The sequence below is a fragment of the Scleropages formosus genome, chromosome 20 (genome assembly GCF_900964775.1).
Source record: "Scleropages formosus chromosome 20, fSclFor1.1, whole genome shotgun sequence".
NCBI lineage: Eukaryota > Metazoa > Chordata > Actinopteri > Osteoglossiformes > Osteoglossidae > Scleropages > Scleropages formosus.
This window is the reverse complement of record NC_041825.1, coordinates 4869604-5010647: the sequence shown is the minus strand read 5'-3', so window position 1 is coordinate 5010647 and position 141044 is coordinate 4869604. Positions and strand designations below refer to the sequence as shown.

Here is a 141044-nt window from a genome sequence, read left to right as displayed (position 1 = left end):
AAATTCGTTAGGATGGCTTTTCAAGCAAACACATGCATCCACGCAAGCTGATGTTCGGTGACAGCATGCAGTCAGATGGAGACATGCAATTCATTTTAGAGACAGCAGAGTGCAACACACCCCCATTTTTGAGAAATCATAAATGCTGACTAAACCTACTGAGGGGGGGCGAGGTGGGTTTGGCCGGGTCCTGCTCTCTGGTGGGTCTAGGGTTCGAGGCCTGCTTGGGGTTCCCTGTGAAGGACTGGTGCCCCATCCTGGGTGTGTCCCCTGGCCCTCCTGTGTTTCCAGGTTAGGCTCCAGTTCATCACGACCCCACTTGGGACAAGCGGTTTCAGACTGTGTGTGTGTGTGTGTGTGTGTGTGTGTGTGTGTGTGTGTGTGTGTGTGTAAACCTACTGGCAGCAGGTCTCAGTGGGCGCATCAGCACAATGAAAACATACATTTCAAAATCTTGATCAGACATAATGACATGTATGATGACAATCTGAATGGTTAATTAGTCAATTTAATTTCACAGATATTTCACTAAATGCACTGAAGCCACCCTAAAAAAAGTAGGACATGGCTGTTAGATGCATTCTTAATTGTTAAGCCTTATTCCTTAGAAAATATGTGGATGGGTACCTCCACATCACTTTGAAGAAAGGCATATGTCGTATTAATAAATGTAAATGTAACTGTACCATGACCCTCGTGGCGATAAGCAGTGGGTCACATGGAGTAATGGGTGGGTAAGTGCATCCTCCATAAGAGTAATGAAATCAGTGATGGCAGGGATGAAACAAACCCCATGTTTTCGCTCTCTGTGGTCCTGCGATGAACCATCCCTTGTCTGTGTGTGGCAGAAGAGGAGCTAAGGCCACACAAGGGTGTGAAGAAAGACCTTTGATCTTATCACAGATGCAGCAAGGATTTCATTAACGTAAATCCTCGTAATCTCCAGCATTAAGGTCAAACAACTGTGAACGCATCTGTCACCTCTGCTTCCTGCTCTTTGGCCGTGCCTCGTAAATGTTACCAACCACTGACTTACATTTACATTCGTTCACTTAGCAGACACTTTTCTCCAAAGCAACTTTCAATGAACCCTATGTAGCGTTATCAGCCCACACACCTTAATCACAAAGGTGACTTACACTGCTTACAAAGGGTCACTCATCCATACATCAGTGGAACACACACACGATGGGTGAACCTGAACAGCATCTCTTTGGAATGTGGGAGGAAACCAGAGCACCCAGAGGAAACCCATGCAAACACAGGGAGAACACGCAAACTCCACACAGACTGAGCAGGGATCGAACCTATGTTTTCTCACACCACTCAGACGCTGTGAGACAGCAGCACTACTTGCTGTGCCACCGTGCTGCCCCCTGACTTTCATGCAGGGATGTAATATTCACCTTAGAAACGAATTAATGCACAGATAGCTCACTGATGGCATCTCAGATACGTACATTTTGCGTTTTGCTACAGTGCTATAGCGCAGCAGACTAACAATTTGTCAGGTATTGAAGGCTGCCAGAAATATTAGAAACGGCATTGATAGGCATTATTTTTAGGCTGGACTGCTTTCAGCATGGATCACATGATAAATGTGGGGAAACCAAAAATATTTTTCAAGAAATTAAAATTATAAATGAACCCCCCCCAAAAAAAATAGCAGAGCAATCAAAGAGAAGCTGCCAGAAATAGAATGGAGGGACACGAGCTGATTTTATTAGCAGTAATAGCTGTCATGTGCATGCTGTTGACATGGCTTTGGCGGTTGCCATGGTTACCCCCCATCCCAGGCGGCCGACAGTGTGGTAAACAACCTTTGAAAACCCAGATGCTGCTTCCACAGCCCCTTCCTCCATGATTAAACTCTTTCTAGAGGAGTGATGCTCTTATACTACATTCCATGATTTGGGGTATTTATCCGAATTTGGGGAAATATAATCTAATCACTGGTACTCAATGTATGCCAATACTTGTGGACATGGAAAGATTATGTGTGCTATTACAATTATGTCTTTTATGAGCTATGAATATGCTCATAGACATGTATGAAACATCAAGTAAATCTGAGGTGACTAATACAAAAAAAAACGAACGTTATCATGTCGGAACAGGAAACAGAAGGAAGACGTAAAATGTATGATGTAGACGTTGCAAAATGTGTGTCAATCTTACTATAAACCATGTGCTGAATTCGAGGTTAATGCTGTATGTTCCGCTTTACATTCGACGGGTAAGTATTAAAGGCGAAACCTTTTGTTATAAAATGACAGGAATTTGGTGTTTTTTGACGCTCTCGCGCGCGTTTCTGCACCGTGCCCGCCTCCTCAGGTCGGAGCGTTTCCGCGTTCTCGCGCGAACCCCGCCCCCTCCCCCCCCCCGTGTCTCGCCCGGATCCCCGCGAAAAGGCGGCTATTTCAACGCGCATGCGCGCGTCCGATCCATTGCACACATGACAGCGGGGTCCGAGGCGCGAGGCGGCTGGCCAGGTAGGAGTGCGAGCGAGCTCGCGGCTAACGGAAATTAGCGTCGATCAGCTTTGTTTTTTTTCCTTCTTCTTCTTCCTCCTCCTCCTCCTCTTCCCAGCGCGCGCCGTTGTAAAAAGGAAAGCACGAGCCTGCGTTGCGTGTCTGGAAACGCGCTCGCGCAGCCTCCCCTTGTCGTGTGCCGACGACGTTGCCGTTTACGTAGCAACACTGACTGACTGAGGCACTGAAGCTTGTGGAGGAAGCTTATTATCATATGTGATAACCTTCACGTTTTATTGCGGTTGTTGTTTCGCGTCTGTCAAGAAGAGAACGGCGTTCGTTTCGCCACGTCCTTCATGCAGTTCAGCGCAAGCTGGATAACTATTTTAAATAGTATTTATCCCGGTTACTGTCGTGTCAGAGTGCTGGTTTACCTGCTCTGCTTTTTTTTTTTTTTTTTTTTTTTTAACCTCACCTGTTCGCGTCTCCTTCTTGACAGCCTCAAACCCGCTTTCACCAAATTTTAAATGGTGACAGTTTAGTTAATTAAAATTTAAATTTCGCTCGCTTTAGGTTAAGTGACGCTGACAGAGTCTGAGAGAGCGGTGTTGTTTTATTCGACCACTGAGGTGATTAGTAGCCTGTGCAAATCTCTCTGTAAATATCATGTTGCTTAATAGAAATAATGTAGGCATTTAACCCTAATCTCGGCTGCGTGATTTGTTTAAATGCTCCATAAAACCTGCTTACACACAGCCTTGTGATAAACACACACACTGCCCACATGACAGGTGAATTAGTATAAGTGTGTTACATGGCTTTTCGAGCAGAATATGGAACAGTAGGTGGCGCAGTGGTTAGAACCACCACCTTGCACTTTAAGTTAAAGGAGCCAAGTACAGATCCTGCCACCTGCTGTAGTGCCATTGATCAAAGGTCTCAACCCCAAATTGTTCCAGTTAAAAATTACACAGCTGTATAAACAACAGGTGAATCATCGTAAGTGCTTTAGTGTACAAAACAAAGGTGTCGGCTAAATAAATATATGATGCGTAGTTTTTTCGAAGTTGAATGCAGAAGTTAAGATGAAATGAACATTTGTGAGATGCAATAACCGTATGTTTAGTGGTCGGTGAAACGGAGGAAAAGTAGTGATAGTGACACAGCTCAGTCCTTCATGGGTGGTCTGGGGGCAGCAGGTGGCGTAGTGGTTACAGCTGCCACTTTGTACTCAAAGGACCCATTTTCAAATCCTACCCCCTGCTGTAATACCCTTGAGCAAGGTACTTACCCTGAATTGCTCTGCTAAAATTACCCTGCTGTGTAAATAAACAAATTATTGTAAGCAGTAGCTTAACTTTGTAAAATCACTTGGGAGAAAAGCATCAGCTAAATTAATAATGAACTAACAAAGTGTATGGGCCTGTTTATAGCTTGGTTAACTCTTTGATATTGTGTAAATAAGATGTATCCATACAACCATTTTCAGAAACGGCTTATCCAGTACAAGGTCTCAGCGATTTGGATCCTGTCTGGAGATAATGGTGTGAGCCAACATACACCTTCAGTGGGATGCCGCTCAGTTATAGGGCAATCACGCATTCATTCTCTCTCTAACACATGCTAATGATAATTCAGAGTGACCAGTCTACCTGAAATATGCGTTTTTTTGAATGTGGGAGAAAACATGAGCATCTAATGGAAACCAATGCTTGCATGAGGGAAATGTGCAAATTCCACATAGGCAGTTGGGTTGAATCCCACAGAACATCTGTTGTCATCTCGTGTAGCTCTACACACAGTTTATCATGTTGAGTTTACTTCTGTGATAGGACTGCAGCAGCTTATGTATGAGGAAGTCATAACTGGACACAGCATCACAGGAATACCACTTGTAGACAAGAGTAAAAGAGTGCAGATAGTAAGTATGCAAATAAAGACCTGAACAGTAGTACGACGTGCACAGTAAAAGGTCAGTAGTACCATCCCATATGTGTACTAAATGTGCCAGAGTGTAACACAAGTGTGGCATTGATGTAATGGTTTTTTTTTTTTTTTTGGAAGTCAGGCACTCAAGCATGCCCAGTACTTTAGGCTCCTGGCACATGTGCTTGAGTCCGTTTGTCCAGAATACGGCTAGCAGCAATTGACGTCATTGCCCATTGGCTCTGTCAGCAGTTATGGGCCGCTCTCTTCCAAACATATATGTTTTGAGAAGATGCTCACTGTGTACATTTTGCATGCAGGGTGCATTTTCTGTTGCATCTTAGTTTCTCCTTGCAGTTACCTTTTGAGGAGTAGATGTTGTATGCACTCATCTTCCATTCTGACAGTTTTGTTCTCCAGGGCTGAAATCAATACTGAGGAAGTTGTTTATTGCATTAGGTGTTTCTGCAGGTAGTGTTACTTAAATGGCTGTCAAAAGTGTATTACACCTTGAGATGCTAGAAAGGCCTCTTATGGACATGAGGGCACAAGGTACATGACAAAACTGGATTGCTGGTACTGTTAAATTAAGCCCTGCAAATTAATAATAATAATGCAAAATGTCAGTGAAGTTGCTAGCAAAGAGGTGATTTCCCCCCCCCCCATTAATATTACATGATCAGTGGAGAAGATTAAACTGTGTGGGTTAAAATCTTTGCTAATCTGTAAGTAAAGGTGTTTTTTCAGGTGCTCATGCTTTTTATTTACTTTGACCCTGAAGGGTTACTGAGATAAATTAAAGAGAAGTTGAAGACTATAAGATCCTCAGGTTTGAAAACATTGACAGAATCTATTCCATTTTTATGGAAACCAATAACAAGTTTTAGAATTGTTTATACTGGCACTAGTTGCTGTGTGTGTGTGTGTGTGTGTGTGTGTGTGTGTGTGTGTGTGTGTGTGTGTGTGTGTGTGTGTGTGTGTGTGTGGTTGATTCTTCAGTTTTACCTTAACCCTTATCTGGGTCCTTGTGCTTGACAGTGAATTCAGCAGCCTCCCATAAAATACTTCTCTGCTGATTTCAATTTTCTGATTTAATTCTGAAAAACTGATGATACCGTGGGTGGTTTCACGTAACAAGTACGGCCCTGGTGCTTCATTACTCCTCACAGTTGAAAGGAACTGCAATGAAATGTTAGTTTCACAGTGTCCATCTGACCTTCCTTCCCTTTTTTCCCCCCTTCTTTCTGTTTACGAGAGGTGGACTGGTTCGTGCCTCTGGCCGGCCAGTTCTTTCCTGTCAGAAGACTGGATGTATGAAGAAAACTAGTTAGTGCAGTTGGCTAATGCTGTCTGATTGCAATCAGTTCCTTTAATTTTCTTGCACATGTGTGCGCATAATGTGTGTTCACAGGCATGTTAGTGGAAGCAGGGTGAGTGGTAGTGTGGCATTGAGTGGCAGCACAGATTCGAGGATGCAGACTGCAGCAAGAGGTTAGACTACATGCAAGGGGAATTAAAATGACTTTTTTTTTTTTTTTTTTCCCTTAGTAAAATATGAAGAAAACAATGTAATTTTAATTCACCATACATTTTAATTTATTACATTATCAGCAATCATACAGCTTTGTACTAGAATAGAATTTGGTCTGACTCAAAAATACTATGTGATATGAAATGGCATGCGACTCACCTTTAGTGGTTTATTGGTTACACTCCATGCTAGTACTGCATTAAACAGTTTTTTCCAAGCAAGGAAGCATGTTTTTTTTAGGAACAAAGGATTATCTGATTGATTGACACTGACATTTTTCAGTTTTATGGGGGTTTTTTTTGTTTGTTTCAGTGTATGGAGTTATGCTTTTAGCCCTTTGTTTTTGTTGTCTATGTTCATTTTGGGTGAAATTACTGTTTATCATTTAACTGACATCTTTTCCAAGGTGACTTATATTTGAAAAGTACATTAAATACTCTGCTTAACTGCTAGTCAAAAATCTTCTCCCTTTTTCTTTCATACAGTGAATGTCATGAAGGCCTTGTAATCGCACTTCAGATCGGACAAGCTTCCCGTTCATCCGTTACCCTTTTGCCATGGCTGATGTAGACTATGGGCACTTTGTGGACTGGGACAAGATGGGAGATTTGGCTAAGAGCACTGGGCCAAGCAAGTTTGAATGCAAGGACCCAAGAGAGCTGAAGAACCTTGCCAGGCAAGGCTATTGGTCTAAGAATCACAAACTGCGGGCCCAGGTCTACCAGCAGCTAATAAAAGCCGTCCCCTGCCGGACTGTCACACCTGATGCAGAGGTGTACCGTGACATTGTTGTAAGCATCGTGGGCAAGAAGGCCCCCGCCAGCATCCCTCTGCCTGAGTTTGTAGATGGGGTCCCGGTACCCCTGTATTGCCTGAAGGCAGATGGCATTGGGGCAGCACACAAGATCATGTCATGCCTTGCCAGCCAGTTCCCTGACATCTCTTACTGCCCCACGCTGCCTGCTGTGACGGCAGTGTTGCTGCACTTCTGCTCAGAAGAGGCACAGTGTTTCGAGCAAGTGAGCCGCCTGTTAGCCTGCAATGAGCCTGGGCGTCGCATGCTTGACCAAACCTTCCTGGCCTTTGAGTCCTCCTGCATGACATTTGGTGACCTGGCCAACAAGTACTGCCCCAGTGCCCACAAGCTGATAGTGGCTTCAGCCCAGGACGTGCTGGATGTGTACTCGGACTGGTTGCGCTGGGTGTTCGGCGACCTTCCCTTTGCCCACGTGGCTCGGGTGATCGATGTCTTCTTCGTAGAGGGTTACAAAGTCCTGTATCGTGTGGCCCTGGCCATCCTCAAGTTCTACCGCAAGCAGAAGGCCGGTCAGACGCTGCCAGCCACTCAGGACTCGGAAAGCGTGCGGGGGGACATCCAGGTCTTTGTGCAGGGCATTGCTTCCTGTGTGACCCCCGACAAGCTGCTGGAGAAAGCTTTCTCCATCCGCCTCTTCAGCCGCAAGGAGATCACCCTGCTGCAGCTTGCCAACGAGAAGTCCCTACAGCAGAGGGGCATCACTGTCAAACAGAGGAGGTACAGAGCTGCTGCTGCAAATCTTCTTTGCATGAAGAGGAATGGCTGTTCCATCTTATAAGGGGACGCATGTTAAAGATGCCTGATAAGAGGGCCTAGCAACAGCTTCTTGAGGTTGACCAGAAAGAGGTTGCAGTAAATGTTCGTAAAAAAGTATGATTTCAAGAGCATTTGTGTCTGTGTTGGGATTTGCCTGAATGAGCAGGGTGGAGTATTCAGCCTGGTGATGAGAGGTGGTATGGTTGCTCTGTGTGACAGCAGTGTTGTTACCATTCTGTTTCACTGAAGCTGTGCTGCTTTTACATCTCTTGCCACCTTCCCTCTCTGTCTGCCCTTGCTCATGTCCTCACTGCTCCTGCTCTCCATCCTGCGCCGGGCACAGGAGGTAGGTCCCTTGTGCCTCTGTTCTATTCAGTTTCAGTTACAAGTACTGTCCTGTTGTGTATGCGTCTGTAGTTGAAAGTAACAACATGTTGTTGAACAGGTTGAGCTTAGTCTAGCATGGAAACCTTTGGACAATGTCATAAACTGTTTTACAGTAACTGGCATATTTAGTTTGTAAACTGTATTCAGCAGGTACTTTGTCCGGATCAGATCATTAAATGTGCACTCTTGTTTGTTCCTGCATTTCAGGCAGAATGTGCATCTAGCAGTGAATGCCGAGAACTTCTCCTCAGAGATTGTCAGTGCGAAGGAGATGCGGGACATTTGGTCATGGATCCCAGAGCGCTTCGCCCTGTGCCAGCCACAGCTACTTTTCACCACTTCTACTCATGGCTGCAGCCTCAACAGGTACTAACCTGGGATGAGCCATGGTGGTCTGATCTAAAAATGCAGTACGCAGTACTTAAGGCCAGGGTCAGCCAGATACAGTTCCTAGTTGTCTATGGTATACGTAATGAGCAGTCAATACCTGAAGCCGGAACTTGTGTCGAACAAAGGGCACGGTAGATAATAAAAAGAAAACGACCATTTTGTTGTTGTATAACTGTCAATGACCTCTTTACAAAGAAGCAAACAATAGGTAAACCATTGCAGATGACCATAGCACTCTGCCTCAATGGGTATTATGTGATTCCACAGTTCCTTCTAGGTGGATAGAAACTTTATTGATCTTAAGAAAATTGCATGAGGCTACAGCAGCATACACACAACAAAGTAGTGAAATGGGCACTGAATAATAGTGGGTAAAGATAAATATCACATTGAGACAAGCATTAAGTCTTAAATTGCACAAATTGTATTTTTGCTGAGATGTACGGCGCTTTAGACAAGAGTCTGCTAAATGAATAAATGTAAAAGTGTAAATATTTTTTAAAAGTGGTAGCAACAGCTCACTGTAGTCAGATAGTGATATCTGCTATAACTGTACATTATATCTTAGCTCAGGGTTTGCAAAGGTACTAGGAAAAATGGCAAATTTGAGTCTTTTGGCTCAGATATAGATAACTTACTTCTAATACCCTTTCATAAAAAAATCAACAGCTATAAAAACAGGTTTTTGTTTCACCCCTGTCCCGTTGTTCCTCTGCACAAAGTATTGCACCTCTGCGGCGAAATGTTTTTACTCGGAAGACTTGTATGAAGCTCGTTGCAGCGGGTGTGAGGGAACCATATTGTGATTGTTCAGGGAGTAGAGTAACATCAAGTTGTCCCCTTTTTGATCTGGCTGAGGGGCTCTTGCTGTGATTTGTGAATTTTGCATTGATGACGTCATGGTTGGAGTGGCTGCCTTTAGCTCGGAAGGTTGCTGGTTCATTCCTCGCCGCTGGCTGTAGTGCCCTTGAGCAAGGTGCTTGCCCTGCAAATGCTCTAGTACTTTCACCCGGCTGTGTGCCTGGGTACCTCGTTGTGGCCCTGCGATGGCCTGATATCCCATCCAGGGTGTGCCCTGCCCCACCTCCTGTGCCTAATGTCTCTGGGATAAGCTCACCGCGACCCTGCTCAAGACAAGCGGTTATTGAAATTGGTTGGTTAGTTATGCACTGCATCTTTATGCTAAAACATGCTGCTGTTGTGAACATTGTATGTGGTCAACCTGTGTTGCTCTTTAACAGCTGTGCTCTTTCTTGGCTATGTTCACTGGTTTACTTTGGGGCACACACTCAAACGTATGTCTTTGTTAATGTGGTATTTCTACAGATTTATACTAAAATAACTATATTTCCACTTCTCAACTGTTTTTATATTAAAATGTTTTCAGTTATAGAATGTCATAGGATTGGGCATTTCCCCCAAACACATGGTTTGAAGATAAATGTGGCTATTGGCAGCATTTTGGTCCCTAACAGTATAAACATGATAGTGGATTCAAGTCTAGGCTGTATAATTTTGGATTGTGACAATGAGAAAACTCTGAAAAGCAGTGAGGAGTTCAGCAGCCAATAGCTGAGCTGTTTAAACACATGGTACCTTATAGGCTCCTGAAGAACTACAGAAAGCAATTGCTGACAGTGAATGGAGACAGCTGAAATGGGTGACAAACCTCTAATAATATGAGTTTGTGAAGTTTGATAATGGTTCTGTGTAGGTTTTTTAATTAATTAAATGTTAATGCTATTTTATATTTGAATTGCAAATTTTAACTACATACTAAAGTAATTTACTAAAACTTTTTTTTTTTATTTTAATGCATTGAGCTTCCAAGCAGCTATCCATTTATTTTTTCCATGTTTACTACTGGCAGACAGATCATCTTCCATTAGAGCTAATTTTCATAGCATAATGGCAAGTCTGAGAGTAATTTCATTTTACCGTTAACTAGCATATTTTCAGTGGCCTGTTTATCTGTGGGTGGGGTTTGTTAAACGGCTCGATCAGAACCTCTGTTAAAATTTCAATTTTTACAGCCCTGCTGTTCTGTAATTCGTGGGAATCTCATTTCATTTTAACCCACGCTTGGCCACCAGTCTATGAATCAATGTCTGTAAGTTGCGTGAGGCAAGAATCAAAACTGAGTATTTTAGTGTAATGTTCTTTATTTAAAAATTAAGAACTGTATGAAAAATGCGTATTTCCCTACTGGTTAGTGTGAGACCCCCCCCCCCCCCCAACCTCAGTTGCAGGGTGGTGTTCTGATGTTCATGGAGGTAATGTTAGCTTATGGCTAGGTCTCTCTCTCATAGGAATTTTCTAGAACTTGTGCCACTTTTGTAGTGTCTCAGATCAACATTACTTTTTTTTTTTTTTTTTTTTTTAAAAATGCATAGCTGCAGAATCAGTGTACCAAGAAAATCCAAATTTACACTATGCCAGTTTTATAATACAACTAAAAGGCAAAAACTGAGATGTAGTTACCATTAGGTTCAGTGGTGGGGGAAAAAGCTATTTGTTCCTGAGCCTGCGAAAGTGGTACCCATTTGATCTAAAATAGCTCCAAATCCCATAAAAAATTGACACATATTGCTTCAATCTTTAACATGAATTATGACAGCATAACAAGACTGTTTCCGTTCATTACTTTATGCCTGTTTATTTTGTTTACCTGTGCTGTTTCATGTCTTTCCAAGTTAATACATACTGTACCCTCACCACCTCACAAACATAACAGGCATACATATATTTAATGTGTGTGTATTCACCTTTTAATGTGATAAACCGGAACAGTAAAGACAACTGAAATGAAAACAATACAGATGAATTTACCCTCACTGAAGACTGACATGGTTCTTCACACCACCTGGGCTGTTCAGGTCCATGTGGGTTGGAGCCCGTGCCCAGTCTCATTGGAGTTTGCATTTTCTCCCTGTGTTTGCTTGGGTTTCCGGTGAACTGGTCACTCTAAATGGCCCCTAGTTTGTGTGTGTATGTATTGCAAGTGCTCTGCTCTGTAGATAGTTGAATCACTGTAGGAGCTTTGATCTTCCACAGTTTACAAGTTATCCCACAGGTCAAGTGTTAACTGTTCTAGTGGAAGAGTTAGTCACTTGAGTCAGCCACATATGTGTGAAAGGAGCTTCTGGTCTGAACAGGGGGAGACAAGGTTTTTGTTAAAGATACTATGAAGAGTTGAGGGAATGCTAATCCAGATCACTTTCCCAGAACAAATGCATCAAAGTGCTTGGAGTGGCTTTATGTTGAAAACACAACTAAACTGCCCATGTATCTATAGATGTATTGGAGTAAGGTCAATATTGTGAATGAACTTGGAGTAAATGGGATATTTCTCAATTAAAATGGTACTACTTCTAAAGGTAGAGGAAGAAGCTAACCCACTCCTTTTCAAGTTTTATGTGAACAGATAAATAAAAGCCTCATTTATCTCTAAGGAAGTTTCCCAAAACTACAGCACCATGCATACACCAAATAACTGTATTTCTTGGCGCAGCTGATGGCACAGTGGTTAGCAGTTTTGCCTTTGGACACAGAAAGGATGCAGGTTGAAATCCCATTTTCAACTGTAGTACGCTTGAGCAAGGTAGCTACCCTAAAAATTTCTCCAGCTAAACAAATCAGGAAATTATTCTAGATAGCTTAACGATGTAATTTGCTTTGGAGAAGAGCAAATTAATAAATGTACTGTATATGTTTCCCAGGATACTGGAATGACGGGACAGGTGTAAGAGCACAAATAATGAAGCAGTAGTAATGACGGCTCAGGACCGCCCCAGCAGCGTGAGGAGTTGTCATGGAGTCTGTTGGTTGTTGGAAGAAATGACTTTACATACTAAATAACAGGACAAGTCTGCTCCTGAATGTACCTCTCTATTTGTCCAGGGAGGGGAGCAGGGAGTGAGAGATTAAAATTTTTCTCAATTATTGATGTACCAGGTTGTATGTTTAACTGTCTTTACTGTAAAATATTGGTTTGTGTCATATTAATGAAAATGAGAAACAAGTGACCTCATACAATAGAAAGCAGAAAAGGAAAAATGCAATATAAACCCAAGCAGAGAAAGCAAAACCATTGTAGAAGAACCCCAGCAGCAGCACCCCCAACCCCCATGTTGAAAGCTGTTGTGATGTACAGTTCCCCAGCGGTTGTTCTTTTTTTCATTAGTCATGCCTTTTGCCCCAGGTTCTACTGTCACTGTGAGGGCCATGAGCCCACTCTGATGCTCATCAAGACCACTGATAGGGAGGTAAGAACCTCTCCAAATGTAACATTAAAATGTGCATAATATTTCAGCGAAAGATTTCAAACACAGATGCATTTCAGTGGAGCACAATTTATGCACTTAGGTTTGTGTCCATTCCATTTACTGCTGCTGTTATAAGGGTTGTAATATTATAATTGTAATATTATTATTACTGTCTCCTGCTTTCCCTTCTCTGGGGCCGGTGGCACTAATTTGTTATTTGGTATATTTGCACTTGTTTAATTTTGAAACATCAATTGACTGGCAACCGGACTGCCATAGGAACCTATCTGTTTTAGCCACCCTTCCTGGCGTGACAGACAAGGCTGATATTTAAGCTTCGGAAAAAGAAATTAGTAATGTAAAGCCTGGTTTTCCGGTAAATGCTTGGTTAAACTGAGACTGTAACTTGACACAGTCAAACCTGTGCTCAGGTGTGCGGAGCCTTCCTGTCCACCGACTGGGAGGAGCGGAAGCGGGGTGGAAACAAGCTCAGCTTCTTTGGAACGGGGGAGTGCTTTGTCTTCAGGGTGAGTTTCCCCACTTCCACTAACGCTGTTGCCGGCCAGAGACCTGTGTTTGTACAAAATGTCCTCAAACTGTGTGAATTTGACACGTGAACAAGGCCGTCAGTTACTGTGCAGTGAGTTAGAGTGATCAGTAGAGGGCCTCCATAGCCAAGGCTTTTGTGTTTTTCCTGATCTTGAAAACAGTTCCTCCAAAAAAAGAGGAATCACTTAGTGTTACAAAACAAAGGATTTAAAAATCAAAGCTGTGTTTGTACAATATTGCATTTCAGTGTGTTAAACTGGTTCATGGGTTATTGGCTTTGTGTATTAAATTAGGGTAAACTTGAACCATGAATTTGACTTTACATTTACAATATTCATTTAGCTAACTCTTTTCTCCAAAGCAACTGAGGTTAAGGTTACAATTATTTATCCATTTAAACAGCTGGGTAATTTTTACTGGAGCAATTTTCAAGTAAGTACCTTGCTCAAAGGTACTACAGCCAGAGGTGGGGATCAAACTTGTGACCTTTGGATCCAAGGACAGCAGCTCTAACCACTATGTTACCAGCTGTCCCGGGAATTGTGGGCAGCATGATGGCACTGCAGATAGCGCTGAATCCGGCTTAGTCTCTGTCTTTGCATGTTTCTTCCTGTGCTCACATGAACTGATGACTGTGAATTGCTATTAGTGTATGGATGTGTGCAGTTGCCCTGAGATGGACTATCACTCTGTCCAGGGTGTACCCTGCCCAGCCTAGACCCTGGAGCACCATAAGCCTACACAGAACAAGCATGTATAGACGAATGAATGAATCTTAATTTAACACATTAAAAATCCTTATCAGAAATATTTAAGTTCTTATTGTGGCACGGCCAGTATTTATGATGCTCTTTCCAGTCAGATATTTAAACCAGCAACAGATACAAGTCTTCACGTCTAATGCTTGTAAAAGACAAGTGGAGATGTGCTAAAGCACAATTGAAAATGTGCCGCATCTTTGCAGTTGACATACCTGTGGCTATAATAATTTGTGGATTTGTAGCACACATCTTAGAATGCACACAGCATATAAATCATTCATCATGTTTTGCCCAGAATTTCTGTGAAAGACTGTTACTTGACACCAGACTGTTAGATGACACTCTGCACCTGAGACACTTGACAAGGGCCTACAGGAGGAGTAGTGACAGGAGTGTTTCCCCAGTCAGAGCATTGAACATGGTAATATAGAGCTCAGTTCTGACCTTGTCTTCTAATGTCAGGGTGTGTGAGAAGAGAGGAGACACACAGACCCTTGTTTATGCTGCTGTAGGACTGTGAAGATCACCTCTCGTGCTTTTTCTTCTGTCCATGCAGCTGAAGCCAGAGATGGAGAGATATGAGTGGGTGATCATTGGTCACCCAGAATTGGCTGCCTCCACACAGCCTGAAAGTGAGGAGCCCACCAAGGATGAGCCACCTGGCAAGACCATCTCCAACACAAGCACCTTGCCGGCTGGCGAGCCCCCAGCGGACCTCTCCGACCGCCTATCACCCTTCCTCTCTGCCCGCCACTTCAACCTCAATTCCAGAAACACCTCCATGTTCATGGCTGGGAGTGCTGAGTGCATCATTGTGGGTGAGTTCCATCCTGAGGATGGCCATCTCTAGATGTTCTTTTTTTCCTGAACATAATGGCATTCTTTAAACAATAAGGAAAATGTGATACCCAGAAGCACCACTCCTTTCAGTATCTTGCATGAGTTGAAACATGTTTAATATTTTGCCTCCCTTATATTAGTTCTGTGTTCTACCCTCCTAGGTGGAGGTGATGGAAATGCCCTGTACATAGATGCAGATCTGAACCGTGGTCGCACAGCACATTGCACAACCTTCGACAACCCGCCCCTCTGCTCCGAAACATTCCAGGTGTGCTTGCTGGAGGTCTGGGGCTTCCAGGATGCCATGAGTTCTTAACAGCTCCAGGAAGCACAGCCCCATCCCGACAGGAACCCAAACCTCTGGGGCTGCTCAAAAGGGATCCAGGGAGGGGGCTCATAGCGTCCGTGACTTTTTCCTTTTTAAATTTTTTTTACTCCCTGCCCCCCCCCCCTTACTTATAATGTTGTAGTCAAGTGTTGTCTATTTATTAAGAAACAAAAACTAAATTCAGGTGTTGTTTCATATCAGCATAACGTCCAGGTTTTTTTTTTTTTTTTTATTCACGGTTTTGTCTTGCTCCTTATCTTCTTTGGAAGAGAACCCCAAAGATTCACCACCAGTGTTCAGAAGCATTATGAAACGCATCGTGAAGCACTGCTATAATTTTTTTTGCACTCAAATTTCATGATCGGTGATGTCATATGTTCTCTCATATCACATACTGTTAGCATGTTGTTATTTTTGTAGGAATTGATCCACACATTCATGAGTTCTAGACTTTAAAGCACTAGTTAGGTATGTCAGAAGTTGTCTACTCGACCGCCTTGCCCATGTGAAGTGCAAGAGTTGAGGCCATTTTATCATATATTTATGAAAATGTAGTATTTTTCAACAATCTGATTAATCAAAGGCACACTTCTCAGAATTAAGAGGCAGTAGCTGTATATCCTTTGTGTAAGAAGACCTTGTGGAAGTTTGTTGCCATATCCAATGTATCAAGGAACTATGCATATTTAATTGTAACAGCGCACACGCCGTCCACATTTTGTGAATGTAGAACTATTGTAAAACATATATAATTCAGTGTTTATACAGTATGTAGATGTGATTTGTTGCATTGAAGGGTCCACTGTGGAGCTGTGAATATGTGAAATGAAGTAATATCAGTATTTGTGTATAATGGGGATTGTGGGAAAGTTGGGATAGCACAGATTGAGTTGAGACTGTAGTAACCCTACACTGTAGTGGTCTTAACATGATTTAGGGAAAGATGAACAAAGGCACAACTTGAGCATAGCATTATATGTGATATGTTTTATGAATTGTGCATAAAATATCTTATGAAAACAAATTCAAATGTCTATCAGGGGGGTATCTGATCCTAACACCATAGATTGTGTTTAGGGTATTTCTGATGTCTCCCTGGAGAAAAGAATTTGATGTAAAGATGTGTGTTAATTTAACCCTTGACCAGAAAGTGGAAATAAAGGGCTTGTGGGCCTCCTGCACTCATTTTGTGGAACTCTGTTTTAGCTTGAATAAAAATGAAATATATAAAAATGGAAATGATCAAATGATTTTGAACGTCTGTAGATAATCTCTGGCCGTCACCTTTAAAATAGTTTAATTTGCCCATACAGGTCATGAAATTAATTTTTTTTCTCTGCGTTTCTCATCCTTTTATGGATTTTAATTCTATGTGAAATTGTATCCTCTGTCGCCTATGTTGTGCGCTGGGGGTGCACGTGACGAAGCAGAGAGGACGGAATATAATAAAAGTCACGCTGACGCGCCTCCCGCGGAGTGTAATTGCACTCATAATTCATACTCATAATTTTATGACCGCTGTCCTGCTACGACGTGTCATTTTATTCGGGCTCCGCTCTACTTCGTTCCTCCCGCCGTGTCCGTTTGCGAGGAAGTGCTGCCGAACAGAGCCGCGAATGACAATGTTTTACAGAAAGAAGAGCCTAGTGAAGAAGTGGTAGAGAAGTGAACTTTGACTAGTTTGTGGGGCTTCGTGTGTGTAAAAAGCTGGAGATGTTTCGGTGACTCGGACCCGAGTTCGAGGGAAACGCCCGTTCCCTGGGCACCGAAGACTCGTGGGGCCATTTTGTGGCATCGTGCTCCACCCGAACCACTTTGCACGTCACACGTTCAACGAGGCCAGTTTTGACCATTTTGACGGCGAATTGTAAAATATGGCTTTAATAAAATAAGACGTATAGACTGTAACACAGGCTACAGCCCGCGGGGGTCCGACATGGCCGACAAGCCCATCGATCCGTCTGTCGGTTCAGAAACGAAGGCGGGCAGCACAGCGACGGTCCCCCGGCCCCGCTTCTGTCCTCCGTGAGATGAGGCAAAAAAAAAAAAAAAAAGGTTTATCTATACGCGCGTTTTTGTCACGCAGTCAGTTTAAATAAATCCATCTCAGCGATGGAAGCCTTTAAAAATCCGTCCTTTTTCCCCCCCAGACCATCTCCACATACAACGTTCACCGCCACCAAATAACTGCCTCGTCATCGATCGATCAGTATTGGAGACTGTGCCGCGTTTCAGTCTTTTCATTCATACAATATTACAGTATTTAATTATTTTAAATCTTTTAATCCATTTTATTCATATCTCAGAACCAATATCCAAAATATCTGCACATATACTATAGTAGGATTCCAGTCTGAGAACTTTTCATTAACAAAAATCGTCACCTTCGTTTCACAATGAATGATCTGGTTCATGAATTTACACGTTTTTTGGGGTTTATAACTTCACGTTAATGCTAATGTAAGTGTTTATATTCTATTAATAATTGTATCAAGCTTAATGTTTTTCATTTGGCGCTTTCTTTCAAGGGGTTATAATCATGCAAAAGATAAACCAACCAATAACAACGATAGATAGATAGATAGATAGGAGCAAAATCTGCAATGGACAAGTGATTGTAAACCTGAGTAAGTAAAAATATGTTACGGTCTCATTAAAGATGCCCTTTAGGATGATGAAGTGCTCACGTGGAAACAGAGGAGAGAACAACAAAAACTCTAGATGGACACAAACGTGGAGAAAACAGACCTCAGTGACCAGGGCCAGCTGACCGCCCATTCGGTCTCTTTGGTTCGCACTTGGTCAAACCTCTCAGAAGATCTCTGAAGAGGTCATGGTTTGTTTCAGCAGTCGGTATGATGGCACTGTATTTTGGAAGATGACAGAATATGAGGAAAAGCCAAGGAATGTCTATGTCCTTGGTTCAGCTGCCCTCTTAAAAGGCTCTTACCTTCCTTAGCTTTGACATGACTATCCAGAACATTGGCTGGACCTACTGAGTCCCATGAGATGGCTACTCATGATGCTCCAGAACCACAACATTGTTTAAGAGCTGCCACCTGAGCATGTGGTTTCAACGCATCCTTTGGTTTTCATCTGACAAGAAGATAGAGACAAATGAAATCATTCTACTTTATTGTTCTGCTCAAGGGTCCACGTTGTGTGCTCATCGACCCAAGTTACGCATTTTTGTCGGTTTCCAAATGGCAGCTCTACTGTAAATGCCAGGTTTCTGAAACACATTTCTGAGTGAGTGAACGGCATTGAATTCTGTGGTTGTTCTCAAGGCTGACGTTTCGTTTTGGGTGGTACGGTGGATGGTGTTGGAGCTTCAATGCCTAGGCTGTGGGTTCAGGGTTCAAAGCCCAATTCCAGCTCAGTTCCTGCAGTATTTACATGTTCTCCCCATGTTCATGTGGTCTTCCTTCTGCAAGCCAAGAGAAGCCTTTCAAGGGAATTGGTGATGATAAACTGCTCTTAGGGTGTGTATGTGCAAGTGTCCTGCAGTGGATTTCATGTTCTGTCCTGAGCTGTACCCTGCCTCTCACGCTATACTTCCAGGATAGGCTCTGGATCACCGCAACTCTGCACTGGACAGGCAATTTCTGACAATAGATGGAATGGTTTTGGTTAGTAGATACTGTGTGTCTGTTTCAGATTGCAACATTTGTTTTTTTTTTTGATGCAGTTTTCCCTTGTTTGCCCTTCACTGTTATTTTTTGACATCTCTTGCCAAATCTCCTAACTCACAATGTTTTTTTTTCCCCCCCCAAAAACAGACATTGACTATTTACCTTCCTTCAGACTATAAGCTGTCCTATTGCTTTAAAGGCCAGTATATTTATCTGACACATTTCTCCAAAGTGACTTACAATATTAAGCTTACAATTAGATACCCATTTACAGTATACAGCTGGGTAATTTTACTGGCCCAATTTAGGGTAAGTACCTTGCTCCAGGGTACAACTCACATAGGGGGGAATCAAACCTGTAACTTTTAGACCCAAAGGCAGTAACTCTAACCACTATACAACCAGCTGACCAATAAATTACATTTTCGTTCTACATCTTTTATGGCTGATACAGCTGCTAATTACATTACTCTGTCTTACCCCTGTAGCTGCCCTTATAATGGTAAATTAATTTTTTCAAATATTTTATTTTGGGGTTTATTAAATATTGTCCACATACTGCATAAATGGTACACACACACACACACATTTTCAGAACCGCTCGTCCCATACGGGGTCGCGGGGAACTGGAGCCTACCTGGATGTTTATAGATATTTATATATTTTGCTCTTACATATGCATAAATAGATTGTATTTTTTTTTTTTTTAGATTTTAGCACCTGTTATTTGTCCTTTTAGATTGTTATGTCGGACAGCTGTATAAAGCGTTTCACTGCTCGTCGTACTGTCTATGATTGTGTATGTGACAAATAAAATTTGAATTTGATTTGATTTGACATGTATGAATAATTATAAGGGGCAGCTGGTAGCATGGTGATTAATGTTTCTGCCTTTGGACCCAGTGGTTGTAGGTTCAAGTTTCATCTTTACTTGTAGTACTCTTGAGCAAGGTACTTATCCCAAATTGCTCCAGTAAAGTAACTTAGTTGTATAAATGGACAGGTAGTTGAAAGTAGCTTAGTATTGTACATCTGGGGAAAAGAGCATCAACTAAATGTAATGTAAAACCTCTACTGTATGTATACCTGGGTAAACTTAAAGTAATAATGTCCTTGGCATCCTGCTCATAATTTTGGTGCAAGGAGGTATACTTTCCTCTCTGATTTATTTGGATAATAGAAGGAAGTTCAATCATGGGTATGTCCTGAAGACTTAGAACCAGAAGATGTTTAGTCATGGAGATAGTCTGAGACTGCTTCTATTTTTGCTGGTAGCTTCCTTTATTTCAGGGGCTAATTTAAATTTGTTATAATACATTCAATGTGTCTGAGTTTGGTTTGGGCAAAAACGATTTAATATTAGCTGTGTCTAAAGCGATAACATGGGCTGTATGTCCAGTCGACTTTTCAAAATGGGCTTTCTTTTACAGTATCTGTAAATTTCATCCTAGCTTTAGGTGGATAATGATGCTGTATGTTTGTTGGTGAAGCAAAATTAACATATCGACATTAAATAGATTGGTCTCAATCAAACAGAGCAAAAAGGTTCACAAGGACAATCATGGTGGAATATTCCATGAGCCAGAGGGCATGACAACCCTTTGCTAAGTCACATGGCCGAAAGAATTTCGGAGTAATACTTGAAAATCTTCACGTTACTTTAACCATGTGACCCCCGAAAGAGGAAGAGGGAGCTGGTGAAAGAAAAAAGAAGAGAAGGAGGGTGGCTGGTTGAAGAATGAACATCTAGCAGGATTTCTAGGAAATAATTGTCAGTTGTGATTAATTAATGAAATAATAATAAATGAATATACTGTTTTCACATATCATTCCCTTAAGTAGAAAAAAATAAATAGTAATAAGAGGCAGCTGATAGCAAAGTGGTTAGTGCTGCTTCCTTTGACCCTCAAGGTGGTAGGTTTAAATCCCACCTGGTACCATAGTGTGCTGAGTAATGTGCTCCCCTAAAATTACCCAGTAGTACACACACACACACACATTTTCAGAACCGCTTGTCCCATACGGGGTCACGGGGAACCGGAGCCTACCCGGTAACACAGGGCGTAAGGCCGGAGGGGGAGGGGACACACCCAGGACGGGACGCCAGTCCGTCGCAAGGCACCCCAAGCGGGACTCGAACCCCAGACCCACCGAAGAGGAGGACTGCGGTCCAACCCACTGCGCCACCGCACCCCCCGGTCTACCCAGTAGTATGAATGGTTAAATCACTATAAGTTGCTTTGAAGAAAAGCATTAACTAAATAAATACATGTAAAATATAAATGAAACTCAAAAATGAATGTGTCCAGCACAAGATGATACCCGAATATGATGATGATTTTCTAGGTGTGTATGAGAAAGCAAAGATGAGAAGAACTATGAATCTTCCCTGTTATTCTGTTTATCAATAAGAAAGCATTTCAAACAGATTTTGTCAAATGCTGTCCATTTTTGCTTGGAGCAGAAAATCCAAAGTAAACAAGAAAACACTACATTAGCACCGATATCGGTTTCAATTAATTTTCTCATTATTTTTTAAAACTCCATTTACCTGACACTTTTTTCCAGAGCAACTCATACAACTATTTAGCCATTTGTACAGCTGGGTAATTTCATTCATTTTTATTTTAGTGGAGCAATTTTAGGGTAAGCACACACTGCAGCAGGAGGTGGGAATCAAACCTATAACCTCTGGGTCCAAAAGCAGCAGCTTGAACCACCACAGTACCAGCTGTGCTGCCTGTTGGCTAGATCCACACTGAGAGTGTTTCCTCTGTGTTACACTCACATATTCCTCTTTTTACCATGGCCACGCTGTTCATTCAGGACTCACACAGCTAATCTCACATCCTCTTCTATTTATAGCTCCCTTTTCGGCACCAGTTGAGTTGTGGATTTGTCGAAATTGTGGATTTGCCGTTGCGGGGGATAAGATGCTTAAGATTTTAACCCTTTGTCTGTCCTACTCACCCAAGCACCTTGCTCCAGGGATGGGGCAGAGAGCCAAGGATTAGAGATTATCACTAATAGGTTCTGTTTTTTCCTTTTGAGAATAATGGTCAACATATAAAATCTTCACTACTCTTTCCATGCGTCTGTTTCCTCTTGTGTTATGATGATCTGCCAATTACATTATAGAACATGCAGTAAAACCAAATTTATTGAGTACTTTTAGCTCTTTGTTTCTGTAGTCCTCCGTCCAATTTGGGGTTCTGAGTTCCTTAGGGAGGAGAAGCTTGCTGGCACACAAATATGCTCACATACTGATCTGAATTATTATTTTTTTAGTTTTACAGTGGAGCATAAGGTAATACAACATTTAGATTTTTATTGATCATTGTTTGGTTTACCTTGATTGCGGTTGTTCGTTAGCTAGAACCAGCTTCGGTTCCAGTCGCATATAAGATGGACAGGCTATGAGAAAAGTGACAGATCTGATTTACTGTTGGTGGATCTCACTGTTATACCCTTCTTGGATTATTTGAGGGTAACTGTATATCATATTGGTGGCGCAGTGGGTTGGACTGGGTTCTGCTCTCTAGTGGGTCTGGGGTTCAAGTCCTGCTTGGGGTCCCTTGTGATGGACTGGTGTCCCGTCCTGGGTGTGTCCCCTCCCCCTCCGGCCTTACGCCCTGTGTTGCCGCGTAGGCTCCGGTTCCCCGCGACCCCATATGGAACAAGCGGTTCGGAAAATGTGTGTGTGTGTGTGTATATCATATTTGTTAATATTCATGATAAGTATACGGAGGCATTTTGCTATCGACACTGAGAAAACAAATTTAAAAAACTAAAAGTATGCAAGCTATGATACGTCACCAACACGTATGTACAAAAATAAAGACTTGTCTTTAAAAATGATCAACTATTAAGAAATAGGAATCAAACCACAGGAATCTGTGAACTTCTGCTGAACTGATCGTATTATGGTATTATTGACCATCATTGACCATATCTGAAAGTTTTATGCAGCTACTTGTGTGATGAACGTTGCTTCATATGGTGGAAAAAAACAAACTATCCAAACTTAAGAATCACACGTCTGCATCCAAGTGTCTCTTCCTGCTAATGTAATGTACATTATGTAATTAATAATGTACATTAATGTAATGCATACATTGTATTTTATATGAGATGTACATCGCTTTGGAGAAAAGCTAAATGAATAAATGTAAATGTAAATGTAGGTAAATGTCTTAATTTTCTGGTTTGTAAAAAAAAAAAATTGTTATATATGCAATGTTTTTCTGAAACGCTGCTCTTATGTTTCTTTACGGTTCTGACTCTTTCTGAGAATTAACCTGGTTGAGCTGAATTGGAGAGCCGGGAAAGCAAGGAGCGAAACGCAGCGCGAAGGAACCAGAAAGCTTTCTTGACCTTGCAGTGTGGTTCCGCTGGGGAATTCCAAATTTGCAAAGTGTAATATTTTTTTGAAGGAAGAGATGATGTTTCAAAACGGTGGGAGAGGCCTAGCTAGCATGCAGAGAGCAGACCGCACTGGGGGAGGGGTGTAAGGGTGTGTGATCCCTCTGACTCACCCGCTCCCTTCCCCCCCCCCGCTCATGTATGGCTGTGATGCTGTGGACCGGTACAGTGGGAAACCTCATGAGCGCATACACACACACACACACACACACACACACACACACACACACACACACACACACGCACACACACACACACACACGCACACACAAAATCCATGATATAATACTGGTCAAAACAGTGGACTGAATGCCATCAACATCTCCCAGGACAGCTGGTACTGTAATGGTTAGACCGCCTGCCTTTTGCCGCAAAGGTTGCAGGTTTGAATCCCAGCTATAATACCCTTGAACAAGGTACTTAGGCTATATTGCTCCATTAAATTTACCCTGTTGTATAAATGGGCAAAAGCTGTAAGTAGCTTAACATTGTAAGTTGCTTTGGAGAAAAATGTCACCTAAAAGAATGAATGTAAAGTGATATGTTCTGCTCAGCTGGCATTTAAATGAGTAAAAATTAAGGGAATTGTGAAAATAGCACTCCAGAAACAGGGTATTGAGATCATTTTGACTATAAAGGAGAAATAACAGAGCTCACGGTAAGGTTAACATAAGATTGAACCAGTGACTTAATAACTAGTCACGTATTGCGGCCTAAGATATTACAAACAGCACTAGGTTATTAGGGGCTATATCAGGGTGGCACGGTGGCACGGTGAGTAGCGCTACTGTCTCACACAGCCTGGCTGGTGTGAGAGAAGGTGGGTTTGATTCCTGCTCCGTCTGTGTGGAGTTTGCATGTTCTCAAGTCTCTGTGCCTTTCCTCTAGGTGCTCTGGTTTCTTCCCACCCTCCAAAGACATGCTGTTCAGGTTCAGCTGCAGTGTGTGTGAGAGAGCGTGTTCCACTGATGTATGGATGAGTGACCCAGTGTAAGTCACCATGGTAAATAAGGTGTGTGGGCTAGTATCACTACATAGCATCCATTGTAAGTTGCTTTTGGAGAAAAGCAGCTGCTAAGTGAATAAATGTAATTATTATGCTTGTGGGTAGTTACAGTTTTAAACTGGTAATATATCAATCTATCCCAGAGCTCAAATCAAATGATTGGTTTTCTTAAAATTTGGCCAATTAGAAATCCTGATAAATAGGGTTAGGTAATGGGCAGCACTCCAGAACACAGTAAAACAACAGTAAACAGGGTTGCCGCAGTAAACCCAATACATTTAATTAACATAATGTACATTTCCGACAAAAAAAAACGCCTTCACGAGGCACATTGACACTTTTAATAAAGACTTAGCCCACATAACTTAAGCTTCAAAGAGCACTTCGGCACCCAGAGAAAGGCGGCACTTCCCCTCAGCGACGGGGTGTCACGAGACCCGTCACGAGCCGAGGAGCGCGCAGAGTTTCAATTCAACCCGTAAAGCGGAACTCCCCAACCCCCCCCGTTGTACATTAACCTCTTATTACAGATTTCGTGGATAAACTGCTTGCAGGTATGTTTTCAAGAATAAAAAAGCTGGATTTTTGTATGTGTACCAAATTAAAATGTCACTGCTAGATCTATACACCTAAATGGAATCTGCATTCTGAACTGACTGTAAATTCCTTTAGACTGTTGCCAGTGCTCTTAGTAGTTCACGTGAAAAAGACATTTATTTGTTAGCTTCCTGCTATGTGGCCCTCAGAGGCAAAACATGCTTAAACATGACGAATAAGAACATTTTAGCACTTCTCTGAGGCTCCGCAGAGGGGCACACCACTGGAACACCGAAAAGGGGGCGCAACCTAAACACGCAAAGTAGCATGCACAACATACTAAAATCGTAGGGGTGTTGCAAAATCTGTCAGTAAAATGAACACTCTAGATAACATTCTCTAATTTTGAGAGTTCGCATTGGGAACGAAACGATAAAAAGTAAAGATGCGGACTATATGCGTCGACGTGCACCCCTGCTGTCCGTGGCATGGTAGAGGCCACGCGGTCGGTCATGTGACATTTTCCGCTTCGCCATTTTGTGCTTCCTAGGGCCGGTATTTATCACAGTAAGGACTTCGTGACTCGTTCACTTCGGCACAGCTGGCTGAGCTGTCGCTCACTCGTTTAGTTAGCCAGTACTCTTAGCTAGTGACTTCCTTGTAATTTGTGCTTTGAGGCTCCAGTAGCTTTGTGATTGAAGGCACGCTGTTTCGGGCTGTTTTTTTAAAAGCCTTTTTTTCCCCCCTTGCGTGTGTGAGGCAGGATGTCGTCCGAGAACCCCGCGTACTCTCCCTTCTTCGCCGTGATGGGCGCCTCTGCGGCCATGGTTTTCAGCGGTATGAAGTCATTTTTAATTTCTCTCTCTGTTTCTGATATACGTGGGGTTGTTTTTCGCTGTAATTGTATCTGATTTTCTGCTATAGGTGAGAATTGGTGACGTGTTGAGTGCGCCTAAGCCTGGTGGTAGCGGTAGCCTGCCGGGGGGTCGGTCGTTAGTCACCCGACCCGGCGTTGAAATGGCGAGTGAGGGTGACGGCGACGGCCGGGTGGATTGACAGACGGGTTTCGTTCCTACGTGTATATTTCCTCGCTGGCGTTAATCTAAATACGCCCATTATTATAAGTTATAACAATGCCACGCGCGTATCGCCGTCGAGGCTGAAATGAGCCGCAGCGTTCGCTGATTGTGTCATCTGGGGAGGGGTGTCTCGCGACCGCCTGCCCGCGCCGCGAGGCCGAGGGTCTCGCGAGCGGGACTCGAGTCGATGCGAGGCGGTCGCTCTCATTTCCATGGAAACGATGTTGGTTTCGGCGATCCAGTCAAGGCCACGAAGCGGACATGTTGGACGTCGCTGCATCCGTCTGACGCCCTCCTGCCCCGATCGCTCATTCTGACGCAGCCTGCTGCGACCACCATCGCGGCCCACCCGACGTCCCCCGGACCCCCCCAACGGCAGAACCGCGCATCTTTGATTAAACACGAATTACCTGCGTGGAAAATAATATAACGTACGGTGATATATGGCCACTGGTGAAGTCATGATGATGAAGGGTGTCGTCGTCTTTCAGTGACACGTTCAGATGTGGAGACCTGCAGTATTTTCATCGCATCTCAATATAATTCTAATCGATGTGGTGTCCTTAAGAAAAAAATGTTAACACTAACAAATTGGTATAGTTTTGTTTTTGCCCGGTTATTTATTCTCTGTATTTAGAATGCTTCTGGGATTTTTGTTACGGTCTGAACATTGTATTTTTGAATACAGGTACTTCTGTGTGGAGTATGTCAGTTTTTAAAAAAAAAAAAAAAAAAAAAAAGTCTATATCAGTGTTAACTTAAATGCATTCTTGGTTAATATGGCTACCTGCTTTAGTTTAACAAGATCCTAGTCCTAATTTTGTATAATTAAGGTGAACATCTTCTTGGTATAATCATTGAGCACTGATATGTGTGTGTGTTTAAAGTGTACATGCTTGATAAACTAAAGAGCAGTCTCATATTAAGCCATGTAAAAGGTGTCTTAATATCAGGCCTCCCAAGAACTGGAAGTGTGTTGACAGTTGCCCGTAAGGTACTTCTTACCAGGTGGGTTGGGGGGTAGATCCTCTTCCTCTGCCCCTCAGTTTCTCTCAGATCTTTGTGTTGGGGCTGTTTATTGTTCTCCATCTGTAACAGTTCCTTTGGCTCTCGTTGCCTTTCACACCTTCTTCCATCTCAAATGTTATCTGAGTGGGTTGGTTATGTACTTATTCTCTAAGTATTTCTTTGGTCCAAAATATACAAATGTATTCAGTTGGTCTAACCTGTAATTTCCCAAAAAATAAAAATGAAGTCTAGTAAGCATTAGCCAAAGTGTTGGATGGTGAAAGCCTGGAACACCTTATTTAAACACCATTGTGACTCGTGGCCCTGAAAACCTTTAACGAATTTAGCGGGTTTAAATTTTGAAATATTGACAGCCAGAATTTTGCGGTTTTCACAATATGCCTTTTTTTTTCTTCCCCCCCCCCCCTCAGTAAATTTTAATTCCAGAAACTTGAGTAGTCATACCTGTTTGTGTTGTGAAAGTCTCATTTTGCTGTCTTTGCAGTTCAGGTGTTGCAAGAAAAGACAAATTCACAAATTATCGTCCCAGTTCTGGATAGGCCTGGTGGTAAAATCTGAGTTAGTTTTTGTATGTTCTATTGGATTGTTTATATCTTTGCACTCAGGTGTTAGGTTTGCTATGCATTTATTCTTTTTCAGATGTGTTGAATCACAAGAAATGGGCTTTACAAGGTTAATTCACATTCTAGGCTGTGCATTGCAGTTGTACTTCTTAGGAGGGAGGTAATTTAGTTTATATGAGGTTTTTTAACATCCCTGGTTGTATAAATGCCGTGACTAACACTGCTGGCTTAGCTGAGGTAGAAAAGAGGAATATACCAACGTGACAACCCAAATGACTGATAGTCCTTTGCCAAATACTGACACTCATGGGCCTCGTGTGATCTGGCCTTCTGGGGGAGCTAGTGGGATTTTGGAACACTAAGCAGTGTGTGTCAATTTTTATTATCCTGGGCTGCAGTAAAAGATGATCAGCTGTATCTGATTAAAGTCTACGGTCCTTATGCGTTACCTATAATCTAGAATGTAGTAATTTGTGCAATGCTTCCTGCTGTGCCTGACTACTGCATAAAGTGGTACTAGTGGTATCTGATGTCATGTGATAAGGCTTTTCTGCACTTCACTGAAAATGTTGTTGTCTGAGCTATGAGTTTATGGCTTGTTCCTGTAAGATGAATTTGCTGAACCATCGTTTCCAACCTTGGAGTACTTGGAAAATCATTCAGCAGTGGAAGGAAGGGGACACTTTGTGCTTTCGTGGCCAGACAAGGAGGTCAGTCCTCAGAGGTGCATTGGTCTCATCGCCGCCCCCTCGGCTGCTTTGCGTTTGCATGGCTCCTCGCACCGAGTCCCGCACAGCTAGGTGCTCGCCAGGCCTCTCAGAACCCTCCATCAGCTAGAGCTCAACACCATCTGCTGTCGTCTCAATTTGCCGCTCGAGTCCATGATGGGAACGCACACGGCACTCAAGGAAACATCGTCTGTGTAGCATTGGGAAGCGCACGGATTTCATCTTTCTGCTGCAGTTTTCTCACGTAATCCATGGTGTGCTGACCTAGTGTTCTCTCTGGTAACACTCCTTCTACGTGGTTTTGTGAAGGCCTTTTTGCTAGCACACATGTAGTAACAGCCACTAACAGGTTGTTTAGTGTTTAAGGGTGAAGTATGGAAGCTATTCATAAATACACATTAGTAATGGTGTAAATGGGAGGTTGAGGCCTTTTAAAGGGGAAAAACTAATAAATGTGTCAATATACTCATCGGTGGTCAATTTTAATGTGGAAGATGTGGCTTCCTTCCACTCCTTGTGCATTAGTTAAATGTTCAGTTAAACAAGTTTTAAAAAAAAAAAAAAAAAAAAATTTAACTGTGTGGCACTTCTTTTGGTCATGCTTCCTCTATGTAGTCTTGGGGAAGGAATAAATAATGGAATTCAGTTTGTTTGAGGATACTGGTATGTTTCCTTCTTCAAAGCACATCTGTACATTTGGAGAAGTGCCTTTCTAAAGGACAAACCATATATATGAATGTATAAAGTGCCTTGTATAATTGCACCCAGGAAACACCTAGCAACCTTTGTCCTTTAAGGTCTGTCATCTGATCACTGCTTCACCCAGTTGCTTAACTCAAGCAAAACATGATACTAAGTCTCCGTTCCAGTGATGGTGGTTTTCTTTTCGCAGTATGAATTGTGAAATGGTACACAATCACTGAATTGTGGTCCATGCAGGCACGTTCTAGACAGTGTCATTTTTAATGAATAGATTTCCAGTGGCTCACAGCCACAGAATGAGCCTGATGGGGGCATGTTGCCTTACCTTTTTAAAATTTAAGGGATTGGTGGTTGAAATGGCAAAACAAAATGTTTAAATTGAGGAATGATGTGGCTAGCGGGCTATAGATGAGATGCAAGTGTAGGTATCATTCACCGCTCTGAATAGGCACCTAAAGCAACTAGGTTGGAATCTGTGCTCAGTTTGTCCAAGGCCAGCACTTTTCAGAGTACCATGAAAAATTCCTAACTGGGTTCAACCACAAGGTTTTGCCTGATTTTATTAAAAAAAAAAAAATCTTTTGTCCTGGGAAGTGGTTGAAGTGGGCAGTGCAGGGAATGTAGAAAGGAGGATGATCGTGCAACACATGCAGTTTGGACACCTGTCACCTCTGCAGAACATCTGATTTGAAGAACACTTCAAAATTTTGAATGTTTCTGTCTTTGGGCAGATTTTGATGCCATTCACTTCTTGGAGTAAAATAAATATTTTGCTTTAGGTTGGGAGGAAGGGCTAAATCTTGTATAGCTCAAGGAAGACAAGAGTTAACTAGGTTACTGCTCCCAAGGTTGGTGGACCTTTTGGTACCACTCTACAGTTCCACATTTTACAATTCCACATGGTTTCAAAACTTCAGCCCTGTCTGAAGATGTCAGATTTGAAAATTTACAGTTTCAGGGGATTGAAACACTTTGTTCTAAGCACTTTTTGCCACTGCTTGGATGGCTGCTACAAAGCTTAGACCTGGTAGGGAGGGAAACTGTGTTTCTAGGAAACCATGGTGACTGCTGTTCTGCTTTTTTTTTTTAAATACCATTTTTCTAGATTACTGATGGTGATATTAGGTGTCTAATTGGACACAAGCATAAACTAGCATTTGAACTTGTCAGAGGCTTCTTAGGAGCATATGTAGCTCATTACAAAAGTTTTTCCATAGAGCCATGTATACATGTCCAGAAGACATCTTGTGACTTGTAATATATGTGGATTATTTTTAAAGCACAAAGTCATGCCTAATAACTGTTTATTATGAAACAAAGCAAAAGCTGTAGTTTGTGCAGTGTAATAGACCATTTGAAAGCATTCAAAGATTTTACACAATCTTTCAGAAGTAAGTCTAGGGTTAAATTATCTAATTTCAGTATCGAGGGATTTCTCAGCTTTAAAGTGAAAGTCGGAAATGTGTGATGACAGATTTTATGTGGATATAGTGCTTGTCTCTGAGTGAAACGAACCTTTAGCAGACTGGCAAATATCAAAATGGCCTTTTCCAGTGTGGTCTGGTGTACAATGTATGTATTTACATTCTGCAGTCATGTGATCTTCCAAAGAACATCAGTTAAGCAATTAATAGGCTCATTAAAATATAACTGCACACAATTGTGTGTAGTTACTGAATGGGAAAAATGTGGAATAACACATTACTTAATTCTCAGAGATGAACACTTTCTATGAAGGGGGCAGTGTAAATTAATTCAAGTGTGAATGAACAAGGGAAGTATTTCTGTACAATTGTTTGCATTTGTTTTTCAGGTTAATATAGAAATGTTTGCTGAGAATTCAAATTTTTTTCGTAGGTTCCTACAGCAAGGCTCAGACATTATCGATGTCAGTTATGCCAGTCATGATTCAAATGGCACTAAAGAGATTTTCTTTAATACACCTATGAAATGCACTGAATAAATTACTGGTCTGAAACATAACTACATACTTCCTTCTTGTTGTAACCTGTCTTTGTCAATTTTTAACCTACTTTGAACTTCTCTGTATGAAGAAACACACCTGAGGTTTGGGGGACATGTACAGCCTATGTAATGAAGTCTTTTCTTCCTATGTCCTGCTTTTTGCAGCTGTGTGTGTGTGTGTTTCACCACATTGCACTTCAGGCATCAGTTTTCACAGCTTATGCTTGTCAAATCTCTCTGGATGTGTGTAGCATACAGCACCTGTCTTTGCAGACTGTAGCGTGTTAAGGGGTGGAATGTAAGGGTGCCTGTCCAGTGTGGAGTGTCTCTCAGCCCAGTGTCAGAACTCTACGGCCGCATCGTGGAGGGGTGCAGGCTGACAACACACCACTGGGCACTTTGTCCCAGAGCTGCATTGTCCTCTACCCTCTGCAGCATGGGCTGCAATGCTGTTAAAAGGATGTGCTGTCAGTGACCTACAAAAGCTGAGCGGTACAGGGAGTCTAATGGCAAACCTGTAGTACCTGTTATGTGGAATTAACCACTGCAGGAATGAACCTGAAAGGGCACAAGCTCATTTCGTCACCTCTCCGGATCTGCGCAAGGCAGCTAGTGGCGTGTCGTCTTTAGCGTGGCAGCAGCAACTGCCGTTGCGCAGTTCCCTTCGAGAGCCCAACTCGCAAACAAAGAAGTCTGTCTTGGACTCAGGACAGTTCTCATGAGTCAGACACTTGAATTCCAGTGACATGGAGCTGGTAACTGGCAGGGGGGTGAAGAGGGGGTCTACCTGTGTAATTAAATGCTGCAGGGAGTAGTCCCTCACCCTTTTTAAGTGAAGCCAAGTTTAGAAGGAGGTTTTGTAAAACTAATGAAAGTGGAAGTGATGCCTCTAAAATTTAAGGGGTTGGAGTGCTGGTGTCCTCTTCTCGCTGTCAGTGTGACAAAGGGATTCTCTCACTGCTGGAAACAAGACTTGACTCTTGCCGAGTTAGAGTAGCAGCAGTGACTGATGCAGGGCAGCTAGTGACTGCAGGTCTTAGGCTGCTTGGTGAGAAACGAAGGGATGCTTGAAATGCTGGACATTAAGGTGTTGGAAACTGGAGGTACCACAAACTGAGCAGGATATTCCTTTTCCCCACCAATCTGGCACTATAGTGGAGAGGTTTGCGAGTCTTTAGAGGCCACTCTCAATTTGCAGTTTTGGACTTACAAATAAGGAAATTCTCTGAAATAAAATGGGACCCCACTCCCTTGGCCACAACCCCCCCCCAGCTCTTCTCAGTTCCTGTATGATGATGATGACTGATATGCAGTATATGGCAACTGTGCAGCATATCCTTGTGATTGTGAATCCATATGCTGATATCTTTTTCTTCCTGTTTCAGCCTTGGGAGCAGCATATGGCACGGCCAAGAGTGGCACCGGCATCGCTGCCATGTCTGTCATGAGGCCAGAGCTGATCATGAAGTCCATCATCCCTGTGGTTATGGCGGGTATTATAGCCATCTACGGCCTGGTGGTAGCAGTGCTGATTGCCAATAACATTTCAGAGCAGGTCACCCTTTACAAGTGAGTCGATCTCTCGTAAATGGCGTCTGTAGTGATTTCACTGACTTAGCCCTAAGCTACCAGCCTTCAGCAGAGATGTTCTCTCCCCCCCTCCCCATATCTTTCATATTGCTTTTTCTCTGTAGCCTCTACAACACCAGTGGTTCTCATTACTGTAAGAAGCACTCATTGAAAGTCTTTAGGGAGTTTAAATGATTGTTTTGGAAAATTAGCAAAAATTTTTTGCAGAAAAAATTGACATGAGCAAAAAATGCAAAAGATCTCATTACTGTAAGATTTTCTCATCTGGGTTTAAAGATCATGAGACTGACCCCCCCCTTTTTTTTTTTTTTTTTTTTTTTTTTTTTTAAAAGGTGCACTGCAGAATTTATACTGACTTGTTCAAGACTGTGTTTTTCCATTTTCTGTATGTTCCTTCCTCAGCTGGTGCTTTTCTACAGAGTGACTTGTAATTACTTTCAGTGATTTGCCCATTGGTACAGCTGGGTATTCTTACTGCATCACTTCAGTGTTGCTGCCTTGATCAGGGGGACTGCAGGCAAAGGGTCTCAAGCCTGGGTCCTTTAAGTGCAAGGCACTGGGCTCTTCCCCATTCTGAATGCATGCTTTTAGCAGTGGTGGTAGCCATTTCATAAAATGACTCTAATGGTCCCCCTATCCATTCCACAGGAGCTTCCTGCATCTCGGTGCTGGCCTGAGTGTGGGCCTTAGTGGCCTGGCTGCAGGCTTTGCCATTGGCATCGTGGGAGATGCCGGCGTGAGGGGCACAGCGCAGCAGCCCAGGCTATTCGTGGGCATGATCCTCATCCTGATCTTTGCTGAAGTCTTGGGGCTGTATGGTCTCATTGTGGCCCTCATCCTCTCCACAAAATAAGTGGAGAGCATCCAGTGCAGTGCTGCTGAGCAGGGGGAGGGAACAAAAAAGGAAAAGTGATAATACAATAGCTCCATAACTATGATCTTATCTCCACAATGTGTACAGTTGTCTCAGTTTGGTAGTCAACCTCTTGTAAATGTGTACCCTAGTGATTTGTCTGTGTGTATTTAGAAATGCATCTTTTCCTTACATTTGTTTTTCAGGTTGGCCTCAGTCATTTGTTTTCCTCTTGTATTAAAGAACTGACTATGACTGGCCTTTGCTCTTTTTTTTGGTTGTCATTTTCTTGGGACAGTTACAATTTCCACATTGATGTTGAGGATCTATATCTGTAAAAAAAATATATATATAAATGGAATAGTTTTGTTTTTGTTTCCACAGATTTTATTTATAAAGTTTGAAATGTTGATAAAACTGTTTGAAATGGAGCAAATTCTTTATTGGATTCCCCATCATATATGTATATTATAAATATATCTATGTATAGGTAGATTTATTGCACTGTGGCTAGTTGTGATTGGAATTCCTTTGGATGTAACTGGTTAAGAGACTGCCTTTGGTGTCCAGACTTTGGAGCGGGACTTGTATGTTTTAAATATAATGCTGACGTTATTGAAACACTTGTAACGTGTTTTCCTGTAGTACAGTTGTCTGATTGCAGTAAGTATGTGCCCAGCGTGGGTTTCACACATCTTATTTCCAAATAAACTTCCTCAACGTATTCACACTTATGATTTATTGTGACTCGCATTCGAACGGTGATTAAAGGGAATCTACATCAAATTGCATTAATACGTCTCCCAGTTTCATTCTGTAGGTTTGATCATGTCAGAAGCCGTTCAGCAGTAGACCTATTGCATTACTCTTTACCAGTTGTCATTTTGTGCCTTCAAACAGATTGGTGCTTAGATGACTCTTACCCAGAATGTTGCCAGTTCAAGGCTTAGGAGGGTCAATGTTGTGGGTGCATAATCTAAATTTCTTGACAAACATTCCAGTGGAGATGTGAAATGTCTAAACTGGCACCTCTAGTTGACCACATAGTCCTTGGAGGATTTATGCAACTTCCAAATTCAGTACCCATGAGTACAGTAGAAAGAACCTTGCTCACATGGCAGGAGCAAAGGCATGTGATCATTAGACTTAGCAGTGCTGGCAGCTAGCTCCTTCCTTTCTTCATATTGAACAAAACTTTTTAAATTTCTCCAATGTACACCTGAGTCATCCATTGCACTTATTTAAATCATTCCACAAAACTTGTGTTAAATGAGACTGCTGTGCAGGAACATATCAGTACAAATATTTTATTAAATTATTGGTCCCACTACTCTTTGCTTTCAAAAACAGAAAATAAGGTTAAGTACAGAAGTAGTAGCTACCTTATTTCAAGACTATTTTAGCAAAAACTGCAATTTTACATTTTTCTCAGCATATATAATATGGACAGTTCTGCTGAAAATCAGCAATTCCTGTATGCTAAAAGTAGACTAACCATCTGTGAAAAAAAGAAAAAGCAATGGTGGGTTTGGATGAAGTGCTCAGGCAGCTGCTATGTTGGCTAGAACTGCTTGTGCAATGTGGCTAATAGCACTGAAGGTGGCGCTTTCTGGGAAAGCCTGGATGAAATCTTTGCCTTCTTCTACGCTGGTGCTAAGCTGGGGGTCCAAGGGAATGCAGCCTGCCACCAAAAGCAAGTACACAAAATCTCAGTGGAGTGCAGAGAATAGAGCATTACTTTTCTTGTACTGGTTTAACAAACACCATTAACAACAACAGCAGGGTAATCAGTCAATTACAGTGCTGTCCACCACTTGAATGTGCTTACTTGTAATATCACTCTATAAATTCACTCAACACTGATCTTACTATAACTGATCATATCCAAAAACTGGTATAAATAAGTTTGACTGTAATGAAACAGCCTCCACACCAGCAGAGAGAGCTGCTCGCAAACTTCTACAATAAAACTCTTAGCCAACATTTAACATATCACTGTTACAAATAGTACATCCAGAATATAAACACACCAAACACATTCCAGCGACTTTTGTGTTGATCATGACTTCACATTTTTCATCACACTGATTTAAATTGTTTTAATAAATCCAATGTAGCCCTAGTTATCAAGAGCCACATGGGATGGGAAGCAAAATCTGGGGAAATCTACTGAAGACTGACAACTTCTGAAGAATAACAAAGAACTGTCTCACAGTATCGAGTGCTGATACTGAAAAATATATATAATAAAGTATGCAAATATGGCAATAACCACAATTTAATGCTATCAGCATATTACCCAAAAATGGTGATCCAGAAAGCTTTGCCAGCTCCTCCCCTCCACCTTTGGAGAAGATGTTGCTGCATTCCTGAAAGGCATTGCACGTTACACTTATCGCACTATAGACACACAAAGATTCTCACTGATGTTTTTCATACAAACGACGGACGGTTCGCAGACTTTCGCCTTGCTGTACTGCACACACACTGCGCGCTGAGCAGAGTGTAACTCACCGAGCAGTGAGGACACACAAAGCCACTCATGTTCTCCACGATTCCCAGTATTCGCAAGCCAGTCTTCTTGCAGAATGTTATCTCCCGCCTGACATCGCCCGTAGACACAGCCTGCCGGACAACACAGCGCCATTTCAGCGAGCGGACACCACACACACACACACACACACACACACACACGCACACACACACACAGACGTACATACAGTAGGGATAATATCCTTCTGAGCTGCATGTTCACTATGGAAAGAAACTGAAAATATTTATGTATTTATTGTTATATATTTGGTTCATAAAAATTCAATTTATTCAAAGGTGGCAGCTAACACAACCAGCCTCATTATTTCACACAACCACAGGGTTCAGGATCCTAATTATTTTGCTCAACCCTTTAGCCATAATTTATCTGACACTTCTCCCCAAAGCAACTTGCAGCTTTAAGCTACTTACAATATTTACCCATTTATACAGCTGGGTAATTTTACTGGAGCAATTTAAGGTAAGTACCTTGTTCAAAGGTACTACAGCTACAGGCGAGACTCAAACCTGTGACCTTTGGATCTGTAAGCAGCAGCTTTAACCATGTCACTACCAGCTGCCCCCATCATTACTTAATTTCTAGTGGTTTTATCCAGAGACTCATTTTATCCATTTCCATTTGTAGTACCAGCTATTTTACTGGAGCAGTTCCAATAAAATATTTAAGTCCAGCACAGTTCATCCTGGGATTCGAACCAGCAATCTTCAGATTACAGGTCCTTAACAGCGACGCCACCTGCTGCTTTCCCTTGGGAACCGCACCTGAGGAGTCGTGACCAGAATGGCTCCATCCACCTTGTGTTTGCGCAGGTTCTCCACCACAGCCAGGTGCTCGTCTGAGGTTCCTGGGGGCGTGTCCACCAGCAGGAAGTCCAGCTCGCCCCAGGCCACATCCGACACAAACTGGCCGATTAAGGCTGTGCCCATCCCCAGAATTCATGAGATGGAAGAAGGAAGAGAAAGATCAACTGGCTTTGTATCACTAACTTATTATTTTATCATAGGCTTCCTGAAGTGAGTCTAAAAGTTGTTTGAAATTAAGTCAATGTTGAACATCACTGGTTCACATTGATCTGATACTTTTCTCCAAAGCAGCTTACAATGTTAAGCTGTTTACAGTTATTTACCCATTTACACAGCTAGGTAACTTTACTGGCGCAATTTAAGGTAACTACCTTATTCAAGGGAACTACAGCTGGAGGTGGTGTTCAAACCCGCAACCTTTGAGTTTACAGGCAGTAGTTCTCTCATTTCTTCTACAAGTTGTTTCGTCCATAGTTGAACAAACTATTTCACTTTAAATAATTTTCTTATTGAGAGAGTTACAAAATAACTACAGAACTGTGGATACCTAAATTCCATCCATCCATTTTCCTGAGCGCTTGTCCAACTAGGGTTGCGCTGGCAATAGGGAGAGAAAAGAAGCCCAGACGTCCCTGTTCCTCAACTTCCTTCAGCTCAACCCGGGGGAGCCCCAGCCGCACCCAGGCCAACGGAGATACAATCTCTCCAGGGGGTCCTGGGCCAACCTCGGGGCCTTGTCTTAGTTGGCCGTGCCTGGTATACCTCCAAAGGGAGGGGCCCAGGGGGCATCTGAACTACCTCAACTAGCTCCTCTCAATACAGAGAAGTAGCGGCTTTACTCCGGGTTCCTCCCGGATGGCTGAATTCCTCACCCTGTCACGGAGAGCGAGTCCCACCACCCTGTGGAGAAAACTCATTTCAGCCGCTTGTATCCGTGATCTTATTCTTTCGGTCATTACCCAGAGTTCATGACCACAGGTGAGGGTAGGGACATAGACCGACCGGTAAATACAGAGCTTTGCTTTATGGCTCAGATATCCCAGAAGCCTCTAGCCCTGACTCCTGTAAGGGAGGCATATCTCTAGGGTTTAGGAGTTCTTCAAAGCGCTTCTTCCACCTTCCGACAATGTCCTCATTTGAGGTCAGAGTTTCTCCACCTTCGCTGAGCACAGCTTGAGCGAAGCTCCTCCAACCCCTCTCGATCCGCCAGATAGTTCTCCACAACCTCTTTGAGGCCAACCAAAAGTCATTTTCCATGGCCTCTCCAAACTTCTCCTACGCTCCGTATTTTGCTCCTGCAACTGCAGAAGATGACTGACTTTGCTGTCGATGAAACGATTACAAAGTCAATAATGGACCTTTGGCCCAAGGAGCTCTGGTACCAAGGACACTTACGAGCATCCTTGTGTTCGAACACGGTGTTTGTTATGGACAAACCATGACTAGCACAAAAGTCCAATAACATTTCACCATTCGGGTTTAGATTGGCCAAAGCATTCTTCCCAATCACCTCACTCCATACTTCCCAGTCATTGCCAGTATGAGCGTTGAAGTCGCCCAGCAGGACTATGGAGTCTGTAGGTGGGGCTCTGTCCAGAACCCCACCCACTCTCACCAAGAAGGTCGAATACTCTGAACTGCTGTTTGGTGCATAAACACACACAACAGTCAGAGTTTTCCTCTCTACGACCTTAAGTCGCGTTGAGGCAACCCTCTCATCCACCAGGACAAACTCCAACTGTGCAGCAGCCAGCCAGGGGCTTGTGTGTATCCTCACACCCACCCGGCACCTCTCACCCCGTGCAATTCCTGAGTAGGAGAGAGACCTCCCCGTATCGAGGAGTTTAGTTCCAGAGCCAACACTGTGAGTGGAGGTGAGCCCAATTATACCTAGTTGGTATCTCTCAACCTCCTGCACCAGTTCCGGCTCCCTTCCCCCCAATGAGGTGACATTCCACGTGCCAAGAGCCAGTTTCTGCCACGAGGGTCCAGGACACCATGCGCCACCATGCTCCCTCCTGTTTCCTGAAAGGCATTACACCCAACCCCCATGTTGGACCTTGCGGGTGGTGGGCCCACACGGCCCCCCCACGTTGCCTTTTTGGGCTGAGCCCGACCGGGTTACGTGGGCTGCCCGGGAACCAGGCAGGAACACTACCCCCAGGGCTGGCTCCAGGGGTAGGTCTTTCATGGGGATTTTTGGATCATGTTAGTCTGGATCTTCACTCCAAACCTGTTTTCCTTGGGAGAACCTACCAGGAGCATACTGCTCCCGATGATATGGTTCTGGAGATCCCTAGATCACAAAAGCCCTTCCGCCACAACAAGGGCCCGATCCAGGAAGGGATGATATATTATTTCTGTGCGTGAATCAGATTAGACTTGTTATCTTCCGACGAAGATGACAGTGCAGTATTTGGCTCATTACAAGTGCTCACCTGTTTTTTTTGGGCCTCTCCACACCACGGCATCATCAGGGTTCTCTAGCAGGAAGCCGATGGACATGAGAGCCAGGCTCTTTTGGGCATCTGTGTAGACAGGTACCCAACCGGCATCACACTGGTGAACATCCTGCCGGCCTACACACAGCATGCGGGGGATGCTGGGTCCACAGAGGTCCACGTCCAGAATTCCCACCTGACGCACACACACAGAGAAAATGCAAAGCACTAAGTCAAAAACACACGGAGGGCTGCAGGTAACATGATTTTAAAAAATGAAAATTATTCCCCGCCAGTGCAAATAAAGCCTTTTTGTTGTGTGACAATAGTAATATAACATAAGGGTGACAACAGCAGCTGTGCAATGACCAGGCTGTGAAGAATTAACAAGAAAAAAGACAATCAGCCTCTTCCGCATGGTACAGTACATCACGGTACAGTACAGTAACTACTGGACAAACAGTGTTGTAGGGTGTTCTGCTTTAGTGTGTTTGCTGCAACATTACAGAAATGGATCAAATTGAATCAATAAGGTGATGACTACTTTACCTGTGTATGAATCTAATGTTTGACGACATGTAAATTAACAAGGTGTTTTATGTAACACCTTTGTGGTGTTTTACTGTTACAAAATAGTACATTTACAATGTCACTTTTCATTTTAAACTTACATTTTAGGCATTTATCTGACACTTTTCTCCAACTTACACTGTTAAGCTACTTATAATTATTTACCCATTTATACTGCTGGGCAATTTTACTGGATCAATTTAGGGTAAATACCATGCTCAGGTATACTACAGCTGGGATGCGAACCTTTGGGTCCAAAGGCAGCAGCTCTAACCACTACGCTACCTCCTGTCCCCTAAATATGTTTTTTTCTGCCCAAGAATTCCAGATGAAAATTAGTTCTAAAAAAACAAGAAAACTCTTTAAAGCGGTGGTGCAGCAGATAGCTCTCGTGTCTCAGTACTGCGTGACTGGACCCGGGTTCGATAACTGCTTAGTCTGTGTAGAGTTTGAGTGTTCACCCTGTGTCCGTGTGGGATTCCACCAGGTGCTCTGGTTTCCTCCCACACTCCAAAGACATGTTTCAATTGAACTGGTGACTCTGGCCCATTGCATTTGTGTGTGTCACACTGCTGAGGTGTATAAATGATTGTAGGGAGTTTACTCTATCTAGCACTGCAAGTCACCTTGGATAAAGGTGTCAGCTACACAGTAATCCTTGTACTGTACCTCGCTTTGGAGAAAAGTCTCTCTTAAGTATGTAAATGTAACTGGATCTCTGTTAAATAACTAAATGTAACTAAGTCTCTGTTAAAGGAATTCAACTAAAGTATCAGATGACACCGGGGCTGCTCATTAAAATACACTTAAACATGAACTGAGACTTGACTCACTTCAATGAAATCAGTGTATGGAGCACTTGCTGAACTAGTAAATGCACCACATTATAGGAAAGAGGTTCCCTGGTTACCGTGGTAGAGTGGAGAAAACCTCACCTTCTTGCCTGCATGTCGGAGGGCGAGGGCGAGCTCTGTGGTGAGGGTACTCTTCCCCACTCCTCCTTTCCCCGAGAGAACCAGAACCACATGCCGAACCTGTGCCAAGTTGCCCTTCTCTACAGGGGGACAAGACAGGGGCATGATGGGAAACGGCACAATAGCAAATGTGGAGTCCCCATCCACGGCCTCTTCAAAAAAGGTCCATACATTGTCCACCGGAGTGCTGAGAATGGACACTTGGTATTGAGAACACCGATTCCAGCATAATCACATGTTCTAAACCATTTAATTGCTTCTCCTTGGACCTGATTTTCCACAGGGTTTGTGTGAATACTGCACAAAAATGCTAAGAACATATAATGTGCATTTTAAGACAAATTTTGAATTAAAAAGACTGCATATTTAGTCACTATTTACCGATTCATAACATAAAGCAAAACGGCATCACAAATAAAACAAGTGCAGAATGGACCACTATACGAGATATGAGAAACGATCGAGGAATTATTTCTATGTGAAGAAATAACCACAGGTTAAATATTCATTGTACATTTCATATGAAAGTGTGTCTATATTCAGCTAGCAGTAACAACACAAAATAACTCTCTACGAAGGACCTTTAGCATCTCATCCTGATGTAAACAAATCACCACTACTATGATTCTGTATCTTGGCAACAGTCACCCATGGCTACTTACAATCACTTATCCATTTATACAGCGGAGAAATTTTTATTGTATTAATTCAGGGTATCTTGAAGAAACAAGTTTAATATAACTCTAAAATAAAAAGCAGCGCGAGATCTGGCGTATTTTTATCATAATTTTCATTCAATTTTCCAGAAAGACAGAAGTTCTGAGGCCAGAGCCAATATCTTGAGCACCTCTGGTGTTTCACACAGCACAGGTTCCTTTTCTGTGTCCTTCAGGCACTGGGACAGCTGCTGGCGTAGTGGTTAGAGCCACTGATTTTGGACCCAAAGGTCACATGTTCAAATCTCACCTCTGGCAGTAATACCCTTGAGCAAGGCACTTACCCTGAATTGCTACAGTAAAATTACCCAGCTGTATAAATGTATTTACACTAAGTCGCTTTGAAGAAAGCATCAGCTAAATACATGTACTCTTTCATGTTTCTCCTGTGCCACCCAACCAACCAACCAGTCCGACGTCTACAACCGCTTGTCCCGAGCGGGGTCGCGGCGAGCCGGCGCCTACCGGCAATGCGTGGGGGGGACACAACCAGGGCGGGATGCCAGTCCACTGCAAGGCACCCCGAACAGGGCCTGTACTCCAGACCTGCCTTTCTTCTCTGTCTTACAAGTTAAAACGTCACACTTTCAAACATGTCTCAGCTCACCGAGTTCCACATTTCGTGTCATTTTCTTGCTCACACACAAGACTCTCAGGTACGCAGGTGAGGTGGTGTGTGAAGTCCATGAGGATTCACTCTTTTTCCTTGCTCATAATGCAACTCCTAACGTGAGGCAACCCGCACATTTCTGTAATATGACTTCTGCAAGTTCTATGCCATGTTGTTGATTGTGTTCTGGTAGAAATTTCTAGAAGTTCTGTACATCATTCTCCCTCTGAGCACAACCGAAGTATAGGGTTTTAGCCAAATAAATGTCACTGTAGTTTCTTGGAAGGTGCATTTCATATGGGAAACACCCCAGTACCGTTCAAAAGCCCTGGAGGAGTGTAAACCCGTGACTGCACTGCGTTTCACTGTGTTTCACCTCAGCTTGAGTCAAACTTTGACAGACTCAGAGGAATCTCATTCTCAACACTGCGCAAGCGCACAGCGGCGGCCTGTAATAGAAAAGTCCAGCTGCATATTTTCCTGCCATAGCGAGAAAAACAAAACCTTTCACTGTGTACTTTGTAGTTATTTCTTAAATGGTTCCTGAGGATCAAAACGCCAGCCAAAGTTGAACATACCGTCACTTCGCTCCATTTCGGCGAACGTCGGAAACGATTTACTGCAGCCTCATTTTCACGTAAGCCGTCGACGTGCTTGCAGCGTAATGTGGGAGCCAATCAAATCTCCGTCTGCACGCACAACGTATTGCGTCACTCGAACCTGCCCTCAGTCTCATTTTACCTCACGTGATCGCGCAGTGGCGATGTGCGCTTGCGCTGTGGTTCTTCCACTGAGAAAAGGCTCGTCAGCTGAGACGTTATCTTGCCAAGGGACACAGTTGGCAAAGGTCCACTGCAGTGCTTAGGGAAAACAATCATTCAGATCAAAGCCCAGGTAAAAAGAACCGAGAGTGGGTTGTACATACCTTAATCTTAAATTTACCGTTTCCTAATCTTCACAGTTGAATACGTTTCGCATGACGTGATACTGGACTGCATTAACTTTGTCGCACGATTACAGCTACCCAGTACTTCGTTCGTTCCCCATCTTGAATTATTTGGTTCTGCAACTTCTTTATGAAACTCTTTTCTTATTCGGCATTGATTATCCACATCAGATTCAGAGTGTTTTCGAAAGATATGAATGATACGGTTTTTTTTTAAAGGGCGGCATCTCATTCCTTGTTGTGTTCAACAAGTGAGCCTTTTTTCGTGAGACGAGGCCTCGGGCAGCGTAACCAAGCCCGGCATCTGTAATGGCGCAGAGCCGGGCAGTGAGGAACCTAGCAACAGCAGCCCTAAACCGCAGCGTTGCTACGTCACAGCAGTAGCAGGAGGAGGAGGAACGACTTCCGCTCGGCGGAACAAGAGGCAGCGCTGCTTGGCTACACTTCCAGTCCTCCGCTTTTGATGGACGGCCTTTGAGCCAATGCTGTAACAGTATTTGCCTCCAGCCCCGCCCACCGAGCGTTCGAAGGCGGGTCCTGGATATGTATTGTTTACGTCTGTCGTGAAAGTAGGTCAGCGAGCGCACGGTGGCAGAGCGCAATCTCGTCGTCATGTCAAATAAAGCGTGAGAATTAAGCGAAACGAAAACACCCCGCCTGCGGAACACGCTGTGGGAGAGGAGAGGACGGGAGCGGAGCGTCGTTCGCGAGGCGCCCGACACACAGCCGAACCGGTGTCGTTTTCAGGTAGCCGAGGGGACGTGACGTGAGCGGATCGGCTCCGCAAACCGAAACGAAAGTCGCGCGCAGAGAATCATGGGTTAAATGTGGGTCCGGTTGTGTCCGAACGGCGGGTCACTGCGGTCACTCTGCGGCTCCCAGAAGGTACAGGACAGTCAGTGTCCGTGGATATAAATAATAATGTGGCCCGTTTCGGAGCGTGTCTCCCAGCAGAGAAGGAAGAGGAGTGTTTGTTTCGCTGATGCGGCACTTCACTTCGTCTTCACACACACACGGTTGTTGGGCCGTCCGTGTGAACACACACACACACACACCGTTTTGCTGGAAAAGTAGTCTGTAATATTAGAAATTGTCCCAATTTTCGCTAATAGAAATGGAGCCAAGCAACAGCACGGGTGCGCCCTGACCACCTTGTGTCTGTGCGCGCGCGCGGGCGCTCGCGCGTGAGTAGGCTGTCATTTGGACACGGCTCGAGGGGAGTAAACACATGTCATGGACACGAAGAGCAACATGCGATTGATTCACTCACCTTCAGTTTACTGTAGTGATCGTGTGTGTGTGTGTGTGTGTGTTGTTGTTGTTTCATGCTCTGCTGTCACTGCAGAACTTGTGTGTGTGGTGCTTAGTGGCCTGGATGTGTTTGTCTTCAGCTGCGTAAAGGGTGATGTGTAAAGCGCTGTTTGGAAGTGTTGCTTTGTCTGCAGTAGTTTGTAAAGGATCAAATTTTTGTTAATGAAGCAAAAAATATGCATGTGCTGCTGGTTAGATATTTCCCACATTTTTTCCCATAACCCCAACCCTAATCCATACTACAGAAAGGATGAAAAACAGGGTGTGTAACGCTGATCTTAACACCGAACACACAACGGACCGTTCCCGATAACGCAAGAGACCGTTTTTTACGTTTGTTTTGCTCTCGGTGGACTTTTGCCTGTACGTGATTGTTTGTCTGTAAGCGATGGTTTGCATTTGCTTGTTTGGAAACCTGACTTTTTGTCAGTGACGGTGCGTGAAAGGTTACCGCTCACCGGTACTTTGCGCACTGGTTTATCCGTACCTGCTTGTTTGTTTGTAACCCATCTATTACTCTGCAGGATGCAGTATTATTGGCCAAGCAATCTGTGCACCGTTTGCAGACCCTGTACGAGAAACATCTACTAAGGAAGCAGCTCTTTAAATAACAACACTGATATAATTGAACGTTTGTCTGTCATAGAGGTGGATGAACAGCAGTTACATTAACCACCACACAGTGAACTGGATTCCTGTGCTGCTGTCCTGAAAGGAGCAAGTGGAAATTTGCACTGTTATATCTTAAATTTGGTATTATTATTATTATTATTATTATTATTATTATTATTATTATTATTGCCTTTCTGGTGCATTCACCCAAAGTAATTTACAGCTTTACCAGTTTCTACTTTTATTTATACCCATTTATTTTTTTTAACCGGAGCAATCCAGGGTAAGTACCTTTGGGAAAAGGTATGAACCCAGTCCTACTCCAGGGATTTGAACTAGCAACCTTCAGGTGAGGAGTCTGCAACATTGCTTCAGTTACTCTTACTGAGGTTTGACAGCATTTAGTATAGATTCATGAAGGCCTGCGATGGATTACAGAAGTGTGTTTGGTGGTGTTTTATGGTCTTTTAGGAGTTAAATCATGCTGAAGATCCCTCAGCACTAAAGAAATGGAGTCCCGTAGGTGTTGCTTCGAGAGAACAGCACCGGGCCTCTCTGCTTGAGAAGGGCTGCAGCTACCAGCTCCTACCGCTCTTACTTGAACATATCTCCGCTCTCCAGAGTAAAACATTTGACGGAGGAAGCCTGGGTTAAAAATGACTCGGATAAATTAACGCAGCTTTTCCAAAGCGAGTGCAGATGGCCAAGTGGCTCAGCGTTGATTACAGGTCCAGACAGCAATGTTTGGAACATATGGTGGGAGCGCAGGGCAGCCGTAAGTAGGTTTCAGTTCCACTGCTCCGTTTGTGGGCCACTATAAATATAGAAGAAGCTGGAGCTTAAGAGGTTCTAGACGAGGCTGTGACACTGGTGTGTGTTAAATACCCGACTTGTTTCTCTTTGATGCTTCCGCTGACACTGCCAGAAGTCTTGGGGCAGAAGTAGCGGTGAATGATGGTCGTGGTGTTCAAGGAAGTGATCAGAAGGTTGGTCCACCTTCCCGTATCTTTTCTCCAATAATTCCCTTCTGGTAATTTCTGTAGGAGTAGAGCTTCTCTTTTCATGCACCTTTCAAACACACACACACACCCACACTATGGGTAGTTTAGAGTCACAAGTTCACCTGAAACACATCTTGGGAGTGTGGCAGAAAACCAGAGCACCCAGCGGACACCCATGTGAGCAGGGGAGAACATGCTCTGGAGTACGGTTACCAGCAGGATGTGGACATCGAGTGTCTTTGTCCCGCTCCCACTGTTCACACCGAGTCCTGTTCTTGAGGATGCGGGACGAAGACTGGAGAACGAAGGCTTTTGATAAACTGGACTGGATCTCGCCTCTTTTTGTGCCCATCGCCTTTCCACCGTGTGACCCGCAGGTCCCAAGCGCCGCCTGCCATGTCAAGGCGAAGCCGGAACACCCGGGCGTGGCGGTACGGGTGGAGCGGCGTCCGCAGAGATGCAGATTCCAGGGCGCTGGTGCTGGCCTCTGAGGGTGCGGACTGGGGGTACGAGCAGCTGCAGGTGAGCACAGGAGGCCGTTGGGTGTGTGTGTGTGTGGGTTGGCGGTACATCTGAGTGCATCTAGCTCCTGTTATACCGGCCCACGACAGTTTTGATGACTGGAAACGAACACTTGTTTTACCCTAATTTTGGGGCGCCAAAAACAGTAGCTGTCACTGTCTAGTAAGTCAATTTATACCATGTTTTTTGGTAGAGTTTTACCAGCAATAACCAGTGTTAGAGCAACGACCACAAATTTGTCTCAGCCGAGTGTTGATGTGCTCTATGCCTTGCTTAAAAAAAAAAAAAAAAAAAAAAAAAAAATCAACCCAAGACATCGCTGTGCTGATATCACTTGACTCACTGGAAGTTACCCTTGGGGTGACTGTGACCTTCCAGTGAGTGAAGTGATATCAGCAGAGCAGTGTCTTGGGTAGATTTTCACAAGGTTAGGGAAAATAGTGGATCACCTCTCCCTTCCATCGTCTGCATGGGACAACATGATTTGTCTTCGAATCGTTTGTTTATTCTTGCAACTGTTGCGCCAACACAGAATTATACAGTATATAACATTTGGTAATACGAGAAACTTATTTTGCATAAAAACTTGACGCGATGCAATTTTTTTTGATGACTTTTCGGAAGTGCGGGAGCTCGTTGCCTAGATGTGCAGCACCACGCTTTACCCCATTATGGATTTGTGCCAGGATAGCGGTAGCTTGGCGTCGATTGTGGCGCGCCGGCGTCCCCGGCTTAGAGTTGTAGGTCAGCGGAGCTGCCCGTGTCGTCTGCGCTTTCGCGCTGTTTTTAGAAGCAGGCTAGACCTGAGCCCTCCTTCTTGGGGATGGGGTCACTCCAAGCACTCTTTAAAGAAGCGGTGGGTGGACATTCAGTAGGTGTGTGTCGCTTTTGGTGCTGCTCAACCGTGTTGTTACTCTGATTCCGAGAGCTGTAGGAATGAGGATCAATATGGTTGGTCAACGTGATCAGCATCAACACCAGGATCAACAAATCAAATCTGAAATGGGTTGCTTTGACTGGTCGTGACTGATGTCTTAACCGTGGTGTGTGTCCATGTCTTCAGCCTGTTGGAATTTATCTTTTTTCTCTCTCTCTTTTCAATTCGAGGTTCTTTGGCGTTTCACGATAAAGCTTAAAAAGTCGATATTTACAGCTCTCGCCAAATGTTTGGTCAAATGACCCCCTGCACGTTTCTCCTGTGTCGTCTTATGTTTCCCAAAACTGTCTTGTCTCCTTGTACCAGACTCATACACCTTCTGTGGTCTCCTTTATCCAGTCCAATTTCCCAGGGAATTTACGAGTAGTGCAGGAACGGTTGTTCAGAAACTTCCACAGCACTCCAAGTAACATAAGGAAAAGCAAACATGTAATATACAATAAGGTGGACAGATGAATACCATATAGCGAATAGTGTAATAAACAATAATTAAGGAACAATTAAAAGCAAATCATAATAATTTGTTAACTTAGCTGATGCTTTTCTCCAAAGCAACTCGCAGCGTTAAACTACCTGCAATGATTTACCCATTTATACAGCTTGAGTAATTTAGGGTAAGTCCTTGCTCAAGGGTACTACAGCAGTAGGTGGGATTCGAACCTGCGCCCTTCAGATCCTAAGGCAGCTGCTCTTTGTACTACACTGTCAACTGCAATGGAATCTAAATCACAGTAAAGGGGACATACTAATACAAAGCAGTGTAAGGAGTTAAAAAGTAACGTAGTAAAATTGTGAAAAAAGACGTTGATGGTTTTGAGAGCTTCCATGTCCCGTGTGTGTCCAGTACAGTGACTCGGATTCGGAGCCCGAGTTCCCTCCGACTGTCCCGGCCGTGCCCAGCGCGGTGCCCGTCACAGGGGAGTCGTACTGCGGCTGCGACTCGCAGACGGAGCCCGGCTACAGCTCCCGACTTCGTGGCTTCCATCACACCAGCGACTGCCACTGCGGGGAAGATGACCAGCGTGAGTGGGAGTGCTGGGGGGGGGGCGACTGCCTGTCACTCACTTACAGCTCCGGTGTGAATTACCAAGTGAGAATGAAGCATTTTTCAAAACTGTTTTCATGGAACAGCGGCATACAGGTAGGGACAGCACACCAGGACCCTGCAGCCTCAGCTAGAGAGAGGGTTCAAGGTCAAATGGTGTCACAGGTGCGATCAGGTAGCACTTTCCGACAACTTCAAGAATGTGTCCACACATCCCAGAGTCCATCAGGATTCTCATGCAAATCACATGTTGGTTTTTCAAGCGGGAGATGACAGCAGGGCAGTAATTATTGCGCGTGAAGTGCAGGGTCACACGGAGCGGGAGCCGGTGGAACGGGCAGGTGTGGAGGGAACATCAGCGCACGATGGATGGTTGGAAGAGTGGAAGAGGAATGAAAGCATGGGAGAGGCACTGAGAAAAGAAAGGAGGGAAGGAAATGCAAGGTGCTTTTTACTGGAACAGTTAAAGATGGGTGCATGGCTGGATCGATCAGTTGATCATTCGAGAAATTGCACATGGCTACAGCAGCACAACATACAGGTGTGAGAACACCAGCATAGCGATGGACACATTGGAGTCACTAAGTAAATCACATTTGGACGACTATATAACGGTAAACAACAAAAATAAATAAATGGGGAAGATAAAAGAAGAAAACTTGTCAACTTTGTACTTTTGTTAGTTTGACCATTTTTAACTTTTATAAGCGGATTGAGTAAATCGTGCAGCTTCTCTCGTTTTTCTTGATTATTTTCAAAATATACACGGTGGTGTGGGATTTATGTTTTTTTTTTTTTTTTTTAAATATACCCCTGGTTTTTTAGCTACGTGACAAATAGTTCAAACAGCGATACCTGTGACACCTAAGCGGTATGTTGGTAAAGTGTTCCACGACTGTGCACGACAAGGTCAGTCTGCCTCCAAGAATTTCCATAAAATTAAAAATAAAGGTGAAGGTGAACGCGTGTGGACGGCTGTCCTGCAAGCGCCGCTCTTACGTGTCATCCCTACATGTACTTATAAATTTGTGTGTATGAGAAACCGAGCCATGGTGACTTTTTAATGGGTCGCTCAGCAGTTTCCCATAATGCCCCAGGAAAGGCAGACTTGGGCTCCAGTGTAAGGAGTTATATTTGTTCAATGCTTATTTTTATATCCACCTGGAGCAGTCAGTTCGAAGCAGTTCCGCTCACTGACCCCCCCCCCCCCCCCCCAAGATGTGAAGGTTTTTTTTTTTTTCCCCCTCTCCTGTCCGAACAGACTTTGACTGGGTGTGGGATGACTGCAGCAGGTCGACGGCAACTCTGCTGAGCTGTGACAACCGCAAGGTGAGCTTCCACACGGAGTACAGCTGTGGCACGGCGGCCATCCGCGGCAACAAAGAGCTGGCTCACGGGCAGCACTTCTGGGAGATCAAGATGACCTCGCCAGTGTACGGCACTGACATGGTGGGTGCAGCTCTTGGTTGGCCACTTGGGTCACCGTAGACATGACAGCCCCCTGATTAACGGATCTTCCTTCTGGACTACCACGTTCGCAGATGGTGGGGATCGGGACATCGGACGTGAACCTCGATAAATACAGACACACCTTCTGCAGCCTGCTGGGGAAGGACGAGGACAGTTGGGGCTTGTCTTACACAGGTGAGCTGTGATCGGCATCTCATTGAAAGGCTTGGAACAACATTCTTGGTAACCTGTCGACGGACAAGCTTGCTGACCATTGATTTAAAGTATAGGGAGTCCTCCATTTGTAGCAGGGTTCTGTTCTGATGACCTCGTTATGAGTCAACTTCATAGACATTAATAAAACAATGTTTTTGTGAATAACACACAATCACTGACAGACACACTGACTGAGTAAACAGTAAATGTGGGTGTCTTATGGCAACAGTCAGCCAGTGGAGCGGTCATTTTTGTACATTACGACCGAATGTCAGGACTGAAAAATAATAGAAGGTTGATGGGACAGCTGTCCTAACTCCACGTTGTTGTTGGTCGAGGACTGCCTGTACTACTGTGCTGTGAACTTGAGCTATCATGTTTGTTTGTCCTACATGTTTCTGTGGCAACAGGTCTGCTGCACCACAAGGGTGACAAGATCAACTTCTCATCACGCTTTGGCCAAGGATCCATCATTGGGGTTCACTTGGACACCTGGCACGGCACCCTGACCTTCTTCAAGAACCGCAAGTGCATAGGTATGGGCTACAAGCCGATCACGTGCAGAATGGTTCTTTGGGGTCACGTTGTTGGAGCAGGCAGTCGTAAACATCTAGAATGTCTGCTTCGTTTATGTTTTTGTGTACATATAGCGTCCCCAGGGAGCTGAAACATTCACAAAAGGATTTGGTTGTTAAATACTCTCTAAATACAGTTTCTTAAAGCTACAAATGTCCCCAGTTAATCTATTTTAATAGCATTTTCTTCACTTCTACTTTCTAAAATTTGTTGCCGAGGAAAAGCAACCCATTTTTACACGTCCAGCCAATAAATGTCAGTAAGACAAATTCCTTGTATGTGTGAACATACTTGGCAATAAAGCTCGTTCTGATTCTAAAACACACTGCAGCAGAGTAGGAGGTTGAGGCTCAAAATTCAACTCGTTTCCTCAGTGCTTAGAGCTGTGTGTGGTGTTCATCAGTGCTGATGAATAATAAGAAAATGGCAGTTGTTGCACATTTTTTGGACAGACTTCCCAACAGTCGGGATTTTTGTAGGAGTTTGTGTAGACAACTGACCTATTTTAAGCATTTTTAAAGTCATTTTCATTTTACCGTAGTCCAAAATTACTAAAATATTAGTCTTACAAGGTGTCGTCATAGCTACAGCCAAGACTAAAATGTAAACTGTCAAAGCAGTTCATGTTATGTGTCTGACTTGAAACCAACATTTTGAAGTTTATTTTTACTTGGATGTTTGTCACCCACTTGCTTTGTAACGTTTGCGGTAGAGAAAATGGCCTGCAGTTCAGCTTCCTGCCAATGGGGGCAGCAGAATACACTCAGATAGCATAGAAACTCGAGCTGTGAAGGAGGGAGCGGAGCGGACAGCTTTGCTTAAATTTATTACGGCTTTATCGAAGAGTTTTGCAGATATTACCAAGCAAATAAACGTAGTTATGTCTTTATTATACTATTTTAATTGCAAACTTAAAAAAATAAAGAACCAGTTCGTGACAAACGTTTGTTATGCATCCTGGTGGCTGGCCAGTTTTATTCTTCCATGAGACAGTCACTCTTTAAGGTGATGTCCTTTTTAATTAGTTTTCTTTCCACAATCCTCCATTACATTCCAATCCAGCTTCTTTTTTACTCCACTGTTTGATTCTCATGTTGCAAATGGATGAGGGGAAGACAAGACTGCCTCACATACCACAGCACTTCCAACAGGACGTTGAGATGAGTCCTTATTTTCAGTTTTTTTTTCCAAGTAAACTTTCATGTCACTTTCAAACTGTCATTTCATGTTAACAGAAGGTAACAAAAGAAGGCGGCATCCGTGTTGTCAGACATCATTCCTCGTGTTTACAGTTTAGAGGAGCACCAGTACCTGGGTTTGCGTGAACTGTTGATGAAGATAGCTAATTTTAGTTTCATCTGATGATTCTAACAGAACTTAACCTGAGAATAAATGAAAGGATTAAGCTGTATTATTAAGCTTTTATTGATCGCGACGTACAGAGTGGAGTTACGAACAATTCCGAGTTAACGAGCCGACTTCCTGTCCGGGTCGGTGCGTAAAGTGATAAGACGGCGCATAAGAAAGGCTCAGAATGACACAGACTGACACGAAATGGCAGGGTATCCAGAATAGGGATGTTCCAGTAATCTTTTGCAGTGTAACCAGAACTTGTAAAAAGTGCTGATTTTAGGTTTATCTAGTTTGACTTGTATGCAAATGATGGTGAAGTGTGTTGCAGGCAGGCAGGCAGTCAGTTCACGCAGGGCACACGGATCCTGCTGCGGAAGCATAACTCTTCTCCCCCGATCCCTGTGCGGTAGGTGTGGCTGCTACCAAACTCCACAATAAGAGGTTCTACCCCATGGTGTGCTCCACGGCAGCCAAGAGCAGCATGAAGGTGATCCGCTCCTGCTTCGCTCCCACCTCCCTGCAGTATCTGTGCTGTGCGCGGCTGCGGCAGCTGCTGCCCGACTGCGAAGACACGCTGGCCGCTCTGCCCCTTCCCCCCGGTCTCCGACAGCTGCTGCACAACAAGCTGGGCTGGGTGCTCAGCCTCAACAACGGGGCCCCGGACTCCCCGTCGCCCTCCGCTTCCTGTTCCTCCCCCGGACCCTCGTCCGGGAGCGACTCGGAGGGCTGCTCCTCGGACCCCGAGGCCTGCCAGAGGAAGCGCTGCCGCTGGACGTGAGCACCGGCGCAAGCCATCTGACGGACACAGCGGTCAGAAAGAAAGAAACCCAGTTTGGCCACTCTTCTCCTCTTCCTTTTTAAAGCTTTTTGTTCTTTCAGTCTTTTTTTATATACGGAACAAGTTTGTGTAGAAATATGCTGTTGCTTCGCACAGTGAGGATCCAAAGACAGTTAAAAATATATATATTGTTTTTTTTAAAATCTTTTCCAGTACAGTTTTTTTTTTTTTCCTTTTTTTTTTGCTTAGGTGTATTGGGGGAAGACTGAAGCACGCAGGGGCTGGTTTTGATTACAGTGTTCAGATCGTGGCCCCTCCTCCCCCTTCACCTCTCCTGGAGTCGAGCTCTGCTTCATCCTTCTCTGCTTTTGGGGTCTTTTTGTTTGGTTATGTTGGATGTACGTCAGAATACCCGTGTTTCATTGAGGGATCATCCGTCCATTTTTAATCACTGCTCATGAAACCACTAAACCAGGCGCGCGAGTTGAGCTCGTCGAGATCATGTATTAGTCGTATTAGTTTTCTAACAAAACTACATGCAGCATCAACGGAGCATAAAATCCCACTCCTCTATACGTCAGCGTCCGAACTGACCCATGACTGAAGATCGGAAAAAAGGTTCTGGATCGCTAAAAAGGCAAATGGTGCACATGCAGAGAAGGGTGAAAAGGAAGCCCAGCACATATAATATACCCTGTTCCCAACTGCTATCAGGAACAGAGTATATTACATGTACTGGCCTTCCTTTTCTGAATCTTTGTACCCATGTTAGCAGTTTCACACAAGGTCTGCGGTAAATACGATTTACCTCTAATTCCATGTAGAATGGCAAAGCTGAACTAAGCGATATCTCAGCAGCTTTGATCAACTCAATATGCAGCATCCTGCTATGCTGTTACGCTGAGTTTTACCACTCAGTGAAGGATGTTATACTTTTTTTTTTAATTTTTATTTTATCTAAAACATGTTACCTGAACGACTCATAAGAGGACCATACCAGAAGACCCTGTGGCTTTTCAAAATTTTTTGGGGGGAAATTCATTACAAGGATGGCTGCTCTTGGTTCTCAGGAAAGTGTACTGTATTTGTCAACATAATCCTCTGTTTCTAAAACTGAACCTCCCTGTCCTTCTAGGTACACGGGGCGTCCAGTTTCTGCGGATGTTCTGCAGTATTTCCCATACAGGTTGTGTGTGTGTGTGTGTGTGTGTGTGTGTGTGTGTGTGTGTGTGTGTGTGTGTGTAAGAGAGAGACTCAGCTGCTAGGGTGGGTGGCTCCTGTTTACAGAGCTTGCCTGTTTAATCACAAATACATGTAATCATGTTGACAGTTTACTGTCTCAGCTTCAAATGCAGACATTACATTGTAATTTATTCCCATTTTGTGTAAAATGTCAACACCTAGGGGGGGAGAAAATCTAAATCCATTATTATCATCACAGCGTTATATTTTAGTGCAGTTTTCACTGGGGTAAATGTTGTTTTTTTTTTTTTTAAAACTTCATCTGATTCCAGATTTTAATAGCGCAAGTGCTCATCGGGGTGTATAAATATGTGACTAATCATGAAAGAATAATGTTTTATGGCCCTTTTTAACCTGCGATCAGTTACTCTTCAGTCAGGCTAAACCAGGGCTCGGCGACACATTTACCAGTCAACCACCACATTTAACATCCGGAAATATTGCTTTAACGTTTTAATTTTGCAGATTTTTTTTTTTTTTTTTTTGTGGTACTGATACAGTCATAAAATCAAGAAACAAGATTAGAAAAGGAACTTACTGAAGGGAAAGAAAAATGTTTATATTTCCACTTTTGTCTGTTACAGAAACTCCAGTGGGTACTTTGGAAATACTCCAGTTTTATTGGAAATATGCAGAAAGTGGCCCACTGCTCATTAGTTTAGATGTTTGGTGTTTTATTCGCCAACTTTGGGCTGAATACCTTGAATTTCGGATGTAAATGTAGCGCTTGAGCCGAGATGAGTTGACGGAGTTCACATATGCTGCCAAATGTTTGTCTGTCTGTTCAGGTGGAAAAAGGAAGTTTTATATTGCGTTTATTTGTCATTTGAGATCCAGCAGTAAGAACAGGTGGCTATTGGGGATTTCCTTTTCAGTATGCTTTTATTTATTTTTCATAAATGCAGTGATTTTCATACTTAATTCACTGTCCCTGTAGCTAGAGTGTCATACTGACACTGCTCAAGTGGTATTCTTCTGGAAATCACATTTGGAGTAAAAAGAGGGTTGATCTGCATCTATCTTTGGCCCCCACTGTGTTGAGGTACAGTTCAGGTCACACCACTGATTTACCACAGGTACATTTACCTACAGGTACTTTCACGTACAGGTACATTTACCTACAGCTACATTCAGCTACTAGTTTTTCTGGGTGTAAATTCAGTAAACATGAATTATTTATAAATTAAGTATATTTTCATACTAAAAATCCCCCTCCCCAAAAAAAAAAAAAAAAAAAACCCCTGGATAGTACACTTGTCGCAGTGGAACCCAGACACTTAATATGGACAATTTGTGATGAATTCATTCTTGCAGTTGGCATGAACTGTAAAGATCAGCTGAACTAGAATATAACAATGGTGTAATTCATACAATGTGCTTCAATTGCGCACTAACTGTGAGTGTCAAGTCCCAGAATGCAGGTACATGTGAATATGAATGTTGCGCTGCTCAGTGTGCAGAAGAGCAGCAGTCATGGGGCTCCATGTGGAAGTTCTCAAAAACGCTCCATGGATTTGTGCATATGGTCCAATCTGTAGAATCCTTCATCAAATCTATATGTTTTATAAATGAGGACCCTGGGCTGTCATGTGATTTCTGGTTTTCAGCCTGAGGAAGGGGAAGGTAGAGAGGGTGGATGTGCAAAAACATTTGTCTTATCAAACAGATACAATGTTTTAAAAATGAAATTCATAAAGGCACTTTGGCATTCACCCTTTACATGATGTGTGTCGCCAAGGTCCCGTTTTCCCGCTATTACCTATATCAAATAGCATGAACTGATTTGAAAATAATGTATAAAATGTAACAGCTTCATTTTTCTAAATAAAGAATCAGAATACTTTTGTTGTGTTTGTGTTACCTTGTCCTCAAAATCCCCTGAGGTCACAGTGTTTTTTCTTGTGTGTGAAATGTATATTTTAATTTGTGATGTCACATACAGGTACATTCACTTAGATACAAATAAGCAAACATTAAGTGCATGTACATTTATTTACATATATGCCTTTAGCTGACAGTCTCTAAAGAACTTACAATGTTAAACCACCTATAATTAATTACCCATTTATACAGCAGGGTAATTTTTACTGGAGCAATTCACAGTAAGTACCGTGCTAGAGAGTACTACAGCTGGAGGTGGGATTTGAACCGACAAACTGGATTCAAAAACAGTAGCTGTAACCACTATGCTAGCAGCTGCCCTATATCGTGTGTGTGTGTGTGTGTGCTGCATATATTAAAACAGAAAAATACATTTTATACCCTTTGTGTATGTGTGTTGCTCCATATCCAAACCAGTTTTTCTTACCGATAAGACAGTACCATCAGCCACATACCATCAACAGAATAACACAACTCTCAAGCCTAGATTGATTCTTCTGTGTGATTTACAAAAGCAGGTTGTTCAGAGGTCTCCTCATCTCCCCAGAGCAGCACCAGGAGACAGACGAGCTGCAAACTAGTTCCATCAGTCCAGGACAAGCTGAGGATTGTAGGAAGTAAGAAGACGGTACAGTCTGCTGGAGATCTCTGGTCCGACACGTCGCTCTTTACAGGGAGATCGGCCAGCAGACCCTTCCTCTCTGCCTCAGAGTGAGAGTCCTTGTACGCCTAGAAATGACAGATAGTCCTGCTCATATGGACGGGACAGGATATGATACAACTTTATTAATCCCTCCAGAGTAATTCACAAATTCATGTTTTTACACCTCCACATGTCAAGTTTCCCATCAGTGAAATGAAACACAAATAATTTGATGCATGTATTCTATCCCAGTTAATGTGACAAATTTCCAGATGAAGTATTAAATATTCATACTATTTATTACTATTGCAATTTTCTCTAGATAACTTAGCAGCTGATTCATATGTAATCACAATTTTTACTTTCAAGAATAACTTAAGTACAGCTTGAAATCTAGACATTTTTAAATAATGACTTTACCATTAACATAAAAACTCAGCAAACAACTGCCACTCATTCACATTTTTACAGAACAGTGCTACTGATCTCTACTATAAACTACTTTAACAATAAAAACAATTTATACGAGTTACATACGGAAAATGCAAATTAGATTCTGGTCATTCACCTGTGAATAACTATATTTATATAATCACCTACAGCTGGAGTTGGGATTTGAACCTGCAAGCTCCAGGCCCAAAAGCAGCAGCTCTAACTACCAGTTGCCCAAACATTACCATCACAGACCATAATAATGATGGTAACAGTAGCATAATGTGCAACTCTAGAAATTTCCTTTCCTCACACTTAAGAGCCCAAGTCAATAAGAATACCTGTAAAAGCATCTGGGGTGAAGGGAAGGCGGTTGTCACAGCAACAGCAACTGAGCGGCTCACTCGATTCAGCTGCTGGACCTGTCTGCTCCAGACCTGCTGAAGTCCACAGCCATCCTTCCCAACTCGCACCCCGCTGGCCCACGAACCTTCCACACAGAACGGCAGGCTGGGCTCCTCCGTCAGCCGCCTGGAAAGCAAAATTTGTCTGAAATATCCTCAGATTTACAGCGCTTCCACACTGTTGAGAAGGTCTGTCTGTCAAAGAGTTGAGGTCACATAGGGCTTACTTCATGGGACGCTTGGACAGGGCCTTGGTGATAGCACACACGTGGTCAGTGAGGTCCTGCCAGCTCTCCAAAAACATGACACACGTTCTTGTAGAGCTGGAGAAACACAAGAGCCTAAAACGGGTAGTAAACACGAGCATGTCCATCACTCTCCGGCCATCTGCATTTAGTCCTTCAGCTACCTCTTTCATCTAAAGCTGCTTATAGCGATTTACCCCTTTATATTGCAGGGTCATTTTTACTGGAGCAATTCTGAGTAGGTACAATTGCTCAGGGGTACAACAGGAGGAGGTAGGGTTCTAATTCAGGATGGCTGAGTGGTCTAAGGTGCTGTATTTAGGTTGCAGTCTTCTCTGGAAGCATGGGTTTATATACCTTAACTGAGTTTTCCCCATGGGGTTCAATACAGTATCAGTTACTTTATATGAACCTCGGTGCTGCAAGTGGTAGGTAAACTAGGTTTACTTGAGTCACATGACTGAAGCTATGTCTCTTTCTCTTAATGTAATGCATAAATTGTACTTTTGCTGAGATGTACGTCGCTTTGGACAAAAGCGTCTGCTAAATGAATAAATGTAAATGTAAACCTGCAACCTCTTGAGTCCAAAGACAGCAGCTCTAACCACAAACTATCTTGTATCACTTCTACAAAAGCCCATCCACTATTCATCCATATCGCAAATTCAGCAGTTGTATTTCTTTCATAAAGTGCCAAAAACTATATTACTTCATCCATGCCCATGTCCCACTTTGATGTGGCCACTTTATCCCTTCGCTGTTGTCTCCACAAGTCCCTGAAGAGAAGGAAATGCCAACAGGTTCAACAAACACGTGCAAAGTGGTGGAAAAGCACAGGGCACAGAAACCACCACAAACTTTTCACCAAGATTTTACCAGCTGCTTAAGCCAATCACTGCGAGCGTGACGACCTTCTCCATGTTTCTGTTGAGGTATTCAGAGAGCTCTTTGAACAAGGATCCACAGGTCACTTCCTCCAGGGTCTTTGATTGTTGTACCTTTAAGGAATAACATCTTAGCCTGCAGTTCCAAAATTAAAGAGCAAGCGTCCCTCGATTTACAAACTCTCTTTATCCGTAATTTCGGTATAACGGCTCGTTCCTTTTGACACCCGACATTTGATTTATGGCAGAAAAAATTACTGGAAAATTTCTCTAAAGCATGTCCAAAAAATTTGAAAGTCATGTGAGTGTATCAGAACTGCAGTAACGTCTCTCTGTTGATGTTAGGAAGGTGGGAGTGTTGCTTTAAGAGAGCAGGGCATTATGGGAAATGTATGAAATTCCACAGCAGTGTCTGTCAGCCATGTTGGGTGTGTTATTTTACTGAATGATTGCAGACAGCAGAGCAATTAGCAGGAAAAGTTCTAGAAAGTTGTCCAAATAAATGACGTGCTCAGTGGATCCTTGCTGGGATTATTGCTGATCCTGCAGAGAACTGATCAATTAAAAGAAAAAAGGAAATTACTCCAGAGCAGTAAATGTGAAAATGTGTTTTATACTGTGCTGAAATCACTGGTTGGTAAATATACAGGTGTTTTAGTGTTCTAGTGGTATTTCGGAAAATTAGTTTGAAGTTTTTGGATAGGCTGGGAATAAATTATTATTTTTCCTCAGTTAAAATAATGAGAAATAGGCATTCGGTAACTGAAATGCCAATATCCGCACCGTTTTCAGGAACTGATTCATTTTGTAAATAGAGGGGATGCCTGTATAACCAAAGACAAAAATTGTGACAGGCATCCAGAGATTCTGAAGCCGTACCTTCTGGATGGAGGTCAGCATCTCCAGGAATTCACTGAGGGTCAGCACCATTAGAACTTGTTCCTCTTGAATCACCGACATGAGTTCGCCCTAAAGGAGACAATACTAAGACTGATCACTGGAATTCTACGCTAATGCTACTTTCAGCTGTGTCTTCAAATTGTTACTGTCAAATTGCAGTTTTAAAAAAAAAAAAATCCCTAAATTTGTTTTTGGGGCGGCACAGCAAGTAATGCTGCTGTCTCGCAGCGCCTGGGTGGTGCGAATGAATGTGGGTTTGATCCCGACTCAGTCTGTGTGGACTTCACATGTTCTCCCTGTGTGGGTTTGCTCCGGGTGCTCTGGTTTCCTCCCACAGTTCAAAGACATGTTGTTCAGGTTTCCCCGTAGTGTGTGTGTGTGTGTGTGACAGAGAGAGTGTGTGTTCCACTGATGTATGGATGAGTGACCCATTGTAAGTAGTGTATCTAGCAGTGTAAGTCACCGCAGTGAATAAGGTGTGTGGGCTGATAACACTACATAGAGTTCATCGGAAGTCGCTTTAGAGAAAAGCATCTGCTAAATAAATACATGTAAATGTAAATTTCCAAACAGTGCCATGAAATATCCCCAGTCCAGGGCACTGAGCTCAAGAGGTGAGCAGGGTCTGCAGGCTCTGCTCTCTGCATTACACTCTCCACTGGAGTATCTATATTGAAAGGAGCCTACACTACCCCGGTGCACTCAAGTGTGGTAAAGTCTAAAGACGTTTGCACGGTCTCATATCGCCTGGGCTCCGAAAGTGTTCCCGGATTCCAGGCGTGCCTGTGGAAACACCTCTGGCAGCGCTCTCCTCCAGGTGATGCTGTGTGTGAGATGCTGCTCCTCGATGGCGCTCTTCCACTCCAAGGAGCTCAGGGTCCCCAGGAGAAGGTCGATCTCCTCGTTCTGCACTAAAGCTTCAAACATGCAGGCTCAAAGTCAGGGAAGCCAACCAAAGTCACGGTAAACAAAGTAAATACCGGCAACGTAAACAAAGTAAAAAAGGGTACATTAAACATAGTAATTCTGGGCGGCACGGTGGCACAGTGAGTAGCGCTGCTGCCTCACAGCACCTGGGAGGTGGGAGAGAATGTGGGTTTGATCCCCACTCAATCTGTGTGGGGTTTGTGTGTTCTCCCCATGTCTGTGTGGGTTTCCTCCGGATGCTCTGGTTTCCTCCCACACTCCAAAGACATGCTGTTCAGGTTCCTCCATAGTGTGTGAGTGAAAGAGAAAGAGTGTGTGTGTGTTCCACTGATGTATGGATGAGTGACCCATTGTAAATAGTGTATCTAGCAGTGTAAGTCACCATGGTGAATAAGGTGTGTGGGCTGATAACACTAGTTTTCACTGGAAGTTGCTTTGGAAGCATCTGCTAAGTGAATAAATATGTAGTAAATAAGGGTACAGTAAACAAAGTTAAAAGGGCAATGTGATGTAAAAGTAAATAAAAAGGGGCAAACAAAGTAAAATAAAGTTAAAAAGGGAACCGTAAACAAAGTAAAAAGGGCACAAGTACATGATAAGGTAAAAGGAGACACGCCGCGCACACCTGGATCCACGCACACGGTGAAGGAGCGCAGACACGCCTCAGGCCGGTAGCTCCTCACACGCTCAGCAGCTTCTCTTCTTCTCTGCTTTTCCCGCCTTTTCTCTTCTTCAATCCGCGCTCTTTCCCTCCGGCGCTCTTCTCGCGTGCCCCCCCTGTCCGCCTCCATCTGCCGCCGCCGCTTCTTTTTGGCAGGACTCGGACCCGCGGTACCGCCCCCCAGGAAACTCACCATTCCGTCTCCGCTGGCCGAACCCCGTACAGCTGCTACCAGCTCAGAGCCGCTTTCTCTCTCCGAGTCCGAGATTTCCCAGGTGTTCGCTCGCCTCAGCCGGGCCATTTTCACACCACCCTGCCTGCTGCACGTGGCAGCGCGCGCGCCTTCCCCGCTCGTGTCCCTTTTATTAGACAGCGTCAAAGCTCCTGGCCTTTGTTTTCCAGATCGTCACGCCGTATCCATCATTTCCCGTAGAATAAATAATAAATCGAGTCTCACGCTGAGGTGTAAACATAAAATAATCCATATTTCAGTTTATTATATATCTTATATATATGTTTTTCAAAATATACTTGTATGCGTAGCGACGCATTGCTGTACACAGCCGGATAAACACTGAAAAGTGCTCTACGCTGTCTTTGTATGGTGGAACTCCAACACGGGGGCACACTGAGCCACCCGGAAGGAGAAATGTGGGACACCTGCTCCGAACGATCAGATCAGCTGGAAGAAAAGCTGGAACTGGAATTTGAAAATTTGCAATTGGAGCTTAAAAACCCTGGAAGTGGAAAACCTGGAACTGGAGTGCGAACCCGCAGCTCTGCGATATTCTGTGTGCACGTTACCTGCAATGTGTGGCTTTGAACCAACTTATTTAAACCACTTTGTAAATTTTTTTCAATAAATTCAGGTAATTTATTCAATTATTACATCTCTATCAAAGGCAATGGGTAAATCTCTATTAAACTGCACAACTCACTCATCAGCTAAGGCTCTGAGAGTAATGACTGACTCAAGTCTGTCCTTCTCTCAACACATCGAAGACACAACTCAGACCTGCAGATACATCCTGCACAACATCCACAGGATTCGTCCTTACCTTACTGCTTACTCTGCCCAGCTACTTGTCCAAACCATGGTGACATCCCATGTGCACTACTGCAACTCTCTCCTGTCTGGCCTCCCAGCTACTGCCTTCAAACCTCTACAGCTGATACAGAACACTGCTACCCAAGTTGTGTTTGACTTGCTGAAAAGCGTTTCTACGTATCTCCTCTACTCATTTCTCTGCATTGGCTTCCTATAGCTGCCCAGATCAAATTCAATATTTTGGTTATGACCTACAAAACCATCAATGTATCTGCTCCCTGATATGTCCAAGACCTGATCACTCGCTACACCCTAACCAGACTGCTACATCTCTCCATCTCTGCCCACTTGTTGGTCCCACGCACAAGAGGTCCAAATTAAAAAGCTCAAACGTTTTCCGTTCTGGCTCCGATGTGGTGGAATGATCTCCCCCTCTCACGCAGAACTGCAGAATGTCTAAATTTATGAAGAGTCTTAAAAGTCATCTCTTTTGGACTCACTTCTCCCCGATCTCTTCAGTGCTGAAGGAATGTGTACTTGTTATGTTTAATAGTTTTTAATAATGGCCTGCACTTAAGAATCACTTGTCCAGATCCCTCTTTCTGTTGATGTACTTTTTGTATCGTCCTCTGGGATGTACATCGCTTTGCAGAAAAGCATTTGCTAAATGAATAAACATAAATGTAACGTGCACAAAAAGCTTCACCAAAAAACGACTCATGAGTGTGGATTCCTTAGCCTGAATATGTTTAATACATACAGATACAGAGGCTTTTGATGAGTTAAATACACAGGGATGCAGATCATTAGGAGAACTTGGTGGGAGAGGAGAGGTGGCAACTGCTGCTTCACTTAGAGAAGTTTACATTATGAAGACATTCAGTCTGGAGGGATCTGTGGGGCCATCATGCACAGCTTACTGATGGCCACAAGGGGAAAGTAGCACGTTGACCAGTATTGTTGCTGTAACTGACAGGAAACTGGCATTTGGTACCATCATTTTGCATGTGCAGCCTGTCTTCCTGCCTACCTTGTCAGTATGATCAATCATGAACGTGGGTCATTCCTCCTGGACTTGGCATCTGTTCTGCACTCTCCTGCTGTTACTGAGTGTACCTGACTGATCCTCAAGTCATTGGCAGCTGGACCTCTCCCTCATCTTTACCTCGTTGTCACTTAGCGCAGAAGAATCCTGCAAAAGCAGGAAGATAGGGGTCCCTAGAACTATTTACCTTTTTTAAAAATGGTACAGTACATTTTATGTATTATTTTCAGCATAATTTTAAAAAAACTACACATTGTTTTACTGTTTGTCAAAAACCAGGTTCTCCCTCATGTTTTTATTTAAATAAAATCACATTTGAATATTTACACCATAAAACCAGTCCTTATCATTTCAAATATACAACTTTTTTTGCTTCTTGATGTGGAAACTACATGGATTTAGTGATGTAATGCAGGAATTCACAATGCAGACTTTAAGAGTCACGCCCTAAAAGATGTATGACATTAAAATGAAATGACCCTGTAGGAATTGCTTCATTTAAGAAACCCTGAAGTCTGGATTATATCTTACAGCATGCACTTTCAAAGCATCTCTACATCATTCTTATTCACAGTTTAAGTAATATTTTGAGGCTAATTTCAGTTTTTTTATGTGTGTGAGTTTTCGAAAGGTTCCCTTCAAATAAGCCCTTTTAATTACATAACCTCTAACCCATGCGTCCACTTACTTTGTCCTTCTTACTGAATTACTTATTCCCTTTCATTCCTTTTACAATGTAAGGCAGCAACAAACCTCATCACTCTTTATATTTCAGGTTTCTACAATGGCGTCTCCAGGGACACTGTTTGCATCTCAACCACAATGCCTTTTCCCACCTCAGAAACGGTTACTGCCAAGAACCATAATGCAGACAGCTGAGATTTGATCACTTCTGACTGCTGTTTGGGTGTTTATCAGGAATTCGGGGACTCGAGATAGGTCAATGTGTGGCAGACCTGCCCCATGTGGCCATAAGTAAACTGTGAGAAAGAGTAAGGGTACAGCAGTAGGGTATTGGTAGGGTAAGCAGTAGTTCCATACAGTTACGGTGGTAGAAAGAAAGAAGGGCAGTTTGGGGACAAACGCTCTAATCAGGTGCAGCAGGGCTCTTTTTACACCTTTTTGCTGTGGGGTGGGATCTTTTGGTCGAACACTTGGGGGATGGGGGGGGCGTGCCTGGGAAGACTGGGATAGATACAAGGAAATACACATCTGCATGGCAACTTCAGCGTCACTCGGGGACGTAAGACACCTGCCACACGATGATGTGGCTCCTCTCGGCCTTGGCCAGCACCGGCTTCACCTGCGACGCATCTTCGGTGCCCTCCGTCTCATCGTCCTCCCCATCCCCTGCGGAAGGCACAGAAGTCGCCATTAACAGCAATTTATGTGACCCACGTGGGAACCCATGTTCCGTTCAGGTCCACTTCACCAAACGGTTCTAACAGACTCAGTGTTTCTGGACTTCCTGTTTAATGACAAAATGCGACAAATAAATTTTTGCCAGGCCTTTAACAAGTGTGCATGTGCTTCTGCTTACCGATGCGGAAATCGATATATCCCTCCCCGCCGCTCAGCACCAACACGTTCTGAACTGTCTTGTCCCCTGCCTCTGTGGGTGCTGTGGATCCAGGATTCTCAGAAGGACTATCCAGCACACTGCCATTCAGGGTGGCCAGGACATTGCCTGAGAGGGAAAGAGAGACAGTACTCAGTACTCAGTGAGGCATCTGTTTCTGGTACTTCCCAATGATCCTCAGAGGTGCTTGTCACCCCAGCCAGCAGCAGCTCAAGACTACGTGTCCATGATTGGACGCACCCGGCACAGAGACAAAGAATTTGACTGCATCCCGGTGTCCGTGGAAGCAGAGCTGTGCCTGGGCCATGGAACAGTAGGGGATGAAGCTGCCGCTGCTTTTCTCCGAGTTCTCGTCTGCGTACACATGGATGACCCCTCCAGAGGAGGTGGGGGAAACCTTGTTGGCTGAGGAGGAAGAACAGAAGCGTAGTGAAGGAGCGGACGGACGAGCGTGCAGGATGTGCACCGAGCGCAGCTGCCCAAGGAGCCGCAGCTAACAGGACTGACAGCAATGGCTTCGTGTGGTACATGGCTGGCGCGTATCTCAGCAAAGGAAGGGTGATCCGTCTGCTCCGAAACAGAACCCAAAACAAACGGCTGATTGCTAAGTGCATCACTAAGAAAGATATGCAACAGCTGCAAGCAAATGAAGCAGCAGCAGATCGCTGAAGTCCAACCAATTTACGTCCCTCTTGTTTACAGGGATACGTAAAATGGCAAATAAAAAGAACGTGTGGAGAAATCACTGCAAACTCAAAGCTCGGTACAGATGTCACACATATTTCACACAAAAAGTCCCCTCGCAGCAGCACACCCTACAGTCACGATGCTGGCGTCCTCTCACACAAGTACACATAAGGGATAAACCCCCCACCTCCCCGCCACAGGATCAACTTGTCACACGAGAAAACACCGATGGGTGGGAGGACTTCCAAACAGCATGCGACACAAGGACAGCGAAGCAAGCAAACCCATGGCATGACAAGAAAGTGGGGGGAGTGAGGCGAGGAGGTAGAGCTGTGACTTACCCCTCAAACCCAGAAGTTGTCCCCGATGAAGGACTACAGCTAGAGGACAGCATGGCAGGAAGAGACGGCGGAGTAAAACGAGACGGAGAGGAGCAGTTCAAGAGAAAGTGGCATTGGACGAAAGGGGGAAACAGAAAACAGGGTCATGGCACAGGAAGACATGTTAGAGATCAAAGGTAAAACAGAAGAAGAGGGTACGCGACAAAAATGGAAGAACGGACAGACGGGATGGAGAAGAGAGTTGCACGGAAAGGGTGACATCGGCAACGTGACAAAGACATGGAGTCAGGGAGAAGTAGAGAGCAGAGACTTTTAAATGTGACATTTCACAAGCAGGATGAGAACGTCAGTCATCAAAACTGAGATCCTTGACTCTGATGGAGGTGTCAGTACACATATATTGCTACAGAAATTTAACTAAGCACCATCTTTGATTATTTGACATTTCTTTGAAAAGATAAGTACAACCCCCGTGTCAATATTGTACTACCAGTGACTTGATATTTAATTTTGGCAGGACCAACTGCGGATCTGTTATACTCTTTTGTCGCAGAGTTTACGCTTGGTTCACTAAATTTCGTTTATATGTGGAGGTCCAGCTCCAGCAATGAGCTCCACGTGTAACGTCTACACTTACTCTCCGTAAGTGGAATAGAGATGACCACTCCATTCCCCGTCCCCACCCATAGACGGTTCCCTGCGATGAGCAGCGCCGTGATTCGCACAAAGGAGAAGCCCAGCTTTCCGGTACCTGCGTGAACACAAGAAAAACCAGGTGCCCTTTGTATCAACTGCTTCGCTGCGTATTACATGCTTTAAAATATCATATGATCACGAGTGGATGAGCCGCTTGTGAAGCTGTGTCAGAGGGGGACCCTCACCGAGCATCTTGCTGACGTAGGGCTCTATGTCGACGTCCTGCAGGTGCTGGTGAGTGAGCGCATGGTACAGCCGAAGGGTGGAGTCCAGCCGGATGGACACCCATACACCGTCGCCCACCCATGCCAGCTGGCGTACCTGGCTCTCCTTGCGCGGGTGCACATCAAATGATTTCTGAAAATCGAGGAGGGAAAAGCGTGGGTTTCTAACAATTTTTTTATCACTTCAGCTTCTTTTTAATCCATTAAATGGAATTATTTCTGATAATTTCCTGTTAGCCTTTGTTTGGCACCTGCTGGTGTCACTTCCAGTAAAATCAGGGTTGTGCATCATTTATGTGATGACAGTAATGAAAAACTTATTGAGACAGTGATGCAGCACAACTTTTTAAGAAAAGCGGATGGAGATTTGCTGACCGACATTAAAATGTTGGAAACTAGAATGTAAACAGAGATCAGCTAAACTGCACATTTATCATGGACGAAATGTATTAAAAAAATGTAAGGAAGCACTTTTTGGAGTGTGAATATTATTCTAAAGGAATTGATGAGAAAAAAATATCCTCAAATTCTGTTTAACTCTTTAACAGTCGCCAGGTTCACCAGCAGGAATTCAAAAAGGCAACTTAATAATATTCCTTTTTACAAACGATAACTATATAATCTTTTTCAATAATAAATACTGAAAAAATATATCAATACCATTACAGTGTCAATTATGCCACCTTCCTCAGGCTCTGTGAGTGAGGAGAAATCAGTCTCTAGTCTCTCTATGTCCAGTACTACCATGCAGTGTGTGTGCTGCTAAATTACCAGAGATGCCAATATGGCTCTAATCTGTACTATGAAACCTCCTGGTCATCCTCTACACCTAATTCCCACCAAATTATTAAAAGATTCAATTTCAGTTCCTGCAAAAAGTTAACATTATTTATATATTATTAACCCACCTCAATCTGCATGGTCCTGGGCTGAATGACATGCACCTTGTTCTTGTAACCACACCACACCTTGTCATGCACCACAGCCATGCAGCGGATAGAGTGGTGGGGCCGTCCCAAGTCCAGCAGGTGGTAGTTAGTCAGGTCCCACTGACCATCTGCACACACGTACACATACAGGCAGAGAAAAGCAAGACCCAGCTGGACCAACTTACATCCATAACCCAGATCAGGTCAACTGAGAAACTTTGCTTTGAGCAAAACACAAGTTATAAGAGGTGCAAGACTAAAGGTGGGATCTGCAACACTTATTGCATCTCAGCCCTTTACCTTCAGATCTGTGGAAGATGGCAAGGGTCCCATCCGCAAGGGCCACTAACAGTCTGCCTTTAACATGCCTGGAAGACAAAGGAGCACAGCACAGGTAGCTCTGCTTAAGTGTCACATCGCTAATCTACGATAAAGACCAGGTCATAACAACAGTAAGACCGCTTTGAGTGACCACATGTGGCCCACAGAGGACAAAAACAACCTAAATAACACCACAGACCTGTTTGGATGTACTAACGCATACACACAATGTGAACTAATTGTAACACGTAGCTCTGAAAACAAAATGATAAACAATTTTATGTTTCCTCTTGCTGTTTGCAGGATGAGTGAGAATACTTGAATACCTACACCAGACTGAGGACCGAGTCTTTCAGTTTGATCGAATGCAAACATTTCTTCCAGTTGGACACTGCAGAGTGGACATAAAGCCTGGGAAAGAGAGAGAGTTGCTGGTCAGACACACAGGTTGATACTGGTGGGATACAGTCTCCTGTTCTTTCACACAATAACACAGGCACAACAGTGATGATGTTCAAAACCTTACTGTGTCTCTTTAAAAAAATACCCTTTTCCACATAGTTAACACAAAGTAATGCATTAAAACATCAATAACAGTTTGTTTCTAACCCTTTATCAGCTTTATCTAAGGCATATTTATTTATTTAGTACCCTATTCAGTTTTAAACACTTTGCAAATATCTGCATTTTGGATACTTAGAAGCAGCTCAAATTATATGCACCTTTCTAAGGGTGCAACAGCAGCTCCCTTCTTGAGACCTTCCAGTTCAAAAATCACACCACGGCATTCCGGATACTACTTAATGTTACCCATTACTGAAAGTCACACCTGGCACTACATCCTAGAAAGGAAGCACCTGTAAGACTGGACAGAGTGATGGCAGAGTGGAGGAGTACACACCAGCCATTCTGAGCTCCAAGCCACATAGTGGGGGCAGCGCTGGTGCTGGCTTTCGGTTCTTCTGCCCCTTCTCCTGTCTCATGGTTTGTGGCATTCGTCTGCTCCTTAAACTGTGAAGTATCCCTGTGGATGTCAAATGAGTGGGGACACACAGGGAAAGTGAGATTCCTAGATAACAGGGGGTAAAAGCAGCTCAAATGGCATCAGAACTTCAGCGAAGCTCATTGTTGTACCTGCCTTGAATCAGTGCACTGACTAAATCCCTTCAAGAAAAAACTGAAATAAACTGATACCAGTACCAAGCTGCTGAGCACACCTGCTGATGGGGGGTTCTGCTGCCGGGGGCTGGGGGTCAGTAAAGACATGCTCGGTGAAAGGGCCTGGGGGGCCAGGTGCTCCCTCTGCTTCGGTGACCGTGGACTCAGGTACCTCCGTGGCCTCCGTGGCTTCCTCTGCAGACTGGGATGGGTTCACCTTCCCATTGAGCACTGGAGCCACATGGCCTGGAACACAGATCCCTTACCATTGGCACTGCCCATGTCCACGTCCACACACACAGACACAGAAACACTCAGAGAAACATACACATAGACACACACAGACATACAGACACACATGTCAGATGGTTCACTAAGAACGCCAACAGCCATATTGAAAGTTTAACTCCAAAACATAAACACAGGACCGTATAAAACACCAGCTGTAACAGCACAAGTCATAATGCAATGTGTTTAACTTAAGAAATGCCAGTGATGTAAAGCAGTTCCTTCAAATGATTTCTTGTATGAACAATAACCCAAGAGAAAAACCGACCATGTGACATCAGAATCAAGCACTTTAAAATATGCTACATATGTGCAGCATTAATACGGACCCTGGCCTCTGTCCAGCACGGGTGTGTCTGTGCGCGACGAGCAGTTGCTTCGGACCACGCTGCAGTTTGTGGCACAGCCCACCAACGTGATGCCAGCCAGCATGCCCTCCACACCCCTCGTCTCGTCCGAGCAGCCCTCACCCTGCTCCAGGAATATTTCCCCCGCCGGGTAGTCGCTCTCGCTGGCCGCTGCAAGAAGGAACGGTTGGGAAAGAGGAGAAGTAGAGTGCAGGGAACTGTCCTCATAAACTGCAGCTTGACTGTTTTGATTCAGGATAAAAGATAAAAGATTTATTCTCTGGAAATGTCTTTCGTTTTACACTGATTAATAATACATGTCATGCATCGTGGCAGTGATGGAGACTCTTTATTCCATTAAAGGAAGAAAGAAATCAAAGTGCAAAAATGAGATAAAGTGAGATAGTAAACAAAGGTGAGATTATGTCTACCTGGTACGCTGGCAATACAGAGCACGTGTGCGTTGCATACGTTGAACTGGTCGACAAGGGAGCCGGGCTGGTTGGCGTCAATGATGACCACGCTGCTGGCGGAGTGCGTACTGGTGAGTATCCAAACTCGACTGTTCATGGAATCGGTCTCGCGGAGCTCCTTCCATTGAGAGAGAAGAAGAGGAGAAGCATTTCAGTGAGGTGAACCACGGAAAAAGATGGTAATGCTGCAAATGGAAAACAGCGAGTCCGCAGGTACCTTTTTCTTCTCCGGAGAACTATGGCTGCTCTTGATCTCCTCTCTGCTGCTGTCTGCTGTTAGGGGGTCTGTGTCATTTGATGAAGTTTTCAGCGCTCCATTGGATGGGCTGTCCCGTTTATCCCCTTTCCAGCCAGTCAAATCCACCCCAGCTGCACACCACAGCTGTGAACATCACATGACAGCTCATGTAAATTCCAGCTAATGTTGGGGGTTATAATGAATATATGAAAACCCACCGGTGTTTTCTCTGTATAGATACTTGTGAAATATTCATCATCTTGATATTGGCCACTGACACTCAGGAACACCAGACATGAACTGTGAACACTCCGGAAGCCTGGTGAACTAAGACACTTCCGCACCTTCGTTCCGTTGGAGTCCATTTAGCTGCCAACTAATGATGGGATGCGGAAATGCAGGTTTCATTTGACTAAGACAGATAAATAATCTGGAAGAAATGTTTGCATCTTCAAAAATCTCCATCTCTAAAGTATGTAACGTGAAGAGATGGCGGACACTAGATTAACTACTAAGAGATGTCCTCTCCTTACCTTCCTGGTAGGATCCTTCTCCACAAGGGGGCGACAGTACACTGGCACCGGAACATTCTTTATACGGTTGTCCTCCTTGTCATTGGGACTAAGCTGTTGGCAGAGAAAGCAGCGTTGGCTGCACAGACAGACCCAGTCCGGCTCTAGGTGGAGGCACAAATTGGGCTGCTCGACTACCCTGGCACCTCCTCTGTGCAATTTATGAAATTGCACGCAGAGAGGAGTGTCCAGACAGCATCGGCTGTCAATCAAAAGTCTCACCTTTGAACAGAAACCTAAGGATCTGAAGGTGATAAACACTTCTCATAAAGCCTTTCTGTATGGCAGATTGAGACAGACAGAGATCCTAAAGGACGTAAAGGGGACGTAAGGGACTGATTTAGGGAGCACGGACACGCAGACGATTTTGGGACAACAGCTGAGAGCTGACGTTATCACGGGGTTGCACAACACATTGATGGTCGTTTCACAACAGCAGGGCTCGCTAACAACAAAGATCATGGATGAGTCACTGTTGGTGAGGCTGAACTGGGATGGGGTTGGGAGGGGTGTACGCTAGTGCATGCTGGGACTCTGTCGGTCTCACTTGCCTGGTGCTTCTTCAGTGGCCCGTCTTGCGAGCGATCCTGCAGAGGGTTTGTCTGTGGGAGATTAAAGTTAGAGCGCAACGCCACAGCCGATGGCTCAGGGACCACGCCCCCAAGGACCCAATGGCCTGGATACTGACACCCCCCATCAAGCAGACTGTGGCACTCTACACCTCCATTCTTACTAGCAGGTTTTACTAGACACTTGGCCACACCATGCTGGACATGGGTAGAGAACTACACAATAACCAGGTAGCCAATGTTCCCGGAAACACACTTCCAAAGAAATCTAAACGTGTGCACTGAGTGGTAAAATTTGAAAGATGTGATCAAAAAACTAATGTTATTCAAAGACTAATTTCTCAGCCAATACCTGCAGGCTTTCTAAGAGGGCTGGACAAGCAGAAGAAAAATGCAGAGGCATGCTGCAAGCCTCACTTTTAACTTTTCCCCAGATGTCTCCTTGTTTTCTCCAGATATTTTCTGATTATTTCCATGCCGGGGGTGCAGTGGTGCAGTGGGTTGGACCACAGTCCTGCTCTCTGGTGGGTCTGGGGTTCGAGTCCCGCTTGGGGTGCCTTGCGATGGACTGGCATCCCGTCCTGGGTGTGTCCCCTCCAGCCCTATGCCCTGTGTTACTGGGTAGGCTCTGGTTCCCCGCGACCCCGTATGGGACAAGCAGTTCTGAAAATGTGTGTGCGTATTTCCATGCCTCTCAAAAACATGTGATTATGAAAGAAATTTAAGAGGAAAATATTATTTAGTTAATGGCTGTGCCATACTGTCATGACCTACTGGGAAAAAACCCCCAGAGACCAGAGGAGACATCGCTCAGTGCCAGTAGCCCAAACCCGTGCACCTGTTCACAATCTGGTGATTAGTCAAGTATAAAAGGACTAAAGAACTGAGGCAGGATTGCGAATTCTTCATCAGTGTTTCATTGTGATTCTTTAACAAACATTTGTTACCTGTTTCTCAAGTCTTATTCCATAGGTGTTTATGCTCCAATTCTGAGTCCCTGTCCCATCTACTCCTGTCCAGGTCCGTTGTTCCAGTCCAGTATTTCATCACATCTCTGTGTTCAAGTCCCGCTCAGAGATTCGTGTTTCACTTTTCACTTTTGTGCGAATACACTGTGCGTCTCCTTTATCCCGTGTTCATCGTTTCACCTCTACACTGTACTTTCCAGTTTCCACTGTGCACTTTTAAACACAGTCGGCATGTGGGGTCAATATACTTTACGTCTGTGTTCGGACGTTACAGCAACACACATCTGTGTCGGACTCTGGTCCAGATGCCACACAGACAGTGCTCGGAATATTTTTACTAGTTCCATGAGACTGTGGCTCTTTATAACCATCGGGGCCAGAAAATCAGACTAGACCCAAGGAAGGTAGCACTGACAGGACAGATGTGCACATTTCAGATAGTGACTGTGGTAAAATGGCTTTGTACTTGTTAAATAGGAAGTCATACGCAGAGAGAGGCTAAAAATCTGTACAGTGCACTGTGCTGAGGGGCTGGGCAACAAGAAGCTGCCAGCTGTCAGAGTCCTGACTGGCATGTCGAGTAAGAGTACAGTTTCTGTCTGGCTGTGTCAGAGCTCAGACCACCCATCAAGTGTGAACACCCAACAAGTGCGTTTTTAAACAACTTGCCTCTTTTTTTTTGGTGGGGTGGGGCAGGAAGTGTTACAAGAAACCTAATGGATGTGTTTTGAGTCAGCCAGGATTTAACTAGGCCAAGATGATCTACTGTTCAAAACCATTTTCTACAGAGATTTCTGACACCTGCAGGTTCCCAGCTCTTGGTAAACGCAGTCATCTACAATACAGCAGGTCCTATAATGTTTAAACATAACATCCATCCATCTCTGGCTGCTTGGTGGTCTCATTCACAAGAAATCCAAAACTGAAAGTCTGCAGGTTCTCGGTTTTGGCTCCAGTGTGGTGGAATGAGGTTCCGCTCTCCCTCAGAACTGAACCCCTTTCAGCATTGAAGAACTGTCTCAAAACTCATCTCTTGCGATCCCGCTTCTCTCTTGATCTCCTAACGGCTCCAGAAATTGTATCACATTATCCGTCCCAATAATCTTTGCACTTCCTATCAGAGTTAGTTCAATTTGCAGCTCCTTGTGTAACGTGTGCGCGCAAAAATAGTGGTGTTGGACAAACTATGATGACAATTGCACATCTAAATGTCAAGCTCTTTGTTCTGTTGTTTATACCATTTAGCCTGAATTGCACATGGCTTTGAAGGAAAGCTGAATAAATAAATGTAAATGTCTAGTCTGGCAATACAGTGCTTTGAATACAAACAGACCTGAAACAGAACTGGAAAGAACTATATGAAGCTGAAAATCAGAAATGCCTGGGAGTGACACACAGCAGGGGGATGCAAAGCATGTTGGGACTGCTTGAGAGTGGCTGGACTGGCAGGAGGAAGTAAGGGTACCTGTTTAAAACGCGGTGGCACGCTCCACCCACAGGCTTGGCGGAGTCCGTCCTCCCTGCGCATGTGCTCTCGGACCTGGCGGTACTGCTCACGGCGCTGCTCACGGCGCGCAGACAGCGCACTGTCACTGGCGGAAAACGTGACACTGTTACTTGGCAGCCTGCAGGCCAGGAGACAGGGAGCACCACACACTAGGGGACACGGAAATATTATCATACAGACTGCCTTCACACTCTCTTCAGCACCTCATACTGGCACATCAGCAGTTAAACACCACATTTATTATAGCCCTTGTTCCAGCACATCTTTCCATTGCTGGGAAATTCTGAAATTTATTAAGAATTCCACTGGCCTGGAAACAAACCCTCATGATATTGTAATGCATTTCAGCACCCTGTTTTTACAACATTTTTTAACATCAACCAAATAAATTGAATTTTTCACATAATGAAACTGGAGGCTATCAACAAAAGACACTTATTGACTTCTTCCAGCATCTCTTCCTAGTCAGTCTGAGTCATAGCAGAGAAAATGTATTATTTGTTTTACAATTCAATTGATTTACTGTAAAGGAAACGGTAATGGAAGTTGTGCTTTGGTATAGAAAACTCTGAAAAATCACTAAAATGGCCAACAGTAAAACAGAACAGCGAAACTCAAGACACTATATCCATAGAGAAACACCATGTTGACATACGCACCTGGTAAAACAAATGGTATTGTTTACCTCCTTGGTTTTGACACTTCTATTTTGAATATTATACATCTGATAAAGTTACGTGTATCTGGGATTCCAATATTACTCTCTAAGCATTCAGTCATTGCTTGTCTCTCGAAAGACAGGGACTCAGATGACAGGTAACAAGGGTAGGGGACACTCACTCCTCGGGGAAGAATTCTAGCGTGCGGTTCGACGTGGAGATCTGACCCAAGGTGTGGCTGCGGCGCTGGGAGAAGCCAGCTGGTGTGGGTGACTTGTAGTGGATGTTGACGCTGGTATAAGGTCTCTTGGGGGGCGGGGGGCTGGAGGACGCACTGAAGAGTCGAGCAAAGCTAAAGAGACATTGAAACATAAAGCCCTGAGCACCTATTGCATACCCAACCACGAGCCTGAGTTCTCCGACACACACTTAGGTCCATCCTCTTAGGTGAATGCAGATAATATCACTTTGATGATACCTACTTCAAGGCACCATGCACTGCCTGATACCAGTATTATATATATAACATTACACAGTATTTTTGAATATGTGTAAGAAGATAAAGGTGCAAAAAGAAGGCCTTTCCTGTGTTGTAGGAGCAGCGTAACAAAATATCATAAAGTGTTGATTCTCCCAAATCTTACTGTATCATATCTAACCTTGTCCCTACCATGCAACAGGAAAGCATATACATCTTGGACAGACTAAGGTGCAGAGTGGAGAATGTAAAAAGATAAACCAGAACTTTGAGCACCACACAACCCACAAGTTCGTCACAAAAGGTAGGTGCAGACCAGATAGGATTGAACCTGTATCACAACCATCACAACATACACACTTTACAAGACCGGTTCTCTGAATCAATAGCAATGCCAGGGAACCAGTCACAGTGTTACCTCATCTTCAGCTGGTGTCACTGTGGTCACAGTACGCTTAGAGAGGCCCAGTGAGCCCTGATCCATATGTATAGAAAAACATGCCTTGTTTGTGACCTGCAGCACTTGAAATATGATAATCTCCACACTCACAACTGCCAAATCGTGGATTTCTTCTTCTCCTGTATTTGAGGATTTTCCCTGGAGGCCCTGAAAACAGAAACAGAAAACTGAAAACCTCTCAGAACTTTAGTCCTCTCCATGTACATTTACATTTATTCATTTAGCAGACGCTTTTCTCCATAGTGATGTACATCTCAGAATAAAAACACAGAGTTAATTACACCAATGTATCTCACCGATGTAATATCAACATCAGTGTAGCTCCCAAAGACCTTGTGTTAAAAGAACTGAACTGGACACATTGTAAACAGTTCTTGGCATACAAAGTACACATAACAAGGAGGTTTCAGTGTTGGACCAAAAATGAAAGACCTGATACTCTCTAAGACACATTGTCATATGACCTCCCACCATGCAAGACCATGACCACACTGCAGCTCACCTGATCATCTCTGTCCACCGTACGGCCTCTTGCAGCTCCATCAGCCGCTCCTTGTACTGGTTGCGCTCCATGAGCACCCTTGCCATCTCCACCCGGGTGAAGCGCCTTCGCTGGGCCATAGACACATCATCTTGGAGAGGAGACGAGTACTGCCAAGGACAGAGTGCCCATGAGTTCCTTTTTACTGTCCACCACTGGTTCAGTTATCATTACTCCTGTATTACATGTTAAAGTAATAAATAAATCATGAAGAATCAGATGAATGTACAGTTAAAAGGTTTCAGTTACTGCACGGCACCAATTACTGTGCCCAGACTTACATCTTCTGCTCCGTCCTCCTTCATGTCTTGTGCTACCCCCAAGGCCTCTGCTTTTAATCTGGATAGAAAAGATTATAAAACATTTTATTGGCCAAGTACAGGTGACAGACAAAATAAGAGAAACATATAACAATATATTAATATCAAAAACCTAACAGGCAAGGCCATCCTTTGCCTTCATAACAGTTTATATCTTTCTTGGAATGCTGTCATACAAGTCTTGATCTGTGTGTCATGGGATATTGCAGTATTCTTCAAGAAGAAAAGTCTCCAGTTCCTTTTTTGGAATGAAGGAAGTGGAAATCTACTTGACACTCTGTACTCAACTTTCCATTATGGTTCTGTGATGTTAAGTTCTGGTGATTGGGGTGACCATGGATGGTATTTGATTTCATTCTGGTATTCATTATATTATTCTTCAATTTGTTGAGCAGTTTGTAGGGGGCATTATCATCCTGGAATATGGGAACATCATGAGGGAAAAGTTTTTGCACTACAAGGTGCACCTGGTACTGTAAAATGGCTTCATATTCTTTGGCTGTTACACAACCATGAAGAAATTGCTGCCCATACCACTGTGACTCTTCAACTTTCGGGTAAAGGTACCACGCTCTGTGGGAGTCCAATATGTTCATTAAGCATCTGATACTCTGACTCTCACCTCTTTAGTTCCTCCTCCAGTTCCTTGACTCTAGTGTCCGCCTTGACCTTAGACTGCTTGACAGCCTCTAACTCCTCCCTGAGAACCTCATGTTCACCAGACAGCTCATCTACTTTGGCAATCAGGTCATTTTTCACAATGTTCAAGGCATTCCTGGGAAGGTGAAGGAATAGCAGTATATGAGCATAAATTGACAAGAGGGAAAAGTTTCCACACCTCTGAACTTGGTCATTGCTAAATGTACTCAGAGTCCTAATGCTTCCATTTCTTACTTGGTCTCCAGGAGTTGCTTGTTCTCTGTCAGGAGGTTCTCCACTTCTTTCCCCATCCCTACAAGAAAGCACCAGCTAGCATTAGCAAGGACACAATGAATCCCTCGAAACAGCTAGCAGTTCTGTGGACATTAGTCTCTAATAAGACTCTTAATCACTAATGCACCATTGTGAGAGGAGGTGTGCAATTTCCGTGTTCTGTTGTAAACATTCTTTCTGTGTGGGATACTTTACAATGACTCCTCAACTTACAAACACAACTGGGACTGGAAGTCTGTTCGTAACTTGTCTGTAACTCCAAAGTTACTTTTACCATAAAGTCACAGTCAAGAAAACCTATATAATATAGATGTACCTCCATTTATTCAAGGGTAACATTCTGTAAAAACAAATGAAGCCATAATATTTTTTTTTTAAATTCTCTGCAACACTTTCTTCCATCCACCAATAGCCATTGGCTTCAATAGCCATTTATCCTGTTACAGGGTTGTGGGGGTCCAGCACCTGTCCTGGAAGTACAGGACATGATGCAAAGCATATCCTGGACAGGACTCCAGTCCATCAGAATGCAACACTTTTATGACTTTTTAGTAATTCATTTAAAATTCTGGAAATAAAAAAATGTCATGTCCATATACTCCTGTTAAATTCTTATTGCTGTCGAGTTCATTTCAAAAATATTTCCAATCTTTGTCAGCTTCTGCAGTTACATTAAAAATTAATTAAAATGACTGAAAATGAACCCACTCTCTTCAAAAACTCCTATTTATTGCCAACTTTTGACCAATTCACCCCATAAATGCGCAGTGTTCGATCACCAACACTCACAAACACCACACACAAACAACAAATCCTGTGGAAGCAAGTACAATAAAGGTTGCCCAACACTCTTATTCTCCCTGGGTGCATTTTACTGTTAACTAACTGCTGGGTGCAGAAACAAATGTGGTTTCATTCTGCAACAGAGAGAAATCTTAGGAAATACAACCATAAGGGAATGCAGTTTAAAATAAATAAACTAGAAAATGTTAAAATCTTAGAAAATTAATAACTCAAGTGTTTGTAACTTGAGGAGCCAGTCTATTCAATATAAGACATGGATACTTAAGTAAAACAGTAAAACAGCCTTGGGGGAAGTATGCAAAGGAGTTCTGTAACTATGAAGGTATACTATGGTATATATATTTGAATGAAAAGTTAAAAAAAAAAAAAAAAAATGCAATGGGTAGAAAATAAACAGGAAGGCTGCTAAGCAACACAAAATAGACACAGGAAGCAATGACATGGTGTAAAAATCTTTTGGGAAAAGCACAATGAAAGCCAAACTCATTGCATGTATAGAAAGACTCTCAGACATGCAGGACAGTGACAGCCATTCCAGATCACACACGATCTGACTCATTTGGAATATTCCAAAAGACATCAAGGCTGTCTGCGTTTTGTCAGGACTCAAGGCACTGCTTCTGAATTTACCACAGTGTTAACCCCCTCTGTTAATTCTGACACGTTGTATGAGTCACACGGAAGCCGTGTGGGTACAGGAGAGACAATTCTTGTTGGTCAGTAAAATCAAACACACCCCGGATTTCACATTTCAATGCAGTTTGGCTTCCATCATTCAGAGCGGAAAATGCTTCCTTCTCACCATTTTGTTCGGTGTGTTACATAACATTTGAATTAATTAGAGTTAGTGCAGATGGTCAGAACCAAGTCTGGGTTCTCATTCCTTTTGAATTATGTGTGGAGACACCAGATACAAACATTTACATTGCATTCAGCTGATGCTTTTCTCTAAAGCAACTTGCAATGTTAAGGTATCTACAATGATTCACCCATTTATACAGCTGTGTAACTTTACCGGAGCAATTTTAGGGTAAGTACCTTACTCAAGGGTACTACGGCTGGAGGTGGGACACCAACCTGTGATCTTTGGTCTAAAGGCAGTAGCGCTAACCACTAGGCTACCTGATGTCCCGTTACATTTGCCAAAAAGGTCTTCCATTGTAGAGTTGACTTTACGCAGTCATTAAACTATGGTTCTTGTAGCTGTGTCATTGATACAATGGTGAAATAAAAGAGGAAACGAAACAAAAAAAATCAGAAAACAAACAATGGCACGCCGAAGGTTCATTAAAGTGGGAAATATATTTGTAAATCTTTCTGCCGAAGCTCAGGCAAGACGGAGTAGTGGGCGAAGCAAGAGAAGGTAAGCAAGGGGAGGCAGTGCCATTGAGAGCCGGAGGATGAACGGACAGTGAGCAACAACAGGGTGAATAAGGCCAGGATGCCTTACCGAAAAAGTTATCTCGCACTGAATGTGTGATCCAGTAGGAGAGGAGTGGTGTGGAGAGATTAAACAGGGAGAAGGTGATTGGAAAGGTGCGATAAAGAGACAAGTATACAGATGGCTGCAAGCATTTTTTTATACATTGGGCTGGAAAAGAGATCAAGACTGCCATGATCTCTGTAAGCAATGACTCTGGAGAACACAGATAATAACAGTGTGCAGTATGGAGAAAGGAACCGACCTGAATTAAAGATGTGAATTCATATATTTCTTACTTTTACTTTAGCCTTTAATTCATTCTTTGTATTAACAATTAAGTGGTAACAATGACAATTTGACTAGGCTATCAATTAATGTTTTGGTCAGTTGGAATTAGCCTATTTTGCTGTGTAAACTGAAATTTGCTTTTAAGAGAAGCATCTCCAACATTAGTAAATCTTTATGTAATGCAAATGGTACCTTAGGGCCTCGAGACATTACACTGGCCATATCCACAGCAATCCATATCAGTTAGGCCAGCATAACACTGCACTGTTTACTGCCACTCTACACTACCAATTTGCCAGAAATCACTTTTTAAGGTATATTCTAGCCTCTTACCATAGTTACTTTTATGCATGTCAAAACGCACCATCACCAGAAACTCGGTTATAAATGTCCAAAGATGCAGAATTATAATGGTTTTAATTATACCGAATAAAGACTACTTATGTCATTTAAAAATTTATGGTTTTTGTATAATATCCTCTGATCGCTGCAAAATTATGACGATGTCTGAAAAGGCAAAAGAACTGAAAGCGGATAAAAAAAGGGAGCGTCACATGTTCAGAATGTTAGAAATACCAACCAATGCCATTGCCAGATACACACCTGAGAACTCCCCTATGGACGTGTCCAGCAGAAGCACACGTGGAAGGAGAGGAGGGAAGCACAGAAAATGGTCAATCGGTGACTGGGGGGACAAAATTAAAGCACATCATAAGCGGAAATTAAACAAATCTTAGAACGTGTCGAGGAGCAATGGCACTGCCGTGAGGGGAGCATGAATCCCAGGAGCCTGGAAGTGAGCGATGGATGAGCTCAGCCTTGCCATAACAAAGCGCAGTACAGTTTCAGCTACTGGAGCAAACCAAACTCAAAATTCGGGTTTTTTAATGAAGCGGGGTGCCTTGTAACATGGGGTACAGTGTCATGACTTGACAGGGCCAACAGCAAGGACCATACTCAGAACTGGAAACAAGTCCCTAAATGAACCCCCTTCACTCATGGTACAGAGCTGATGCTGTCAGAGCAATCGCTGTGAGGTCTCACCATGATCTCCTAACCAGGGAAATGAATCAACATGGCCACAGTGATGCTGACTCCTGACAGTACATCCCCCACACCCCTGCTTTCCACACGAGAGCCCAGGTGCCCCGCAAACACATACCGAGAAGCTCCGCCCCTGCATCCACATCCCCTATGATATCTGACTTGGCATCTTTGATCTCATGGTACAGAGAATCCGTGTTGATGCCGAATGCCTCGTTGACAATGCCCTGCGAGGGGCTGAGGAAGAGAACAAGTGACACACTATTAACATTAGCGTGAGAGGCCTAGCAAGAGAGATGTGCTACATTTTTAGCCAGAGCTGGGTTACCGACTTAGTGACTGAGCTTTATGACAGTTTTTCTATAAAATTAAAAAATCAGAGTCTAAACCAAAGGAGCAGAAGAAAAGACAGGCGTTCTGCGATGACCAAAAAGTGTGTCTTCCGGAAGTTCATGGTAGGTGTACCTGTTTCCTCCCCCATAAATCCGTGGGTCCATGCACATGTCCAGCTCCGGAGTGGAGTCAATGATCTCTTGGAACTCGGACCATTCGTCACTGCTGCCCATTCCTACAAAGAACATCAGGAAAGGATTGAGACACGCTGCATAAAGTTCTTCCACTCCTCATGATCCATTCGTTGACTCTTCTGTACCTACTGCCAAAAACCATTAAGGTCTAGTTCAGTAGGGTTACTAAATAAAAATAAATGTTTACCTTGATCAGCTTAGGCAAATCATTCAGCTACTGAAATGTTTCACAATTAAGTAACCAATAATTAAGGACTGCTCATTTCATTTTTTTATATAAAGAATAAACAGTAGAATAAATAAGAAAAAATACACACACACATTTTCAGAACCGCTTGTCCCTTACGGGGTCACGGGGAACCGGAGCCTACCCGGCAACACAGGGCGTAAGGCCGGAGAGGGAAGGGGACACACCCAGGACGGGACGCCAGTCCGTCGCAAGGCACCCCAAGCGGGACTCGAACCCCAGACCCACCGGAGAGTAGGACTGCGGTCCAACCCACTGCGCCACCGCACCCCCTTATTAAGAAAAAATAATTACTAAATAATAATAATAATTAAACAATTATCCTTAATATACTATTAAGAATAAACAAACAATAGCATAAAAAAGAGTGGTTAAATCTGCAGCCTTTGGACCTGAAGGTCACAGGTTTGAGTCCCACCTCTAGCTGAAGTACTCTTGAGCAAGGTACCTACCGTAAATGCTCTAGAAAAATTACCCTACTGTACAAACAGGTAAGTAGCTTAACACTGTAAGTTGCTTTGAAGAAAAGTATCAGATAAATGTAATTAAACTAGATAATTAATTAAATGCGATTATATGTTTCTCGACACTATCAGTTTAATGGCCAAAAATGAAACGTCTTTTTCGCGTATACTTCATATTATAGCCATGCACACAAAAAAATTATTGGAAGTGTCTTAATGTAAAGGTCAAAACAATGTCAGAGCTCAGTGAATTCAATTAGAGTTACCTCAATCACGCCTAATTAATGAAAGTGTTGGCTAGAACAGAAGCCAGAGTATGGGCCCCTCGGGACTAAAAGTGGAGTGCACCGAGCTAATTCACAATCAGATGCCTGTCACAGCCTGAATGAAGTGCAGACACACAGGAAGGGACTCATGATGAACACAGAAATAAGGACTAATGATGCCCCGGCTGGTCTGCGTGTGCCGAGGAGCGCCGCGCCTCACCGATGCTGACATTCCTGGTCTCCTGAGAGACCTGAACCTCCATGTTTCTGCTGAGGCGTTTGGCACTCCTCCTCCTGTTGTTAGCGTGCGCCATGTCAAAGCCGGACAAGGCCTCGTTGAGTGGTGTGACAGAGGCGGAGGGCACAGAAGAGGTAGGCGTGTTTGACTTGGTGCCTATACTGCTGGGAGTGGCAGCTACCGAGGACTGGCCGGATTCAGACTCATCATCCTACGAGGCAGAGGAGCAGGAGAAGGCAAGACATTGAGAAAAAAGGCAGTAAATATACCATGTCTAGTGCCGGAAGCGTAGTACTCATTCTAGCTTCTGGCACTGCTGTCTACAGGAGTCAGCAAATTTTACGCTGCATTACATGGTGTTTCACCACTGATTGTCAGCAGGAAGGCAAAGCAACGCTTCCAGCAGCTCTTGTTTGTGAAATCTGAATGTTAGTGCTTTTTAAACTCTGTTCATTTCGACAGTTATGCGGTTTCAATTTATCCCCGGGAACAGAACGTCAAAATCTTTCTGAGGCTTACAAAAAGAAATTTTCTAAGCTGCTTCTATGCATAATTTTACAACTGGACTTAAAAATACAGCCTTGAGTGTGATTTTTAAAAAGAAAAAATGTACATAAACACTGAACCAAGGCTGGACTTTGCCTCCAGAACTGAACACAGAATTCATTCCTTGAGGTATCTGCTCTACCAACCTGAAAACTCCCCTTCTCTTAGAAGTCAAAAAGGTCATATTTTCAGTTTATCCATATTTCATTTAATTTTGTTTTCCAATTCTATCTACTGTATTTCACTTTCATTTCAAAATGCAATTAGGATGCATAATATAAAAAACATAAACTGTGCAACAACAAACACGAGAGGAAGCAGGTCTAATACGGGAAAGAAAATTAATATAACACAGCGCAAGCTAAGAAAGCAACACACAAGTACATATTTAAACAAAATGATTAAAAACAATACTGAAATACAGGAAAAAGACATTTTCGACTGCAGCCCTTTTAGTTTACTAACCCTCCTAAATGCACTCAAAATAAAGTGTACATTTGGGGATGAAACTACACAAGGTCTGTTCAGAAAAATATAAGAGCGCATGTGTTATATCATGCCTTTTATGGATTTCCTCATTAACAGTACCAAGAACATTTCTAGATTTGTAACCGTGACAGAATGGTTTTAACAATTTAGAAAATGGCCCTGAACTCAATTAACTGCATTGATTTCAATCATTTTCTGCAGAAATATTGACTCTGCAGAGCCCCCACCCCCGAACCCCCCTTAGTACTACTGCGCCCTCCAGTGGGAGCGGCCGCTGGAGCGGTCTGCCCGGAGCCAAGCCTGGAACGCCGCACAGCGGAAATCAATACGCTGCCAAGGACACCGAGGGTAAATGATGTTCTCCTGGAGACTGAAGCAGAAACAGGAGAAGCTGAGCGCGACTGGCTGTTGGGGGCAGGGCTCACCCCGGAGCACCACCCGGGACTACTGACATCTCTCCAAGCCACCCTGCGCTACTAAACCAATACAACTTTGCAAATTTACAAAGAGCCTTTTCACATTATAAGAGCATGGGAGCACAGTAGGTAATATTGTTGCAACACAGTGTCTAAGCTCCATATTCAGGCAGAGGTTTGAATTGGGCTCGGTCTGAACCCGGTTTACATTCTCTCTCCGTGCTTAAAATCCAAAGACATGTGCAGAAGGCAACGGTAAACCACTTCCATACCTCCCCTTGGCACGAAAACCAGTGGCAGCCACGAGTCCAATCCGACTCGACGACACTTGCCCTACCTCCCCCGCCCCCCCCCGTTCGGTTTATAATCTGCCGCATGGACCCGCTGCTGACGTGATCATTCTCAGCTCCCTGCATTTCTAAAGGGACCACGCAATTCCACAGTTACTGCCACCGTCTGATGTTCGGTTCAGGTCCTCCGTGAAAAAACAGCGCCATTTAGTGCTCTTCAAATATACAAAGGGGTGTCAAGGTTTCCAGTTTTTGTCATGGTTCACGCGTGAGAACACCCTTTATATCCGTGGACACAGAACCGCCCCATCCGCGCTGCCGCCTGCCTTTTCATAGCCACAGCATAGAGAGGACACAGGGACTCAAGTTAGAGAGATTTGTGTCAGCACTGCAGCTATATCCTACAGATTCAGCAAAGGATCCCTGATGGGGACACTTTTGGACATATAGTACACATACAGATAGGTTACACATGGACAGCTTTTTCCCTACAAAATGTAAACAAAAGCAAAAAATGTGCTGCAGCAAAGACACAGTATGGACCCCGTGTACTTGCTTGAGTCATTTATTTATTCTATGCAACAATTTATCTAAAAATCATCTTCTTTTGTACATAGAGTTGTGTCTACACTGATAAAAAGATGCCATTAAATACATTAATTTCACACCCTTTATATTTGTCACTGTAAAGTCCAATCAATCAATTTAATTCATAACTAACTATGACATTTTAATACTAATTTCAATGCTAATTAGAAATGTTTTGTTCAAGGGAAGAAACATTACACTGAAAATATATTTTACTCTTTTAGCTAGGTCTGTATTTTTTTTTTTAACTAAAATCTATAAAGTATATAACTTTCAATTATTAAAGGTTGTTATCTTAACATAGTGATCGACATGCCATAATTAGCCAATCAAACCTAATTCAATCAAATTATCTGGCATACAAAGCAGCATACAAAGTGTGATCCCCAACCAGTAATGGAAATTTCACTGTTTTTAAATGTAAAGTAAACATATTTTTCAGTTCTTTTAATTTTGCACCAAAGACAGAGCCCCCTCCCCCCAGCTATACCCAGAAGTGACACAAGCAGGCATTCCTGGGGTGTAGATTCAGATGTGTGCTGCCGGACAGGATGAAAGCAATATGACCTCCTCCACCACTGCAGGAAGGAGATGTTTCAGTCAAACCTTATAGGTGGAGGTGCAGCGGGACTGGCTGAGCTTGCCGACCTGCCAGATGTCAGACCCCGGCGTCATCCTAGCCCCCCCCTGACACCCACGTACCATCCCCTCTGTGGTGGGGAACAGGCTGAGCGATGGTGGCCGCTCCGTCTTACTGCAGACGAGAGGAACAGGGAGGGAGGGATGGAGGGAGAGAGACATGTCAGAAGGAATACTCTCAATGGGTCTCAAGAGAGCTCTCCTGATAAGCATGCTTTTACCACATGAAGAAGCTGCGTCTTTCAGACTACAAACGGTTGACTTTTCAATGTCACACAGAATGTCTGAATTGACATCATATGGCACGTGCTTATATGATTCTGCTACCTGGCCACAATTCATATGACCATTATGCCACTTAGAATGTGACAAGAGCAAATAATATACAACATTAGTCTTATCATATGCTCATTAATCACATAAGAGTATTAGTGTGTTAATGGACTGTCAGAGTGTCATAGTGCGTGTACACAGACTGAGGGTCACGGGGAAAATTAAGGAAGAAAAGAATGAGCACAGCTCCACTCCTGGTATACTGGTGCATTAATGGCCAGGGTGTAGCAAGAATAAATCCTGTGATTTCCATTCTGCTGGGAACAGCAGCAACCCATAGGACGCCCACACGATGCTGAGCAAACAGGCCTGGCAGAAGCGCAGGGGCTGGTGACGTCCAGAAGGTGCTGCAGTCCCAAAGCATTTGTTGCTGCCAACCAAAACCATAAAGCCTGACTTGATGAGTCCATGCAAGAGCAGGACTACCAAATTATCAATTTGGTGGAATTGGTCTGGAAACACTACAGCTTTCTCACAATGAGCAGAACTAGTAGGAAAGGAAATGGGAAACAGGTAGGTCAGTATGGGTACGGATGCCAAATGCAAGTTAAATTTACCTTTTCCTCCATGCCTGACGCTGACTGTATCAAAATACGAGACAAAGTTGCAACGGCGCAGAGAACGAGACAGCAGAAGAGACACAAGTTAAAATTCCCCACAAGACCATAATTTACATAGAGACAAAAAGGCAAAGAGGAGAAAGGAAGGAGTACCAGACATACACTGCAGATTCACAGTCCATCAATTCACAGAAGGAAGGCTGAAGTCACTAAGCAAGAATCAACATGAGACTTTGGGGATTGCTAGCTCTTTAGCTATTTACAGATCCAATTACAGCTCTGATTTATTGAACTGTCTGTCAAATGAGCATTTATTTTCAGGTTTTTGTATTATTTTTTGCCTTCAAAAACCAAAAATTACATTTACGATAGATTCTCTACTCTTTATGTTTGCCTTCAAAAATGATTATGCAAGAGATATATTTGTACATTAAATCAGACACCAGCATTTACTCTGCTGAAAACCCAAAAAGAGCAAGGGCGAAACTGTCATTCCATTTTCATGCAACGTTGTATATATGTGCAGACAGCTGGGCATCCAGTGGACCTGCAACACTCCATCTCACACTCACATGGAATGTGCAGTGGAGTGAGCAGAGATTGTACTTTGGCACGCGGGGCACAATAAGGGGATTGTTGAAAATGTACCCTGCATTACATTCAGTCAAATATTACAATCAAACATGCTAAGAAGGTTAAGCTTCAACATTTATGCAAAACTTAACGGTGCTTTAAAAATCTACGCTGATTATTTCATACCACAGTATTTACAAAACACATGCAGGTACGCAAAATCTTGTGTGCAATGTTGATAACGAGTTTAAAAGAAATTAAGGAAAGAACACAAAGTTCCAATGACAATGTTTGTTGTCAGGAGAACAATCTGCAGCAAAAAAAATGAATATTAAGTACTATTTTACATTACACTTTGGACTCTGTCACTGCTCTAATTGAAACAGCCCACTCTTTCCTCATTGGGCCACAAGCCTCCATGGAGAAGAGATGGGTCAAAGCCATTGCATAAACGCAACATAAATTCTCATTATTGTCATGGCTTGCCCTACTTATGGCAAGGCAAAGGCTGAACAGAATAAAATGCCCAAGAAGAAAAATCACAGCAAAAAAAAAAAAAAAAACAAAAGCATAATTAGTGCAAATGTTCACTGATGCAAAAATACCCCCTGAAGTTCTGAATAGTCGCTGACCCTTGCATTTGTTGCAACACGTTCATCTGACGTCTATACATCTTTTTACACTGGGATATTAGAGAACTCACCATATCCTGAATTTTCCCTGCCTCTGCCCTCAGCAGTCACACCATGCACTGTTAAATGAAATAAAGAAACACAAGCTTCTAGCTTACTTCCGTCCACAGCCACTGGGCTCTGATTGGCTGGACCCGACCTGCTGCATCTTGGATCGTTCAATGTGTTCCACATATGTCTGGATCATCTGGGAAACAAAGAAGCACCAGCACCTTCAGCATTTGTTGGATTTAATTTTCCACCATCCTCTCCCCAGTTCCGTCAATCCCAGCATGTCAGTGTCTATATCTATAACTACATCGAGATCTTATGGCTAATATAGCGAATATATTTTGTACAACATAAGCATTTGCAAGCGGATATTTTTAAATATGGTACAGTCAACAAGTTCTAACATTGCCCGCCGTGTGGCGCTGTTGAGCTCCTGATACCGACGGTTTGCAACCACAGCAGCATCACACAGGAACCAGTCTGACTGTCCCGCCTATAGTGTGAGAGAAGATTCAAATCCACCAAAACAGAAAGTCAACATTTTCTACGTAAGAAAACTGACTGGAGGTTTCATGTGCAAAAAATTCTGCTGTGAACAGAAAAAAAAAAGAGAAACAGCACCTCAGTGTGTCTCTGGTGAAGAGCGTTGTACTCCTTCTTCATGTCTGATTCCCGCTCCTCGAGGCGGGATACTGGGGAAGAAAGGATGAAATGAAACCTACGCTGTGTCCAGACCGCAAACACATGTGCCAACTTTGTATTCTGTAGTGTGCAAACACTTCTGCTTTATGTACATGTGATAAATTTAAAGACTGCAAAACGCAGGAGGATGTCAGCCAACTGGGTCACACACAAGCAAAGCACAATTTGCAGTGAAAGAAAATGTGATTCTCCTGACAGTGACACTGATGTTGATAGTTAAAGTTCTCTAACTTTTGTCGAAAGTGCCAGATCACAAGTTCAGTTTAAGCCCCTTAAGTATCTTTGCAAATCTCTGCTTTCCTTAAAAGCCCAATAAAATACCATGAATGTGTCACAGAACACACTGATACAGATGCACTACCATCACTGAGGACTATTATATTTTTGAAAACAAGTGGGCAGCAAGGTGGCACAGCGGGTGCCATGCAGCTCCTAGGGTGTGGGTTCAGACTTGTGCTCAACTGAGGCTCAGCCTGTGACAAACCTGCATGTCCTCCCCAAAGATATGTTTTCAAGTGGACTGATGACTCTAAATTGCCCTTAGTATGTGTGATTGCCCTGTGATGGACTGGCACCCAGCCCAGGTTGTACCGTGCCTTGAACCCCATGCTTCTGGGACAGGCTCCAGACCACCGTGACCCTGACTTGTTCAAGCAGTTACTGATAATGAATGAAGGGCAAGAAGGTATTAATTCACACACTGAATAACATGAAAATGTACACTGATTCATATGGTGCAAAGAAACAAACTAACTGTACTTAAGAATCACCCATCTGCATCTAAGTCTCTCTTTTTGCTAATGTGATGTACACATAGCATTCACTATGAGATGTACATCACTTTGGAGAAAAGTGTCTGCTAAATGAATGTAAATGTAATGTAAAAAAAAACTGTAATGCCTGTAACAGTGAACAGGTTTTAAGTATTAATTTTTCCAGAGTATATAATATATAACAGGACAATGGTCTCCTGGAGAGCGTCACAGTGGAGGTACCATGCTGTGGGCTGATCACCCAGCCTCCGAAGCATACTCACTCTGGTCAGCATAGTTTTTGGTCTTGAGTTCCAGTTGCTTCGCCTGCAGCTCCAAGCTCTCCACCTGCTTCTGCAGCTCCTTCTTTTCTGCCTCCAAGGCATCCTCAAACTCGATAAATTTCTGAAAAGCACACGCACACACATAAAACATGACCGTGGAGTTTACTGCTAGTGCAATTACTAATTAAAACACTGACACACACACACTGCTGTCTTCTGCATTATGAAAATGTATCTATGAACAAATATGACCTTGCTGTTGTTCACTACCTTTATTATTCTGTTCCCAACAATGGTTTTTGGGATGTCAACAAAATTTAATTTAAAAATCAGTAATAATGACACTTTTTCTATAAAAATGCACCAAATATTAGATATGGTGACATCACAAACAGTGAATTCAATTTCGTAGGTCTTCATGCTCAGACCTACATATCCTGTTCCTGCTGTCTGTGATGCAGGCATATAGTGCATAAATATACTTCTGCCAGACTGGTTTGACTACAGACTGAGCTGAGATTCAAAATAACTGCTCAGGGGCCTTGAATCAAGGGTTATGCACCAAATCTGCTCAAAACGAAGGCCAACGTTTCAGAGCCGATTTTCTGAGCAAAATGTGCAAGGTAAGCCCTACTGTAGATGTTGAGTGCTCGGTGTGCAGTTCCACTAAAAGTAGACCTCTAAAGCAAGTCCACTTTAGCACACACACACATTTTCAGAACCGCTTGTCCCTTACGGGGTCACGGAGCCTACCCGGCAACACAGGGCGTAAGGCCAGAGGGGGAAGGGGACACACCCAGGACGGGACGCCAGTCCGCCGCAAGGCACCCCAAGCGGGACTTGAACCCCAGACCCACCGGAGAGCAGGACTGCGGTCCAACCCACTGCGCCACCGCACCCCCATGTCCACTTTAGCATTCTGCAAAAATCCAACATCAACTTAAAATCATGCTTCACTTTTTTCATACTTCAGCACTTCTTCCACGATCTGCAGAGTGCTCTGGCTCCAAAATCACCGCCACAACAGAGGGTATTATTTTTTCCACTAGCAGCCTCCCTTACCGACTTCTGGAGTACACTAGAATCTAAACCGCAAGTGAATGGATGTTAAGAGAGTGAACAAAAGAAATGCAACTAACTGGCACTTTGCACAAGAGCATACCCTAAATAATACCTTTATTAAGCTGCCATCGAACACGCCTCATTTTTAACCTTAGTGCTATTGCCACCTCTCTCTGTCTATCTGTTCATTCATGAACCTTTTTTGTTTTCACAATCTGAACGTACATTTCGAACAGCTCTTTCTAGCTGTTTTTTTGTCCCAGGATGCTGCTTACATTAAGCATCACACAGCCATTGCTACAGTCCCAAGGGTAACATGATGTATTATGTGTTGTTTTAGCTCAGTTGCAGATCCAATGCGCCTTCCCATTTACAAACAGGCTTGGTTACTTTGAATGGCTGGACCGATCCAGGAGTCGGGTTACCGCTCCAGCCTTCCTAATGCAATATTGATTTCTCCTGATGATGCCCCTTTGCTGCATCCCATCCCCACTGCTTGCAGCATGTCTTTACTTCATGTACACAAGGAAAACAACGTGGCTGTAGTAATTAAACCTGCTCCCTTATTGTAGTCCAAAGGTACAATGTCTTCATACTTCACCATGTAGCAAAAATTTGTTTTTTAAGATTATCATGGTTTTTCGGACTCAGAGACAACATGAATAAACAGAATATCAAGCACAATCTCAGACTAGAATTGAAATAATTGCATTATGAATGAATGGACTGGTATAGTTACTAGGCACATAAAATTGTTATTAATATTTAAAGCCAACAAAAATCATGCGCCGCGTTCAAAAGTTCTCTTCACTTCAGTTTCCTGATCTTAACTACTACAAAAACTCCATCAAAAACTACTTAACTGAAAAAAATCTTAATTTCCCAGAAGTAAATGAAAACACACACACACACTTTCAGAACCGCTTGTCCCTTACAGGGTCACGGGGAACCGGAGCCTACCCGGCAACACAGGGCGTAAGGCCGGAGGGGGAAGGGGACACACCCAGGACGGGACGCCAGTCCGCCGCAAGGCACCCCAAGCGGGACTTGAACCCCAGACCCACCGCACAGCAGGACTGCGGTCCAACCCACTGCGCCACCGCACCCCCTTAAACGAAAACATTTGTCTTGAAATACACTCAGCTTTGTTTTGAATTCTACTGCTTGACAAAGCTATCTAGACACTTCATCTATTTTCAGCCAAGCCGATTTAAAAAACTAAAGCAACTAAGATGGACTCTGACTTTAGGTCTAAAATAACAACAAAACAGTCGCAAATTTACAGTAAATACGAGAACAAATTTACTAAATAAATCTACAAGCAGCGGTGTTGAGGCAGAGGAAACAGACTGCGGAGGTTTCCAAACACCACAGGAGCACCACAGTAAGCCGAGCATCCGCAGTAACAGTACAGTCTGGCATCCGTCACTCTCTGCCACAGCCAGGCCAGCAAGACATCAGCATGGCATTGTTGTAAAGAGACACCATGGTACCAGGCACAGCCCTTTCCCCAACACAGTGAACCACACTGGAAGCTGCAAACAAAACAACTTGGATCATCTAACCTAACCTAACATTTCCTATATGCAGCTCCTCCACCTACCATACACTGACAGAAATTTGCACAGAACACAAAGAGAATATGATTTTTCATTATTACTCTGAGCAGAGAGCTAACTTAACAGCATCATAGTAAAATATAGCTAAGGCATGAAAAGTATAATTATGGTCAGATTGAATACAGGTACCAGTTCTTGATTTTCAATATAAATCTTGAAATTCCAGCTTCCTTTACCATAGTCCTTGTTTGATATACTGTTAGACTAAGTACTGTATTTTGTCTTAACATAGTAAGGCTTGCACAGCTTTATAGAGCACTGCATAGATTTTTGTCAATTTGCGAAAGCAACATAGACAATGATAACTGCTACAAATCATTGATGCTGGGAGACAATGTGTTTCCTGTGGAGATAATGTGGCAAGGAAAAAAAACGGATGTATTGTCTTTCCAATCCCATCCCTACTAGAGCCAAATTCTATCATCATCATCATCATCATCACCCTACAATGAAAGTTCACTCAAGTTTATTTATTACAGAGAGAGATGCTTTTGGAGAAAGTCGAAAGATACCGCCTGGCTGCTTGTTGACAGGGGGTTGGCAAGATGACCAAAAGGTAAAATGTTTTCAAGCATCTTTTTCTGAAGAGTAAATAATACAGAAAGCACGAAACCCCTGAGAGGACGAAAAATGTTGTGAGGCTGAGATCCTTTAGATTCCAGAGATACCACTGCAGTCCATTTAAACGGTTCCCACACCCGCAAGACCCTTCAAAAGCGGACAGGACACACAAGACAGCACACCTGAGCGCCGGCGCTGACGTGTGCTGCGATGCAATCACGTGACCCAGTGACTCCTGTGTTTGGTCATAAATGAGCCACCGACCTTCTTCTGAGAAAGAGTCGGGTAGAATTATTTTAAATGTATTTATGCACTCGCTATCAACTTCTCAGCAATGGGGGGGGGGGGGGGTGGAAATATTATCAGTAGTACCCAATCTAGTTATACAAAAATGGGGGGGGCAACAAATTAAGGCTTTCTTGAAGACTGACCCCCCCCCCCCCCCGCGTTTAGACTACGGTCCTGAGCACGAGAAATAAACCCCTTGGCACACATACCGTCACGACAAGGACTGCGGTGTTTGAGTATAAATGGTGGGGGGGGGGGGGGGGCGCAACTGTACATTGTAAATTACATAACAAGGTCAAGCAAGTAATGTCATTTATGTAGAATAATGATTATCATTATTATTACGATTATTATTACCATCATCATCATCAATTGATCATGTAACAGGCTACATCAAGTAAACACAAAAAAATATACAACTGTATGCGTTTTCAAACATGGCACGAGCGAGCGATTAATTGGGGTGTGGGGGACGGAGGGAGGGGACGGACAGTGCAAATGACAGAGTGGACGACACGACACACGAGACACAAGGGGTGATGATGCGAGGCGGCACCTCCTCCGCCTGCTTGCGCAGCGCCTTCTCGCGCTCGTACTGCGTGATGAGCTGCTCGTTGTCCTCCTTGAGCAGCTCGAGCTCCACCTCGTGCTCCTGGTTCTCCGTGAGCACCGAGTCCAGGTTCTCGAGCACGTTCACCACGAGCGGCATGAGCTCTTTCACCACCTCCTCGTCGTAGCTGTGGATGAGGCGCTCGAACTCGCGGTAGATGCTGTTGGCCAGGCCGGACACGCGCTCCGACATCACGGACACGGAGCCGTAGTCGTCCTGGTAGACCACCTCGTCGAGCGGCAGCTCCATCATCGTGGCGGCCACTCGCGCGTCAGTGACAGCAGCGGAAAAAAAAACCCCAGTCCTAACAAAACAGCGGCCCGCCGCGTCGCGTCTGCTCTTCTTGTATCCCGGGCGGGCGGCGTCGCTCGGGCTCCCGCTGCGCTGTGCCGCTTTTTGTGCTAAAATGTCCCAGCACTCGTCGTCCTGCTCAGTATTTTAAGAGAAGACGGGCGCCTCCATTGCGGAGCCCCCAGGTGACGCGCGCGCTTCGTCTCGTCGTCGCCGCTCCCTCAGTCAGCGCGAGCGCCCGCGCTTCGTCCCGCATCCTTTCATATCGCCTCGTTATTTCTCTTCTCTTTAAACCGCGCCTCACTCGCACCCGGCATCCTCGTCACGACGGAATCCACTAGCTTCAGTCCGGCCCATATTCCCGAAACACGGACATCAATATTAATACAAAATAAAATCCTCGCCGCTGCACCTGCTGCAGCCACAAAACCGACGAGCGCAGCGCAGGGAGGAGGATGACGAGGGAAAAAAATTCGATATAAATTCTGAAACGCCAAGGCGGAGCCAAACTCCTCCTTCCGACAAAACTCCCTCCCACTACACCATTTTTGTCCAGTTTTTTTTTTTTCCTTTCTTTCTTTCCCTAGCGCTTCGCCGGGTCGCGTCGTATCGCGGACTGTTCTGGACCCTCCCGGCGTAGGGCGCGAGCCGCCAGCTGACCGGTGGGGCGGGTGACGTCACGTTGTCTGCAGTGGGCAGCCGGAGCCGTCGCAGCTGCTGTGCAGCTGCAGAACGAAAGGCAGCGCAGTCGTCCTGGTACGATATCAGAAAGACACGGACAGAGAGCAGACAAAGCAGAAACAGCGCGCAGCCAACGCAAAATCTGGCGCGGCGCCCCGACTCTGCTTCGCAAATGTGAGGTGACTCAAAGAGAGCAGCGCGAAGAAACCGAACGGCGGCACGTGCGCAGCTCTGCGGACATTTTTTGTGCCCTCAACAAGCCTGCTGCTACATAAACTGCACATTTAAACTGTATTTCCATTTAAACCATCTCTTATATAGTAGGCTCCTAAAGGCAAATGAACACCGAAAGCCACTCAAAGACAAACGCTTGTATTTTCTGCATGTGTTTACATCTAGTGTGTGGAGGGCTGCTGCCGGGTGCAGAACCCACACTTTTCGGTGAACTGGAGCTACCTGTGGCCTCTTGTCAGTTACAGTAACACATCTGCCATCTCCAATATTAAGATTTCTGCTCTTATGTATCTCTTCAGTTTGTACTTACATATTGGACTCTAGTGGCCCAGCACCACATATGTGACCTAATGTCTGTCAACATGGGTTCCAACTCCATCCATAACAGCCACTTGTTCCCACCTGGGCTTGCAGCAAACCAGAGTCTTACCCAGCAGCACAGGGCCAAAGGGACACACCCAGGACAAGATACCAGTCTGTCACAAGGCACACCAAGCAGGGCTTGAACCCCACACATTCCCCTTGGGTTCCAAATTCCTCTGTTAATTCATAGTGATCAGCAGGTGCCTGTTACATTAATTCATTGAGCTAATGCCTTTCTCCCAAGTAACTTACAATGTTAAGGTACATTTGATTATTTACTCATTTATACAGCTGGGTAATTTTACTAGAACAATTTTAGGGTAAGTACCTTGTTCAAGGGTACTACAGTCAGAGCTAAGATTTGAACCTGCACCCTTTGGGTCTAAAGGCAGTAAAGCAAACCACTACACCACCACCTCTTTTACTCACCTAGCCAATATTCTGCACAACCATCTCAACCGAGATTTCTTCGCAGGGAGGGTTTCAGAGCCCCATTTTAAGCCAGTTTTAAGGATTTTCGTCTTTTATAATGGATAAAGACATTATTCATACCCACGAACATTTAATTCTATTAACAGCACTGGAATGGAAAAAAAACCCTATTGCTAGGAAACAAAATATTTTTGATATTTGGTTCTACTTGACATAGGTGTGACAAAAAATACTCCAAAGTATTAGCAAGGTAGACTGTTTTGTTATAACTATTTTAGCAAGACACATCAACTCTGGCAGGACTCAAACCCAAGACCTTTGAATTGCTTCTTCAAGTTCACTACTAGAAGGTCAACACACTATGTATTGCACTACAGAGTCACATATGTTCCCCTCTTTGATATCAGTTCCTGAACCACACTGTCACACCATGTAAACCAGTGGCATTGCAATGATGACTGGTGGATGTTACAGTTATAAACTGGTGAATTTTACAGTAGTGAACTAACATGTTTCAACAAAGTATCAAATGTTACACTAGAGAACTAGTAAATGTTATAGTGATGAACTAATAAGTGTTACAGCCATGACCTAGTCTGTGTTGCAGTTATGAACTGTTGAATGTTACAGTAGTGAACTAATATGTCACAGTAGTAAAATTGTAAATGTTATGGTGATTAACTAATAAATGTTAGAGTAGTGATCTAGTGTTATAATGATGAACTGTTGAATGTTACAGTAGTGATCTAATAAAAGTTACAGTGGTGAAGTATTAAATGTTACAGTAGTGAATGAATAGATGTTATGGTGATGAACTAAGTGTCACAGTAATGATCTAGAAAGTGTTACAGTGATGAACTGTTGAATGTTACAGTAGTGAAGTATTAAATGTTACATTGCTGATTTTGCAAATGTTATAACGATGAACTAATGTAAATGTAATAAATGTTACAGTAGTGAACTAGAAAATCTTTTTTTCACCAGCTCATCACCATAACATTTACATGTTCAAAGTTCTAGAAAGTTCTAGGCAGCACATTCCAAGCTGTTCTACAGGGGAAGCAAAATCTGATGGTTGACAGTGCGGAATACCGAAGAGCAGATTGAGGCTTGAGAAAAGGGACTCGGATCTAGCAAATTAGAGATATCCTAACCTTCCGAGAAGGACCGTCTGGGTACAACGGCTGATCTGGAATCCAAAATGATAACTGTCAAGGAGATCAGTTTGGACAAAGAATACAGGTAAATGGTTGTAAACAGCATATTGAAGAGTTTTGGAAAGAAAGGGGGGAGAGAAAATGCCCTCTAACCCTGGAATGACTTTGGGTCCAGAAAGTTTTTCTTTAACAGTACTGAGATGTTTCAAGGAGTGATACGGGACAGCTGGTAGCATAGTGATAAGAGTGGCTACCTTTGAATCCAAAAGTTGCAGGTTTAATTTCACCTCCTTCCCCTGCTGTAGCACTCTTGAGCAAGGTACTTACTCTAAAATTGCTTCAGTAAAAATTACCCAACTGTATGAACAGGTAAACAATTGTAACCTTAACACTGTAAGTCACTTTGAAGAAAAAGTATCAACTAAATGACTAAACATAAGATGTGATGCAAACAGAGAGAAAAGGAGGAGAAGGGTTAGGATGAGAAGAGGTTGTGGTCTGGTGTCAGAACAGGAGGGTCAAGGATTCCCAAAAGAGGGTAAAATGCAGGTAACAAGGCTTGGCTAAGAATCCTGGCATGGATGAGGGAAGTGGTTGTTGAGATGCTTTTGGTGATGAAATCAACTTTGTTGCTGAAGAATGAGGCAAAATTGACAGCAGTAAGGGTGGAGAAGGAGAAGGTGTGGAGCAGGGAGGGAAGGAAAGGTTTGCTGGGATTCTTGGCTGTATAGTGTAGTTTAGTATGGAAGAAATTAGCCATAGCTGAGGAAAGAGAGCAAAAGGACATCAGGAACTCCTTATATTACCATGGGCTGGAGGTGCGAAGTGATCATCTGGAACTTGGATAACAGAGACAGTCAAGAGAGGAGGATAGTGGTGGCTTCATCTGTGGACACATGAGAATTTCAGAATTTCACAGCAGATGGGAGGGAGGTTAGGATGGTTGACAAGAAAGAAGGTGGGAGGGATTTTTAGCTGTGATGGAATGTGATGGAGGGTGCAGGGGCAGAAGGTGGGGTAGGACCAGCGATGGAATGATGGAAAGAGATGAATAAATGAGCAGAAACATGGAGAGGAGTAACGGAAAGGACTGGAAAGGCACCATTCGTGGACAAGACAAGGGCGAGACGTTTGACGGCCTTGAAGGTGGCATTGAAAGGTCAAAGCGCTGCGGAAGTGACAAAAGGCTGTTTGCGTGAATATCCTGAAGATTTCAGTCAAAGTCACCCAGAAAAATCAGTGCAGTGTTTTTGATCTTAATGTTACTTAGAATCATTGACAATACTGGAAGTTTCTTTTTATGAAGGTCACATTTTTACAAAAGAATGAATAGATAAGTAGCATGCACCAATTTACCACAACTTTATTCTAATCACCACTAATACATCAGTACTTCAACAATATTCTTTTGTTTTTTCTCAGTTTACATTTTGAGAAAATTCATCAGCAAAAAATGTAGTACAGTGAATACATTAAAACACATTAGTAATAGTTTATTAACAGTTTTTTCAGGCCACAATAATCACAACTATACACATAACCTGCCTTGAACGTATCCAAAACGTATTTTACAAAGTAAAACAAAAAAAATCAAATTATAATTAGTAAAAAATTAAAGATCCCTCTTTAATCCTCTTATTAGACAGTGTTGGATGAAAGATTTCCATGTTCAGCCTCAGAAAACATCATTAGATGTGAAAGGGCAAATTACACTGCTCAAAATGCTATTCATAAACCTGTTACAATTACACTTAGTTATTATTATTATTATTATTATTAATCCCTCATAATATTCTCTAATCACAATTTACTCACTTGAAATTAATCATGCTGTATAAGAATTCTTCAACAACAGTTAGAAACCTGGCGTCCATTGCATTGTCTTATTTACATTAATTAACAGGTGTTCCAACTTTCTAACAGGTTAACCTGAAGACCACCATTTCCGCGACACGAGAATCACCACCGGAAGTGGGCTTTTCATCCCAACGTGGCAACCCGGACGGGACCTCCAGTCACGTGACGCAAGTGTAGTTCGGGGCACGTGAGCGACGCTCGCGAGGGGACAAGCACAGCTCCGTAGTGGGCGCGTTGATTCCTGTGTGAAGACGATGGGGCAACCTGCCGAAAAAGGTGCGTTAAATACCTCGTTTTTTTTTAGGAATAACCCGCCTTTCATCTTCGCTTTGAGACTAGTCTAACCGTGTTCACTTTCTCTACAGCGACTTGCTTAAGCTGTATTTACGCATCATGCAGGTTGTTCTGAGGGGATTATTTTTGAACCTGCAACTTCCCGTGTACGGGCAGTCACGTGCAGTCGTTCAGAACCACGTCTAGTTCCCAAAACCCACTTTCACTACTGAGGAACACTCTTTTTCGTTTAAGTTTTACCAAAGAGATCAACTCTGGCGGGACTCGAACCCACAACCTTTGAATCACTTCTTCAAGCGCTCACTTAGAAGTCCAACGCGCTCTCCATTGCGCCACAGAGTCACGTCAGTAATGAGCTGCATGTTACAGTAGAGAACTAATGATGAACTGGTGACTGTTACAGTGGTGGAACAGGTAAATGTTGCACTAGTGAACTAAATCATGTTATTGACAAATATCATAATAGTGGTAAACTAGTAAATGTTACAGTGATGATCTAGTGGATGTTACAGTACTGAACTGGTGAATCTTACAGTGGTGAACAAGTAAATGTTACAGTGGTTATTTGAGAAAAATTATTATGGCAAACCACTTATGTTGCAGCGTTGACCTAGTAAATGTTACAGTGTTTATTTGACAGTGGGGCACAGTAGCATAGTAGTACAGTGGCACAGTGGGTTGGCCCACATCCTGCTTACTAGTGGATCTGGGGTTCAAGTCCTGCTTGGAGTGCCTTGTGAGAGACTACTATCCTGTCCTGGGTTTGTCCCCTCTCCTCCAGCTTTATGCCCTGTGTTCCTGGGTGAGGGTTAGGCTCCGTGACCCCCTGTGGAACAAGCAGTTTCTGATAATGTGCGGCTATTTAACGACTATTATAATGGTAAACTAGTAAATGTTACAGCAATGACCTAGTGAATGTTACAGTGGTTATTTGACAATTAATATAATGCCAAACTAGTAAATGTTACAGTGATGATCTAGTGGATGGTACAGTACTGAACTGGTAAATGTTACAAGGGTAATTTGTCAAATATTAGAATGGTAGACTAGTAAATGTTACAGTGATGACCTAGTGAAGGTTAAGGTAGCGAACAAGTAGATGTTACAGTAGTGAACTGGTAAATGTTGCAATGATGAACTGGTGAATTAGAAAATGCTACGGTGGTTGTTTGACAAAAATTATAATGGCAAACTAGTAAATGTTACAGTGGTGAACTGGCGAACGCTATAGTAGTGAACTAATAAATGTTACAGTGATGATCTGATGAATGTTACAGCAATGAACTAGTAAAAATTACAGTGATGATTGTGTGACTGTTACAGTGGTGAACTACTAAATGTTACAGTAAACGGTACAGCGACGTTTTGGTGAACGTTACAGCTGTGTACTAGTAAATGTAACAGTGATGAACTCTCATGTCCTCCTTCACAGCCTTCTACCGTTTCTTGGTGCTCTTCTTCTGCTGTTTGCTGACGTTCGGCTCCTACTTCTGCTTCGACATCCCCAGTGTGCTCCAGGACCAGTTCCAGGGGGTAAGTGCAGTGGGTGGTGCTCTTCAGAGAAGGCCAGACATACTTCACCTGGAGCCTCTGATTCTCTGTGGTTCAGAGTTAGATTTACCCATTTATTCAGCTGGGTAATTTTTACCGTATCAATTCAGGGTAAGTTCCTCGATAAAGGGTACCGGAACGAATACAATCTGAAGGATCAGGGTGACGTTGTATCCACGACAGGGTGTAAGCGCAGCAAATGTTGCACTGCCTGCTGGTCCTCTGGCTAACATAGATCTATCGTGTGCAGAACCTGACGTGCCCCAACTCCACGGCAGGCAACGGGACTTCGGGAAATGGGACAGTGGAGTGTATCGAAGGCCTGGGGATGACCCCCGAGGAGTACAACCTCCTCTACGCCATCTATGCCTGGACGTGAGTGCCAGACCTGCACTGCTCTCGTGATGTGCTTCTCCAAAAGTGTGCGTTTTGTTCATGCCTGCTTCTTTCTGTCCTGTTGCTGCGAGACTCTCTGTGTGTGTGTGTGTGTGCGTGTGTGTCCAGCTGTTCCCGACACTGACTACTTTTTGTCTCTGTTCCAGAAATGCACTAGTGGTGATCATGGCTGGGTTCCTCACTGACAAGTTAGGGAATCGTTGTAAGTGCTCTGCTGAGACACGGAATGGAAGTGTACGCTGCGGCGTTACCTAATGTCCCGAGCGTGCTGTGTTTGCGTGTAGCGTTTCGCTCTTGCCGGACACGTCTTTTCGTGCCACTTGCAGTGTTCCGTGATGGGAGAAGATCAAAAAAGAAACCCTGAAGTTTGTGCAGAACGCAGCTTCTGAATAAACTGAGGGACATCTGCATTAATACTATTTTATTGATTGCGATACTGTGGATTGATTTATGAACAAAGTGAGTTGCGAACAGACTTCGTGTCCCAATGATGTAAGTTGAGGACTCAGTTTATGTTGTTGGATGTGCAAAAAAAAAAGTGAAAGTATAGATATGTGTTGACTTGTTGTGTTGACTGTCCTGCAGTTGGTGTCTTCCTGTTCTCCTTCCTGGTGGTTCTGGGGTCCACCGTCTTTGCCCTGGGCTCTCATTTCAAGGGCACCAAGTACCTGCTGCCACTCATGCTCACAGGCCGCCTCATCTTTGGCTCTGGCAATGGCTCCCTCGTCAGTAAGGGACTTCCGTGGTGGTTGTTATTATTATTATTATTATTATTACTAGCAGTAGTAGTAGTAGTATTGGTGGATGTTTGTTGAGTAGGTCAGATTTTCACGGACAGAGCAATAATATTCATGGATTTTTCCCCGTTTAACTGCCTCTATTGTTAATAAGGGAAGTTATTATCGTTACTCTGTTATTGCTGTTATTGTTATTATTCTTTATTTAGGTGATGGCACAGCGTGAGTTCTGCACAAAGTGCTTGCAGGGTCACAAGGTGACAATTACAAGATGACAGTCCAGGAGGAAATATTATGCTGCACCCAAAACACAGTCATAGGAGGACTATTGGAGTAAACCAAAAAAAGGCTATATCTTGTTGAATACTGTTGTAATTCAGCAGAAACATTTTCATTTGAAGTGAGTGAGAACTCATGAAGCAGAAGTAAAATCTTTGCGGTCCAAAGATTTTCTTTAAAATGATTGATCTACGCAAGTAAATACAAAAAAAGAACTTCCACAAAACAGTTGTTTTATGAGCACCCAGTTCATGATATTCACTACTTTGTATATGTGGGTAAACTGATTTTATCTTCTCCATACCATGGTAATCACCACGCCAAGCTGCTGAACGAAATGAGTCAATCAGACTCGGGTGCAAAGTTGAAAGTAACTGCATTACAGAATCAGAATCAGAATGAGGTTTATTGTATGTGTGAACATACTTGGCAATAAAGCTCATTCTGATTATACAGCAGATGTGGTATTACAGTAATCACGCTGAACAAGTGTGTGTGAAAATATGCAGATGTAGGAAGTGAGATGTTGTGTTTGTAAAGGAGCGTCTTTTTTTTTTTAATTTTATTTTTCAGTCGTCCAGAACCGAATCACTGCCTTCTGGTTCAAAGGAAAGGAGCTGGCCTTGGCCTTCGGCCTCACGGTGGCCTTCTCTCGGCTCGGATCCATCCTCAACTTCTTCCTCACGCAGAGGTTTGAGGCCCACTTCGGGATGCAGTGGACACTCTGGGGGGGTGAGTCCTGTGGAAGCACAAGAACAAAGGTGGAAGGTTAATGTTAACATTTAATGTCCATGTTCAAGATATTTCATTCATTCCGTGTCTGTCGTCAGTAACCACTTGTCCAGTGCGGGGTCACAGTGGTCCAAAGTATGTACAGGAAGTGTAGGGTGCAAGGCAGGGTTCACCAGTCCATCAAGGGGCACAGCACACACACTCAGTCAATCACACATTTACACACTACAGGCAATTTTATTCACTATTTCACTTGAAACACAATTTTTTGGACAATTGTGGGAGGAAACCAGAGCATCTGGAGGGTGTGACACCTGTGCAGACATGTGGAGAGCATTGAACCACCATACTGAATGAACCAGATTTAATTTCATGTCTGAACGCATAGACCAGGAGCTTTGAGGCACCAGCGCTACCTGCTGTGCCATGGTGCTGCTTATTGAAAAAACAAACAATAATTTTCACTGAAGACTCAATACATTTTTGAGGTGAAAAAGCCAAACGTGGGAATACTAACTTCCGAGAATTTAATATATTTAACTTCAATATATTTTTTTCAGTGTTACAGACCTGAAATCTGAAGTGCATAGAATTGGCTAACAGCAAAAATTACATTATGTTACAAAAATGGTCAAAGTTCTTAGTTATGTCGATTTTTGTGTTGATTATGATTAGTTAAAGTTAATTTATTACAGAAATATCATTAGTTCTTCTGGAGTGTCAGGTTTAGTTTGCTACTTTGCAGCCATTGGAAGATTGTAGAAGGCACCAGAACATTCTAGAAAGTATCAGATCCTAAAAAGGTACCGGAATATTCAGTGCTTTGAACCTGGTGCCAAAATTTGCTAATTTCAAGAATGTGGAATATTTTTCTAAAAGCTGACATCATATAATACAAACTAAGGCAAAAAGTATGTTTAATCTAACAGAACTTAATGGAAAATGCAAAAAAAGAAGAAACTACATAAAAACATTTTTGTTACTTTGTGTTATTTCTTAGCCTGTTGGTGCAAAAGGAGTCTGACAGATTTGGCGCCCCCTAGTGGTCAGGGTTCATGAGTGCTGTGTCTGCAATGAACCATCTGAAGTGTCTTGACTGTTTCATGAAGGAACATGAACAGATTGCACACCCTTCAGAAATATTTTGGACCATCCCACACCTTTAATTTAAAATCCTGTGTTATATTGTTTTTGTATAGTTTCCTAATTTGCTTCAGAGCATTTGTAATGTCCCACTGTTAGACATGGAACTGGAGCATAAGTAATAATATCATTCACATTACATTTATTCACTTAGCAGGCACTTTTCTACAAAGCAACTTCCAATGAACTGTATGTAGTGTTATCAGCCCACATACCTTATTCACCAAGGTGACTTACACTGCTAGATACACTACTTACAATAGATCACTCATCCCTGCATTAGTGGAACACTCACACTATAGGGGAACCTGAACAGCATGTCTTTGGACTGTGGGAGGAAACCAGAGCACCCAGAGAAAATCCACACAGACATGGAGAAAACATGCAAACTCTACACAGACCAAGCCAGGGTCAAACCTACATCCTCTTGCACCACCCAGGGGCTGTGAGACAGCAGCACTACTCACTGTGCCACCCCATGTTTACATTTATCTGACACATTTCTCCAAAGCAACTTACAGTGTTGAGGTTACAATTACTTGCCCATTTACACAGCTGGGTAATTTCACTGGAGCAATTTAAGGTAAGTACCTTGTTTAAGGGTACTATAGCTAGAGGTGAGGCTCAAACCTACAACCTTTGGGTCTAAAGACAGTAGCTCTAACCTCTGTAGTACCAGTTGTTCCCATTAAACACTTTGGAGGAAAAACCAAAAGGTAGCATAGGAGAGAATATAAATGGGACTAAGGAAGAAAGTTCAGATGGTAGCTGTTTCATTTGGACCCAAAAGTCATAGGTTTGAATCCCACCTCTGGCTTTAGTACCCTTGAGCAAGGCACTTACCCTGAAATGCTCTAGTAAAATTACCCAGTGGTTTAAATGGGTAAATAATTGTAAGGTGCTTTGGAGAAAAGCACAAGGTTAATGAGCAAATGTTGGAGATTAAAGTCAGACTGTAAATAAAATTATAGAACTGAGGAGTCTAAACGGTGCACTCATAGTGAAGTAGTAAATGTTTGTATGTAGAAATTTGGTTAAGGGGTATTTCATATGCTGGATGAATTAAGAAATATTGATATACTATGTAAGCTGCCTGTCGTCAGCCTGCATGCTGTAGGCTACATACTGGTTCCCCCATAGTGTGTGAGTGACAGAGAGAGTGTGTTCCACTGATGAATAGATGAGTGACCCAGTGTAAGTAGTGTATCTAGCAGTGTAAGTCACCACGGTGAATAAGGTGTGTGGGCTGATAACACTACATAGAGTTTATTGGAAGTTGCTTTGAACAAAAGCATCTGCTAAATAAATGCAATTTGAAATGTAGTAGAGCATCTTATAACACGTTGACTGGCTTACTTGCTTACCCGTTACCAGGTACTGTGCTCTGTGTGCTGGGCTTCCTGGCTGCCATCACGGTCAGCGCCCTGGACAAAGTGGGAACGAGACAACTGGGCCTGGACGGCGCCATTCAGGAGGAGTCGCGCAAAGTGGTGAGGGAACGAGGCAACGCTGTCTGTTACAGCAGAGGAAACTTACAGCACGTGTTCCTCGTATAGCTTGTGGGATCAGACCCCGGGTCATTTTCGTTTACACGGTAATTAATTTTTACCTTCATCGATTTCCACGCAGAAATACTTATAGAAAACAAGTACAATTTCAGCTGGTTTTGCTTTTCTTTGACTTGCCCATCGTAGCAGCGTACCCTACTTGGTACCATTGGAGTTGGTATGGGCAGAGCTTCATTATTCCCAAGTTTTTTGGCCGAGCATAGACGAATTACGTGATTTGGACGTGTTTGCACACCTGCAGAGGGTACAGGACATTCGGCAGTTTTCCCTGCGCTACTGGCTGCTCGTGCTCACCATCATGTTCTTCTACAACGGCATCTTCCCGTTCATTGCGGACGCCAGGTGAGCGGAGCCTTCTGGCCATTGAAATGTCACCTGGAGTATATGTGTGTAGATTCTCACGTGTTATGATGGCACAGCAGGTAGTGCTGGTGCCTCCTCTGCTGTAGGTTTGGACATGGGTTTGAATCAGTCTATATGGAGTTTGCATGCTCTCCCTCTGCTTTTGTGGGTTTCCTCTGGGCATGTTCTCCTTTTCTTTGGAGAAGTGTCTGCTAAATAAATTCAGTGGTCCCCTACTTATATTATTGTACATGTATTCCTTTACCTGACACTTTTCTCCTAAGCAACTTGTAATGTTGAGTTACTTACAATTATTTACCCATTTTATACAGGGGGGTAATTTTACTGGAGCAATTCAGGGTGAATACCTTGCTCAAGGGTCCTACAGCTAGAGGTGGGATTCAAACCCATGTCCTTTAGGTCCAAAGGCAGCAGCACTAACCACTACACTACAAGGTGTCCCCAATGAAATGAATTTAATAGATAAAATATCGTTCACTGATTCGTTTGTTAATTTATTCACCACAGTACAGAGACAAACCCCCCATTACATAAATTAAATAGGTAAATATTACATGAACATGGGGCTCACACCCATAACCCTGAGATTAAGAGTGTCACTCCCTACTAACTGAGGTAGCCAGGCACTGCTAGAAGCTTTACTCTTGGGGCAGGTACTTGTGTGTCATGTGTGCTGGAGGAAACAGTGGTTTTGGATCAAATGACAGTATTTTGAGAGCTGCAGATCTGTCCGCCTGTTGGCAAAACACACTTTTTTTTACTGTGGATTTTTTTGTTGCTTTGGAGAAAAGCATCTGCTAAAAGAATAAATGTCGGTAACATGAGCTCTCCGTGTTTTGGACGGGAACAGAGCGGTGGATTCATGTCTCCCTCTCCCACTAAGCAACTTGTAGAGACCAAGCTGGCAGATTGATCCTCCTTCTGATGAGCCGGGATGCCTCCCGCACCCACCTGTGTTTTGAGTCCCCTGGCGACCCGTTGTAAATAAGAAAGCACAATACAGAACCCTGGGCACAGCTAGAGCAGGATGTTGACAACGCTAATGCAGGCCCGGCAATTCGCTATCACTATCTGTGAATTGGTTGAATCTTTTGCACGCAATCTGAGTTGCTATGATAGCTCTACTTATGAAAAATAAACACCAAGTACTTCTCAAAAAGTTTGTAATGGCAAGAAGTTTGTTAGTCAAAAGTTTGTAAGTGGGAGACAAACTGTAAATCTAAATATAAGCTCAGTTTCTTCAAACTAGGGGATGGGTGGTAGTGTCCTGGTTAAAGCTGCTGTCTTTGGACCCAAAGATTACAGATTTGAATGTCACCTCTAGGTGTAGTACACTTGAGTAAGGTACTTACCCTAAATTTTACCAGTGAGATTACTCAGATGTATAGATGGGTAAATCACTGTAAGTTGCTGTGGAGAAAAGCATCAGCTAAACAAATAAATGTAACAATATAAAACGTGTTTGTATTATAATTTAATCAGATCCCTAAGTAGGAAGGCAAAGGTCACACTTGCTCCTGTGCTTCTTAAATCCCCCCACTCCGTTGTCCTACTGTTTGTCTAACTGCTGAGAGATCAGTAAATGATAAATCACATAAAAGCGTGTATTGCTTTTGCCTCTTCTTGAGTTCCAAGCCGCTACGTGTACTGCGCGTGATGCAAAAACACGTGCGGTAAGAGCCCGCTTGGGGTTTTGCATTCGGTAAAGGGCCTCCTGTCACCGCTCACTGGAATAATGCATATTGACATTATGGTGTTGAACCAACAATTACCTGTGTCAGAGTACAGTGCGCTGCTGCGGCCCGGCAGGCTCTTAACACACTGTGTACTTTACGTGCTGGATTTGGAGGCCCCGTACATTCCAGTCTGGCTTCTTGTTTGGTTTGTTTGCGTAACATGGTTTTTCTGGCTACTGTACCTCTGTGTGTGCATTTGTGTGAGGGGGATGGAGGTAGCCTGGCCAAACAAGAACACTTCTTTTAAGTTTGATCCTATACACGTGTGTGTACACACAGACAATTTGAACACACAACAAAGGCTAGCAGTACAAACAGAGGACCCTTTTGAGTTTTACCCTCCATACTTATATTCACCGAGCCTTTCTCCAAAGCAACTTACAGTGATTTACCCATGTATACAGCTGGGTCATTTTTAGTGGAACACTTTAGACCAAGTGCTTTTCTCAAGGGTACAACAGCTGGTGTTGGGACTTGAACCTGTGTCCTTCAGGTCGTGCAGGCTTGACCTATATGTTGTACAATTATAGTTATACAATTTGTATATAATTCACTTTGCATACAGAAATTTAACTCAGCACTGGTGTCTTACTTTTATTTATTTTCCTTACACTTCTCTCTAAAGCAACACAAAACATTGAGGTCCTAACAATCATTTACCCATTTATACAGCTGGATAATCTCACTGGAGTAGTTTAGAGTAAGTACCTTGGGCAAGGGTATTACAGTTAGAAGGAGGAATCAAACCTGTGCCCTTTGAGTCCAAAGACCCCATTTGTCTGTCGTTAACCTTCCTGTATCTGTTTACCCTGTAGGATTTACCTGCTTCGGGAGTCCAACTCTTCAGTTTGCATCTGTGAAATGTTGCAAGCTTGGTTTTGCTCTGTGCGCTGACTGCTCTCCTGTTTCTCGCTGGACTTGTGTTTCCGCAGCAAGTTTATCCAGGACAAATACAGCGAGTACAGCCAGGAGGAGGCGGCCTATGTGGCAGGTGCTGTTTACGACAGCTCCCTGGTGCTCTGCGCTGCGATGGGCATCCTCATAGTGAGTATGGGCCCATGTGCCGTGCGCAGAGCCGCAAGCTGGCGGCCGGGGGCTGCGTTGCCTGCATCGCCGGTTAAGTGAGGCGGCAGAGATCCGCAGAATGGCAGCTCTCGCTTAGAGAACTTGTCCAGAGTACGGACTGCAGCAGCACCATTTGACACCATCTGGGACGGATCCCTAACTCACAGCTGTCCCCATGTGGCCTCTTGCCAGGCTTATGGGCAAACGCTGACATTTCTGGAATGCGACTGCTAGTCTGTGTCGCTCGAATTTTGTCAAGTTGAAATGATGACATGTAGCCACTAAAAAAGGCTGTAATGAACCTTTTAAAAACAGGAATGGATAGGATTGGAAACCCCAGAATTATGGGTATGGGAGGCGAGTGCGACGCCCAGTATTCGGACAGTATTGATATCCTCTCCATATCTATTTATAACTCCTGTAATAATTATTGTTAATAGTTTTGGTCCCCCATATAAAAGAGACTGGGGGGTCCCTGAGCTACACACTTACCTGACACTTTTCTCCAAAGCCACTTACAATTATTTACCCATTTATACAGCAGAGTGCTTTTACTAGAGCAATTGTTTTTAGGGTAAGTACCTTACTCAGGGGTACTACAGCCACAGGTAGGGATCAAACCTGTGATCTTTGGGTCCCAAGGCAGAAACTTTAACTACTACACTACCAGCCATCCTTAGAAAGGACCACTTTAACACATCTAACACTTAATTGGTTTCACAGGTCTAAAGGTGTTTCATACATCTGTATGTGTGTGTCAGGACTATATAGGTCTACGTGGGGTGTTTGCAGTTGGCTGTGCGCTTCTTACCCTGCCCGTCTTTGCACTCCTGGCCTTCACCTTCGTGCCACCGCTGGTCTCCACCATCTGGCTGGGTGTCACCTACTCCTTTGCCGCTGTGAGTATGAGCGCCCGTCAGGCAGCAGTGTCGCCGGTTCATCACACGGCTCCTCTCAGCGGCACCGTCATAGGTCATAGGTCAGCCAGCAACCGAGGGGCGGAAGTTATGACAAATTGACGGTCATCAAGTTCTTTATGGCTATTGCTTCGACACCCATAAAACACGATGTGTTCCATGACTGCAAATGAAATATGTACATTTATTCATTTTCTCCAAAGTGACATCCAACTCAGGGTAAACAAAAGCGCATCACCAACAGACGCACAGATGCGGATCAGATGTGTGATTCTCAAAGTTCTGTTCGTTAGTGCAGTACTGCTGTTCCTACATGAGTTGCTGCGTATAGAATTGGAGACTTTTTTGACAGGTATTGAACGTTTATGATGGAGACAGTAGTCCGGGTTCAAAACAGATGTTCTGAGTTGTGTTGAGACCCTCATTGAATCTTGAGAGGGATTCAGCAGTTCTGAGGGACAGAAGGAGAACATCCCACCACGATGGGGACAGACCCAAGAACCTTTGAGCTTTTCAATTTGGAACTCTTGCATGTGAGGCCACCAAGTGGAACAAAAGCACGGCTGTAAACGTATCACTGCAGATCACTGGTAGGTAAACTTATCTTTTTACACTGCACAACCCTTTTAATGATCAAGGGTTTGAAGTCGTGAGACACAGCTGCTGACTGACAAGAACTCCATTCAAACCCGAGATAAAGAGAAGGTCAGAGAGTCATAGTCATATTTAAGGTCCCGACTCGGCTCTTCGGCTCCGGGAAGAAAGGACGAGAACTGCTTTTATGAAGAATGATTACAGGGCTGTGGAGCCAGGGAGATGCGTTTTACCGCGCTTTTGTTTACGTGGGAATTGGTCAGGTTGCGTATTGTGCAACAGCAGAATAGATTCCATCGTGCGGTATAGAATACAGATAACTATAGATCTGTGTAATCTGTGAGTCTTACAGCACTTTAGGTGTTCTGACACTGGTGGGGGAGGGTCTGCTAGGTCTACACTGCTTGTCTGCGTTGCGGGACGCAGTAGAATTACAAAGGCGTTTGATCACAAGATCTCTTTTTAAGTCTCGTCTTGCAGACGCCTGCTGTGATGAGTCAAGTATTTATAGGCGAAACACTGGCTTGACCTGTAGAGATAGGAATCTGTCACACAGATGTTAAGTCCAGCACAAAATTTCATGCCGTTGTACATATTACCGTTAACATTCAATGTCAGTAAACAAATACAGTGCTGCTTGTAATTATATGAAGCCCCTGTGTCCCTTAGTTTTACCACAAAATGGTTGTGTAGTGAGAAGGAGTGTTTTTCATGTGACATAATAGGTATATAATAAGTGCGTAATGACCAGTTCCTTATGTTGCTTTAAAGGAAATCGTGTGTAGTAGAAACACACAAGTGCTGCAGGTGTAAAAATAAGTGAAGCCCAAGTTGTACTGGTTATACCAGGTAGGTAAGTAGAGTCAGGTGTGTAAATCAGTAATTTGTTCATTTTATAAGTTTAACATTTATGTTTCATGAGTTCATTGTAATATTTCATACAAAGATAATGAGCATCCCTATGGTTCACGTACTTTGAAGCAGCACGGTACAAATATTTGGTCAAAGCCGGTTTGGGTTTGGAATATTTTGTTTCGAAATGTTTAGAAAATCATCAGAGTCATATTGCACGTCATCTGACATCCTGAATGCAAATATACACATTTCATTTCTTCAGGCAAGCATGTGGTCCTCCTTTCCACTGGTGGTCCCTCAGGCGACGCTGGGTACAGCCATAGGCATCGCCACCTCAGTTCAGATGATTGGCGTTGGCCTCTCGAACCTGGTTGTGGGCCAGATCTTGGGAACGAAGTCCAGGTAGTTCTGATTTCGGCAGCGTTTTTCATGTGGGTTTTGCAAACCGCACCTCGAATCGTCCAGCGTTCCCTTTTAAATGTAGCTGCACGAGTCATCGGTGTCTGAGCTTTTATTCGGCGTCAGCAAACTGTGGCTGCTGGTCTTCACCCCCATTTGTGTGTGTGTTTGCAGCGATGCCAGGATTCCCTTGTGGCGCTGGCAGAGGGTGATGGTTTTCTTGCTGGCAAACACCATCTGCTGCATTGTCACCTCTGTGACGCTTAACGTCGTCGATCATCACCAGGTGAGGAAGCTGCAGTCTTGCGTTTTCTGGAAACTGTTTCCTGTTTTCATAAGATCCGGAAATGATTTTCATGCCTCGTGGGGAACCCACGTATTTTCGGCATCAGACTTTTGGTGACGGTCACTTCACTACTGTATAGGAGAGGGCCTGTGACGATCCTTTTTCTCACAGGGAGGGACCTTAAATAAGACCACGAAGAAAAGTGCCCCCCAGGAGTCCCCGAGCACTGCAGATAGAGACCCCCTATTAGCAGAACAGGAGGAGGTTGATGGGGACATTCCAGGCCAGTCCTCCTCTATCAACAACAGCTAGTTTGAACTCACATGGAAGCTGGAGAGGATGCAAAGGGAGATTCTTTTTCTTACATTTACTCATTTTTCCAAAGCCACTTACACTGTTAACCTACTTACAATTATTTACCCATTTATATAGAAGGAGAATTTTACTGGAGCAGTTTAGAGTAAGTACTGTGCTTAAGGGTACTACAGCCAGAGACAAGATTCAAACCTACAACCTGCAGGTCTACAGGCAGCAGCGCTAATCACTACACTACCAACTTCTTACAACAGGTCTCTAACCGCTCAAGAGCCCCATGGACACAAGGTTGTTTGGAAGTTACTAGTACATTTCATTCTTCATCCCATTTCGGACCATTTTGAACGTCAGAATTCAAACTAATAATCAGTTTTTTTCACCTAAACGACAAAGATCTCAAAAATTGACTTTAACATCAGAAGAATTTCTGAGGAAGAGAGAAAAAATGATTTAGGGACTAAGAAGACTAGTGTGACTAGAAGGGACATGTACAGTCTCACGTGAAGAAACAAGTACATGTTATATATATGTTACAGCGCACACACCTCTACAGGAGCTCGAGTACCAGGGTGGAATTCAAGTATCTACTTTTGTAGTCGTTTGCATCATTTCTGTTGTGTATTACTGCACTGTAGTCCCGATATAACGCGGACGGCGGGATCCAAACTTTCATGCCGCGTTAGTAACGAGTTTCTGATTTTGACGAATGTTGAAGACAGTTCAAGTTGTTTTTATTGTCATTCCTCTATATAGTTTGTATACAATGGAATGAAATGTCATTTCTCCAGAGGCCATGGTGCAACACAGAACAGGAATACAAGATATTTATTCACTTAGCAGATGCTTTTCTCCAAAGCGACTTACAGTGGATACTGTGTAGTGTTACCAGCCAATACACCTTATTCACCAAGGTGACTTACATTGCTAGATACACTACTTACACTGGGTCACTCATCCATACATCAGTGAAACACACTCTCTCTGTGTCACTCGCACACTATGGGGGAACCTGAACAGCATGTCTTTGGACTGTGGGAGGAAACCAGCGCACCCGGAGGAAACCTACACAGATATGCGGAGAGCATGCAAACTCCACACAGGCTGAGCGGGGATCGAACCCACGTCCTCTTGCATCACCAAGGCGCTGTGAGGCAGCACAATGAATAAATACAAAGGACATGGGCTGTGAACTGTAGGCAGTTTGTAGTGTATGGGGTCATGCTGGGTTAGCTGTTAAACTGTGCCAGGTGAGTGTTGGGAGGCAGCAGGGTGTTGAGTAGTCTGACTGCCTCAGGGAAGAAACTGTTGAGGAGTCTGCTGGTGGTGCCACGGATACTGCTGTACCTTCTGCCAGATGGAAAAAGGGCAGAATCCATGAGAGGGGTCGTCCACAATGCTGGTCTCTTTGTGGATGCAACGATTCTTGTATGAGGTGTTAATGGTGGGTAGGGTTAGGGTTTAGGGTTAGGGTCAGGACACTCTCTATCGTCCCTCTGTAGAAGGTGGCGAGGATGGGAGGGGGGAGTTTGGCTCTCTTCAGCCCCCGTAAGAAGTGGAGGTGCTGCTGGACCGTCTTGGCTAGGCAGGTGGCGTTGAGAGTCCGGGAGAGGTCCTCCGCCATGTGCACACCAAGAAACTTGGAGCTTTTGACTCTCCACAGTTTTTCCGTTGATGTGCAGCGGTGAGTGGTCTACTCGGGTCCTCCTGAAGTAAACAATCATCTCATTGCTCTTAACATAAAGAGTTAGATTGTTGTCTTTACACCATTCTGCGAACTGGTTCACCTCCTCTCTGCATGCTGACTCGTCATTATTGCTGATGAGGCCAGAACTGCAGTGTTGTTAGCAAACTTGATACGATATGAACTGTACTTTGCAGCACAGTCATGAGTCAGTAGGGTAAACAGCAGCGGACTGAGCACACAGCCCTGGGGAGCGCCAGTGTTCAGCGTGGTGGTGCTGGAGGTGCCGATCCTGATGGACTGGGGTCTCCCAGTCAAAAAGTCCAGGATCCAGTCGCAGAGGGAGGTGATGAGACCCAGCAGGCTCAGCTTAGTTATCAATTTCTAAGGGATGATTGCATTTAATTCTGAAGTCAATGAAGAACATCCTTACATAGTTGTCCTTTCTGTCCAGATACGTCAGAGAAAGGTGGATGGTTACAGATATGGCATCCTCTTGAACAGCTGGGACAGCAGGCATACTGGAATGGGTCCAGTGGGGTGGGAAGACTGCTTTTTATGTTTCGTGACTAGCCGTTCGAAGCATTTCATGATGAAAGGTGTGAGTGCAACCAGCCCGTAGTCATTCAGGCAGGACACAGATGATTTCTTCAGCACAGGGATGGTGGTGGTCATCTTGAAACAAATAGGGACAACTGCCTGGCTCGGGGAAATGTTGAGGATGTCCGTAAAGACATCTGCAGGCTGAACAGCACATTCACCGAGTACCCGGCCAGGTATGTTGTCAGGACCTGCAGCTTTCTGCAGGTTAACTCTGGACAGAGTGTTCCTGACATCCACTGCAGACAGATGACATACCTGGTTGGTTTAACTCCAGTTTGCTGCTGACAGGAGATTAACGTCAGTAAAAGCAACCATCTGCACACGTGTGCAAGCGAAAATGTCATACTTTGCAGTGTTCAAATGAACCAGTTTCCACGTGATCAGTTCCGTAACATTAAATGCACTTCCTCCCAAATTACTTACAGAAATTTACAAGACTGATGTTGATATCATGGAAATAACTAAATAGGATTTTACAAAGTTGCTTTATGCAAGTACATGGGCTAAACTTACTGATTGTCGTTTAAATTAAATACAAAAAGTCTCAGATGGACTGCTTTGTCGTCCGTTTCTTTCTGCGATTTCAATGACGGACTTTAGACGCAAGATACGAATCCTGCCCATCTTTTCAGACTCTAGCCATTGAAGTGTAGTATCCACGGCTGCTGGAGCTTCAGTCACTTTAGGTGGTGGAGGAGGCGGGGTGTCACCTTCAGCACTGTGATCATGAACTTCGGTTGCAAGAATTGCTCCATTGCGTAACTTTACCTTTTGACTTTGGGGAATGTGTTTGGGAACCACCCACATTTGAAACACATGGAAATGGACTGATTGAAAAAATTAGGTCCAAGCTCTGAGCATGTTATATGCGACCCAGCGTTGTAGCGAGATGCCTTATATCAGGTCCACAGTGTTGTTGTAACTGTATTCAAACACTTCTAATGTATGAAGGACTAAATTTGCTTTAGATACTGTATAACATTTGAATTCTTATGCAAGTTAGGATAATGGACACAGTTATCTTAAACCTCCTTTACTTCCACAGTTTCATACCATGCATTACAGTGGCAGTAAGTTACAAATCAGCCAATTTTCTCAACTTCAATACTATCTCTGGCGTATGGCATAATTAAGGAATACTTGATTAAATATGAAACAATTTCTTGTGGAATACGGAATTCTGCATAGCTGCTGCCTACTGACTCCACCCAGATGTCACACACAAACTAAGTTTTAGTATTTGGAAAATACTCTTATGTGAGAGCTGCCGACCACTGAGGTGTGGCATTTTACTGATGCGCTGTGAGATTCACCTTTTCGTTTCAGACAGGAATGTTCATTTAATGTGCTCTTTGTATTGTTTGACATCTTGAACCAACAACCTCCAATTTTCCTGAATAAAGGGGAAAGAGCGAAAGGCCACCGTTGCATTTGGACACTCTGACCAAAGGAGAGTAAAGCAGAAAGCGAGGATATGGTAAGCAGTCTTAAAATAAAAAGTTTATTGTGATGGACAGGCCATGCAGGCTTCGTCCTCCTGCACATCGCCCACCAGGCACACTTGCATGTAGAAAAGGCAGACAAAAGGCTGGCACCGGGAAACAGTAAACACACTTGGCACGCCAGCGTAGGGCACGAGCCGCCCCCATTTCCTCCCGCACCCATTTCACCGCATCATTCTCCACTCTATCTGCGTTCACATTTGTCTTGCAGTTTTAATTTAAAACATAAAATGCCTTCGCAGAGTATGAACACATTCTTCGTAAATCCCGTAACGGAAAAGACTGAACAGCGAGCATTTGCAAATATCCACATGTGAAAGTGTAAAAGTAACGAAGCGATCGGTTTTCCACAACACGAAGGTTCCTTACAGTTTTTGGTGCTGCTGTTCCAGAAACACTAAACAGAACAGATGGGAAAATCTGAGTTCTACAGTAAGCCTACAAGAAAATAGTCAGCTAAGTACAATCAAAATAATTTTATTCTTGATTGGTTTTATTGCAATAGATCTTCAGTATTAACTATGCAAGCAGAGATTAAAAAGGATTCTCTTCCAAATGTGAAGACAGAACAAGGGGCACTGAGTAAGGAGACTTGGCCTTTGTTACCTTACAGACCAGCAACAGATCATATCTTGAGTGAATGTCAGCAGGGAAACCGGGCCACTTGTCCCATATTGCCAAACGAGGGTTAATTTGGTCATTGAGCCAAATGTGTCTGTGCAAAACTGTATGGTGTTGTCTTTGAACAACAACCGTTTAGTTGAAGGCAATATCAACGAGAGTCAATCTCAGCATTTTTCAACACAAGAAAACGTTTTGGAGTGGTAATTAACCATGTGGCCGATGCAAGTACTTTCCGGCAATCGCTTTTGCGCAACGTTGAACTAAGAGACTTGGAACCAGGGCGGAAAGTGCAAGAGGACAGCAGAGAGAGAGAGAGAGAGAGAGAGACTGGCCGAGACTGTCAGTAAAGTACCACGCTGGACTTTCCACCGGGGGGATGGATAACCTTGTTGTGTGACCGAGGTCGAGGACCCAGCCGCGGCTCATGAGTATCCTCTACGGGCTCATTAGAAGGCTGATCTGTCTCCTGCTTGGGACTGGGGGCCACATCCTCCTTGTGGGCTGGCGTTTTCTCCTTCGGAGCTGGAAGAGAGGAAGAGCAAGATATAAGTAGTGCCAGCAGGTGGTGTAGTGGTTAGAGCTGCCATCTCTGCAGTCAGAGGTCCAAGGTTCAAATGCCACCTTCTGCTGAAGTACCCTTAACAAGATACTTACCTTGATTTGCTCCAATACAAAATATCCAGCTGTACAAATGGGTACATAATTGTTTGGAGCTTAACATTCTAATTCACTTTGGAGAAAATAGTCAGCTAAGGGAACGAATTTAAGTCACAGTAATGCACTTTACATTTATTCATTTGGCTGACGCTTTTCTCCAAAGCGACGCACATCTCATAGAAAATACAGTGTGTACGTTACACACTGATGCTCTGAACAACAGACCTGAGATGCCCGTCATCACTGTGCTTGTGGTGTTCGTGTTCAAACACATTGAATGGAACATTTTGGTGCCATGCTGAACGTGTACAAGTTTGCTTACAGCTTCTCACTGTATGACTGAGCAAGAAACTCATTTTTTAAATTGCTACCAAAAACATTTAGGGTTTTTTTTTTTTTTTTTTTGCACCAAATTATTTATTTTAAGGGCATTGCAATGGGCCATGGTACCATGAGAGCTTCGCAGCACCTGGACAGTGCAGCTGAGAAAATGTTTGATCCCCAATTTAGCATATGTGGAGTTTTTATGAGTTTCCTCCAGTCCAGAGTGTCTTTCATGTGAACTGTGATTCTAAACATCCACAGTGCCTGTACTGTGGCAGTTTGTGTTGCTACCCCAGTAGACTGGTACCTGGTCCACTATTTACCCTGCCTAGCCCAGCACTCCAAGCTTTCCAGGTTGGACTCAGGACCTCTGCAAGCCGACCTAGGACAGCCAGTTATCAATAGTGTAATTTGAAAATATAATCACAAAATGCTCCGTTTGGAATGTCCAATCAAGCCAACTCTAAATGCACACACTCATGTTGAACCGGTTCTTTTGTCACAAGTCAAAAACTCTCCTTCCATCATAAGGATAAAAAAAAAATTAAACATGCTCGAGCACTATGTTGTATAATAGGGCTCATTTTGTTCACTCATTTCCCACATTCATGTTAAAATACAGAATGATACAAACAGTAATTAAAAAAATGAAACAGTACAGGTAATTTTGTATACTTAATACTGGAATAATGAATACTCATTTATTCAATGGTTAGGTATTTTAAATAAAGAGTAACTGAAAGTACGTGTTTTGCACTCAGAGCAATAGCTGATATTGTTCAGATCTCAGACACCCAAACACTAAGACATTGTGTCCTGCAGCAGGGCAGGCAGTCAGTGTTACTATACAGCACATGGAGTGGTCACTGGATGCCAAAAATAATGTTACTGGGACAGCCGCTGTATGTGCAGGTGGTCGTAAGTCACAGGTTGTAACTCGAGGACCACCTATATGGAAGAACAACTTCTGATAAACTTGCTAAAATTCTCTGCTGCACTCCTCCGAAAGATTCATTCTTTACCTCCAACTTCCCCATCAAAATGAGGATCCTGACATGTGCCTGCCGCTAGAGACCATGAACGATATTTACCTTCAGGCTGAGGCAGGGCGTTCACACCAATGTTGTCCTGAATGAGAGAAGAACATACGCTGGGTGCTGTTGTCATACATTGACAATACAGCAGAATAATGCAAATAAATACAAGCACATACTGCTTTGATGCATTTATGCTCTACAATGGGTTAGAAGTAATAAAGCAATTGTTCACGTGTTATGAAGAGCTTTTAGTGTTGAGGACTGGATCACATTAGAGCAACAGATCCTTTACTGAGGAGTCTATGAGGACCTCAAACCCTCTTCAGAACACGGTCTGTACCTTTGGTTTGTTGGGGTAGCTGCGGACCGCCGGTGGGTTACTTGGCGGCTCCACAAAAATGTTGCTGGTCACTCCGCTGGGTGGAGTAGCTTTGGGGGCAGGAGCCTCAGACTCCCCGAAAATGCCGCTGCTCTTTCCTCCTGGGTTCAAGTGAGCAAGGGTTACTGCTTCTGCTTTCGGTCTGTTTGATGCACCCCTCCAGAAGCGGAATGTCTGACTGCAGTTCTGGATCTTGCATAAAGTCTACTTTGGACGCACCAAGTGGAAACGGCCAACCAATAACTTGATATAAAGAAGCATCTGTCTTTTTTTGAAGTTCAGCCTTTAAAAGGCAACATTAACAGAAACAGCAACAGACAAGGTTCCACCTTTGTCCCGACATGCCACAAGTCTTATCTACTGGATATGGAAGAACAGTATGCAAAATAAACCTCATAATAGGATTGCCATCTGCAGCCAGGACAGACCTTCAATTTAATCTTATCTCGTTTTATGAGGACCGCACACTGCGGTGCTCATCTTCACACCTGGACTCAGAAAGACGTTACGCAAGCGCAAAGAACCAAAGTCCTTGGCTCCTGTCTGCTCCTACCTGGGGGGTTAGTCCTCCTGGGGCTGCTCTGGGTCTCCTCGACAGGTGCGAAAATGTTGGAGGCCATCTTCTGAGGCCGGCTGGCCGACGAAGCGGCCGAATCGTCGCCGCCAAACAAATTACTGGATCCTCCTCCTGGGGGTTTAAGGACCCTGGATGCAGCAAGCCAAGAGAATGTGGTCAGTGCTGATCAGCGGGGTTAAAAAAATAAATAAATAAATACATAAATAAATAAAATGGCAAAAGAAATAAACACAGTACCCAGTGTGCTTAGTAGGTGACTTTTTCACAGTGAAAACAATAAAACTTGCAATGTGTGAATCTCATAACATTACAGAGTGATGGGGAATGTTTGGGCAGGATATGGCATTTCCTGTTATGGAAATATTGAAAGCATATCAAGCAACAATATAAGGAGTTATACTACAGCTTAAGAGCAGACTTAATGACACCAGGCAGCCTATTACTAACAACTACTGTGACACCTCTGAGACAAATTACTGTACATGATCAAAGTCACACCGAATCAAAGCATTTGTAGCACATTTTTGTGATGCTGATAGTAACAGCCCCTCATCATGGGACGAAAGGGACAGATCTTCACTTTTCATCCACGTAAAAAGGAAATGGTCCATAAAAGTGCAGTTAGGGCAGGTATTTAGAATGAGCCGACAGCCTTTTCGCGAACGGAGAACAAACACTGTAAAATCCTGGGTCTTCCTCAAATCACCAGGAGAAAGCAGAACTGAATCATTTCAACAGAAATGCATTTACATTTATCTGACACTTTTATCCAAAACAACCTACAATGTTAAGCTACATACAATTATTTACATATTTATACAGCTGGATAATTCACCCTTTAAAACACACTTACCATAATTTGCTCCACATTAGGGTAAGTACCCGGGTCAAGGGTACTACAACAGGAGACTCGAACCTGCAACCTTCAGGTCTAAAGGGAGAAGCTCCAATGGACCAATCGCTACGGTACCAACATCAACCCCTTACCAAGTACTTATGTTGAATTAATACAGTACGAATATACACGGGTAAATCACTGTAAAGATGATTGACAGTGTAAGTCACACTGGATTAGAAAGTACCAGAAAGATTATTATTATTATTAACAACTATGATGCAGTCCTCTTGGTTACAGCGCTCAGTGACACTCTTATTGATAAACTGATCAATAACTGAAGGACAGCGGCGATAAATAATACTGGATCTGAAGTGCACATCCTGCAGCCCCCCGCAGCGACACGTGGAAACGGGGCCGCGCCGGGTCCTGCAGCCGGGCACCTGGAACGCGCCGGCACGCGCCGCAACGCACGCGGGCAGCTCGCGGAGTGAACACGAATGACGAAGCGACGCTGAGTTCTTCAGCAATTGAATTCCTCGCATAGCGGGTCACTTCACTGTGAGCCTCGGCCGGCGCTCCTCCAAACCTCAAGCCCTCTTCCAAGTAAACACGGTTCTGCGTGTCAAACACGTCGCTTTGCGAGAGCAGCGAGGGGAAACGCGTGTTTGGACACCGGGGAGGATTTTAAAGAAAAAAAAAAAAACACCTTGAAGGGAGCGGACGCGTCGCGTCGTGTTAACTTCCTCTTCACTCGAGTGACGAGCAAATAACTTTAAACATGGAGATACCGCATCGCCAGCTGCGCACAGTGCACACTACTTCTCCAAACAGTTAGGCATTTACCTCGAGCTGGGCTTGGCGCTGGTGTCCATTCCCTGAAATGTGTTTGTTGAAGTCATTGTCCACCTTTCGCCGCTGCCGTCTCTCCCTTCGCACAAGCACCGCCGCGCCGAACAAGGCTCTAGTTGAACACGACGCGCACTATGTTTCCCTCGCTCACTAAATTCGGCGGTTCTCGCTCTTTCAAACTGGTCCCAGGTCGGGACCGTGTGTTTTATTCCTATTGGTGAAGTAGCTTTAGCTACATGAAAACCGATCCACGGACGGCTGTTAAAGGTGCAGACGTCCAAGCGACCCCGCCTAGTGGATTGGATCTTCTTAGCGAAAGCGTCCGTGCGTAGGGCGGTCGGTCACAACATTTTCTTTTTTTATTGGTTATTTGGAAGAACGAGCGCGTCCGTGCGCCACCCTTTCTCCCTTCTAATTGGCTAATGAGAATGTCACTTATAATTAACCTCTAGATAAACACAAAAATAGAGTAGTAACACAAGAAAAAAATACGGGCTAATCTTTAAAATATCATTTTAAACCAGCTAATTATCAAAGTTGTGCTTTCATGTCTGCACTCGTTTTAGCAGGCAAATTTATGCTTTGCAACGTTCCTTGATTTCCTGTTTCTGCTGCAGTGTTTTGTCATGCGCAGTGCAGCGTTAGCGTTCTCTGCTCGTCGTAGTGCGAAATGCGTGTTTCACTTGAAAGCTTCTAATTTTTCGAGAAAAATAACGTAGCCTACATCTTCACGTTAAGTAATGCGACATTACTGGAGGCGTTATTTTTGTGTGTCTTTCCACTGCGACTCACTGGCTAACATTTCTCACCTAATGTTTCGAAACATGTTTCTGCAAGTTAAATATATGGTTTGTATTATTATCGGATAAGTGATCATTTATCCACCTTGTGTCGTCCTTTAGATCGTGTCTTTTTATATCTCGAATGAATCTCTAATTTACTAAAATGAATATGAATATGTCATATTTGCTTATTTAAATAGGTTATTTGAAACAGTACTGTAGTCTTTTTATTAGAAGGAATAATTTAGTTGTGGTGACTATCGATTGAGCCTTTTTGAGACATTGGAAAAGGAAAACATTCTGCCCTCACGTTCTCGAATGAATGAAATGACGTAGGAAAGAGTTGTGGAGGAACGACTTCTGATTGTCTTTTTGAGCGCAATCGATATTCTCACTCGGAGTTTCTATTGGTACACGTAACTGCCAATAAAACTTATTCCTTGCCAGCGTGTCGCGATCGACCAATCAGATTATTTGTTTGTGAACTGTGGTGGGCGTGCCCTGTTGCACGAGAAGCCGTGACAGATAGCTTCTGGTTTCCGCTATTGCCTGGCGCCGTGAGGAGTAACTGGCGGACGGATGGAAGTAAGTTTCCGAGAAACGGTACATAAGAAAGGGTAAGGATTATTAAATTTACCTGCATATTATTAAAAAACCATTGTGAAAACGCGGGAATCTGTTCACATTAATTAATTCGATGTATTTCGTACGGCGATAGGTGACGGGACAGCGTTACCACCGTCGTTTCGATTTCAGTTGTTTTCTCAAACTCAGATCCGAGAGAACAGGTAACTGCTAATTGCACATACCTTTATCTTTCACAAAGTGATGTCACTAAGGTGATTTGGTGTATATTGTTGTATATTCGACGCCTCTATTCGGCAGAAGTTGTTGTGAGGTGAGGCAGCCAGTTGTCATCGCAACGCGTTTGACGGTGGGCGGATAACGGCAACGCTCACGCGCATCAAGCGAAACGAAAACCTTTCATAAATCTTAGGCCTTTTTTTTTTTTTTTGCACGTGTCACGTTCGCGAGGAAACCGGGGGGCTTCTCGGCACTTCCAGACGATTTCATGCGATCCTGGGACCCTCCAAGTGTCACGATAAAACGTGATGACGGGGAGCAGCTGGGAGTGACAGTGAGAGCCGAGACGACGCTGAAACGTTGACCTAAATCTGAGGTTTGATTTTAGCTGCTCCTGTGCCCAGTATCCAGACGTGAACCGCACTTTATGTTACCGCTGCTTGTCTTATTAAAAAGTACAGTAACCCCGAGCTCACCATTTACGTGCGTGAAACCGACTTCTAAGGTTCCGACAAAAACCTCCTACTACTTACTTATAGGCACTTGGCAGCTATAACACTGACTTAAAGCGCTGAGATGTTTCGTCAACTCGTAGAGCAACTCCTCTGCAGCAGTGACTTTGAATAATTGATAGGAATATTTGCTGAAAGAAAGCGGCGTATTACTTGGCAACTAGACTAAATTGTCGCATTGAACAGACGATCTTTATTTTGTATTCACGCGTGGTTATTTTTGGATCCGGCCCGACCCCTTGTAAATGAACCGTTATTCCCTTATTTGCATATTTATTGGAGGGTTTAAAAATCTCCGTCGAATTAACACACCTATATTATATGGCCACACGCGTTCCTGCCTGGTAGTGATAGTTTGTCACATGTTACTTTATTCGACAGTAGTCAGACACTGATGTGTGTGTTTTTCTTTCTTTTCTTTTTAAGAGTAACGCAGAAAGGCCGAGTTGAACGATACAATGTAAAGTCGTGTCAGTGTTGTCGTGCGCGTGTCGCCTCGGCATGAATTATGACAATAATAATCATGATGAAGTGTCAGCTGGCCGCGCTCGTTGGGCTGGATTGCGGTGTCACGACTGTCAAGTGCTGCTCAGATTAATCGCCACCTCAAATTGCACGAATAAATATCTATCCATAAATGTTGATGTCCAGAGGCGGGAGGAGCGTTTCGGGCGTCGGACTGGACGCGGCTCGCGCGTGCAAAGCGTTGTTTTATGAACAAACAACTTTTGGGAAATTTCATCGGGTGATGACGTAGGGAGCAGTAAAGTTGAGTCCCGGAGCCAAGAGGAGGCTTTCATTGTACTCTTGAAGCGCATCGCTGCTTCTGCGTGCATCCGAGCGCCGGAGAGCTCGACTCCTCGCCTTCCAGGGCTCCGCGGACGTTTCGTGTTTGCGTGGATGTTCGCTTAGGAAGTTGCGGTCGAGTTGGACGAGTAGTTTGGGAAGCGCGGCTCCGTGTTTTGTGGCGGCCGTGGAACCGGGGGGCCAGGCAGACGGAGACAGGCGCTGGCAGGTCCCCTGCGCTCGCCGTGGAATATGCTCAGTTTAGCCAAGTACTGCTGTCCAAACACCTCGGATCCATGGTGAGGAGAAAGAAGATCCCATCCGCTCCCGACCAGCACAAAAATGGGTAACGATCGCTCAAATATAACCACTTTAACATGGGCTCGATCGCGGCGAAATGTTGCGCGTTGACGAAAGATTAATGTCGCGCGGCGCTTTCGCAGGGCGCCTAAGTGGAGACGCTTGTGTTTCTAATGGTGCGGCTGAAAATAAGTGTAAAAGGCCAAAGTGGCGGGGAAGAGGGCGATAAAGAAAGTGCCGAGTGCCTGTCGGGTGATTGTGCCGTTTCGGTGGCGACGATGAACCGAGAGGGGACGGTTTTTCGGGGTGTTTTGTCGGGACGGTGAAAGGGGATTTGAAACAAACAGCGGCGGCCATGTTGAGAGAGAAAGATTGTCGCCTTTTTAAGTTGATAAAATTAACGTGCCGCCACAAACGCGACGTGTTGCTTTTCGTTGGGCTTTTGACAGGATGACCGCGAGCCTCGGAGAGGGCAGCGGGGACGAAGGGCCGAAGAAATTGAGCCGAAAGCTGGACGCCTGCGAGGAAGAGGAGAGCGCCGAGCAGGGAGGCGAGGAGGAGAGCCATACAAAGAGGGACGGACAGCAGAGTCCTAATCCATCCTGCACGGCTCCGTCCGGGTCGGCACCGGCTCCGTCCACCTCCACGCCGAGCCTGCCGCAGGCGCAGGACTCGAACCCGCCGGCGCAGGCGTCCGTCCCGGCGCCTCCGAACCAGGACCAGCATCATTTCCTCCGCTCGAGCGTGCGACCTCCCAGCAAGCGGCTGCGGAAGGACTCCATAGCCGCGGCCACGAACGGGCACGGCGCTGCCAGGGGGAAAGGTGAGTGCAGGCGGGGCGGTCCTGCACCTGGAGAGAGGAGGAGGAGGAGGGGGTACGGGGGGCAGCTCGTGCGGGCGCCTCGCGAACGAACCCGAAGCGCGGGCTACCTGCCTGAGGCGAGGCTGAGCGGAGCGGAGCGCTGCGCCTCAGCCGAGCCAGGTTGGGGGCTACGCGTCGTCCTGCTTCTCCTGTCCCTTGAGCAGCGTCACTTTTTTTGTCATCTCGCAAACACCTTCGCGCGACTCCCGCAGCTCAGTGTCGGGTTTGGGTTTTTCCTTTGTGTTGAAGAAACGAGTCAGTCTGTCGAAGCGGGCGAGCACACTTCAAACCAGGCTAGAGTCGCCAGTCCTGTTTCCCACTGCTGCCATTTTTTTTTTTGGGCCACATAGAACACAGGCCGTGAAGGGGGTGAATCTTCAATCTCTAGTTGAAGTCATTTACGATAAAACTTGACAAAAAATGGATACAAGGCAAACCAATAGGTCGCGACTAGCAGACGCCTTGGTGTTTTTGTTGTAGCGCTGGTGCCCCAGCATCCAGACGTGGGTTCAATCCCTGCTCCATCTCTGTGGAGTTTGCCTGCTCTCTCTTCTTGTGTTTATGGGTTTCCTCCTCATGCTCCTCTTTATATTTTTATATTTCCCTCGTGCTTTTCACCAAAGCGGCTTTCGGCGTTAAGGTTCTTGCTGTGATTTGCCTATTTATGTAGCTGGATAACTTTTACTGGAGCAATTCAGAGTGGGTACCTTAATCAACAGCACTACAGCAGTAAGTGGGATTTGAACTTGTGACCTTTGAATCTAACAGCTGTGCTACCTGATCCCACAGTCCAAAGACATGAATTTTAGGTGAATTTCCTGGTGTGTGTGTGTGAGAGAGAGAGGCACTGACCTACTATAGATTGCTGCTCCTCTCTAGGGAGCTCTCTGATAAGTGACCGGTACTTCCCGGATAGGCTCCAGATCACCATGACCCCATGCACTGGTTAAGTGTCTGTTGATGATGATTTGATAATGAAGTTTTTTTTTTTTTTTTTTAAATCAGGAATCCCTGAGGATATCTTCCCTGTCAGTGTCTCATTAAATCCAATTAGAGCATTTAAGAGGATAGCTGGGAGTCCTGCTCTCAGGTTCTAAGCAGTCACGTGAAAACAAGTGTCGTGCCTTGGTTCTGGAGAGTTGGTCCACCTTGTTCTTCGGGAAGGTTGGACCCCCTCATGTCAGCTGCTGACCATGAACGATGAATGTTTGGCTTTGCACCATGCTCTCCATGCCCTCTTCTGGGGATTGTGGTCTTTCCCGCTCAGTTTGGATGTTGTTTTTGGACCAAACCTACATTCCCCAGGCATAATTGTTGGCATAGACTAATGACTGAACCTCCCTATTCTTGCTTCCCAGTTTTTATTTTAAGATGGGGGTACCTAAAGACTTTGAGAAGTAATGTGTTGGTTGAATGTTGGGCTTTTGTTTATCGTACTTTTTCTGTGTTTATCAATAAAGGATATTGTTGCTGTGACTATGGCCTGGTGAAGGGATACATGCTTCCCCACTTCTGAAGGCCTCAAATGTAGATTGTTTGTTTGTTTCATTCAGTTAAAACAAGTAACTCAATGCTGCTGATTAGATGTTGCTAGAAATCCCTTTGTTACTTCCCAGTATTCGCTTATTGCTTTGTTTTCTTAGTCATACCCTAAGACAGGCACATTTGAGTTATGAGAATTGGACTTCACAGTAAGTTTTACTCGGTACGCTTACTTGAACTCGAGACATTTCTTCACATTTTCAAGGATTGAATTTGGATTTTGTGCACCTCTTGATGGCTAAATGTGATGTTTACTTTTATTCAGCTTGCAGGTGCTTTTTTCCAATGTGACTTACAATGATTATGTAGTATTTACCTTAATTACACTGCTAGATACACATGCACACACCATATGCAGTTTGGTCATCGTGCACACAAGGGAAATGTACAGAGTGAGAGGGCATCAAACCCATGTTAAATTGCACAGCCCAGGTGATGTGACACTGTCACCTTGTTCAGCAAGTGAATTGGTGTGTGTTTGGTTTTTTTTTTTTTTGCTTGGTCCTTACTGTTTTTGGTTTTAGGCCCTAAAATTTAAATGAATGCGCATATGTATATTATATAGTGTATCGTGTTAATTGTATGTAAAAACTGAAAAACAGTACTATAGAGAAAGGAGGGGAAGTGCCTTCAAATGTTATGATTGCTAATGTGTCTATTTAAAAGGGTTTTGTGGTATATTAGTGTAAATGCATGTCAGTTTTGGAGGTCATGAATGCATTAACTTTTACTTATTAAAGCTAACAGTTACATGTTTGCGTTATGAGCATTCACCTTACGAAGGGTTTTTTCAGGAACATGATCTTCATGGGGTGAGTGCAGGCTGTACTTATTTTATTACAAGATCTTGATTGCATACGTCTAGTATTTTGAAAGCATTCTACTTTGAATTGTTTTAAATTTTAATTAAGCAGTACATCCCAATGCTTTGTGCAGTTCTTTTTTCGAAAAAAAAAAAAGCAAGCTATGCTTTTGTATTTTAGATGCAAGTGTCTCAAGTAGTAATTCTGGAAAATGGCCTAAGGCTACAGCAGCATATGACATTTAATCACATAAACCAGACTGAATTATTCTCAGAAACAGTCGCCAATAGATGCCTGCAGTTTAAGCTAATGTCCATTGAGATAATGTGGCCTGTATGTCCATGAGCTTGTGTGGATTTTACAGCAGAGGTGCAGTTTTCTATGTGTACAGTGCATCACTCAAGCATTAGCTTGAGCAGAGTATAAATCAGCCCTTCCTCAGTTGTACGAGGTGGAATATGAAGTGTCCCTTCCTCCTCATCATCATCTTCTGTTGCGTATTGGTCTGCACAGTAAATTTTTAATTTTTCTGGAGTGAAGTTCTCCAAGGAACAGTGAGTTTGAGCAGTAAAGCATTTTATGAATTGCTTATTGTTTAGGCTGCCTACATTAAGGTCTGAAGTGCTAATGGACACTACTCTTATGTATGGTGTGATGTTGCTTAAAGGTACATGTGGGGATGAAGAAAGGCTGAGTTGTTCAAGTAATTTTGAATGTAACCCACACAGATGGATAAATTGCACTCCATAGAGAATATGCAACACGAAATGGTTTTCTAAAAGCCCTTGTATTTTATGGTCAGATTTTGGCAAAATGACAGTCAACAAGTTTAAGTCATTAATTTTATTCAACCTCTCAATGTGGTGAGCTATTCCCCTGTCAAGGTATGTAATTTCAAATTGAGCCAGAATGGAGTAGGTGTTTAGATAAACCACTCTGTGGAAATGTATATCCCCCTTCCATTCCCCCCCCCCCCCCCCACATACTCACGAAGTGTTGCTTCTCTTGCAGGAGCTGAGAATGGGGCTTTGGCACCTGTGGGCTGTGGCCAGTCTGGCTCACCTGTGGGCTTGGCCACGGGTGTTTCTAAGTCTGCTCCCCGGAACCTTGGGCCCAGCGACAAGGAGGAGCCAGGTGGAAGCCAGAAGAAAGCAAGAAGACAGTGGGAATCTTGGAGCACAGAAGACAAGAACTCCTTTTTTGAGGGGCTTTATGAGGTAACTTGATAGGTGTTATGGGAGCAGTTGACGGTGGTAGTGCTCTTGTTGAAACAGTTTTATGCTGCTGCAAACACTTTTTTTGCTGGAACAAAAGCAATCTGTGTTTAGAGTGATTTCCTCCTTTTGCAGCATGGCAAGGATTTTGAAGCCATCCAGAATAACATTGCACTGAAGTATAAGAAGAAAGGAAAGCCGGCCAGCATGGTTAAGAACAAGGAGCAGGTCCGCCACTTCTACTACCGCACCTGGCACAAGATCTCGAAGTACATCGACTTCTCCAATGGTGAGTGCTCTCAGACCCCAAGTCCAGCACGTACTTAAGTGTGTGCTATGCTTATGGTCTGTCTCTGTGAAATATTTGAGAAATTTTCATGGTAATATTTATATTAGCACCACATTGCCCTAATTGCAGCTTTAGGTCAATATACCGAGAATCAGTTTCAGCTGTACACTACAATGATGTAACCTGATGCAACTCAAAACTTATGATCTCTGATTCAGGTGGCAAGTAAATGGCAAATGACAAACAGTGATGGTTTAGGAGCAGTTGTGTTACAACCTTCCACTTGAAAGACTACCATGCAAATCCTGCCCTTTCAGTCATTTCATGTAATGCTGTATATGGAGCTTTTCCCTTTTAATTTTTACAAGCGCTGTGAGGTTGTCATACATAGTTTAACTGGTGCCATGAGGTGATGCAGCACCCCTGTTCCAGTAGCGCTGGTGCTGAAATCTGACGTGCTGTTTGCTCTCTGTGGTGCCAGACATTGCTTCTTCGAAAGGCCTGCTGTGATTTGTTACATTTACGACATGTTTGTCTCCAGTGTACTCACGGGTGCTGAAGAAGTCGTCGCGGGAGCTGTATGGGCTGATCTGCTACGCGGAGCTGAGGAAGAAGGTTGGCGGCTGTAAGTGTCACTGCATGAAACCCACCCAGCATGTCTTTAGATAACACTTGCATGGGTATTTGGCAAGGAACCATCTGACAAAAGACAAGTACGTGGTACTTTGCACAAGATGACATTTTTGCCCCCCCCCCCCCTTTTCTTTTTTTCTTTTCTCAATGGCTTTGGAAATGAGGATGAATAGTGGTGTTGGAGACTCTTAAATATGGGTTAAATGAGGTGGAAGTCACCAGTGTTCTTTCTTTTCCAGTAATGGATGATAAGAACGTTGCCAAACTCAATGAGCTCATTCAGCAGGGGTAAGAGAACCTCAATTTTGTTAAAGTACAGAATTTCAGATTAAGGTAACACAAACTAGCAGCTCAATGGATTCTTTTACATAAAGCAAATGTGTATATGCTTGTGCATACATTTCAGAAGTGGAAAGGGGATTTTATGTAGCTTTAGGTTGCTTGGATTTAGGTTGTTTGAGAGGCCTTACCTCATGTTTCCTCCTGTGTGTGAGCAGGGCAACCACTGTGCGCTCCAAGGGTAGAAACCTGCGGATCAAAGCACCCATGTGCCGTGCACTTAAAAAACTCTGCGACCCTGATGGTATGTCCTTAAATGTCCAAAAACATAATTTATCTATAATTATGGTTTTCTGAGGACAAATACCAATGTTCTCATTTTGTTGTTGGTGAAAAATGTATTTTATATGTATTTTTAACTATTACATCACAGGTTATGTTGTGACTCATTTGATGTTTCTCAGGCCCACTGTTAGAGCCACGCTCTGTCATTATGAAATGGCTCATCTTAATCAGCGTATTTCTTAATAGCTTGTTTAATCTTTCCTGATTCTGTATGAAAGCCCTAGTCATCACTGAGATGTTTGTTTCCCCACTGAAAGAATTACAAGAAATTAGTGTGGGTTGACACTGCAATATGCTGAGTATTACAAATCCCTACTTCACGTATTTATAAACTCTAGCTCAACAGAGGCTGAAGATAAAATCTTCCTCTTCTGTTGTTGGTTTGTGGTCACTTACGAAAAATGAGAGCAGTGGGATATGGCTGATGAATGCTCTCTGGATATTCTTTGCGGAGAGGCCATGTAAGACCAAAAACTTGGCACGTTTGCGCCAAGACTGTTCTGAAGAAGATAGGTTTGTGCTGTGGCTTGCATTTAATTGGCTAAAAATCCGCCTTTTTTCACCATTAGAAGCATTTAACATTCTTGTAAAACTTCACACACCACACATTATGCAAGATGGAGTCCTTTCTCAGGTAGACACTAGAATGAGAAAGCATAGTGCTAATGTTAAAATGTATCCTTAATGTTATCCCTTCAGCATAATGATGCTGACAAATGGAAGGTGTGGGAGGGTGGGATTACAATTCTAAATCGGTTTCTATGGAAACATTTCTAACACATTTGCAGCGAGTTGCGTGTGGGATGTGCGACTCAGGTTTCAATCACGTTTTCCTTTCCTCTCTTCCATCTTTCTCATTAGTGTTGTGTCTTGGCTCTTTTCTGTCCATGTCAGGTGTGAGTGACGAGGAGGACCAGAAACCCGTGCGTCTGCCTCTCAAAGTGCCGGTAGAGTTGCAACCGCGTAGCAACCACTCATGGGCACGTGTACAAAGTCTGGCACATAACCCCAGGCTAAGGTGAGCTAACGCACTTTAGTACCTTGGTGATGTTCACCTCACTTAACTGCTCAAAGTTTTACCCATTACTGGTGGCATATGACAACTGACTGCTCAATAGAATATGAATGTTTAAGTGTTTTTCCACAATATATTATAAGCTGTAGGAGTGGAAATGGTGGTCTGTCTAGCACATGGGTTTGAGACTTGTCCACAAAGTGTCAGATCATGGCCATGTTCAGATCCTGGTAGGCTATCAAATAAAATCAGTGCTCTGCCACTACTGTAAACTTTTTTTTTTTTGGTTTAGGTGCTACTTCAGCCCTTTACAGTGTTAAACCTATTAACTCTGGTTGTCCTTTTAAGCTACTTTGTACACCACAGTTAGATGTAATGGGGTAAAGAATTTGCAATGTACTTATGACCTCTGAACCTTCAGCTGTCTCTTTCGGTCTGCTGCAGGATGGTGGTTGAACTCCACAGGAAGGTGTCCAGCCTGATTGAGTTCCTCAAGCAAAAGTGGACTGCACAGGATCAGCGCATTGTATCTTTTTGCATGATGGATTTAAAAACTACTGATCAGAAGGAAATTGCATGAGGCTACAGCAGCATTATTCAAAGCAGTAATGGAAGACACTGCAGTAACACAGGAATGCAAGAGCACTTAAGTGTAAGATTGTGCAAAAATTATAGTACACAAATGAGAAGGCTAGTACTGACTGCTCGGTACAATTTTGGCAAATAAAGGCCAGTACAATCTTAACCTGTTTTAGTAGGTTATCCCACACCAGTATCTTTCATTTTTCAAGTTATGGAGGTGGATAATTTTATAAGAACAGTCCAGGTTAGCATCTTTGTTATTGGTACAACATCGGATCTCCTTCTGGGAATTGGACCAGCAGTATCTGGCTACCACTTCAGTATAATTACAGTGCTTGGCTGCCCTTAGTGTCTCCCTCAAGTGTTGGTAAATCTGTCTGGCTGTTGAGTTGGCACTGTTCTGCTGATCTTGAGTTTTGTTTTACCTCAGAACTGATTCCTACCTTAACAGTGGTCTGCAGTGGAAGAGCCTAGAGGAGCGGGAGGCTCTGGAAGGGCAGCAGCGGTCTTCTTGGGGCATGGAGCGAGAAGAACTTTTCCTCTACCCTGCAGAGAACAGCAACCTGACCCCTCTCCCTGGTGTGGCCAGAGTCGTGCACTCCAAGGCCTATTGCACCGTCCACTGGCTAGAGAGTGGGAAGTGTCGTCCTGGGGCCAAAGACCTTCCTGCTGCTCAGATCCTAGGCATTCAAGCAGCCCCCAAGGGTCCTGGTCGACAGGGGCGTATGGGAGGCGGAGAGGTGCGGCGAGCAGAAGGGGGGACAGCAGCAGAAGGAGCAGGTGATGTGTCCACAGGTGGTGCAGAAGACAAAAATTACTCAAACACTTTGCATAACATTGCTCCCCCTCTGCACACCCTCCTTCCAGGACAAAAGGAAAGGAGTGGCCCTGTCCCCATGGATGGCGATCCATCCCAGATGGAGGGGCAGAGTAGCTCAGGAGAGGGGGGCACCTTCAGGGAAGTGGGAGGGGACTCTTCAGTGACGGACTCAGACAAGCAAGCTCCTGGTCTGGTGGTGAAGGAAGGCCCATGTCTTGAGGGAAACGCATCACCTAAGAAGGACCAGTCCTGTTCTCTCAGGGATACTGGGGCAGTCTTGCATTGCAGGGAGGAGAGGACCATGGGGGGGACTCGGTCTCCTGAGCAACCAGGGGTTGGCACTGAGGCTCCACCTCCAGTTCCACTGGGGGATGCTTGCACTAAAGATGCCCAACCCTCAGAAGAGGGGCATTCGGAGCCTGGCCGTAGTAGGGGAGGAGGGGGTGGGCCAACTGGAAAAGAGGAGGCTGGTGGTGGTGGGCAGACTGGGAGGCTACCCCAGCAGATCAGGGAAGAGGGCTGGAGTGCCCACAGCACAGAGAACGTGACCCTCGCTGAGGTCTACCTCATGCTGGGGAAGCCAGGGAAGCTGCAGTTGGAATATGAGTGGCAGCCTGTGTCCCGGAGCGACCAGCGACCGCAGCCTGCCCCCAGCGTCCACCGTGTCCTGCGCTGCCTACTGCGCCTCATCTCCACTGAGGTCAATCCCAAACCGGTGAGCTGTCGCTGCGCTTCACTTTCTACTGTTTTACTTTGAGCTGAATCTCCTGTGAAATTTGGAAAGCATGTAACAGATCTTGCGAAATTGTGAAATGGTGTCAGTAAAAGATCAGCATCAGTAATACCTGTACAAAAGATGACTTCAGGAAAATGTGAGTTTTTGGATTATGAACTTTTATGTGGTAAACTTCTGCACACCAGGATTTGGTGCTAGGGAGTACCCCAGAACTCGCATGGTCTGGGCACCACATCTTTTTAGAATCGCACACCACCTATGATTCATGAGCTCCCCCCCCCTTCCCCTAGGCTCCAGAGCTATGTTCCACTGCCACGTCTCCAATGAAGGCAGTCCAGGAGGAGCACACTTTTACCCCACCAGGGAAGGTGCTTACCTTGGGGGTACGCAGCCCAAGCTGTGGCCGCCATCAGACCTCCATTCGGGGTACGCCAATCCCACTCTCCCTCTGCCCCAGTATCTCCCAAGACTGCATCCTACTGCGCCACCGTCTAGCTCTACTTTGAATTCATTGACTTCTATCCTATCCCTGCCCAGGCTTGCGGAACCTCCCACGCTCCCTGGTGGCGACAGGGCCCCCCGTGGATGCAGACAGTGGCCTCTTTGCCATCCCAACAATGCTGCCCCCCAACAGCAGGCATGGCAAGATGTTGTCCCCCAACAAAGAGGCAGAGCGAGCATTTCGACAGCAGCTGGACTCAATTAGTGTGAGTAGCCTCTGCTGTCATTAGGACAAGTTGGATCAAACTAACCTTGTGACAAAGCTGTTTAATGTCCATTAATACAAATCCATGTAAAGGAATTTCTGGAAAAAAATGCTTTCCTTCCTCAAAAAAGGAAAAGGCTGGTTGCTTACTGTATTGAATGGCTTTCATTGTGCAAAACTTGCAAATTGCCTAGTGTGTGTATATATCCTTTATGCATACAACAGGCTTATTCAGGATGTCATTCTTACTTGAATGTTTTGCTTCCACTTGGGTGGAAAAACCTAGATGTAGGAACGCTGGTTGCTTTGGCTCTTATTTCAGTCAGGATCAGCTTTTTAGAAGGAACCATTTAGGTCCGGTACAACGCAGTTGCTGCATAGCTTTGTCCCTAGTTGTACAGTGAGTGAACTGATTTATTAAAAAAAGATGCTGACAAAAACAAAACAAGGCCATATTATTTTAACTTGTATTTCCTGCACGCCCCCCTTGCAAACGGTTCACTTCATTGACAGTGCAGTTGCAAAATTTAAAACATTAAAAGTGCTGCTTTATTAAAGGTGGGGTGCAGCCATTGTGTTTGTGCATTTCCCCTCAGGAGTATTTATAGTACTGTTTCCTGAACTGTTTTCCTCACCTTATATGCGTGCTGTAACAGAATCCCCAAAAACAGTGGAAAATGAGTAAACTGGAGTATTTTAAAAACCAGATAAGACACTTTTCTGTATACCTACTGTATAACTGAACCTGTTAGCAATGTGGTTTTTAATTTTGGGGGAGGCAGCAAATACTAGTGAAACACTTATGAGAACCTCACAGTTTAACTTTTAAATACACATGCTGTCCAAGAGAATGTAAAGTGTGTGGGGGTTTTTTTTTTTTTTTTTTTAAACAAACTCCATAGCTGCTTAACTGGCATTCAAAAAATGTTTAATGTCCCACAAAACTACCTATGCAGTGGAGCTCCATGACTAGGGGCTGCTGTATTGGCACACTTGCTGTACATTATTCTAAAGGTCAGTTATTGAACCAAATGTTTTTTCTTCACTGACGAGCCTAACTGACCTCTTATCAACCTGTAGGTTTAATTTACAACAACCTGTTTTATTTCAGCCCTGACACCTGTATGACTTGAACAAGTAGGGGGAGGGACCTGAAGCTGAGAATGTTTGCCATTTTATTTACTTTTTCTCTCTTCTCACACAGTCTGACATATTTCTCCCCAAGCAGAGGAAGCCGAGGAGTCGACTGCGCAAACCTCTGGTGGTGCAGGTGGGTAGCGGGGGGTGGTTCTTGGAAACACCATTGTCATTGCTTCAGTCTGCGCTCATAGCAATCACATTAAACTTAGTCAAGTGGTCAGAACTGTCATTTCGGTCAATGGGTTGTTATGAGGTAATGAATAATAAAACAGTAATGAATCATTTGCTGGCTGTTACTGTGTAGTGCTTGTGTGATTTAAACTAGTAAGGCCACCATGTTTCTGAACCTCTGCTCTCCATACAGAGAACACTACTCCCTCGAACCACAGGGGACACCCCACAGCATGTCTGCTCCTTCTCCATCCTCTCAAACTCCTCTGTGGCAGGTACATCACACCACCCCCACCACCTCAGAGCCATGGTGATATTTTATGCCCTGTGTTGGCAACAGGGCTTTGTTTTGCCACAAGTGCCGTGAATGATGCTTGAGTTTCACTCCTTTCTACCCAGATTGCTTAATTAAAGAGGCAGAAAAGATTTGCTTGAGTTACTGCTCTGATTATTGGGTCTAACTCAAATGAACTGAAGGATTCTTATGATGGGGGGGTGTCTCAAACCTAGTACTTGTTCCACTTTATTAACAGATCAAAATTTGGCAGAATATCTGAACTTGTTCCTGCTTCTCAGCTCTACCTTTTAGGTCATGTGCTGAATTTGAGATGTTTTTCAGCTTTAATTAAGGTGTAGAGAATTATTTTTAAAGTGAAATTTTGAAAATGGCTAAGTATAAGCTGTATGGCAGTGCATCTATTTGAGTAGGACATCCTGGATATGGTAGTTTCTTCAGTCCCCCCCAAGTTAAGATTGTGTTACATAAGGATTTTACCGCACTGAATACAGTATCCTGGCATAAACATTTTCCTCTTCTATTGCCTAATCTTAAAATCTGATTTGTAGCACTTATTGCCAGTTAGGTGCATGTGGCAATTTGCAAACATCTTTCCAACCCTGTTTCAGTGTAAATATTTTAGTGTGTTAGCTTTGAGGATAGTTTGGATAGTGAATGTCTGGGGTGTGTTTAATTGATTTTATTGCAATTAATTAATGTAATAATAGAACAAGCTCAATGGAATTTTCATATTCTTTCCAACCCAGAAACATGAGTTTCTGCTCAGCTGTCATCTTGGTTTCACTGGTTGTTTTCAGCCAATTCTGATTTCCCTAGATTTGACCCAGTTAAATCATTTAAACTTATTTTGGTTATCAAGTGCTCTATGCAACATGGTGCAATCTAAAGGCAATGAGGTTTTAAATTTTCTGCTCAAAATTAGCTAAATTCTAAAGTCGCACTTGTCTGCTGTCACTGGAAAAAATGTGATAATTTGCTAATTATTCTAACAATGTGTATGATGTTGGAACACTTAAATCTGTCTTGACTGAAAAAGACAAAAATTAAAGCTCTTTACAGTCATGGGGGAACAACATATGGATGAGTATGATGTGCTAAAAATGCTCATTGTTTATACTGGCATCTGTGTTCTTCCAGGCACTGGCTCCTTCCGACCTATCCAGCCACCTCTGGCTTCCACTTCCCGCCCCCTCATTGCCAAGGCCGCTCCTTTAAGTTCCTCCACTTCCACTCAGCTGTCTAGTAAGGACTTCATTACATACATGTGCTGTAGAGACCCTAAAGGTGTAGAACAACCGCAAGCGTATCATTACACCGTAGATCACTTCCTACAAACAGCGTGGACCGCTGGTGTTGGTGGGATAAGACTTCTGCCACAAATTGAGACTGACATTTAGCCACGTGAAATTGTGGCTAAATTAACGTGATCCCTCTGTGGATTAAATAAATCAGTTAATGGTCATGAGTGGGTCAGCACTGTACCTCAGTTTTATTGCGATTTTGAAGTTGCATAGCTAGAGAAGTAATATGGTGTTTTTAAATGCTGACATTAGTCTTGAGTAAGGGGGAACAATGGAAACTGGCAGATTGAAAGTCTAGGCCTGTAACTCAAACAGGTGATTAAGGGTGTGTGGGAGTACTTGGATTGTCATGCTTGTTCCTCCCTCAGCCTTTCTGCCAGAGAATGAGAATACTGTGTAGGTACAGTGCATTGTACTAGGGCTCTGACCTACGAAGTGGACCTTATGTTTGCTGTGTGTCGCTGTGTTTAGGTACTATAGATCTGGCTGCCAAGTCAGCGGGCATCATCCCCTGCAGCCCCGCCCGCGAGTTGGCGGAATCTGCTCCAGACGGTCTTCTCCTGACCCCCGGTGTGGTGATGGCAGAGCCAGAGAGCAGACTGGTCCACCAACCATCAGCAGCAATTGTTTCCACGGAGGTATGTGGGTGTCACACATTTCTTGGAGATGAGAAGCAACGCAGCAAATTGGGAGGTACCAGCCCACACACCTTATTCACCAAGGTTACTTGCACTGCTAGATGCACTAATTACAATAGGTCAGTCATCCATAGATCAGTGGAACATGCTCTGTCACTCACACACTATGGGTGAACCTGAACAGCATATCTTTGGACTGTGGGAGGAAACCTACACAGACACAGGGAGATCATGCAAATTCCACACATACTGAGCAGGGATTGAACCCACATCCTCTCGCACCACCCAGGTGCTGTGAGACAGCAAGGGTACTTGCTGTGCCACCCACTTGCAAAGATATAACTTGCTTATTCTTTTTTTTTTTTTTTTTTTTTGCATGTTTACTTTGAAACGGGGGATTACAAGAGAAGTGAAATATAGCTATTGTAAGGTATTGCTGAAGCAGATCAGTGTCTATATTTTGCAGTATGTTAACAGAACTGGTAGGAGAGACAAGTGATTGAAAAGCATCGAAGCAGAATTTGTAGCTGAACTTGGTTTACAAAAATACAATTATTTTAAATGTTAGTAGACAAGACACTGAAAGGATTGCAAATCTTTCAGTTCTCCCTAGATTCCTATTCCATGGATGTTTAACAAGCTGTAAGAAGCACCACTCTCACGTTTGGAGAATGTCAAAAGTATGCAAAGTAAAACCGAGATGATCAGTTCCCTAAATGATGCTATCATGGCCTAACTGGACCAGAACGCATGGTGATGAGAACAATCCAGTAATGCATCATCCATGTTCTGCATTTCATTTACACCCAGCGACGTAACATGTACCAAAGTTGGGGTGTTGAGTGAGTGGGCTGACACTGCTTTGCAAGAAAGGGCTCTATTACTAAAAGGTACAAGTACAGTCTGTTAGCATTAGGCTATAACTGGATTGAACAAACGGGGAAAAAATAACCCTCAGAGAGCTGAAATCAGGAAAAATGCAGCAATTGAAGGTGCACGGAACAGTTATCAGTCTAATAGATTGAGTTCTATGTAACCAGCCAGCTATAACCTGGTCTCTAGCGCTTTTTGGACAAAAACCTCAAATTTCTGCTTTCTGTTGCGTGTGCATAAAACAGGTTTGTTCAGATTTGGGGGGGGGTTTTTTTTTTACGCCCGGTCAGTGTCCAGAAGGTTAACTATAACACTTTCGCTCTGTTACAATGTAATGACCTTAACTACTGGGATGTTTGTCTCATTGAAAATGTACAAATGAAATATAATAACATACCAATTGCATCAAGCCTTTGACCCACTGATATTGCCAGACTGTGTTTCTTCACTTCAGTTAACCTAGAGGCCGCAGTTAAAGTATTTCTCATTGGGTGCACCTGCCTTCATCATTTGAACATCAATCAGCCATTTGAGGACTGATATTTACCCTCATGTAGCTAATTTTCGTGTGTGTGATATTTTTCCCCTCATTGTTTTTCTGCAGGTTACACTACAAAACAGCCCTCCTCCCCCCTCTCCAGCTACTGATGCAGATTCAATCCTCTCACCGCCCAGTGTGGCCTCTCTCCTGGATATATCACTGCCTGGCCCCCCTGAGGAGGTCCTGTCACAGGGAGAGCCTGCTACCCAGATCAGCGACTCGATCATTGAGCTCGCCATCAACTCCTCAAACTATGGTGAGTGTTGGTTAGTTGGTCTCTGCAGCTGTCTGAAGTACACCATGTTTTGGTATCAGTCTCTGTGGCCCGTCTTGTTACATGTGACGACTGCGTTGTTGCTCCCAATACACAGGTGATGGTCCTTCCCTTTCCCCTGCCAAGCTCAATGGTGGCGATGCCTCCAAGAACATTCCCTCCCCTGTCAGTAGCCCCCACAGGAATTGGATTGAATCGCCCACCCATGACCCGCAGTGGTACCCCAATGACTCGAGTGACTCGTCGCTGGGCTGCCTGCTCTGTGAGTCCCATGTCTTGTTTTGTTGGCTTTCCTTTTCAGTGACAGATATTTGGGGTGTATCTTCATATGGCTGCTTCTCTCTTTAGCGAGCCTGATCTCCCCAGAGAAGGGACGGAAGATGCTGCTTACGCCTACAGGCCCCTCCAGCGGGACATCACTGCTGGGGCCCAGCCTGCTAGACAGCAGCTCCCACGATTCCTTCCACACACGTGGCCTTGGTGATGTTGGAGAGGTGGGTCTTGCATTTCTTCCATTGAGACGCTTCATAAATACTACTTACACGCTGCTGTGGGTCAGTATAGGACCACAGAGAACAATTTCTGGAGCCAGTGTCTCATACAAAAGTGCTACCCGAAGCATGACCCAAAGTCTGTGTTTAATAGCTGGTAAAAGACCTTTAAAGGTATTTGTACATTCTGTAAACATACCCACTTGGATGCAAAATGATACCTGAACTCATAAATGTGAGTAAAGCTGCTATAAATTTCAGCTCTAAAGTCAGGGTTGCGCGTTCATTTATTTAGGGTGTGTTTTTGAGCTAAGTGTAAAGATTAATTGCATTGTACACCTACTGCTTCACCGGTCATGAACTAGCTAACTGTCTGATCCCCCCCACTCAGGTGGACACCCAGCTTGCTTGCATGATGAGTGAGAACAGCGTGGACTACATTGCGCGCTTCAATGATTTGGCACAGGAGCTGTCGGTCACTGAGCCGCCCCTCCCACCCCCCAACCATGATGGTGCCGGCTGAAAAGGACGATGGGATGAGATGGGGCTGCTGGGGTTCTTTTGCCTCCCCCAGGCATCCAGAGAATTGAGATGTTTTTGGCAGTCGCTTCATAAGCAGGACACGGTGGATGGATCGAAAACAGACAAGTCTGAGAATGTGCAATAAAGGGTGACTGGGACAGTAGCCTGGAACACGAGCTATGACAGAGCACTGTGGTGCAAACATGACTGAACATGCGTTTAACTCCCTTGATTGTGATATCATGTCACAGCACTGGGACCTGGTGCAGGAGCAGCACCGGTTCGGTGGTTCCTGAACGTGTCCCCAAGACAGAGGATGTTGGCAGTCTTCAGCATACCCTTTCTATAAAACACTTCAGTAGAATTTATAACTGAACTTAGTTGACAAAAATGCAATTTTTTTTTTTTTTTTTTTTTTTTTTTTGTAAACGGACAATGTGGAACAGACCGCTCTATATCACAGCATCTTCATGCTTGTTTACAGGACAGCTACCATTGTCACTCCAAGGGAACCGTAAACACCTCTTCTGCGTCCGATCTAATCGCAGTACCTCTTTAACCTCACAACCTTCAAGCAGGTGAACACACAGCATGCATCTGAGGTGGATGCTTTGCTTTGGAGTTCAGAGAATGAGATTTTTAATTTCTTCCATCAGGAGAATGTGTTCAGCCTCATTTGCTAGTTATATCTGTAGGTCCCTAGAATGTTTCAGTTGCAAAAGGCTGCGAAACAAGTTGGCAGAATGCAAAATATTTAACTCGAAATACAAATTCATAAGGAGCTGATATTTCAGTTCATTAGCAATTGTGTTAAAGTGGGTTCTGCCTTGGACCTGTTTTTTTGTAGGTTTTAAACGTATTAGTGTTGCAGTTTCGGCAATGTAATTTCAGCTTCCTGTGCAAAACTGAGCCCTGTGCACAAATTCATTGGAAGTTATGCACTCATCAAACATGATGATATTCAGTGGGAGGGGGTTGATAATTGACAAGCCTTGATAAAATTACTTGGGAAAAATGAATTTAAATCAAAAG

The 141044-nt window shown here is 43.9% G+C and overlaps 9 protein-coding genes and 1 non-coding gene across 21 annotated transcripts; 5 read left to right on the top strand and 5 right to left on the bottom strand.

The window, feature by feature from the left end:
• Positions 1-2430: 2430 nt before the first annotated feature.
• Positions 2431-16197, top strand: tbc1d24 (TBC1 domain family, member 24). Of its 2 annotated transcripts, none has more exons than XM_018734883.2 (7): positions 2431-2492; positions 6414-7462; positions 8096-8254; positions 12480-12543; positions 12975-13070; positions 14410-14671; positions 14855-16197. In XM_018734883.2, the coding sequence occupies exons 2-7, from the start codon at positions 6486-6488 to the stop codon at positions 15007-15009; spliced, it is 1713 nt and encodes a 570-aa protein (XP_018590399.2). In that variant the 5' UTR covers positions 2431-2492; positions 6414-6485; the 3' UTR covers positions 15010-16197. The 2 variants fall into 2 exon arrangements, with proteins under 2 accessions (XP_018590399.2, XP_018590398.2); XM_018734882.2 differs by lacking the exon at positions 2431-2492 and adding an exon at positions 4341-4392 and having other exon boundaries at positions 6414-7463; positions 8094-8254.
• An 8958-nt stretch (positions 16198-25155) lies between these two features.
• Positions 25156-33861, top strand: atp6v0cb (ATPase H+ transporting V0 subunit cb). Its single transcript, XM_018734968.2, has 3 exons — positions 25156-25455; positions 32070-32253; positions 32923-33861. The coding sequence occupies exons 1-3, from the start codon at positions 25383-25385 to the stop codon at positions 33125-33127; spliced, it is 462 nt and encodes a 153-aa protein (XP_018590484.1). The 5' UTR covers positions 25156-25382; the 3' UTR covers positions 33128-33861.
• Positions 33862-34419: 558 nt separating this feature from the next.
• On the bottom strand, positions 34420-42462 carry nubp2 (nucleotide binding protein 2 (MinD homolog, E. coli)). The gene is made up of 7 exons (XM_018734967.2): positions 42374-42462; positions 40431-40549; positions 38923-39121; positions 36443-36597; positions 35642-35752; positions 35427-35496; positions 34420-34808 (listed from the first exon to the last, which is right to left on the bottom strand). Exons 1-7 carry the CDS (start codon positions 42387-42389, stop codon positions 34669-34671), a joined length of 810 nt encoding a protein of 269 aa, XP_018590483.1. The 5' UTR covers positions 42390-42462; the 3' UTR covers positions 34420-34668.
• Positions 42463-42602: 140 nt separating this feature from the next.
• Positions 42603-52775, top strand: LOC108923921 (SPRY domain-containing SOCS box protein 3). 5 transcript variants are annotated; one of them, XM_018734963.2, is made up of 8 exons: positions 44063-45439; positions 45590-45650; positions 46043-46187; positions 47969-48146; positions 49431-49618; positions 49711-49813; positions 50245-50370; positions 52174-52775. In XM_018734963.2, the coding sequence occupies exons 2-8, from the start codon at positions 45616-45618 to the stop codon at positions 52539-52541; spliced, it is 1143 nt and encodes a 380-aa protein (XP_018590479.1). In that variant the 5' UTR covers positions 44063-45439; positions 45590-45615; the 3' UTR covers positions 52542-52775. The 5 variants fall into 5 exon arrangements, with proteins under 5 accessions (XP_018590482.1, XP_018590480.1, XP_018590481.1 ...); XM_018734966.2 differs by lacking the exons at positions 44063-45439; positions 45590-45650 and adding an exon at positions 42603-42689; XM_018734964.2 differs by lacking the exons at positions 44063-45439; positions 45590-45650 and adding an exon at positions 43225-43488.
• Positions 52776-56001: 3226 nt separating this feature from the next.
• On the bottom strand, positions 56002-61387 carry eme2 (essential meiotic structure-specific endonuclease subunit 2). Its single transcript, XM_018734914.2, is given in 10 exon segments — positions 56002-56339; positions 56342-56393; positions 57081-57270; positions 57371-57451; positions 57453-57484; positions 58098-58164; positions 58265-58386; positions 59152-59241; positions 59968-60089; positions 60725-61387. Coding segments are annotated over 10 exon segments (1182 nt in total). The 5' UTR covers positions 61062-61387; the 3' UTR covers positions 56002-56250.
• Positions 61388-62539: 1152 nt separating this feature from the next.
• Positions 62540-94523, bottom strand: mapk8ip3 (mitogen-activated protein kinase 8 interacting protein 3). Of its 7 annotated transcripts, none has more exons than XM_018734974.2 (34): positions 93384-94522; positions 89298-89418; positions 88181-88251; positions 87667-87755; positions 86301-86324; positions 85378-85525; positions 82425-82653; positions 81166-81268; positions 80819-80937; positions 80260-80271; positions 79396-79413; positions 77103-77160; positions 76831-76983; positions 76170-76227; positions 75850-75998; positions 75438-75494; positions 74591-74761; positions 73709-73835; positions 71258-71308; positions 70668-70760; positions 70114-70278; positions 69855-70014; positions 69406-69594; positions 68848-69034; positions 68532-68654; positions 67961-68041; positions 67610-67677; positions 67289-67437; positions 66342-66513; positions 66098-66211; positions 65461-65499; positions 64673-64837; positions 64394-64540; positions 62540-64203 (listed from the first exon to the last, which is right to left on the bottom strand). In XM_018734974.2, exons 1-34 carry the CDS (start codon positions 93687-93689, stop codon positions 64085-64087), a joined length of 4035 nt encoding a protein of 1344 aa, XP_018590490.1. In that variant the 5' UTR covers positions 93690-94522; the 3' UTR covers positions 62540-64084. The 7 variants fall into 7 exon arrangements, with proteins under 7 accessions (XP_018590490.1, XP_018590494.1, XP_018590493.1 ...); XM_018734978.2 differs by having other exon boundaries at positions 85474-85525; positions 93384-94521; XM_018734977.2 differs by lacking the exon at positions 65461-65499.
• A 4124-nt stretch (positions 94524-98647) lies between these two features.
• On the top strand, positions 98648-111787 carry mfsd1l (major facilitator superfamily domain containing 1-like). The gene is made up of 13 exons (XM_018734903.2): positions 98648-98728; positions 100179-100279; positions 100548-100672; positions 100840-100895; positions 101279-101422; positions 102283-102441; positions 104959-105074; positions 105394-105494; positions 108184-108295; positions 109078-109215; positions 110945-111084; positions 111256-111367; positions 111539-111787. The coding sequence occupies exons 1-13, from the start codon at positions 98707-98709 to the stop codon at positions 111677-111679; spliced, it is 1467 nt and encodes a 488-aa protein (XP_018590419.1). The 5' UTR covers positions 98648-98706; the 3' UTR covers positions 111680-111787.
• Positions 98996-99088, bottom strand: trnar-ucu (transfer RNA arginine (anticodon UCU)). Its single transcript has 2 exons — positions 99052-99088; positions 98996-99031 (listed from the first exon to the last, which is right to left on the bottom strand). It is a non-coding gene; the product is annotated as a tRNA-Arg (tRNA).
• A 3661-nt stretch (positions 111788-115448) lies between the features above and the next one.
• jpt2 (Jupiter microtubule associated homolog 2) lies at positions 115449-121080 on the bottom strand. Its single transcript, XM_018735042.2, has 5 exons — positions 120748-121080; positions 119043-119194; positions 118451-118590; positions 118165-118201; positions 115449-116614 (listed from the first exon to the last, which is right to left on the bottom strand). Exons 1-5 carry the CDS (start codon positions 120801-120803, stop codon positions 116433-116435), a joined length of 567 nt encoding a protein of 188 aa, XP_018590558.1. The 5' UTR covers positions 120804-121080; the 3' UTR covers positions 115449-116432.
• A 1641-nt stretch (positions 121081-122721) lies between these two features.
• On the top strand, positions 122722-140422 carry cramp1 (cramped chromatin regulator homolog 1). Its single transcript, XM_029246851.1, has 20 exons — positions 122722-123983; positions 124387-124760; positions 128156-128361; positions 128494-128647; positions 129189-129272; positions 129520-129568; positions 129778-129863; positions 130799-130922; positions 131364-131445; positions 131963-133036; positions 133348-133483; positions 133595-133764; positions 134968-135033; positions 135268-135349; positions 136510-136614; positions 137145-137311; positions 138789-138981; positions 139097-139261; positions 139348-139493; positions 139882-140422. Exons 1-20 carry the CDS (start codon positions 123934-123936, stop codon positions 140011-140013), a joined length of 3645 nt encoding a protein of 1214 aa, XP_029102684.1. The 5' UTR covers positions 122722-123933; the 3' UTR covers positions 140014-140422.
• The last annotated feature ends 622 nt before the right edge of the window (positions 140423-141044 follow it).

Excerpts from the sequence above, each read along its gene's own strand:
- tbc1d24 (XM_018734882.2), top strand. The coding sequence starts at position 6,486 with ATGGCTGATGTAGACTATGGGCACTTTGTGGACTGGGACAAGATGGGA. Across the intron at positions 13,071-14,409 it reads GGGAGTGCTTTGTCTTCAGG|CTGAAGCCAGAGATGGAGAG; the intron begins GTGAGTTTCCCC and ends CTGTCCATGCAG. Across the intron at positions 14,672-14,854 it reads TGCTGAGTGCATCATTGTGG|GTGGAGGTGATGGAAATGCC; the intron begins GTGAGTTCCATC and ends CTACCCTCCTAG.
- atp6v0cb (XM_018734968.2), top strand. The coding sequence starts at position 25,383 with ATGTCGTCCGAGAACCCCGCGTACTCTCCCTTCTTCGCCGTGATGGGC. Across the intron at positions 25,456-32,069 it reads TGCGGCCATGGTTTTCAGCG|CCTTGGGAGCAGCATATGGC; the intron begins GTATGAAGTCAT and ends TTCCTGTTTCAG. Across the intron at positions 32,254-32,922 it reads GAGCAGGTCACCCTTTACAA|GAGCTTCCTGCATCTCGGTG; the intron begins GTGAGTCGATCT and ends TCCATTCCACAG.
- nubp2 (XM_018734967.2), bottom strand. Across the intron at positions 36,598-38,922 it reads GAGAGGCCCAAAAAAAACAG|CCTTAATCGGCCAGTTTGTG; the intron begins GTGAGCACTTGT and ends GGATGGGCACAG. Across the intron at positions 34,809-35,426 it reads TTCTGGATCACCATTTTTGG|GCTGCATTCCCTTGGACCCC; the intron begins GTAATATGCTGA and ends TTTTGGTGGCAG.
- LOC108923921 (XM_018734963.2), top strand. The coding sequence starts at position 45,616 with ATGATGGTCGTGGTGTTCAAGGAAGTGATCAGAAG. Across the intron at positions 45,651-46,042 it reads TTCAAGGAAGTGATCAGAAG|GTCCCAAGCGCCGCCTGCCA; the intron begins GTTGGTCCACCT and ends TGTGACCCGCAG. Across the intron at positions 46,188-47,968 it reads GGGGGTACGAGCAGCTGCAG|TACAGTGACTCGGATTCGGA; the intron begins GTGAGCACAGGA and ends GTGTGTGTCCAG.
- mapk8ip3 (XM_018734974.2), bottom strand. The coding sequence starts at position 93,689 with ATGATGGAGCTGCCGCTCGACGAGGTGGTCTACCAGGACGACTACGGC. Across the intron at positions 73,836-74,590 it reads CTAGAATTCTTCCCCGAGGA|TGACAGTGCGCTGTCTGCGC; the intron begins GTGAGTGTCCCC and ends GTTTTCCGCCAG. Across the intron at positions 65,500-66,097 it reads CTCTATTCCACTTACGGAGA|CTGTAGTCCTTCATCGGGGA; the intron begins GTAAGTGTAGAC and ends GCTGTCCTCTAG.
- mfsd1l (XM_018734903.2), top strand. The coding sequence starts at position 98,707 with ATGGGGCAACCTGCCGAAAAAG. Across the intron at positions 101,423-102,282 it reads TGGCAATGGCTCCCTCGTCA|TCGTCCAGAACCGAATCACT; the intron begins GTAAGGGACTTC and ends TTTATTTTTCAG. Across the intron at positions 105,495-108,183 it reads CCGTTCATTGCGGACGCCAG|CAAGTTTATCCAGGACAAAT; the intron begins GTGAGCGGAGCC and ends GTGTTTCCGCAG.
- jpt2 (XM_018735042.2), bottom strand. The coding sequence starts at position 120,803 with ATGACTTCAACAAACACATTTCAGGGAATGGACACCAGCGCCAAGCCC. Across the intron at positions 118,591-119,042 it reads CAGGAGGACTAACCCCCCAG|GAGGAAAGAGCAGCGGCATT; the intron begins GTAGGAGCAGAC and ends ACTTGAACCCAG. Across the intron at positions 118,202-118,450 it reads GCTACCCCAACAAACCAAAG|GACAACATTGGTGTGAACGC; the intron begins GTACAGACCGTG and ends TCTCTCATTCAG.
- cramp1 (XM_029246851.1), top strand. The coding sequence starts at position 123,934 with ATGGTGAGGAGAAAGAAGATCCCATCCGCTCCCGACCAGCACAAAAAT. Across the intron at positions 124,761-128,155 it reads CGGCGCTGCCAGGGGGAAAG|GAGCTGAGAATGGGGCTTTG; the intron begins GTGAGTGCAGGC and ends CTTCTCTTGCAG. Across the intron at positions 133,484-133,594 it reads CCATCAGACCTCCATTCGGG|GCTTGCGGAACCTCCCACGC; the intron begins GTACGCCAATCC and ends ATCCCTGCCCAG.